The sequence below is a fragment of the Gymnoscopelus microlampas genome (assembly GCF_963454915.1).
Source record: "Gymnoscopelus microlampas genome assembly, chromosome: 6".
Taxonomy (NCBI): domain Eukaryota; kingdom Metazoa; phylum Chordata; class Actinopteri; order Myctophiformes; family Myctophidae; genus Gymnoscopelus; species Gymnoscopelus microlampas.
The window spans coordinates 31,830,947-31,975,125 of record NC_139943.1 but is presented as its reverse complement, the minus strand read 5'-3'; the positions used below and the strand labels follow the sequence as shown (position 1 = coordinate 31,975,125).

At 41.3% G+C, this 144,179-nt stretch overlaps 7 protein-coding genes and 1 pseudogene across 12 annotated transcripts in view; 2 read left to right on the top strand and 6 right to left on the bottom strand.

Annotated features, from left to right (window-relative positions):
• Positions 1-3,695, bottom strand: part of ribc2 (RIB43A domain with coiled-coils 2) — a gene marked incomplete at both ends in the record, with an annotated part of 8,366 nt that extends 4,671 nt beyond the window's left edge. The window contains 4 exons of the mRNA XM_084059529.1: positions 932-1,050; positions 1,999-2,310; positions 2,865-2,946; positions 3,579-3,695. Of these exons, the coding sequence (XP_083915655.1) occupies positions 932-1,050; positions 1,999-2,310; positions 2,865-2,946; positions 3,579-3,695 (630 nt within the window). The remainder of the gene's footprint in view (positions 1-931; positions 1,051-1,998; positions 2,311-2,864; positions 2,947-3,578) is intronic.
• Positions 3,696-46,498: 42,803 nt separating this feature from the next.
• On the top strand, positions 46,499-48,577 carry LOC311046792 (uncharacterized protein). The gene is made up of 5 exons (XM_084059354.1): positions 46,499-46,561; positions 46,770-46,838; positions 47,632-47,694; positions 48,015-48,134; positions 48,444-48,577. Exons 2-5 carry the CDS (start codon positions 46,773-46,775, stop codon positions 48,543-48,545), a joined length of 351 nt encoding a protein of 116 aa, XP_083915480.1. The 5' UTR covers positions 46,499-46,561; positions 46,770-46,772; the 3' UTR covers positions 48,546-48,577.
• Positions 48,578-52,538: 3,961 nt separating this feature from the next.
• On the bottom strand, positions 52,539-54,068 carry LOC311046949 (aarF domain-containing protein kinase 1-like; the record flags this gene model as incomplete). Its single annotated transcript, XM_084059528.1, has 1 exon — positions 52,539-54,068. The coding sequence occupies one exon, from the start codon at positions 54,066-54,068 to the stop codon at positions 52,539-52,541; it is 1,530 nt and encodes a 509-aa protein (XP_083915654.1).
• Positions 54,069-59,038: 4,970 nt separating this feature from the next.
• LOC311046948 (importin subunit beta-1-like) lies at positions 59,039-61,366 on the top strand (the record flags this gene model as incomplete). Its single annotated transcript, XM_084059527.1, has 1 exon — positions 59,039-61,366. One exon carries the CDS (start codon positions 59,039-59,041, stop codon positions 61,364-61,366), a length of 2,328 nt encoding a protein of 775 aa, XP_083915653.1.
• A 2,655-nt stretch (positions 61,367-64,021) lies between these two features.
• LOC311046947 (dnaJ homolog subfamily B member 8-like) lies at positions 64,022-64,892 on the bottom strand (annotated as a pseudogene). Its single transcript has one exon. The product of its transcript is annotated as a dnaJ homolog subfamily B member 8-like (transcript).
• A 5,797-nt stretch (positions 64,893-70,689) lies between these two features.
• Positions 70,690-88,127, bottom strand: LOC311047815 (putative polypeptide N-acetylgalactosaminyltransferase 8). Of its 5 annotated transcripts, none has more exons than XM_084060750.1 (11): positions 87,629-88,127; positions 85,899-86,163; positions 85,052-85,218; positions 81,331-81,514; positions 80,873-81,070; positions 77,737-77,851; positions 76,856-77,044; positions 76,103-76,240; positions 75,765-75,860; positions 71,532-71,702; positions 70,690-71,422 (listed from the first exon to the last, which is right to left on the bottom strand). In XM_084060750.1, exons 1-11 carry the CDS (start codon positions 87,807-87,809, stop codon positions 71,288-71,290), a joined length of 1,839 nt encoding a protein of 612 aa, XP_083916876.1. In that variant the 5' UTR covers positions 87,810-88,127; the 3' UTR covers positions 70,690-71,287. The 5 variants fall into 5 exon arrangements, with proteins under 5 accessions (XP_083916876.1, XP_083916877.1, XP_083916878.1 ...); XM_084060751.1 differs by having other exon boundaries at positions 76,859-77,044; XM_084060752.1 differs by having other exon boundaries at positions 76,889-77,044.
• Positions 88,128-88,558: 431 nt separating this feature from the next.
• On the bottom strand, positions 88,559-100,605 carry ndufa9a (NADH:ubiquinone oxidoreductase subunit A9a). The gene is made up of 11 exons (XM_084059251.1): positions 100,539-100,605; positions 97,602-97,775; positions 97,134-97,231; positions 96,499-96,590; positions 95,017-95,158; positions 94,155-94,257; positions 93,522-93,592; positions 92,733-92,809; positions 91,569-91,664; positions 90,871-90,937; positions 88,559-88,822 (listed from the first exon to the last, which is right to left on the bottom strand). The coding sequence occupies exons 1-11, from the start codon at positions 100,591-100,593 to the stop codon at positions 88,652-88,654; spliced, it is 1,146 nt and encodes a 381-aa protein (XP_083915377.1). The 5' UTR covers positions 100,594-100,605; the 3' UTR covers positions 88,559-88,651.
• A 1,828-nt stretch (positions 100,606-102,433) lies between these two features.
• Positions 102,434-129,180, bottom strand: dyrk4 (dual-specificity tyrosine-(Y)-phosphorylation regulated kinase 4). The gene is made up of 14 exons (XM_084059899.1): positions 128,817-129,180; positions 123,412-123,495; positions 117,389-117,550; positions 116,315-116,468; positions 115,025-115,188; positions 114,253-114,389; positions 111,184-111,324; positions 107,468-107,606; positions 106,465-106,549; positions 106,085-106,257; positions 105,910-105,970; positions 105,508-105,637; positions 104,975-105,156; positions 102,434-104,733 (listed from the first exon to the last, which is right to left on the bottom strand). The coding sequence occupies exons 1-14, from the start codon at positions 128,838-128,840 to the stop codon at positions 104,480-104,482; spliced, it is 1,890 nt and encodes a 629-aa protein (XP_083916025.1). The 5' UTR covers positions 128,841-129,180; the 3' UTR covers positions 102,434-104,479.
• Between the last annotated feature and the right edge of the window lie 14,999 nt (positions 129,181-144,179).

The following is a 144,179-nucleotide window of genomic DNA, read 5'->3' as shown; positions in this document are numbered from 1 at the left end:
CGTAGTTTTTATTTAGTTTTCGTCAGTGAAAAAAGGTAGTCGGCGAAAAATCTTCACCATAATTATGTTTAGTCAACAAAATCAACACAGGGAAGGACGCTGCGGTGTCATTTCAGAGAAAACCAGAGGGTGGCAAAAACACAAGTGAACACTTCTTTTTGGAAAGTAAATCAAAAATAAAAGAATGGAGCATTTTTGAAAGTGTTCACCTATGATGATATGCAGTGGTGTGAGTAACTAAGTGCATTTGCTCAAGTACTGTAAAGTTTTGAGGTATTTTTTACTTCAGAGGCTCTTACTCCACTACAATTATATGAAAACTTGAGTTACTAGTTACTTTGTAGATTTTGATTATTATTACAAAACATGTGTATGTTGGGACGTTCTGCATAATGACTACTTTTACTTTTGGTACTTTAAGTATTTTTACGCCAATACTTTTACTTGTAATGGAGTATTTCTACATTGCAGTATTGATACTTTTACTTAAGTATGAATTTCTTTGACTTTTTCCACCACTGATGATATGCCTAAAAAAGGGACAACAAGGTTGAAAGTAGTGCATGAATGTATGATTGCAGGCAAGAAAAGACATAAGACAAAAGAAAAGACAAGTCTATGTAGATGGTTGGGTGTGGAATGAGATGCATTCAGCACAGAAAATGTTCATAAAATAATTGAATTTGAGATTAAATGTCAACACAAGGGGGTGGCAATCACCAAAATAATAACTACCTGGGCCCAGTTGTAGTCTTCGGTATTGTGTAGTCTGATGTGTGCGTGTGGACATGGGTCCTAGCTACCTGGGCCAGGTTGTAGTCTTTGGTATCGTGTAGTTTGATGTGTGCGTGTGGACATGGGTCCTACCTGGGCCAGGTTGTAGTCTTTGGTATCGTGTAGTTTGATGTGTGCGTGTGGACATGGGTCCTACCTGGGCCAGGTTGTAGTCTTTGGTAGCGAGAACTGCTGCTTTCTTCTTCTCCTCCTCAAGCTTCTGAAGCTGCAGAGCTTTGTTGTTCAGGCTCACTCTGCTCCAGTCATACTGCTGATCTGACGGACAGGAAGCACATGTGTGTATGTATAGTGAGTGAGTGTGAGCAAGTGCAATATAATAGTTTGGGCTATTATATATTGTATATAGATGTTTAAACTGCCTCATACCATTGCCATTTCTTCCTACCAAGCACTCCATGTATGTATGCGCATCTCAAATAATGAATGTAATATGTAATAAAGTTCTATGTTAGTAAAACTTGGGCCGCCAATGGCTTAGTGGTTAAGACACACACTGTGCCACATACGGTATAGGCTCTAATTGCAGGTTGCAGGTTCGATTCCCGAGCCCAACAACTTTTGCTGTGTGTCACTCCCTGTCTCTCTCTCCCTGTTCCTGTCTATCTCAACTGTACTATCCAAATAAAGGCAGAAAGCCCCAAAAATATTGACAACAAAAAATAAATAGGCCTACTCAAATGTTACAGTTTACCTCAACATCCTGATTGATCCAGAATTAGGCTGTATGCACAGCAGCGATATTGGAAAGACATTGGGCCTCTTCTTACTTCCTTCACGGGTGTTACCATTAAGGCTCTGTTCCATTCTGGTCAAACAGTGTCAGGGTGCTGATGTTGTGCATGTTGGCTCACTGTCACTGGAAACACCAGTGGGGTCTCAAAGTGTGATCCAGGGACCCTCATGGTTCCTTGAGGGGGTTCCAAATGGCCCCTTATGGATGTGTAACTCTGAGAGTGTACAAATGGAACCAAAGGGTCCATTGGGTTCCGTTTGCACACTCTCAGGGGTCCTTGAAATTAAAACGTTTGAGAACCACTGTGCTACACGAAATGGAACAGAGCCTTCATTAGTATTATTGGTAACACTTGTGAAGGAAGTAAGAAGAGGCCCAATTGCTGTGCATAGAGCCTAATGTGGAGAGGGGATGTGCGTGCACATAAGGGCCTAGACATTTGAAGGAGACAGGATGAAAGTCAAACCTACCCTCCAACCTCTGCCGGTCCCGTGCTGCCAGCCGCTCACACTGCTGCTGGTGAAGCCACGCTCGGAGCTGCTCCTTCTGTCGCCTCAGCCTGGCCTCGCTGCTGGGGTCTTCGCCCACCAGACCGGGCAGCATCATCTGCGCATCTTCAGTTTTCCAGAGCTCTGGGTCGTTCATGTCATACTCCCGCCGACTCTGCGGATGCTGGAAGTGCTGGCGGTACCCGACCACAGCCGCCTCCATCGCGCGCTGCGCCTTGACCTGGCGGCCATCGAGGAGAAGCGCCACTCTGTCGCTGCGCACCATGTCTGCAGCTGTGATGGGAACACAACAACACACGCTAGGCTAGAGCCAGACCGATATATCGGCCATTATTTGACTTATTGGATGACATCGATATCTGCAAATTATGCAACTGATGTGTCCCGATTTCTAACCACTTTTAAGACACTAGACTAGAGGTTTGAGCCGCTACGCGGCCTTCACACCTACTGTATGTTGCACCACCAACCCGACCGATATGCCCATATATGGAGATCTCTGTATCTATCAGTCCTTTCCTTTAATGCCCATACATGGAGGTCCATTTAGCAGTTCTTATCAATGATGGACAAAACCTCCTAACTCCACTTTTTGTTTTGTTTTTTTCATTTCCTGAAAAATGAACATTTTGGAGTTAGCTGGTTTCTGCCCGACAGCAGAGATATGCTCATGCGTGCGTGCGTGAAAGGGAGAGAGTAGGCTACTCTATCACTGTTTTGAATAGATAGCCTACCTACATAAGCAAACTCGTCAGACTCGATCAAATACATCTATGATATATATGATATCTAATGATGATATCTAATATAATGTGAACTTTTCTCACCATGTGCATCCAGTGTCTGTTTTTCTGCCTCCTCTTTCGTCTTCTTTTCTCTCACTTGGATGTCAAGCGCTTCCGTGTCAATCTACAACACACATTAAATGTCATGTCACCATGATGTACAAGGATGGACAGTAAATCAGCAGGCTTAATAAAACTTACCAGTGGAGGAAAGTAATTAAGTACATTTACTCAAGTAGCCTACTGTACTTAAGTACAATTTTGAGTATTTCTAATTTCAAATACTTTTACTTCTACTCCACTACATGTCAGAGCGGCAAATATTATACTTTTACTCCACTACAATTATTTGATAACTTTAGTTAGTTACTCTGTAGATTATTATTATTACAAAACAAACATTATCCACTTCAGCCTTATATACATTTTGCCCATTTGAAAATAGCCGATCTACAAGCTCACAATGCGTTGCAATGCGATGTATAGAGAGCTTGTAGATCCGCTATTTTCAAAATATTTCAAACATTTTATACATTTGAAAACTTGTAAAAGGGGACATTTTGCATAATGAGTACTTTCTACTTTTAGTACTTTAAGTACATTTTGATATACCAATACTTTTGTACTTTTACTCAAGTAAATATTTTATTCCGGATTTTTACTTGTAACAGAGTATATTCCTACATCGCAGTATTGATATTTTTACTTAAGTACAAAATGTGAGTACTTTTTCCACCACTGCTTCATAAAACTTACCCCTATCGTTCTAACTGTGTCGTTAAAGATCCTCTGTCGCCTTTGTGTCTCTATGTTGTGACGCCTGTCCAGACATTTGGCAGCAACGCGGTCAGACAGCAGTTCAACATTGAACATTTTAACTAAGTGGATCTTTCTTTTAATCTATTAACAGAGTGTCTTTACTTCTTATGACTGAGGAAAATGTCCAAACACAGTGGTTGCTCAGATACCGTACAAACACAGTGGTTGCTAGGATACCGTCTAAACACAGTGGTTGCTAGGATACCAGATCTCTGTATGTGCTCGGAACATTTCGTCTTTCTCCGTAAAACAAGGCAGGTCGCTTTTTTCCCCTCCATGATGAATGTGGACAATTAGTTTGAAATTGTTTAAAGCACAATGTGGTGTCCCCAGTGGTGTAAAGTAAGTACATTTACTCATGTGCTTTGCTTAAGTACACTTTTGAGGTATTTTTACTTTATTGGAGTATTTCCAATTTTCAGTACTTTTACTTCTACTCCACTACATCTCAGAGGCAAATATTGTACTTTTACTGCACAATAATTATTTGAAAACTTTAGTTACTAGTTACTTTGTAGATTTTGATTATTATTAGAAAACATAGGCCTACATTACACACATTAGCCCTACTGTATATACATTTTGGCCATTTGAAAATAGCTGATTTACACACACATACGCTCACAATGCCTCACATCGCGATGCATTGTGAGCTTGTAGATCTGCTATTTTCAAATAATTTCTTTTTACGTTTTATACATTTGAGAAATGGGACTTTCTGCAGAATGAGTACTTTCTATTTTTGGTACTTTAAGTACACTTTGATTCCAATACATTTGTACTTTTACTCGAGTGCCCTTCATAGGGTGTGCAATTAAGTGTGGGCTAATGGTGCACAGCACAACATCTTTATGTGTCTGTTGAGGTACGGTGTGGGGAAAGGGACATTAGGTGCAGCTGCACTGTTGAACCAGCAGGTGGCTTAGAACTCTACAATAGACCAATTATTTGTTTACTAACATTTAGACTGGACGCACAGGTGATTGTTTCACGCAATCAATTTCCAACCTGTTGTTTCGGGGTGCGCTGGTTTCAGCACACCCCAACCCCCTCTTGTGTGTTGGCTAGTGAGGCGCGTCCTAGCGAGAGCTGATAGAATGGGTTTCATTGCGCGCATACTGGTTGCACGCATACTGGTTCTCATCAGTGTGACGTTGTCTGTTAAGGGGTCTATATACAGTACAGTAGCCTATATATAAAACACAAGCATATTGATGTTGTAGAAACTCCACGTTTACTCTGTTGCACCTCGTAGCCTGAGTTAACTTGTCTTACATGTAGTTACTAAGTATAAAGTAAGTTTGACTCCATTTTAACCATGTATTTTGTGGGACCAGGAGAATCCTCACTTCTCCAAATCTATTCTAATATACTTATACTTGTGCGGACATTACCTTACCTATATCTATGAATGATCTGGAGATGTTTCATTTTATCAACTGAAGAACTGAGCTCTAATACATTCAGGTTCCTGTGCTGCATCATATTTTACACAGGGTTTGAGGGTTATGTCACAGGGATGTCAGGCCCATTCCACCCAACATTTCAGGTCAACAGGACAATAGGTGAATAAAGCAGCAGGGCACCGCAGGGACTTGATAAAGTCAGTCATAATGATGATCCAGTCATTGGTGCAACAAGCTTCTCTGTGTTCCATCATCGACTGCTAGTGTTGAACTTGGAGAAGAAACTTTCTTCGTACCTGTTGATGTTCATCTCATTGAGGGCCTTATTCCTAGAGAGAGAGAGAGATCATGAGAAGGTGTTTCTCGAGGGCTTGGAGCACAAAGAGTGTATGTGATGTTTTTTTTTGACAAAACTGCCTTTTATATCATTTTAAATGTTAAATGCTCTATCAGATGGTAAAACATTATGGTCATTGTAATTGTAACTTTTAAAAATAAAGGCAAGGTCAGTATCATGTCAGTATCGTGGTCAGAACCATGGTCAGTATCATGTCAGTATGACCACATTTTGAAGTCTAATATATATAAAAGTATAGATTTCTTAAATAATTTATGATGTTTATGATTAAATAATTACAATCAATGAAAAAAAATGTTTTGCTCCCCCACTTCCTAGATTAGGATTTGGGTTTTGGTCAAACCCACTTGAACCCCAGCATCCATATTCTGGAGGGAACCCAAAATAGCCGATCTACAAGCTCACAACGAGCAGTGCTGCGATGCATTGTGAGCTTGTAGATTGGCTATTTTTGGCAAAGAGATTTGATATACAGGGAAACAAGTGGTATAGATGCGCTCCCCCACTTCTAAAAGTAGCACTACACACCTGCCTATACTGACCTATGTATGTTGATCTGTTGCCTCTGACTTACAGTTATAGGTCAATTAAGTGTATTGAAAAACTGACTGTAGTCTCTGGGTTTGGGCCAGTGTAGCGTTGATGTGGTCCAGCTCTTGTCTGCGCTGCTTGTCCAGTCTGGCCTGCTGTCTCTCCATCAGTAGAGCTGAACGGGCCGACGACACACGAAAACGGTCCTGCTGCTCCTCTAGCACCTGCTTCTCCATCTCCATCCTCTGTGCACGCACGCAAACACACACACACACACACACACACACACACACACACACACACACACACACACACACGCACGTGACGTTGGTATTACTGTACTGACAACATCTGGATGACGATTTTAGCCCTAATCCTGAAGCCGAAAATAGCAGACCTACAAGCTCACAACGCGTCACATTGCAGAGAGAGCTTGTAGATCTGCTATTTTCAAATAGCTTATGTATAGTATATAGGGTTAAAGAATCTAAACCATGAATTTAAAAAAAAATCTAATATTTAATATCATATTGTTTATGTCCCTCAAACGTTTTTCAAAAGGTTTGAGCCTAAATCAAGCCTCAGATATACTTATTCCAACTAACTTCTCTCTGGCTTATAAAGCACTTTTACCTGCAATACCACATTGTCCTGATTTGGCACGTGGCGCTATTGAGCCAGTTTGTATGCATGTTATCTCCTGGTTCTGTGTGGAAAAAGTAAAAAAAAGAAGAAATAAAAATAATTTATATATGTATTTATTTTTATGTTGGAACTGAAAAACGGGAGGGATTGTTCCACTAGTGACGTCCCTTTCGAGGGCAAATCAGTTTGGCCTGTTTTGAGACAAATTTACATAAAACCCCAGATATGCTGTGAAAGCCTGAGTGCTCAAACTGGGGTATTTTTTGGGATAGAAGAGAGGTAGGGGAGTCCAAAAACACAAAAAAAGAAGAAAAAGTTAAAATTCATGGTGTAGTCCCTTTAAAGTGGTAAAACCGATTTTGATACAATACAAACACAGCCAGGGTTGATTAAGCCCCGACTTACGTCCCAGTAGCACCCACGGTCAGTCCTATAGGGAAAGACAGGGCCACTCAGTCCGCTTCTCCGGAAGTACTCTGCCGGGACTCGGGGAGGCTCTGGCACGTGGAGGGACTAGGCACTGTGGGTTGTCTGCTGGCCGGGCTCCTCCTTCGTCTCACCAGGTCCAGGACCTGAGCGCTGCGCCAGATCAGATGCACCGCCCCGATCCAAACATTTCCTTCCTACCACTAGATTGGGCCGTCTAATGGTATTAGCTCCGCTTGCGGTACGCTGGAATGGAATGGCCCTCCTAAAGGCCTCACCGCGTTTTTTTGGGGCTTCTTCCTCACGGAAGACACAGCATGGGGCGCTCCCCCCGGCTGGGTTGCAGCCGGGGGGCTCCCAGTATGCCCAGGGTGGGCTGCGCGATGTCGTCTCCGATCAGCTCGCCCTGCAGCTGGTTCAGTTGGTCCGTGCGGCCAATGTCCTCGTTCCACTCCTGCTCCCTGCGACGCCTCTCCTGAGACTCTGCCGCCTGGAGAAGGATCAGTCGCAGCGCGACGGGTTGTGAGCTTGTAGATCTGCTATTTTCAGAGCACAACACCCGAGGGCAACCAAACACGAAATTACTTTTTGTCTTTTAGCTCTACTGGATCTCTTCTCCTCTAGTACCTCACTAACATTTTAGTCTAGTTTTTATTTGTTGATGAAATAGTATTTGGTCTCAGTTTTAGTCATCGTAGCTTAGTTTTTATTTATTTTTCGTCAGTGAATTATGTTTTATGTTTTGTTTTTTTATGTTTAGTCAACAAAATCAACACAAGGACGCTGCGGTGTCATTTCAGAGAAAACCAGAGGGTGGCAAAAACACAAGTGAACACTTCTTTTTGGAAAGTAAATCAAAAATAAAAGAATGGAGCATTTTTGAAAATGTTCACCTATGATGATATTCAGTGGTGTGAGTAACTAAGTGCATTTGCTCAAGTACTGTACTTAAGTACAGTTTTGAGGTATTTTTACTTCTACACCTCTACATCTCAGAGGCTTTTACTCCACTACAATTATATGAAAACTTGAGTTACTAGTTACTTTGTAGATTTTGATTATTATTACAAAACATGTGTATGTTGGGACGTTCTGCATAATGACTACTTTTACTTTTGGTACTTTAAGTACATTTTTACGCCAATACTTTTACTTGTAATGGAGTATTTCTACATTGCAGTATTGATACTTTTACTTAAGTATGAATTTCTTTGACTTTTTCCACCACTGATGATATGCCTAAAAAAGGGACAACAAGGTTGAAAGTAGTGCATGAATGTATGATTGCAGGCAAGAAAAGACATAAGACAAAAGAAAAGACAAGTCTATGTAGATGGTTGGGTGTGGAATGAGATGCATTCAACAAAGACAATTTTCATAAAATAATTGAATTTGAGATTAAATGTCAACACAAGGGGGTGGCAATCTCCAAAATAATAACTACCTGGGCCCAGTTGTAGTCTTCGGTATTATGTAGTTTGATGTGTGCGTGTGGACATGGGTCCTAGCTACCTGGGCCAGGTTGTAGTCTTTGGTATCGTGTAGTTTGATGTGTGCGTGTGGACATGGGTCCTACCTGGGCCAGGTTGTAGTCTTTGGTAACGAGAACTGCTGCTTTCTTCTTCTCCTCCTCAAGCTTCTGAAGCTGCAGAGCTTTGTTGTTCAGGCTCACTCTGCTCCAGTCATACTGCTGATCTGACGGACAGGAAGCACATGGTGTGTATGTATAGGCCTCTCAGTCACAGAGCATAGCTGTGAGTGAGTGTGAGCAAGTGCAATATAATAGCTTGGGCTATTATATATTGTATATAGTTGTTTAAACTGCCTCATACCATTGCCATTTCTTCCTACCAAGCACTCCATGTATAATGAATGTAATATGTAATAAAGCTCTATGTTAGAAAAACTTGTAGGCATGTTACTCGCCCGCCCCGGGTCCCGTCTCAAACACACACACACACACACACACAGATCCGTAACGGCCGATCGACAACAGGCTTTTCAAACCGAGCGTGTGCGTACAGCGCGTATTTATAGATCCAAGTGATTATCAATGATAGCGGCTACACCAGGCGCGCGGATACGCTTACGCGAGTCCCCCATACGCAGACTTTAAAAATAGGACTGGATCTAAAAGTGCGCGTCTGCGTATATGTGTTTTTTTAGTAGAGTACTATAGTCTGGTTGCCCTGTTGGGCAACCACACTAATAAAGAAAGTGTATAGAGTACTATAGTCTGGTTGCCCTGTTAGGGCAACCACACTAATGAAGGATCCCAACCCTACACAATGAACATAAAGAATAAAACAAACCATGTAAGGGGAAATACAACATTATGAACATAAAGATAAAATAAACCACATAAGGGGAAATACAACACTATGAACAAAGAATTAAACAAACCATGTAAGGGTAAATACAACACAATGAACATAAAGAATAAAACATAAAACCATAAAGGGTAAATACAACACTATGAACATAAATAAAACAGACAATATAAAATGGTAAATACAACACTATGAGTAGGGCACTGCAGGGAATTGAACCCCATCCCGGTAAACCAGGAGAACCACACCAGAGCCTTTTTTTTATGTTGTTATTTACAAATCATGGTAACATTCACTCATTTACATTTCAACAGTAATGTCACTTCACAATTTTCAATGTAGATATTCATCTATACTCTTTGTCCAGAGTGACTCACAATAAACAAGGTAAACACATACATAGAATACAATCACATTCAAATACAGTAAATGGAAGTTAAAACAAAACATACATTACAACTGAAATATTTTTTGTGCAAATATTACATAATTTCCAATGATATTATCCATATCCAAGACTAATGCTATTATGTAATTTTGACAAGCCTATGAAGTCATGACGACCAAGAAGAAAACAGGAAAACAATAACCCAAAATACATGTCAATAATTAACATTACAATAAAAAAAAGGAGAAAAACTGAAACAATATACAGATAAGATACAATAAACAAACAGATATTCAAATTAATATTTGCACAAAAAAAAACTCTTGCTGACCTCCCTCATCTATCCCGTCACAGTTCATCCATTTACCAATTTAGTTTATCCACTTAACAAGGTTGCCATGTTAAAGGACAAGTCCGGACTAGAATAACAGACTTTTGTCCTACTTTTATTGATCCCAAATGACTGGCCATGGAAAATTCATGAACAGGCCATAAATAGGTAGCCATGTTTTCACTCCACACAAACTTTAAGGAAAACTCCTTAGACAGAGATTGAGAAAATATATTTGCATTTTATTTGTTCATGCTCATAAAGCGCTCCAAGAGCTAAGTGAAAAGTGTAGCAGCAACTTTTGGGTCAAAGGACCATCGTCAGTGCCTCGCCTACTGACCGCCGTGAATAATGAAGCTTTACCCGCAAATGACAACACATAAATCCACATCACATACAGCGCCTATGGTCATATGTGATGTGGACTGACGTGATGAAGACTTACCTGCACATGACTGAAGTGACGTGAAATGATAAGACGAGACGCAAATCAAATTACGCAAAATGAAACGAGACAAATCCACATCACATACTACACTACACTACACTACACCAGACATACACTACGGTCATTATGTGATGTGGACTGACGTAATGAAGCTTTAACCGCAAATGATTAGATCTGATAATATAGCACTGACGATGGTCCTATGACCTAAATGTTTGCTGCTGCACTTTTCACTTTGATCCCTTGGAGCACTTTATGATCATGAAACGAATAAAATAAAAATAGCTTTTCTTTGTCTCCGTCTAAGGAGTTTGTGGAAGGAGTCTTTTTTTCTGCCAGTTTTGCTTTGTTTTTGAGACCAGCTACAGTTAGTAAATATTCCTCTTTTTCCTTTTAGTTTCCTACAATAAAAAAGAAAGAAAGAAATGTACAAAAATAAAACGTTATTTTTCAAAGGAACTTCATATATTTAAGGAAACATGGAACAAAATGGACCCTTGTCCACTGTTTCCCAAGTTATGGGTCGGGACTCAATAATGGGTCGTGGACACATTTTCTTGGGTCATGAGTAAATAACCCCCCCCCCCCCAACCTGTTAATTAAGTATTCAATCAAAGCTTCCAGCAGGTTATTGGCCTGTGGATTACGGTTCATTGAACATTGTAATGTATTAAATACATTTGAAATGACATTGGTTTGTTCTGAATGGATTAGATATGACATATTGGAATATTGTTGATGTCCAAAAAACATTATAAAAAGTGAAAATAGCCGATCTACAAGATCAATGTCACAAAATAAAGAAAAACATTCAAAATAATAATTAGTAATTTAAGAAAATGCTAAATAAGAAATTCCATGAAGGAAAAAAAATAATGAAAATCTACAAGAGTGAAGATCTACAAGCTCAAACTAATTTCATAAAGTAAATTCAAAAAAGAAAAGCAATTCCATAAAGTAGGGGAATCATTTGTTTAACATACAACTTACATTTAGTTGAAATTTAAACCAGTGGTTCACCTCCTAAATATTTGGCAAAAATATTAAGATTTAATATAAAAAAGTTATACTAAATAAATCATTTATACTAAGTTAGTACCAATGGATTGATTGGTCTTTAAAGCATGCTCTGGAAAGGCCCACCCATCTGTCCACTTAACACGGCTGCCATGTTAAGTGGTCAGATCCAGAATAAGGTTGAGAACCACTGATTTACACATTTCAAAGATCTACAACTACAGCAGAAATGAACATTTAATTAAAGATGTACAACTACGGCAGATGAAAACCTAACCCTATGGATTAAGTACATGAGCAACATGTAATTAAGTTTCACAATTAAGATTGACATTTTTAGAGGAACTTCATTTTATTTAACACTTTTTTAAAGCTCTGTGGACATTGTTTTACTTTGTTTTAATAAAAACCTGATAATGCTTTTAATCGGGTAAACGACATATAGATCATATTTGTTATCAAAAAACAAAAATGTCCACAAAACTTACAAGTGTGAAATAAAATCTTGACTCCTCCAACCAATTTTATATTTTTGAAAATTGTAATAATGTAATCATGTACAGACCATAAATGGGTAGCTATGTTAACATCTTTTAAAAAAATAAAAACCAATTGAAGAAAAGACTCACTCCACAAAAACCTTATGGAAAACTCCTTAGACAGAGACCAAGTAAATATATTAGTGTTTTAATGTTTTATGCTCATAAAGAGCTCCTAGTGCTAAAAGTGAAAAGTGCAGCAGCAAACGTTTGGGTCAAAGGACCATTATCAGTGCATCGCCTACTGACCGCTGTGAATAATGAAGCTTTACCCGCAAATGACAACACATAAATCCACATCACATACAGCGCCTATGGTCATATGTGATGTGGACTGACGTGATGAAGACTTACCTGCAAATGACTTATAAGTGACGTGAAATGATAAGACGAGACGCAAATCAAATTACGCAAAATGATACGACACATAAATCCACATCACATACTAAACTACACTACACCAGACATACAATATGGTCATTATGTGATGTGGATTGACGTAATGAAGCTTTAACCGCAAATGATTAGATCTGATGATATAGCACTGACGATGGTCTTATGACCTAAATGTGTGTTGCTGCACTTTTCACTTTGAGCACTTGGATCACTTTATGATCATGAAACAAATAAAACAAAAATAGATTTTCTTAATCTCTGTCTATCAATCTTTCTCTTTTTCCTTTTAGTTTCCTACATTTAAAAAAAATAAAACACTACAGAAATAAAAAGTTCTCATATTTCAAAAGAACCTCATACATTTAAGGCAACAAATGGACCCTGGTCCGCTGTTTCCCAAGTTATGGGTCGGGACTCAATGGTGGGTCATGGACACATTTTCTTGGGTCATGAGTAAATACCCCCCCCCCCAACCTGCAAATCAAAGATCTACAACATCAAAACATAACCCTATCGATTAACGCTCTGTACATGAGCAAAATGTAGTTCACAATTAAGATTGTTTTTAAAAGAAAAACTATTTTATTCAACACTTTTTGAAGCTCTGTGGATTTTTTTTTTAAACTTTAAAAAAATAAAAATAACCTGATAATGCATTTAATCATCGGGTAAACAATACATCATATGTTTATCAAAAAAACAAAGCAACAATATCCACAGAACTTACAAGTGTGAAATACAATCTTGACTCTTCCACACAAAAACATTTAGAAATTTGTAATAATTTAATCATTACAGACCATAAATGTGAAGCCATGTTAACATCTTTATACAAAAGGAAAACCGGTTGAAGAAAAGACTCACTCCACAAAAACCTTAAGAAAAACACCTTAGACAGAGACTAAAAAAATATATTAGTGTTTTATTTGTTCATGCTCATAAAGAGCTCCAAGTGCTAAAAGTGAAAAGTGCAGCAGCAAACGTTTGGGTCAAAGGACCATTGTCAGTGCCTCGCCTATTGACCGGCATGAATAATGAAGCTTTACCCACAAATGACAACACAGAAATCCACATCACATACTACACTACACTACACTACATTACAGTCATTATGTGATGTGGACTGACGTGATGAAGCTTTAATTGCAAATGATTACATCTGATGATATAGCACTGACGATGGTCCTACGACCTAAATGTGTGTTGCTGCACTTTTCACTTTGAGCACTTGGAGCACTTGATGAACATAGAAAAAATAAAATAAAAATATATGTTCTTAGTCTCTGTCTGAGGAGTTTTCCTTAAGGTTTTTATGGAGTGAGTCTTTATTTCTGCCAGTTTTAATTTGTTTTTGAGATCAGTCAGTAAATATTCCTCTTTCCTTTTAGTATCCTACATTTGTTTTACATAAATAAAATAACATATTTAGAGTAGTAAAACGTTCTTATGTTTCAAAAGAACCCGATACATTTAAAAACAAAAATCAAAGAAATTCCATTTAAAATATTAAAATAAGAGTAATGAAAATAGCAGATCTACAAGCTGAGCTTGTAGATCTGCTATTCTCACTAGGTCCCAGGGAGACATCACATTTCTCTTTTGGGTCTCAAGCTAAAACGTTATGAAAATCTTTACACTGAAATGTTAACATTCCAGTGTGTTTTTGCCATTGCTTGTTTATTGATAATTTCAGATCCAGATTCAAACAGTGACTATTTTTTCTGGGGGCAAATAGTAAAATTAAAAATGAATTAAAAGCACATATAAGAAGCAAGCAAAATAGAACATGTGCTATTTCGTGAAAACAACAAATCTAAGCTATAAATTAGAAACAAAACAAAAAAAAGAGGTTGTGAAAATAGATTTACATGCTTGTTGTGAGCTTGCAAATCTATTATCTTCACTAGTTTGGGTCCTGAGCTAAAAGGTTTGGGAACCTCTGCAGTGGCACAATGCCTGGTAGCTGTTAAATATAGAGCTTACACATTTTGAATGACATCAGTTATGACTGTAATGTTTAGAATGCAATCACAGTTATGACTAATGTTTATTTTATTTTCCAGAAGTAATACAGTCTACAGTGACTGAACTGCCTCTTACACAGTGTCACAGTGGCTGCTAGCTGATGCCTATGAGTTCAATTCAAAGTTTACAATTTAAATGGTGCATTTATCTATAGCACCTTTAACCAAAGCACTTTGTAATGTGCATTACATTCACCAACATACTTAGCAGGGGGAGAGATAGAGATGAGGGATAAAGAGACAGAGAGAGGGATAGATAGAGAGACTTGTATAATTTACATCATTTGTGAACGATTGACATAAATCATACGAGGCGCATATGACGCAATGGCAGCAGCATTCTTTGTTTCATGTTCTCTGCATCAGTCTCAGTCCAGCATCAGTCCATTTTCTTCATTATTCTCCGGCCAAATGACGAGCATTGTACGCAAACAACGTGAAACGAAGTCCACATCACATACTGGTCATATGGTTGTATGTATCGTTTATATTATATTATATTATTATATTATTATTATTATTATGTTGTGATGTGGATTGACGTGATGAAGCTTTACTCGCAAATGACGGCACAAATAACGAGTAACTATACGTGATGCACATACCGACATCCGTCAAACACCTTCACATCACATACTGGTCATATGCGATGTGGATTGGCGTGATTATGCTTTACCGCAAATGACGCAACGCAAAATCAATTGTGCCAATATTTGTCAGCAATACAGCAACAGCATGAATGACATTAGTACACAACACTATGAATGACATTAGTACACAATATACAGCACTATGAATGACATTAGTACGCAACATACAACACTATGAATGACATTAATACACAACATACAACACAAGCAACAGGAATAACCAAAGTCATTAACCCTTTAAGACCTGAAGCCGATTCTACATGTCTCCTAAATCCCAACAGTTTTCTGAAAAACATAAGTTTCTATATCTGTGGTTCTCAAACTTTTTCATGTCAAGGACCCCCAAAATGATATGTATTTGGCCGCGGACATCAAAATATTTTGTTCCAGGGACCCCCCCCCCGCAGAAGCAAAGATTTGAGTTAAAAAATATTTGCTTTAAATATATATATTCAAAGATTTGCACACATTTTCACGAATTTTCAAACACAACAGATCTACAAGCTCATAGCGCGGCACTCGGTGCTGCGCTATGAGCTTGCATATCTGCTATTTTTGAATAGCCAAAGTGTAAAATAAAGCTTTTCAGCTCAAATCTAAAAATGACACAGTTCCAGGTCTTAATGGGTTAAATGCATATGATATGAATGATGGCCCTACATCTCTCCCTGTTCTGACCTACTGTAAACAACGGCGTGTACCTCGCCTAAAAGAAAAAATTGCCGACCGATGTGAATGACGAGCTATCCGCAAATGTCGTGAAATAATCACAAAATCACATAAATCCACATCACATATAACCCTAACCCTACGACCAGTAATGTGATATTATTATTATTATTATTATTATTATTATGTGATGTGGATTGACGTGATGAAGCTTTACTCGCAAATAGCCTGAAACGGTACAACGGCAATAAAATTACGCGAAACGACACGACGTAAAGGACGACATGCATCACATCCGTCCACATATGTTCATATGTGACGTGGACGTAACGTGATGATGTTTTACCCGCATATGTTGTGAAATGACACAACACAACACATACATCACATCAATGCACATCACATACGGCCCCCCTGTACGGTCATATGTGATGTGGGCTGACGTGATGAAGACTTACCTGCATATGACGTTAGCGACGTGAAATCAAATGTAATTTTTACCCGCATGTGTTGTGAAATGACAACACATACATCACATCAATCCACATCACATACTACACTACACTACACCATGGACTTATGTGATGTGGGCTGACGTGATGACTTACCTGCACGGATGTGACGTGAAATCCTGAGACGCGACGCAAATCAAATCAAAACGCTGGCCGTGACCCAATAATAAAAAAACACTGGTCCAGTCCCTTCTTACTTATTCTTCACGAATGACGGGCATTGAACGCAAACGACGCAAACCGCTGGCCCGCCACCCGTTAAATGACGCAACGCAAGCGGCGCTAAGCGAATGACGCTGATAGTGCAAATTTTACAGTTAAAACTAAAAAAGGTTTACTTGATACTATGACAGGGCAAAAAAAAGCTATATTTTTAACTTTATCAAAAATAGATAAAGCGCAAATAGGTTTAACTATGTGAGTTTGCTATGTGACCAAGAGCCACATATACTATACCCTGTCACTATATTATACAACCTAGTATACATATACTGTACCCTGTCACTATATTATACAGCTTAGCGTGAGCCTACATATACTGCACCCTGTCATTACATAAACAGCCTAGTATACGTATGCTGTCAGTACTACAAATGGAACCAAATGGACCAGTTACGGGTCCATTTGGTTCCATTTGTAAAAAAAACACACAAAGACACACTAGGGGGAAAAAAAGTAATAACTTTATTAAAGCAAATAATAGAGAAGAGAAAAGAGGGAAAGTTAAAGTATGGAGGTCAGGTAGAAACCTTTTATGTCCAAAACTGTTACTTTTTAAAATGGACACAAAATAAACTGTGTTCCAATGGATCCAATGTAATTATCATGATCTTTGCTTTGTGAGCTTGTAGATCGGCTGTTTGTACTGCTTTAGTGTGTGACACTGTAGTATGACCAAGTAAAGAAATGTATTTACAAAAAATGATGTTTAAATATGGAGATACAAGGTTTCTGCCCGACAACCAATGATAGACCGTGTCACTACTAGCACTTACCTTCAACAGCAGCCACGACTCAAACAGCAGCAAATGGAAAAAAAAACACTAAGAAAGGAAGCAAATGACACTACGGACATCATTTGCTTTCTCTATTAGTTTGCACAGACCTACAGCACAGATGGATGTAAACACAGTGTTAATGGGGCTACATGCTACCATAATGATACCAGACATAAATCACATACCTCCACATCACATACATTTGTACACACAAACCACTAGTGAATAACTAGTGCGATAGACAGGCAAGAAGAAAGAAATGTGTTTGTGAAAAGAAAGATAGACAAAAAAAAAAAATCGATCAAATAACTCAGACACAAAAGTGAATAAAAACAAATCATTTTGCTATTGCTTTATTAAAGCAAAGAATAGAGGAAAAGAGGAGAAGTTACGACCACATATGGTCGTATGTGATGTGGACCGATGTGACCAAAGCTTTAGCCGAACAATTACGTGAAACGATAAATAAATCACATAAATGTGATTTGGACAGACATTTAGTCATTTGTGAAACTATACGATAGACGACGCGAATGACGACATACATGGTATGGTAGCATGTAGCATGTAGCCCCCTTAACAAGCAGCAGCTGCAATCAAAAGGTTCCTACCTTCCTGCCATCTTCACTTACGGACGTCTTCTTCTTGTCATCTTCGTGTTCTGTAAAGACACAAAAAAGAAAACAAAAACGTTGAGTTGAGCAGGCCTTACAGGTTGACATTTTGGAAGCCAAGATGGTCTGTAGAGCCATAAGCTGGTCACTGACAGGGCTGTGTCACCATTATGGCATTTTACTTGAGTAATTGTCACAAATAATTGTGATTAAGGATTTAATTGTATTGTACATGAACATTGAACATGTTTGAAAATAAATCAACATTTTGTAACTAGAAGAGTGGGCACCCGGGAAAAGTGGGCACTTCAATGTGTAATTGGCCATTGCTATTCCTCAAAGTAAGTAATTAAGTAACTAAAGGAGTAGTTCACCCACAAAATGACTTATTTTCTATCAATTGCACACGCCATGAAGCCTTGAATTCATGGATTTGTTTTTGTCGCATTCCTATGCCAATAATTAGATTCCCGTCTCCTACCGGCTAATGTATCCGGTAGGAGACACAAAGTAAATTATTTGTGTCTCCTACCGGAAATACACCCGGTCAACAAATTATTGGCTTAGTAATGAGACAAAAACTAAATCATGAATTCAAGGCTTCATGGGGTGTGCAATTTATAGAAAATAAGTATTTTTTTGGGTGAACTACTCCTTTAAGTACATGCTTTGAAGATGCTTGACTGGCCTACAGCCACTGTGGGCATAAAACAATATGTTTTAGGACTGATAATGATGTACCCACCCGTACATGTTCACATTATGTATACTTTACATTACTTAAAAGGGGATAGTTCACCCAAAAACACACTTTTTTTCAATCGATTAGTCACCCCATGAAGCCTTGAATTATGGACCGGTAGGCACAAAGGAGACTCTTTGTGTCTCCTACCGGAACCGCTGCCGGTCATCAAATTATTGGTTTAGGAATGAGACAAAAACAAAAACATATCCTTGAATTCAAGTCTCCATGGGGTGACTAATCCATAGGAAAAAGTGTTTTAAAGGGCAAGACCACTTTGGTAGAGGTTTGGGTTGTGTAGTTACCTTGCCATGATGTAACTCCAAAGGTGGGCAAGAAATAAAAAATAATTGCTCCATTGATTAGAAATTGATAATTCAAAATATGCTCCTCATTGACTTACATTGTACAGTAAAACAGCTCTCAAAGTCACTCTTTTAGCACAAAAACGAACACAAACGAAGTTGATTCAGACAATATAGAACATCACCAAACCCAGTACTGTTTTTTTTTTTAAATAAAAACGTCAATTTCCTGTTGATTTTGCCATTTTTAATAAGTAGAAAACCCGGACTGGATCGGCGGATCCGGATCCAGATCTTCAAATAGTAAAATCAACAGTAAGTTGACATTTTTATTAAAAAAACAAACAGTACTGGGTTTGGTGATGTTCTATATTGTCTGCATCAACATTGTTTGGGTTCATTTATGTGCTAAAAGAGTGACTTTGAGAGCTGTTTTACCGTACAAATGTAAGTCAATGAGGAGCATATTTTGAATTATCAATTTCTAATCAATGGAGCAATTATTTTTTATTTCTTGCCCACCTTTGGAGTTACATCATGGCAAGGTAAATACACAACCCAAACCTCTACCAAAGTGGTCTTACCCTTAAACTATCCCTTTAAGACAGGGGTCTTCAACGTGTTCAGGCCAAGGACCCCCTAGCTGAGAGAGAGCTGAAGCAGGGACCCCCTCTATATTGTATAAAATTATGTTTGAGATAAACTTTTGCTGCTCTTTTTTCCCTCTACACCTATAACTCTTTGCTAAAAAATAGCCGATCTACAAGCTTGTAGATCTGCTATTTTTGGCTTAAGTTCTCCTCAGCAAAGGGATGCTAGGGTTCAAGTGGTTAATGTAAAAAAAGATTTGGCGGACCCCCTGTAGTAACTCTGGGTCCCGGACCCCCTGTTGAAGACCCCTGCTTTTTTGCAATTTTTTTATTTGCTTTACATTTTGGGAGAAACATTGCCAATTTAGCAAAGAGGTGCCGTCTATTCCTGTATCAAACACCATGTTCAAGTAAAGTCTACAATGCTTATCATTTCATCAAGTTTCAGAAACAACTAAAGACATTGGCTCTCAAATGTTTTCATATCAAGGACCCCCACATGAATATCATTTGGCCAAGGGTTACAGTGAAATTGGTGACCTTCAGAAAACATGCGACCATCTCGTGGACTCCACAAAAACCTCACCATGTCCAAATGTAAATAACAACCGTTTGTTTATGAACAGAGCAACTCTGTTCATGAACTAACAGCAGTGATTTAACTTTGGATGTTTGACATGTGATGGACACGATGGACACATCTTTTGTCAGGTCACCAATTTCTCCATAACACTGGAGGAGGCAGAATGTTGAGGGTTGGGATTCGGCTTGAAAATAAAACCACAGACGTCTTGGTTCAGCTCTGAGCCGCTAGACCAGTGGCTCTCAAAGTGATGTCTGATATCAGCCATCAGTTACCATGAGTATAAACCCTAGGGTTTATACTAGACCGGTCACAATTATTACGCAATAGCCTAATTGCAATTATTTGAATTTGCAATTATGTTTTACATAATCGTCATAATCATTACCATGTTAAAAACGTTCATATATTTTCAAACATTTTGTGGAAATAGCAGATCTACCAGATCAAACGTGTCGCATCGCAACACGTTTTGAGCTTGTAGATTGGCTATTTCCACTCTGCTAATCCCACTATAAATGTATTTGTTGTAATTAAATGATGTATATTATGTGTCATATCTACCTTGTGCAACTTTTGTTTACGAAGCCCTAAAAGCCAAAAATAAATTACATTTGTATTCATAATGTTCCAATGCTCAACGTCAAACACAATTCAATCTTTGATCACAATCAATCATGTGACAATGAATCGTCAACTTCCATTTTGTAATGGTGACACAGCCCTAGTTTATAATGGCCAGCAGTGGTGGAAGAAAATACTGATTTGCTTTTACTTAAGTAAAAGTATCACTACTGCAATGTAGAAATACTCTGTTACAAGTTAAAGTCCAGAATTCAAAATTCACTTGAGTAAAAGTACAAAGGTACTGGTATCAAAATGTACTTGAAGTACCAAAAAAAAAAAAGTACACATTATGTAGAATATCCTGTTTCACAAGTTTTCAAAATATATTAAAATCTTTTGAAAATAGCCGATCTACAAGCTCACAATGAGTCGCATCGCATTGTGAGCTTGTAGATCGGCTAATTTCAAATGGCCAAAATGTATGGCTGAAGTGGTTAATACATTTTTTGTAATTATAGTCAAAATCTACAAAGTAACTAAAATAAAGTTTTCAAATAAATGTAGTGAAGTAAAAAGTACAATATTTGGATCCGAGATGTAGTGGAGTAAAAGTAAAAGTATTGAAATTTGGAAATACTCAATTAAAGTACAAATCCCTTGAAATTGCACCTAATACAGTACTCAAGTAAATGCACCTAGTTACTTTCCACCACTGCTGGCCAGGTGTGATCCAGGTACGTACCGTGCGGGGCCTCCCGCCGCGTGGTTGAAGATAGCTGGTATTAATAGAGCCGCGTAGGTTGTATGGCACCACGTCCCGAGCACCGTACGCCTTGCATCTCAAACGGAGAACGTTCGTTGGCACCGTTATACGTTTCAGCTCTCAGGGCCTCTCGTTGCTGCGTCGACTCCATCGAGGTTCCATCTTCAAGCCCCTTGTCCTGAGTTACAGACACTCTTATTACCAGCTATCTCCTGATGACTCCATCCTTTGAACCTTCCCTGAAGCGTTCATACAGCGAGTCAAACGCTGAGTCATAGCTAGGAGCCATGACTCAGCGTTTTTAACTCACTGTATGAAGTAGATTTAGTCCACTCTGCAGAAGGTCACATGATTAACCTGCAAGACACAGATATATACCAACATTACATTTAATACATTGTATAATAATAACAATAATAATAGAAAATACAGTTTTTAAGTAGGCTATAGCAGTGGTTCTCAAACTTTTCCGTGCCAAGGACCCCCAAATAGACACTTATTAGCCCGCGGACCCCCATTTGAAAAGATAAGCCAGGGACCCCCATAATAGAAGATTTTTACGGCTCTCAAAGCAGTGATTTTCAACCATTTTAATTTCAAGGACCCCCAGTGTGACATGCATTAGGGCTACGGACCCCCATTAATGGCATTTATATCTCTGGGACCCCAATTCATATTGTAAAATCAATGTTAATTTAACTCTGAGAGTGTACAAATGGAACCAAATGGACCCGTTAGGTTCCAGTTCCATTTGTACACTCAAGAGTTACAGACCCATAAGGGTCCATTTGGTGCCTAATCTATCATTTAGCTGGGGACCCCCTGGAACTCCCTCAAGGACCCCTGGGGGTCCCCGGACCCCACTTTGAGAACCAATGGGCTATAGTGCAGGGGTGATGCAACTTTGATGGTGTAGAGGGCCACTATATTTCCACACTCACTCCAGAGGGACACATTGCATATTATTGTTGTTGTCGGGCAGACACCTCTTATCTCCATATTTTTACTTTTTTTTGTAAATTAAATTTGTCATTCTAGTATGTCACACAAAAGTAGCAAAAATAGCTGATCTACAAGCTCAAAGCGCGTTGCATCGCGACGCGTTTTGAGCTTGTAGATCAGCTATTTTGGAATTGTAATCCTGACAGTTTTTTTTTAATTTAATTTCAAATGGATTTGCTTATAATTAAGTTAACTTTATGAACTTAAATACAAATACATTGGATATAAAGTCATTGAACTAATAATATAGACTGAAGTAATTAAAGCGGGTCATGATTGCATGTTTGGAATTGGAACAGCTGAAATCAATAATATATCACCATTAACCTGCGGGCCGCATTAAGTTAATAAGGTGAGGGCCGCGTGTGGCCCCCGGGCCGCCAGTTGCCCATGTATGCTATAGTGTTAACCCTTTAAGACCGGGAACGCGTCAGTGTAAACACTTTAACCATTATCTTATACTTTGGCTATTCAAAAATAGCAGATCTACAAGCTCATAGCGCGGCACCGAGTGCCTCGCTATGAGCCTGCATATCTGCTATTTTTTGAAAAATTGTGAAAATTTCTGAATTTCTTTTACTCAAATTTTTGCTTCTGGGGGTCCCTGGAACAAATATACATATCATTTTGGGTGGTCCTTGTCCTTGACATGAAAAAGTTTGATTATAGCAACAAAAGTTTTTTTCAAAAAACGTATGATTTAGAACATTGGTTCTCCGGGGGGTTCCAGGGGGTCCCCAGCTAAATGATGGACAGGGACCAAATGGACCCTTATGGGTCTGTGACTCTGAGAGTGTACAAATGGAACCAAATGGACCCGTTAGGGTCCATTTGGTTCCATTTGTACACTCTCAGAGTTAAATCAATTCACATTGATTTTACAATATGAATTGGGGTCTGTAGCCCTAATGCATGTCAAACTGGGGGTCTTTGAAATTAAAATAGTTGAAAATCACTGCTAGAGCCGTAAAAATCTTCTATTATGGGGGTCCCTGGCTTATCTTTTCAAATGGGGGTTCGCGGGCTAATAAATGTCTATTTGGGGGTCCTTGGCACGAAAAAGTTTGAGAACCACTGATTTAGAAGACATTTGTAGAATCCCCCCAGAAGCAAATATTAGTGTTAAAAATGTTCACTTTAAAAAAACATATTGAAAAATGTGGACACATTTTCAAGTAGTACCATCAACAGTAGCAGATCTACAAGCTTGAAACGTGGCACAAAGCAACACGTTTTGAGCTTGTAGATCTGCTACTTTTGCCATTTTTTAAATCCTGAAAAGTAACAGTTTGGGACATTCTATGGTTTCCTCCCGATAGACACGATATTATAGTTTCATGCCTTAGATCAAGACTCAGATTTCTTGAGTGTTTGCCTGAGTGTTATTTATCTTATGTTACAATTTAGCTCAGTTTAATCTCTATCCTTAGGCTTTTACATTTGTTTTGTTCTAGATATTTCATGAAAAGTATGTACAAATAAAATGACATCATTATTATTATCCTATCTTTGACATTCTTAACACTCTCCAAAAATAGTGTTTGTAGTTAGTTCCATGTTAGCCCTGAAACATGACTGTCATTCCATGACAGTCATGGTGCCAGTTCCCCCTGGGTTTTCGCGGTTTTCTATTTGTTGACATTGCCAACTCTCACATGTACATAAACGTTCAGATTTCAAATATAAAGTGCTTAACACAGAGCCACGGATGTTACCTCGTGATGCGGACCACATTAAGTACCCGTATCTCCCGTATTGTTCAATAAAAAGCATTTTAATCCCATCGCCGGCCATTTTGTTTTTTTGTTTTTTCTTTTTTTGTAATGTATCAGAGTGCAATACACCTCCCAACCATTAGGTGTCGCATGGTTGAAAGTATCGGAAAAAAATTGGAGAAAATGGCCGGCGATCGGATTAAAATGCTTTTTATTGAACAATACGGGAGATACGGGTACTTAATGTGGTCCGCATCGCGAGGTAACATCCGTGGCTCAGTGGTAAGCACTTTATGTTTGAAATCTGAAAGTTTATGTACATGTGAGAGTTGGCAATGTCAACAAATAGAAAACCGCGAAAACCCAGGGGGAACTGGCACCGTGAACCATGGCTAGTTCCATGTTAAAGTCTCAAACATCTTGATAAATGTATGTTACTCTAAATATAACGTGTTTATCCCAAAGCCACAGATGTTATCCCACCATACGGACCCTTTATGTTCAGTAATATTCCGTATTATTCAATAAATAAATGTTTCAATCTGGTCTGTCTGAACATCACTGTATATATCATTCAATGGGTGTAAGTGGCGCTGTTGCAGGTGAACACCGGTATTACACCCCATGTAATCCAGGAAATACAATGACGTTCATCCACAGAGGGGATTAAAACACTTCTTTATTAATCTATACTGAACATTAACTGAACACTAACACCCCGTATGTACGGATAACATCTGTGGCTTTAAGATAATCACTTTATATTTACAATGCATACATAAGTATAGACGCACGAGCCTTAAACACAGAACCACAAACTATTTGGAAAAGTGGCGCTGTTGCAGCAGGTAAATGTCCATGTAAATGTGTAACTAGAACGGCGTTCAGACACACACGGGACTAAAACGCGTCTTTATTAAACTCTACGTAATATTACGGAACACAACAGACCCGTATGGACGGGTAACATCCGTGTATTTGTGTTTAAACACTGTATATGTTGGATTGGGTTCATTTATGGGGATTTATGATCCGTTTAAAACTACCAACAAACATCAGACTCGACCACCATAAATAATACAATCCCTGACGGGCCGTCTTGATCCAAGGCTAAAGTAGATTATAAACACACATGAACATATGGCAGGGTTAGATCTACAAACCCCCACACAGTGAGTGTTTTAACTCAATCAAACATTAGTTTACCTTCAGCAGAGGAGCGTGACGTGATGCAAGACAAAATGTTTGAAAGCACTGCCAAGCAGACGTTGTGCGCCTTTAAATCCGTATTCACATCCGGTCTAAAGCCCCGCCTACTGGATCCGGTGCGTTGAACACGTTCACCCGCACGTCACATGGACAAACCATTTCCGTTTTCTGACCGGATGTTCATCCTGCAGAGTGAATAGATCCACAGACTGCTTTTCACTCATCAACACTAAATCATCTTCACCTGTGCAGAGCAGCGGTGTAAAGTAACTAAGTACATGTACTCCTGTACTTACGTACAATTTTGAGGTATTTGTACTTTATTTGAGTATTTTCAATACTTTTACTTCTACTCCACTACATCTCAGAGGCAAATATTGTACTTTTACTTCACCACAATTACTTGAAAGCTTTAGTTACTAGTTACTTTATAGATGTTTAATATGATTACAAAACATGCATTAACCACCCTTGCATACTTAGGCTATTTGAAATCTACAAGCTCACAATGCGTTTTTCAAAGCATTTTTACACATTTGGAAACTTGTGAAATGGGATATTCTGCTAAATGAGTACTTTTACTTTCAGCACTTAAGTATATTTTAATGTGAATACTTTTGTACTTTGCATATGTGAATCGTGTATATTTACATATTTGAATAAATTGTCTATTTAAAACCAGTATGTTTTAAAAAAAAAAAAAAATCGATTCAATTTAAAATACAGCATCACAATCATTTTAACCACTTTATCCATATTTTATACTTTGGCCATTCAAAAATATCAGATCTACAAGCTCACAGCGCGTCACTTCGAGGCGGCGCAGCGAGCTTGTACATTTGATATTTTTAAAAATGTTTGAAACATCTTGAAAATGTTTGGAACATTTTGAATGATGTTGAATTTCTTAACATAACTTTTCTCTTCTGGGGGTCCCTGGCACTAAATATTTTTCAGATGGGGGCCCCTGGGCCAGGGGGTCCCTAGGGGTCCGTGGCCATAAAGCATACGTTAATGTGGGGGTCTCTACTGATTTATAGCATCCATAACTAGACGCGTCGCAATTCTGGGAAATTGCAAAGTGTGGTTGCGCCGACCGTATCACGACTCGAGGGATACGACGGGAGGAATACCGTCGGAGGCCGTGCGACGTGCCATTCGAATCGGGTGCCGATCGGATCCTGCCTTCGTGATACGTGCCGTTTTGATTTTAGGAAATAGGCCCCTCCCACTAAATAAATAGGCCCCTCCCACAAATGTAACAGACCAATCGTATTGTCACGTCACTCCTGATATCGCTTTTATTTCATTTTGAGAGGACTGATCCCCCCAAAAATCATGTTTTTGCCTCGGTTACATTTTGTGCATTTGTGGCGCCCCCTATGGGTCAAAATGGAAATGCTTTTGGGGATTTGTTGAGTAAACCATCCTCAACATGTGATTCAAATTTGGGATTCACCGGACGTTTCGTTCGTGATTTCTGGCATTTTTGGTAAAACAGGCCCCTCCCACTAACTTTGGAAGCCATTTACGGACGAACGGTAAGGACTATCAAAATGCCGTTTGGATATGTTTATCGCATGGGCCCAGAGATCATGTGTACCGATTTTTGACGTAGAAAATTTGGACAAAATATGTGGGAGGAGGAGCTAAAAGTGTGTTTTGATGAAAATTAAAAATGGCGGAAAATCTATCCTGACACAAATGCCAATAATTTTGGACTAAATCATGAACCACCCCTCCAAGTCTTGAAACTCTAGCCCTTACGGTTTCTGAGAAATAAATACTTGAATGGGAGTTTTTTCATTTTCCCATTAAAGTGGATGGGGACATTTAATGCACTAATAAATCAATATCAATTAAACTATGAAACCAATCTCTTAGCAAAATACAAGCACACGATTCCCGGTAAAGCCGGTCATTTTGACATATGGCACTAAATTGGGAAAAATAAATTGTGGGAGGAGATGCGGTTCAAAGTAAACTGTTATGGCCTCGGAGGATAACAATAGTCTGGTTGCCCTGTTAGGGCAACCACACTAACAAGTCAAAATCCTCTCTCTCGCTCTCTCTCTCTCTCTCTCTCTCTCTCTCTCGCTGTCCGATGAAAAACACTTATCTCCAAAAACATATTATTTTTTTGTAAAAACTGTTTTTTTCCCCAGAAACTAATAGGCCAAATGAACATAAAATACTGTTGTTAGACACATTTAGTACCACGAATTGATTGATTGATGTACTTTATTTAGTAAGACATGAGAACAACAGTACATGGAAGTACAAATTCACAATACAAGGTCTACTAAACTGGAAGACTCATAAAAGCACTGAGCTTGTTTCAAATGAGTTCCCCATGCACACAAATCATGATGACATATAAGAGACAGACAGATATACACAACTACTATAGAATGTCATACAATCAGTTTACAGGTTACTGGTATGAAGAGTGAGAAATATGTACAAAAGGAGAAGGAGAGATGGGGGGGTAGGGGGGTAGGTTAGGTTAGGACTTAGACAGGGGCCATTTTCCAATTGCAGCCTCCTGAAGGTGTATCTTTAGGGCTGTTTTGAAAGAGAGTAGGGTTTTACACTCCTTTACTCCTTTTGGTAGGGCGTTCCACATTTTTGATGAATAGCATGAGAACGAGTTACTTCCCTTTGTTGAGCCAAAAAAGGGTTGGACAAGGTTTGTGGAGCTGCCTCTGGTATTGTGATCGTGGACATCATTAACATTTTGGAAGTATTTTGACAAATACAGGGGGATCCCAATGTTGTGATATCTCTTGAAGACCAGGCCCATAGCAAGTTGCTGTACTCTGTCCGCAACCCTAAGCCATCCAATCCTATCAAAATGATCAGGGGTTAGATGGGTTTTGTAGTTGAGGCCAAGAAGTAGCCTTACAAGTTTGTTTTGGGATGTTTGGAGCCTTGTTTTTAAGGCCTTGGAGGTGTTGTGATACCATGAAGTACATGCATAATCGTAATGACCTTGTATGAGGGCCACTGCAAGAGTCTTCAGAGTCTTCTTACTGACTTTACGATCAATACTCCGCAAATAGCGTGTTTTTTTGTGGACCGTTTTGATCGTTTTTTCAGCATTTTTGTCACCAGAGAGGTCAGCCTCCAAGATAGAGCCCAGGTAGGTAATTTCGTTTTTTCTTTTGATGATATCATCACCCGCTTTGACCGTGAAGCTCTCTGCCTTTCTGAGGTTAGGAGTGGACCCAAAGAGGATGCATTCCGTTTTGCCCAGGTGTAATGAGAGCTTGTTGTCGGAGAGCCAGATGCAGATCTTGTTGAGTTCAGAGCTGAGAGTTTTCTCAACCTGCAGCCTGTCCCTGTCCGAGACTAGCAGGGCCGAGTCATCTGCGAACAGGAACAGGTTGCAGTCGCAGGCTGACGACATGTCATTCACATATATCAGGAACAGTAAGGGTCCTAGTATACTTCCTTGGGGAACACCACAAGTCACTGGGAGGGGGGGGGACTGGGTGACGTTTACTTCCACCACTTGCTCCCTCCCTTCCAGGTAGGATCTCATCCAGTTCACTGACGTGTCATCAAAACCTATTGCTTTGAGCTTATTGATCATAATCGGGTGATTAACGGTGTCAAAAGCCTTCTGGAGGTCCAGCATGACCATGCCGCAATATTTGCCCTTTTCAATCTCTTGTTTGATAGAGTCGTTCAAATAGAGAAGGCATGTGTCAGTGGAGTGGTTTGTTCTGAAGCCAGATTGGAATTTGTAGATTAGATTTTTCACGGCAAGATACTTGTCGACCTGTTCATAGACTATTTTTTCCATGACTTTCGAGATGGAGCTTAGAATAGAAATAGGCCGGTAGTTGCCAGGGTCTAATTGGTTTCCTTTTTTGAACAGAGGGGTCACCCTTGCTTTTTTGAAGTCGTTGGGGACCTGTCCCTGTGTGGTGGAGAGGTTTAATATGTGGGTAATGATTGGAGCAATGGAGGCGGCTGAGTCTTTTAGAAATTTGGGGGGGATATTGTCGAGGCCTGTGGCTCTGTGTTGATGAAGAGCACTCAATTTTTTTTCTTCTGTTTTCACAGGGGAGAGTTTAAAGTCATCTTTGCAAACACCCTGTTTTTCGTAAAATGAGACAACATACTCCTCACCATATCTCCCAGAGTGTGGAGGAAGTTTTTCAACCAAATCTGAGGCTACGGTCGTGAAGAATATGTTGAGGATTTTACTCACTTCGTGTTTGGATGAAATGAGAGTGTCATTCACCTTGAGGCTTAAGTTTGAAAGCCTGGTTTTCAATTTTTTGCTGCAGCCTAAGAGGTTCTTGAGTAGCCTCCAAAGCTCTCGTGTTTTTTTTAGATTTTCCTCAATCTTGTCATCGAGGTAGCTTTTTTCTGCTAACAGGAGCATGCTATTTACCTTGTTTCTTAGCTTGTTTTTTTCCTTTTCAAGTTTAGCTACGTGGGATTCGAGACCTTTGTTAAAACATTTGGCTAGTTTGATCCTACTTTTATGAAGCTCAGAACACTTTTTGTCTCTGACTTTCATGGCAGTAAGGATGTCCGAATTCATCCATGGTACCGAGCGGGTTTTGACCCTGATGGTTTTCATGGGAGCCACACTGTCCAAAATTTGAATGAATTTGGTTTTGAAACTAAGCCAGGATTCGTCTACCTGTGTGCTGTTTAGAACGTCGGACCAATCCTGTTCCTCCAGTCTGTGATCTAAGTCCTCACTCTTATAATTTTTGAGGTCTCTGATTGTGACTGTTTTGTGGTAACCGGTCTTAGGTTTCCGTTTCTTTCTGGTGCAGAAGATCATGTTGTGATCAGATATGCCACAGGTGGAAACACCACTATTTAGGATTTTTTCCTTCTCCGTTGTTAGAATGAGATCTATGGTAGTTTGAGAGGAAACACACAGCCTTGTGGGCTGAGTGATCAGCTGGTGGAGTGAATGCCGATCACAACACGCCTTGAATGACTTATACACTGACGCTTCCTTGCGGAGTATGTCAGTGTTAAAATCACCAAGAAGAATCGTCTCCGCATGGTCCACTTTAGCTAAGCATTCATCAAGTCTATCATAGAAATCAGTCTGGTTAGGAGGTCTGTATATGGTACCGACTAGCACAGGTTTGGCATGTTTAAAAATGATCTCGACCCACACAGCTTCAATGTTTTCATCCATCAGGTCTTCCCGAAGGATGCAGACATTGTCAGTATGAACATACATGCAAACACCACCCCCGTTTCTGTTCCTATCTTTCCTGAAGAGTTTGTAGTTTTCAATCTCAATCACAGAATCAGTTATCGCTTGATCAAGTTTTGTTTCAGAGAAAGTTAAAATGTCAACCTTACCATCATAAAACATCTGCTTAATTTGTGTTAGCTTGTCTCCTGCTAGAGAATTCACATTAAGATGTATCATGTGCAAGCCAACGCCAAACGATTTGATCATTTTTTCAATGGATAGGTGTTTATCCACTGAGAGATGTTTAGGAGCAGTCTCGGGGGGGGAGGGGGGTGTAGTGTCCATCAAAGCCATTGTTCCGTCGTGGGCAGCCAGCAGTGGGGGTTGGGGGGGGGTTGGGGGATTGGGGAGGGTTGGGGGGTTGGGGGGGGATGGGGCGCGGAGGTCCCAGCACGGCCTCTGCTAATGGTCCCATCACGGTCTCTGCTGGGACCCTGGCCGTGGAACGAACCGTAGGTTTGTAGCGGTGCATCAAGGTCTCTGCTCCGGTGAAAACAGCTAGGTGATTCCTTGGTTCCACGTTCTCGGCTACGCTGCATCTCCCGGTTGATCGCCGTTGTGCGTCGGTGCAAGCATCCTCGTCGACGGCTGCGGTGGATACGACGTCGGTGTTTAGGTTGATCATTTGGGTTGATTCGCCTAGTCGAGTTGGTGGGAAGCCATTGGTGTTGTCGTCGAGGCTAGCTTCGGTAGCAACGTTGGCTAGGCTAGCTCCGGTGCTCCGGAAGTTCTTTGTTCCAGCATGGCTTTGTTGTTGTTTTGCCCCGTTGCTTGTGGCAACGTTTGCCGCTAGCCTGTTGGATTCAGCTGTGAGCCGAGCAGATTGCCTTGTGGTTACAGGGCCAGGGTTAACTTCAACGTCTCCGGAAAGTAGTAGAATTAAACAGAAGTACGTCTTCCGATTACATCTACCATTCAGGGGTTTGTTTCTTCGCTTCGGGTTGGCTGTGAGAGTCGAGTGGATCGTCGTGGTTCCATAACCTGGGTGTTTTTTCTCGGTTCCAGTAGTTAGGTAGAAGTCATTGTGTGATTCTACCTTTTCTGTCTCGTATAATTCCATATCCTTCTGGTGTATGATCCATGCGGAGTTGAGGTGTAAATCCATAATCCACAGGATGAGGATAAGGAAAGGTATGCGAGGACGCAGGACGCGAGAGCGATCATCGATGCGACCACCCATGTCGACTGCCGGAAGCAACTGTGAATAAAAATCTAGCTGTACAAAATCATCAGTCAACAGTTTAAGGTTTTCAATGGACTTACAGGGTTTTCTTATGAGATATGTGGAGATACGTGAACGGTCCGTGTACGACCTCTTCTGCTTTTATGACCGACTCGGATGACACACGCACGTCAATAGACGGGTTTCCGCACGTCATCACAGAGTAGAATGCGCAATCTGCATTGTAAATGCAAATGTATATAATCTGACCGTAGTTTCGCTACGTCGTACATCGGAGTTTCCTCTGATGAATCTAACATGAAAGCCTTACATCTCTATATATATATATATATATATATATATATATATATATATATATATGTATATATGTATATATATATATATATATGTATATATATATATATATATATATATATATATATGTATATATGTATATATATATATATATATGTATATATATATATATATATATGTATATATATATATATATATATATGTATATATATGTATATATATATATATATAGTTTCGCTACGTCGTACATCAGAGTTTCCTCTGATGAATCTAACATGAAAGCCTTACATCTCTATATATATATATATATATATATATATATATATATATGTATATATGTATATATATATGTATATATGTATATATATATGTATATATGTATATATGTATATATATATGTATATATATATGTATATATATATGTATATATATATGTATATATATATATATATATATATATATATATATATATATATATATATATATATTGTCACGGCCCCTTGGCCTGTGAACAATTTGTTTTGAAGAGCAATTTGTTTTGTTAATTTGATTAACAATTTGTTTGAATAGCAGTTTGTTTTGGTAATTTGATTAACAATCTGTTTGAATAGCAATTTGTTTTGGTAATTTGAGTAACAATTTGTTTGAATAGCAATTTGTTTTGGTAATTTGAGTAACAATTTGTTTGAATAGCAATTTGTTTTGGTAATTTGATTAACAATTTGTTTGAGTAACAATTTGTTTTGGTTAACAATTTAAGTAATTGATTTAGTTGCCACTACTAAATTGTACACCATACAACCCACCATACAACCCACACAACCCGGCCCGTGGGCCATGACAAATTGAGGAGGACACATGCCAGTGCTTAAAAGTAACAGTGATTTATTAACAAATGAACATAAATAACGCTGTACAAAAGGTATGAGGTGTGTAATTCAGTAGTCAGTAGTGTCAGCAATGTATGGATGTGTGTTCAATGTAGTGTGGGGTGTTGTGAAGTGTGTGAACTAAGTCATAAGGCAAAGGAACAAAAGGGTGCTGTCGTCTGGTGAGGGATTCCTAGAATGGCTGCCACCCACTCTTATATAGGGCTCCAGGGAGCATTGATCAGGTGCTCCCAATGCACCTAATGAGGAACCCCAAGTTGGCCGACGCCTATAGGATATCTGTGAGAGATAGAGACACATAGGGGAGTACACCATACAACCACACAGGCCACACAGGCCAAGGGGCCGTGACAATATATATATATATATATATATATATACATATATATATAACTACATCTTAGAGGCAAACATTGTGCTTTTTACTTGATTATTTGACACTCGGCTTGACAATCCGATCGGCGGACGTTTTCTCATAGTTATGTATCGAGTGCAAAACACCTCCCAACCGATTTTGAGAAAATGGCCACCGATCAGATTAAAATGCTTTTTATTGAACAATACAGAAGATACGGGTACTTAAACCCAGGCGTTTTAACTTGTTACATCCATGGCCGTGGGGTCAACACTTTATATTTGAAATGTAAACGTTTATGTAGATGTACTGGTTTGTAAATGGAGACATTTTCAAAACCAGGAACAAGTAGCGCCATATGACGCTTGTGACAGACGAGGTTACAGATTAAATTATTTAAATGGTTCCAAATATCCATAGATTCAATGCTATACATTAGGATACTCTATGAATTACATTACTCTGTTGTTGTTGTTGTTGTTGATCATATTTGTTTTACATTCAATGAACAAGTGAACTGGGCACAATTAAGGCAATAATGCCCAAACGTTCGCACAGGTGGGCAGTGCCCACCAGGATTTATCAGTGATTTTCCTACCCTCTATCTGTTATGAACACTTTTTATTCAAGATGAAAGGTTGCCAAAACTGTGGCACGAGCCATAAACCCTGTCAATGTCCTGCATACAATGATGAATGCTCTGGCTGTGGTACCACCAGGGGCCACTGGGCGAAGTGCTGCAAGAAAAGCAGGCGGCAGGGACAGCAACGTTTTGGGCGAGGCGAGGCCAAAGAAGCAAGTCTCCCCCACCACAACACAGACATGACAGATAACAGGCCTCCAGAAGTTACCACAGACAGTGGGGTGAGTCCCACATCAATGCCATAGAAAGCACAGGTAAAACTAGAAGCTCGCCCCCGCTACGCGGGGGCGAGCGTCTAGCCCGCGGCCACGCCCACGTAGCGCCCGCGGCCACTTGGCAGCTCATATAAGTGGCGTAGCGTCATGAGGGCCAGTGGGGCCGTGGCTCGGTCAGTGAAGACCCTGTAGTGCGGATGATATGTGGCATAGAGGGGCAGATTGTAAATCCCCAGAGGAAACATCCGTGGGCTACCATTGGTTCAGCGATGTGTGCGGTCGCCCTGCGGCCCCTCCTCCTCCACCAATGTGCAGTATTGAGAGCCCTGACGTCACAACAATTGGAGCGATGGGCACTGCACTCTGGTTGGTTAGGGTAGACCTAGGGCCCAGGTAGAACCCAGTTAAAGCCTGCATGGGCAAACCCAGTTAGGACCCGCCTTGGTCCCACATAAACATGGCTAGTTGGGGCCCACCTAAGGGCCAGGTAGAAGCTACTTATAGCCTGCATGGGCATCGCAGTTGGGACTGAAGTGGATGCCGCTGACATTGCTGACATGGGGTCCATATGGTTTAGCCCACCTTGAAACCATATGGGAACTACGCTGGCATGCAGGCTGGAATGCAAACGCTGCATCATACCTGTAGTGTGTAGTTTGATGTTGTGTGTGTAGCAGATATACCTGCAGTGTGTAGATCAATGTCCATATGAAAGTCAATGCCCAGCACTTTTTTTCTCCAGCAGAGTTTCTAGTGTCTCTGTCTCTCTCTGGAAGAGGTTGCATGTGACAGGGTCAAAGCAGGGGGGTGAAACCAAATTGTAACATTTTTTATTGATGATGAAAAACCTGTATTACGCACTTAAAAACATCATTCTCTTAACTATATTTCTGCACTGCATGTTTTATGGTTGACAATGTATTTCCCCCCGGTCCCCGAGCCACTTGACATTGGACTCCCCTATAGGCTGTGTGACATTGGCCTTGTGACAGCGGACGGCCAATGTCCCCAGGTCACGCTGGTGGCAGAGCGAATGAGGGCGGAGTAGGGTGTGGCCCACCTTATTCAAAAGTGAGCGCGAGCCACTTGGACAGCAGAGAGACAGGCATACAGGGCAGTGTGGAAGTGACAGCCAGAAGGGACGGTTGTGCACAGGAGGAGCAGACATACCACGGAGCAGAGGTGGGGAATACAGTGATCGCGGCACGTACCAAGCCACCAGCAGCGGACGGTGAGCAGACGGCGCAGTAGCAGCAGAGACGGGGAGGACAGACAGACGAACCAAGGAACGGAGGAGAGGTCCAGTGGCGATAACGTTGCGCGCTTCACACCCTCAAAGCCAGACGTACAGTCTGGCGGGCGAGTAAGTGTCCTTCTATGCAACGTTACCTTTATAAACCCACGGTCCTAAACCTCATATGTGAAATATACCTGAACAGATGAACTGGTTCTAGTTTCTATGATTGCAGGCAATACGCACGAAGACAAGAAGAGACAGTGATTCCTGGCCTAAACCCCCGCTCCAGTTAAACCCCATATAAGGACATTCCCACCTTTTGCATTGAACCGTGATGAGTATATGACATATAGCAATTGAATTGGCACTTGGCACTTTACTGCTCCAGTAATAGTTGGCACTTTAACGCTAAATTCATTATTTATTTGCTATAGTTTGCACAAGCCCTGTCTGTTTTTAGTGTTTGGTGATTGTCTGTATTCCTGTATTTTAGTTAGTTAGTGGGCGCATTAGGAGGTTGAGGTTTTAGAATTAGTGTTATATTTTGTTTATGCTTTTCAATATTTTATGGCTTATAGACGCCACTGTATTAGCTTAATAAAATAGATTACCTTTTTATACAAACCTGTTTCCGTCCAGCTTTCTCCAAGGGATATGTGTTGAAGTGTTGTTCTCATTTAAAAGTATTGTACTTACCTGGGTAAACTCGAACCTGTGAATAGCCTAAGAAAGAGTGTTACAGAGGACCCTACCTCTTAAATAAAAAGGTGGCGTAGTCTTGCAGTACCTAACAAACAGTATTATTCTCACAGTAATTACGCACCCCGCACTTTACCGTGCAACTGATATTTTATTGTTGTGAGTTTAATGTGTATTGTTATTTATTTATTATTGAGACAAAGTAAAGAGTGTCAGCATTCTAAAAAGAAGTGGCAAGTTACATGTGACAACCTGGCCACCGTCACATGCACATGAACTCTGCAGCCGCACTGAGGCGCTCCAACACAAACACTCTGACATTAAGCTGCTTCACACAACAAACATCAGCACCACGCTGCTGTTTGTCCAAAAGACACAATATCTCCTCTCCCACCGACGTCATGTGTTCATTTATCGACAGCCGTACAGACTCCTTTTGACACATTTTACCTCGTTTATCCAGCTCTCACTGACTCTCCACATCGGGCTGTTATAGCGCCACCATGAGGCTGATTAGAGAAATCTCAAGTGGAATTTCTTCCTCGGCATAGTGGGAATGTGGGTGCAAAGTTGCACGGAAAGTGCATGCTGTGTTCATAATGTGAGGCATTTTGGTCCAAACGGAGCAGTCCTGCAGACTTTGGAAGCCATTTTAGCCAATCAGGATGGAATATGCAAAATCTGAAAGGGTTTATTTTTTGAATGACTGTGGAGATACTGTGTACCGATTTGCGTGATGTTTGGGCAAAATATGTAGGAGTACTGTGAGAAAATGTGTTTAGCAAAAAGCGGCCTCCTGGTGGCACTGTAACAGGGCCATGTGAAAGAAATAGGGCAGAGGTTCTGAATTGGCATCCAGGGAGTGTGTGTGCACAGTTTCGCTGCGATCAAGTCAACGATGTGAGAGATTAGCTATCACAGACGGACGGACAGGTCTTGCGCCATGCCTTTCGGCCTGGCGGAGACAATAAAAAAACGAAAGTAAAGGAAATGACCATTTCCGCAACAAAAGTAGTCAACAAACTATACTATGAAAACATTGGCCACATTGTCAAATAATCTAAGAAAGAGGCAATCATGTAGAAAATAGCCGATCTACAAGCTTACAAAGGCTCTCAACGTGAGGCGTTTCGAGCTTGTAGATCTGCTATTTCCACAATATTTACTTGTGGAATGGAGTCAAACAAAATGGGGGGGTGCCCAGATCAATTACGTTTATTTGGGGGGGGGGGGGGGGGGGCCTGAAAGGGTTGATAAGCACTGCTGTAATTGGAGCGAAATTATCTGAAATTACTACATGACCATAATGCAGCCTAAACGTGCGTTGCACGGGGCGGTCCTGCCATTACGTTAGTTACTGTAGTTGCTGTGGAGCTACATAGTTCTCCAGAAGACACACACAAACATACACCATCTGCAATGGACTAACTGAGCAGCAATATTTACATTCACCACACGAACGTGCATTGTTGACAAAGTGATTGCACAGCCGCTGCAGGCATGACAACCACGTTAGCGTTAGCGACATGGCAGCTATCACAGCTCCCTGTCCGTCGTCGCTGCGACTGACTGTGATGGCTACAGCAAGCTCTCTGCTATGCCATTGTCTGGGAACTGCTCTTAGCGTGACACGACCAATGAGAGTGAGCGCTGTAGTTGTTGCTAAGATACGGTGGCGTCTCTGCCCCATAGCTTGTAGATCTCTCACGCATGATTGGCGTAGGCTGCGTTGCCAGGTCTGACTGTTTGTATAAGCGATTTTGGGCTTATTTGGGTGCACTTTTGGGCTCGTTTCCATAGACCACGGCAGTGCTTATTTCTTTCCCGTGACCGATGTGGCATAAAAAGGTGCAAAACGAACCATCCGGAAGTACATTGCGAGATGAAATATATAGCACGTTTTGATTATTGGAGAAGGAGACACATGTGAAGGTGGAAAATTAAATGTAGGAGGTTATATAGTTTTTCATGAGCGATTTTTGTAGCAAGTTGTGAGAGAATTGGGCTACTCCTGTGGGCGGGGGGCTCAATAGAACCATTGGGGTTTGAAAGGAGACGCTCTCTGTTTGAGTGGTGAGATGAGATGCATGCACAGCATAGAGAGCAGAGGTAAAATGCATGCACAGCATAGAGAGCAAGCCACCCAGAGAAGAGGCATACACAACACTGAAGGTGAGACGGAGACTCTGTCTAAAATAGACACAGGGGCATCTGCAATATTCTCCCACTACTCAACTTCAAAGAGATGTATGGCAAGGATGCGTGTGCTCAGAAAAAGCTGAGAAAAAACTACAGGAGGCTATCAGCATACAGTGGTCATCAGATTCCCTGCCTGGGTACCATTGACATTCCATGCCAGTATAAGAGTCCAGATGGATCAATGCCAAGTTCTACGTTGTGGATGTACCAGGACTGCCAACAAGTGAACTGTTAAACCTGGTAATTGCAGTGTTGATACAATAAACGAAAAGGCCAACAACAGCTAGGGAAATGTTCGAGCAAAATGGACAAAACCACTGAAGAGGATATCAACCAGTGCAGAGCTAAAGAAAGCTTATCCAGACCAGTTTGACAAAATAGGCAATTTCAGTGGCACCGCTAAGCTCTTTCTGAAAGAGGATGCTGAACCATTCATTGACCCACCACGGAAATGAGTATCCACATAAGAGACAGGCTAAGCAGAGCTTAATGATGTGATACGAAAGGTGGAAGAGCACACAGACTGGTTCTCCAGCCTCATCATCACACATCACTACCACACGCTATTACAGAACAACAAGGCTCAAGATAGGCATGCAAATTATTTTCTAGCCATTTCTATTCCTGCCAATAATCCAATATTTGATGATGCAGGGGGGCACCAGAGGGAGCGCCATTAATCTCATTCCCCCAGATTCGGCACAAACATGGGCATGAATTCATTCTACTATTATGCCACCGGAATGTGGTATGCCCTACCACCGGCCATCAAAAAGTGTGACTCCCTACCTTCCTTCAGAACTGCCATAAAAGAGCACCTGTCTGCACTGTGCAACTGGTCCTAGACCAAGTCTTTTAGCTTGCCAAAAGAAATTACCCCCGACTGTTCTTCTGTAAATATAGTCTACTTATACTGCTCCTAGTAGGATGATCTCTTGTATATTGTATGTATTTATATGTCTTGATGAACTGAATACATAGGACCACAATAGAAACAATCCTTTTATACTCAATTTTGAGTTTTGTAAAATAAGCCATCTGACTAAAAGAATGGCATAGGCCACCATGTCTGATTGAGTGCTGGAAAGAGGCGAGCTAAAAAAGACATGAAATATAAGATCACTTTTCAATTCATTGAATAAATGTCTCTTGAGCTTAGTGTGTTTATATGATTGTACATCAGGTAATACATGTTCTGTGTTCAAGACCCACAGGAGACTGTAGTATGCATACACTGAAACAACTTGTGGTCACAGTTGTTTCGTTTCCGTTAGTGGAAACTACAGTGCAGCGAGGACAGGAAGACTGGTCTGCAGCTTATGGTCTGCAGCCTCAAGGGCACAGAATCTTGCGTAGCTGCAAGATTAGCTCAAATGATGAAATTGGATTTTCATAGTAAGGCTGAATTGTCATGGTAATAAAACATGCAAAACATGGCTACCTTAATTATAACTCAATTTTCCTACACCAGTGGTTCTCAAAGAGGGGTCCACGGACCCCCAGGGGTCCTTGAGTGAGTTCCAGGGTGTCCAAGCAAAATCAGGTAGGCTAATATAGCATCGAAATCCGTATATATCAGCTATTTTTTAAATAGCCGATCTACAAGCTCACAACGCGTGGCGATGCAATGTGTTGTGAGCTTGTAGATCTGCAATTTTTAAACATTTTGAAAAATCTGGAAGAATTGTGACAATGTTTGAATAATTTTGATTTTACACAAAACTTCTCTTATGGGGGCCCCTGGTACAAAACCTTTTCAGATGGGGGTCCGCAGCCAAATACATTAATTTGGGGGTCTTGACATGAAAAGGTTTGAAAACCACTACCCGACATTGCTGTAATAATACAGTAGAAACTACAGATTTTCAGCCATCTACATACCGCATGCTTGAATCTATAATGTTCCAACACAATAAACTAATATAATTGCAATCCATCTGTCATGACAACCATCGCACAGCAAAGATCTGGGACATGCAGAGAATGTTAGAGGGGCAGGGGCAGAAATTTCTAAAAGGGCACTTTTGGACAGAAGTATTACATTATTTTGGCAATTCTAGTGTCTAGTGTGGTGAGGACCCAAATGCAGGACAGCAAGGCAGGCATAGTTCAACACCCAAGATTGGGTGATTTAATACAAAATAACAGGGGAACAACACATGAGGGCTGATTACACAACACCTGGGGAAGACAACATACCATGACAACTAGAACAAGAACATAACAGAAATACAAGACCTATACAAGACAGGCAAAGTCTGTGACTGTGACATCTAGCCTGACAATAACCGATCTACAAGCTCCCAACATGTCGTGCTGCGAAACGTTGTGAGCTTGTAGATCTTCTATTTTCAGTGTGCAACACTGCACTCAACTAAGCATAATCAAGCTTTTACTGGAGATGTGGTGTACGGCATGGATTTCTACACAAGTTCAGGAGAGTTTGTATTTTTAATGAAGAATCGTTCACTTTGTGATACAAGCGCCACATTTTGCACAAAGTTTCTTCTGGACCTACTTTTTCCGTTAGCCACGCAAAAAAAGCCAATATGGCTGCCATTTTCCAAAATGCCTTCTGGCGAAAGACATTTGATGTGTATTTTGACCTGGATTGAGATTGGATTTTGATTATGTTGGTATCAACATATAGTCGTCGTCGTCCCCCCCATGTCTGGATCACAGATTATTCTAATCGTCACATTTGCAGGCACACAGCTGTGTGCACTGAAGGCCAAAGCGGTAGCACTTGCATCTACCACAACATTCAGTCTTGCACCAGCATTTTGTCAGTTGTTCACAATGGGCAATTGGTAGAGTGTCATCCACGCTACTTGCCAAATGTCATCTTCTGCTCGCCATCCCCAGTTGACAGGGCACTCTGTATGCATTTGACATACAAGTTGCCTGGCTAGAGACACGGGCAACTTGATAAGTGACACGCTTCACACGCTAGCGTATGGTGGGTTCTAACGTGGACCGGGCCAGATTCTTAACCCCCCCCCCCCCCCGCCCCCTCGCGGGGGGGCTCGCGCAACGACGGCTGATAAGTGACAGTCTATTGAGAATTACCATCAGCGTTAATGCAAGAGAGAGAAACGTGAATAAAACACAATGCAAGTATAATCAATGTATGTTTATACTGTTTACCTGGCAAGAGAACCGGTTTGACGGGGAAGCCGGTTTTTAATGGCCACCCATTAACTATCCGGCCGAATGCAAATAAGCCCGATTTGAAAACAAAGGCGAATTCCTGTGGTTGGCTACAACAGAATGGGTGAGGGGGTGCTAATGTTGTTATGTAGATTTTTTGTTTTTTTTCCCCCTGGGGGCAGTGGGGGAGCAGAGTTTTCCAGACCGGGCCATGGCCCCATTGGCCTCTATGACGATACGCCCTTGGCTTCACATGATGTCCAAGAGATGCCCTTGCCCCATCAGCAGTGATGTTCTTGTCATGCATTGTAATGACAAACTTCTCAAGCATGCTGAGATCTGCGTCATCTGTTACTGATGGGTATTGACTGAGCTTCTGGACCCCACAGTCATCAGTATCATAGTCAGTATCATATCAGTATCATGGTCAGTATCAGTATCATGTGTTTAATATATTTTAAAAGTACAAGATAAATAGAATTAGCTTTTCCTTGCCTGTTCTGTTCTTTGTGTATTTGACAAACTTTGATCAGTGATGGAAGAATCCTTCCACAAGTAGGCTCCTTTTTTTGTGTGGAAAATAGCTGTTGTAGATCGGCTAGTTGCGAATAGCTGAACTATAGAATAGGGGATTGTATTCATAATAGAAATCTGCAAAGAAACTGGTAACTAAAGGTTTCAAATAATCTAATTGTAGTGGAGTAAAAAGTACAACATTTGCCTCTTAAATGTAATGGAGCAGAAGTATAAAGTATAAAGTATAAACAAAAGGTACCTTAAAGTTGTCTACTTAAAGTACATTACTTGAGTAAATGTACTTAGTTTGTAAATTTACTTTCCACCACTTGATTTGACTTGACATGAGCTGCAACTGTGGCTGTCTTGTGCAGAAAACTCATACTGTATCAAACAGCAGTTATTTCTTATCTGTTAAGTCAAACAGGGACAGTTTGTAACAGAGAGTGACAGCCAGCCTTCATTTCCATTTCACAAGTCCATTGTGTCACAATGATCTGAATGAATGAAGCTAGATAATTCCATGTTTTATAACTGTAGATCTATAGCCTACGTGACCAGCAGCACAATGTTGGCTGTGAAGAGAACAGCATTTAAGATTGTATGCTTTTAAAAGCCCCTTTTTAGTTTGACATTCATCACGATAAATTATCAATCCCATTCTTTAGCCCTTTCACTTAAGTCTGTTAAACCAACTATTATATTTATTTATATAAGTATATTCTTAATATTGTTACTTTAACCGTATATAGGCTACTTACAGTTGATTATGGTCCCCCATGGCTCTATACTGCTGTAGGTCTGCTTCTTCTTTTCCTCTACACCAAATCTCTTTGCCAAAAATAGCCAAACTACAAGCTCCCAACATATGGCTTTGCAACGCATTGTGAGCTTCTAGATAGGCTATTTTTCAAGTAGCCTACCTTGGGGTGCACACCCCCTCACCAAGGACGGAGTATGTACACAGAGGCTGTGGCAAAGAAAGCAAGGCAAGGCCTGTACCACCTGGCACAGGCAGTTGGAAAAAAGAAGAAGAAAAAGAAGGTCTATATTATGGTATGGATGGATACAAGAAGAGTGGGCACTAAGGAGGAGTGGGCACCTCGATGTAAAATTGGCAATTTTTTCGAAAAGTTAAAAAATAACACTTGAACCCCAGCATCCCAATTCTTGGGGGAACATTTGCCAGAAATATCAAAGCTACAAGCTCACAACGTGTCAAGGTGGGTCACAAGTTCACAACGCGTCTCAGCGAGTCAACACGGCACGTTGCGACGCAATGTGAGCTTGTAGATCGGAATTATTTTGCTGATTTGGTTTAGATGGAAAAAAGCAGTCTGGGTTACTTGGGGTTTAAGTGGTTAGGTTAAACAAAGCTAACCCAGTCCTGTTCAAGTGGACCAAGAAGTGGGCCAACAGAAAGTTATTTTTGCAATCACATTGTCAGTTCATTTGAAAAAAGGACAGAGTAGGCCTACAGAGGAAAGAGAACTCGGAAGAACCATGTCCTCTTTCCTCTGTCCTTTTTTTGTTCTCACAACTGTGTAGTTAATTTGGTTGGCACAGCAGGCGAGCCGCCGGCAAGCCGAGAGGGCTACGCCAGCACTATGTGTTCGCAGTGCACAGGTTAAGTGAACCATGGTCTGATGGTTCACTTTCAAAGGTTCTGAATTATTTTGGAGAGTTCACATTATGCACGAAAAATAGCTGAGTCATGGTCTGAGTCCACTTCAGGTGCTGAAAGGGTCCATTTGTAGGATACAGGTCGAGTGGGAACCTAAACATTGTTGACTTAGCAGGCACCTCAATGTTAAATTGGCTATTTTTCCCAAAATATGAAAGAATAAAGAATAAATGTATGCTGTGGAAAATGGTCGGAAGTAATGTAAAGTATACATGATTTGAACATGCACGGTACATCATTATCAGACATAAATGTATCCTTCAACTTCTTGTTTATGCCCATAATGATTGGATATAGCAATTTAGAATTTTGAAGCAATTTGTAGCAATTGTAGAAATATTAGACCTTGTTGGTCGAATGTCCAAGCATGTTCTAATTATTATTAAAACATCTAACCTAATGCGTTTTAAAAACATGAGCGGGATATGCAGTAGAAAGCAGACACCTGTAAGTCATTGAACAGCCACGGTACTGCAATGCTACAATTTACATTGAGTGAATGTACAACACGGTCTCACTCCCAAGATGGCTGTAAATGATAACTGCTCTGTGAAAATAAAAACATAGCATTTATGTACACAAGCAGCTTACCTAGAATAGCCTTATAAAACAGTTTGTGATAATATGATATGGGAAGCGCCATAGGTATCTCACAGCCCATACAGGGCTCAAGGCTTAGAAAGTTTTTTTCCCCTCGACCATCAGATCCCCAAATGAGACAAAAAAAATAAATAAATAACGAAATACGATAGAACAACTGAAGAATCATGAGCACCTGCTCAATGTTATTGATCCTGCTGCAAAAACAAAGCGTACTTCTTTAGGACAAGACGCTAAGCTTAATTTCTAACGCATCCAGAATAACTACCTTTATTTTTATTTCCCTTATTCTTACTTTTTACCACTATTTTCCTAGTCTTTGTGTTATATTATTATGTTAGCACAGTTCTGTGGAACAATTAAGTCCCACCAACATTTTGCTGCTTGTAGGCTACTTGTCTATAAGTAAGTGAAAAATAAACCCCTAGTTGGTTCTTTTCATTGCCTGTTCTGTTCTCGTGTATTTGACTAATACACCTTGATTTGACTTGACCTGAGCAGCAACTGTACTCTTTCTTGTGCAGAAACCTCATATCAAACAGCAGTTATTCCTTATCTGTTAAGTCAAACAGGAACGGTTTGTGAAAGAGAGTGACAGTCGGCCTTCATTTCCATTTCAAATGAAGTCCATTGTGTCACAATGATCTGAATGAATGAAGCTAGATAATTGCAGGTCTACTACTGTTGATCTAATTTCACCTCTGGGTACAGTGGGCCACTGAGACCTCTGGGCACCACTATTTATATATTCTATATTTTATTTGATGTTTACATTTATTTTATAAACTTTATAAAATGTCAGGCATAAACCTTTTATATTCTCCATATTTTAACTTTCCAGTTTCTTTGTAATTTAATGCCCTACTTCATCATACTATAGCATCACACAAAACCATCAATAGTAGCAGATCTGCAGTTTTGAGCTTGTCGATCTGCTTTTTAACTATTTTTGAATTTGGATCCTGAAAAGTAAGAGTTTTGGAGATATGAGGTTTCCACCGACAGAAACACTATAATAATTTTAACAACATTTAATTCTTATTCCTACAATTGCTACAAATTGCTACAAAGCCTATAGCCAGTCAGTTTGGGCATAAATAAGCAGTTGAATGATAACTTTAGACCTGATAATGATGTGCCATGCATGATCAAATCATGTATACTTTACATTACTTCAGACCATTTTCCATATTTTGGGAAAAATAGCCAATTTAACATTGAGGTGCCTGCTAACAATGTTTCGGTTCCCACTAAACCTGTATCCTACAAATTGACCCTTTCAGCCCCTGAAGTGGACTCAGACCATGAATCTGCTATTTTTCATGCATATGTGAACTCTCCAAAATAATTCAGAACCTTTGAAAGTGAACCATACTCAGACCACCTCAGGAGGTGGTCTAAGTATGGTTCACTTAACCTGTGCACTGCGAACACAAAGTGCTGCGTAGCCCTCTCGGCTTGCCGTCGGCTCGCCTGCTGTGCCAACCCTAAAATGAACTACAATATAGTGAGAACAAAAAAAGGACAGAGGAAAGAGGACTTGGTTCTTCCGAGTCCTCTTTCCTCTGTACTCTGTCTTTTTTTCTTCAAATGAACTGACAATTTGATTGCAAAAATAACTCAGTCCCTCTCTGTTGGCCCACTTCTTGGTCCACTTGAACAGGACTGAGTTAGCTTTGTTTAACCTAACCACTTAAACCCTAAGTAAAACAGACTGATGTAGCTTTTTTTCCAGCTACATCAGTAAGCCAAAAGTTTCCAATCTACAAGCTCACATTGCATTGCAACATGCCGTGTTGAGACCCGCAGTGACTCGCTGTGACGCGTTGCGACCCACCTTGACACGTTGTGAGCTTGTAGATCTGATATTTTTGGCAAATGTTCCCATAAAGAATTGGGACGCTGGGGTTCAAGTGTTTAAAAAGGACTATATTGGGGAACACATGAATGTGTGGGGCTTCTTGTCCAGTTTCCATGAAATACAGGGGAGGGAAGTGAACAATGGAATTGTCTATGTGCAGACAATAAAAGAATTCAGACAGTCAGAGTCGGTGCAGTTTGTTTTAGATAAACGTTTCTAACAGCAGCGAGATATTCAAAGGTACTGTGAATACATTTATGTTAAACGATGCTTGTCTGATGAAAGACAGTATAAGAGAGAAGACATCGAGGTGGTTTTCCAGAAGCATTGAGGAGCTACTCATCATCCCTGACTAACTGAGCACATTGGAAGACTCGCCCAGCAGCTTTCTAACAAGGTAAGGGTTTGTAATTAGATTCTTTTTACAATATCTCAAGGATTTCAGGTTTAATTTAATTTGTTTTTTAACCACACAACACAGTTTGAGTTAGTTATATATATTTTTGGTAAAGCCTCGTTTTTATTTCAGTTAACTAAAATGTAGTTGTTTTCCCCCCAATTTTAGTTTGAGTTATTTGATTATAACCTTGCTTTCCACTGTACAGTAAATGGAGAAGACAAGAGCTGTCACCCTTCTGCTCCTATGTGTGGCTCTAGTCACTGTGGTCTGCAAGGTAAGAGCTGCTTCTTCACCTCACTACACGTTGTGAGCTTGTAGATCAGCTATTTTTGGTGAATATCCCCCTCCCAGAATAGGGATGCTGGGGTTCAAGTGTGCTGTAATTGATAATTTTGGTTAAAACAAAACATTTTCAAAAGTGTTCGTAAAAAAGTTAAAGCTCTATATTCTGATATTAATCATAACTAGAAGTGTCTCTCTTTAGTAAACAGAAAATCAATTTTCAGGTGGGACGCCTATTTTCATCCAATCAGGGGAGAGAACCCAGCTTCAATTTTATAGTCTTCCAGTTCCAATTTTTGTTTTGTTTCATCACTTCTAATTTCCATTGTTTATATTTTATCCTGTTGGAGTTCTCTCTCCTGATTGGATAAAATTGGTATCCCGACCTGAAAATGTATTTTACTAAGTAGCTTGAGAGACGGGGAAACCCCTGGTACTGCACACTGCATAGCAATGATTAATATCGGAATATAGAGCAATTTTATTTATACATTTTTTATTTTAGCCAAAAATAAATCACTTACTGTACCTGTAACCATTTGAACCGTATATACTTAAATGACCGGTGTTCCCCAGAGGTCTATTGGTCCCCATCTTTTTCCCCTCTACACCAAATGTCTTTCACTGAAAATAGCTGATGTACAAGCTCACGTGTTGCAACGCGACACGTTGTGAGCTTGTAGATCTGCCATTTTCGCAGAGTGTTTGCCTATATATGACATGCCCAAAATAGGGATAGGGTACATGTGGTTAACTGGCTGATAACGTGCTATTCCTTTTGTTAGGCTGAAGAAGAGGTGGAAGGACAAGGTGTCATGGCATCTATTGAGAAGAGAGCGCTTCCAACAGTAAGTCCTCAGAAAATATAACAGGACAAAGGTGTGTGTGTGTGTGTGTGTGTGTGTGTGTGTGTGTGTGTGTGTGTGTGTGTGTGTGTGTGTGTGTGTGTGTGTGTGTGTACATACGTATGTGCATGCGGGTTTTATAAATATCGAACCAATGAATAGAGCTTGTGCCTAAATAATAACTACATTGAATTGGAACACAGGTTCTTTTTTCATTTCCTGAAAAGTAACAAGGTTTCCACCTGACAGCAATGATATTTATGTTGGATATCCTAATCATTATATATCAGAGCAACATGTGTGTGTCTTTGTTTCATCCTCAGTGTGAAGCCGCCCAGGACTGCAAGAAGCGTAAATGTAAATGCGGAGAAGAACTTCCTGATTGTGGCCAAGACCCCAACGACAAGATGGCCAAGACATACATCTGCCAAGTGCTTCCAATAGTAAGTCCTTTCAATCCATAGTGGACAAAAGTGTGTCCACACACACACACACACACACACACACACACACACACACACACACACACACACACACACACACACACACACACACACACACACACACACACACACACACACACACACACACACACACACACACACACACACACACACACACACACACACACACACACCATATTTCAGGTTTTTGTGTGCCTGCAGGTTTTATAAATATCGATGATATTTATGTTGGATATCCTAATCATTATATATCAGAGCAACATGTGTGTGTCTTTGTTTCATCCTCAGTGTGGCATCACCCAGAACTGCACGAATCGTAAATGTAAATGCGGAGAAGACCGCCCTGACTGTGGCAGAGCTCCCAAGCTCAAGCTATACATCTGCCAGTAATTCTACACTCTAAGGACCACCATGGAAAGAAGATCTCCAGCTTTAATGTGTCTTATCCTTTTGACAGAGATGTACAAATAATATATGTTTATGCATAGTCATTTCTTGTCAATAAAGATGTCAATCAATCAATAAATCAATCAATCAATCAAAATTAGAATAGTTTCCACTCAATCAATAAAACACTATAATCGATATTTTTTGTGGTTCTGCATTTCTGTTTTTGGCCTCAATTTGAGGACACATTTCAACATTTTTACCACTATCAGGCAGCAGGCCTGTTAGTTTTGACCAGTGGTGGACTAAGTACATTTACCCAAGTTCTGTAATTAAGCACAATTTTGAAGTACATTCATTTTGTTATTTGCTATTTCCTTTTACTCCACTGTTACTATTTGAAAACTCGAAAATCTGGAACTTTTGACAGAGGATTCATAATGATCTGTAAATGTGGCAACAATATTGGGTAATATTCTTCACCACAAATAATGTGGCAACATATTGTGACGCAAAATGTATGATGAGATGTTGTACTCACATAAAGGAGCATTTCACCCATTTTAAATCTTCAAATAATTGGTCCACACTAATGCACATAAGATGGAACAAATTACGTCTACTCACTCACTGTCTCATTGGTGGACTATGGACAGTTCAGAAACCTACCAGAATGACATCATCGATGGGGATTCCAAGCTAATAGAAACAACAGCCTTTCTCTTCCTGGAAAGTTAGCACGCTGAAATAGAAGCCATTAATAGAAAGAAGGGAAAAAAAGAAAAGTCTTGTTTGAAATGACCAAATCTGCATACCAATAATGTCACTGATTAGTTACTTTTCTGAACTTTCCACAACCCTCTTCTAGTAGACAGAAACTGTTCCATCTTATAGAGAGATATTAGATATAAGAGATTTTAATAAATTGTCTGCTATTTTAACTATTTTTGCATGACTCCCGTTGTGCAGCAAAGTATAAAGTAATGCTTAAGTGGATAATCAAATTGTTGATATATATATTTTTTTTAAATCAAAAATAAATAGTTGCAGCCCTACTGCAATCCATGACTTACAGAGCCCTGGCTAATGGCTTCGCAACCCAGCCTGACACGCTCCACAGAGTTCCCCTTCCTACTTTGGTTTTTCAGTTTGGTGTTTGATTAGTTGCGAGTGTGTTTGGTCTAGTTTTAGTTTTAGGAATTGACTAGTTTTACTTTAGTTTGGATCTAGTTTTAGTCTTGCACATGTGCACGCTAATGCCAGTGGTGTAGGCCTATAATTTTGATGTAGACAGGAGAATTGGCTAGATCTGCTGGTTCTATTGGAGGATGATCTTCTATCACTGACTGTAATGGCACTACTATTACTATGCAACTTGTTTGAGAACGCAACTGGTCATGGCCAGGAATACATTGCTAACTAGAAAAAGTGCTCCTCAGAGCACAGGTCTCCGCCAGGTCAGGTACGTTATTCTGGCCTTCTGGTGGCGCTATAATAGGCTTATGTGAAAAGGGTGCCATTCATTCTTAGGTCTTTCACGGCAATCAGACACTGCATTCATGATTTGAGGCATTTTGTTCCAAAAATGTGTTTTGCTAAATTAGACCTGCTGGTGGCGCTATAACAGGCCAATGTGAAAAGGGTGGCATTTCTTCCTCGGCCTAGTGGGAATGTGCGTGTGAAATTCCACGGAAATCGCAAGTTGCGTGCATAGTTTGAGGCTTTTTGTTCAAAACGGACCAATCCTGCAAACTTTGGAAGCCAACCATAGGCAATGAGGATGGAATATGGGAAATTGGACAGATCCGTGTTGATCACATGACTATAGAGATACTGTGTACCGATTTGCATGACGTTTGGATGAAATCTGTAGGAGTAATGTAAAAAAATGTTCTGAATTGGCATCCAGGGAGTGTGTGTGCACAGTTTGGGAGCGAACGGGCCAACGGTGCCAGAGATTAGCTGGTAACACACAGACAGGACGGACGGACGGACGGACGGACACACACACACACACACGGACGGACGGACGGACGGGGTGGAAAACATACTCTCTCGCCATGCCTTTCGGCCTGGCGGAGACAATGATAATAGTTATTTATTTTTCTATGAAGTTGCTGTTTGGGGGGCTACATTTTGGGGGCACAGTGGTGCAGTCGGTAGCGCTGTCGCCTCACAGCTAGAAGGTCCTAGGTTCGATTCCTGCCGGGGACGCTGTGGGCGTGTCCTCTCCTCATCAGCGCCCATACCCTAGGTGGGGTTGGCGAAAGGGCCTTTCTGTGCGGAGTTTGCATGTTCTCCCCGTGACTCCTAGGGTAGTTAATACCCTCACAAAAACATGTAGTAATCCTGGTCGCTATACCACCTCCCCCATGACAGCCGGGGCGCCTGATGGAGGGGAAGGGAACTGGTTGGAATAATGTGTCCCTTCCACGCATTACGTCCAACCGGGGAAACTCCCCCCTGTCAGGTGACAAGAAGGTCAGTTGGCTCATTGCCTGATGCATTGAAGGAGGAGCTCGGCCCTTGGCTCCCTAGGCTGGTGGGGGGACTGTAGCGCCCAGGATCACTTAGAACATTGGCACAGAGTGAAAAAAAAGGGTTACAAGATCGCGGGATAAAAAAATAGAAAAAAAAAAAACAGAATGTACATTTGTAGTCATGTTGGTTTCATGCCATTTGAAAAGATATTCACACCAATATTACAATGAAAGTGACAGAATACGCATCAAAATGTCAAATGGTGTACATAAAAATGAGAAATATTGAATATGCTATCCACTTGAAGTGAATGAAAGTGTTCTCATAAAATATATATTAAACATAAAGCTGAGAAAACCTCTGTTTTCTAATAGAAGATTATGCAATAGAAGATGATGTTTTATTCCGCATTATTCCGCAATTGTCCTGTATACTATCATATTCTTATGAAAAATACTGGTTACACCAATTAACACAACCCAGTTATATCACATGACAATGTTGCTTCTATAATCAAATTCTACTCTACTACAGAGTAAATTCTATTCTACTACAGAAAATCAAGTATGAGTGTCAATAGGCTCAAATTTGTCAAAGCTAAATATGTTTTATTTAATTTCACCTGACATTAATCAATATAGAAACGTAGGATATTTATGTGTGTGTGTGTGTGTGTGTGTGTGTGTGTGTGTGTGTGTGTGTGTGTGTGTGTGTGTGTGCGCGCGCGCGCGCGTGTGTGCATGCGTGCAATGACGTAATGGGCTGATTTCCAAGACCTCAGACAACTGTTACTAGCTCACAGTACTGACGTCATATATATACGTCATATAGACTAGCCTAGTACTTATATTGTAGCATTGCCCTTTACCCGGGCAATGCGGGGTACCAATATGTCTTATCCACAGATATAATCAGTACTAACATTATGGATGACTGCCAATATGAGTAGCCTCCAAGTAGGCTACTTTGAACCTATTTCACCTGCTCAATGACCTTATAGACTAGCCTGTACCCGCTGTCACGGTACTGCGGTGACTGCTGTCATAGCCTTATCTGGCCCCCATGTACCCAGCTAGTTTAGAATGAACAGTGTTCTCGCCACGATGATGCCATGCTGTTGCCAGCTACTTTGGACTAAAATATTGTTTACCATGTGCTGTTATTAGGCTATTACTATGATCTGGTTCATTTGCTTGCTATTTTGTAATACAGGCATGAAAACAAAGTAATTTGCCTGGGTGTGGGTGTGCGTGTGTTTGCATTGTGATTATTACTGTTATTGTGAGAGCCAGGCCAAATGTCCCCTCATTGTGAGGACAATAATTGTCCTGGTGTCCTCACAAGAGAATTTGTTTCATTGTATTTTTAGAGCTAAGCTTACAATTTCAAAAGGGTTTGGGTTATAGTTAGGTATTTAGAGGTTAGGTTTAAGGTTGAACGATGCTGAGGTCGTTGGGGTCCTGTGTTGTAAATGTAAAAGCCAGAGTCAAATACTGTTGACCAAAGAGGTCACTTTCAACAGCCGGGAAGCCATGAGAGGATAGTTACCCACCAAAGGTAGAGTTCGTAGGCACTGATCCGCCACAGGTTCAGCGTCTCCTCTGCCGCAATCTGAAACCACTGCATCCTGGACCGCGCCATACTCTTCTTGTGACTGGCGAGGGCACGGACACAGCAGCGTGACATGTTGATGAAGCTGGATGAGCTGGCTCTTGTTTCCAGCGTGGTCTCAATGCTGCGCAACAGGTCGTTGGTCTTCAACAACAGCAGCATCGGACGGGGCATGCGGTTGAGAAGCTCGCTAATCTGGGGCAGGTAGAGCGCGGCATGGGTCCGGATTTTCACATCCTCAGAGTGTGTTAAGGGTGTGGAGCTGATGCCCGTGTTAACGGAGGACCAGGCTCTAGCAGTGAGGATGCAGGCGAACAGTGGGTACAGATCTCCGGCACCAAGCCTGCGACTATAACACTCCACCTCTGACATGTTCGCTCTGATCAGAGCCTGCCATAGATGACAGTAGTCCAACCTGAAGCCTGGCTGCAACACCTGATAGAGTCCGTGATCGAGTAGGACAATCACCGTCTTCTTGCTGATGGGACACTTGTGTACTAGCACATTGCCGGGGTGGGGGTCACAGTGTACAAAACCGTGCACGAATATCATCTCGCTGTACATCTTCCCCAAGTTCTCGGATATATCATTGACGTTGATACCATGTCTCTTCATGTAGTCACGGTCGCTGACCTCTCCACCGTCTGCGAAGTCCATGGTCAGAATTCTTTTGGTGGACAAGTCCCAGTGGACCTGAGGGATCTTGAGGAAGGTCAAATGCGATAACATGAGCGCCACCTTCTCTGAATTGCGCCCCTCGTTGAGGAAGTCCAGTTCGAGGGGGATGTTCTTCTTGACCTCGTCCACTAGCCACATGAAGGCAAAATCTGGGAAGAGCCAGTGGACCGCCTTGAACAGCAACTCCATGACCTCTATGTCCTTGGAGCTCTGTTTGTGGACTTTGGGGTGCTGGACCTTGACGGCCACTGTCCTGCCATCATGGAGCACAGCTTTATGGACTTGGGCTAAAGAAGCTGCTCCATGAGGCTTCTCTTCAAAGGAACCAAATAGCTCAGACAGGTCTTTGCCCAGGTCCTCTCTGATGACCTGCTGGATCTCTTCCATGGTGCTCTGAGGAGCACGGCTGTGCAGAACCTTCAGGGTGGAGGTGTACTCCTCAGGCAGCAGGTAGTTCAGGGCCCCCAGGTGTTGGCCAACCTTGATGAAGATTCCACGGTTGGCACAGCACAAGTCCCTCAGACGCTCTGCTGAACGCCTGTGTACCTTGGATCTAAGGCTCCAGTACGCTTCTGTTCCATATTGCTCGTGTCTGAATGCAGTGAGGTAGTCGTAGCTGATGACAGCTGTCGCGGCAGCGGCATGTCCAAAGCGAACAATGCTGAGGTCGTTGGGGTCCTTGTTGTAAAGGTAAAGGCCAGAGGAGGCAAATACTGCTGTGGCCAAAGAGGACACTTTCAGCAGCCGGACAGTCATGTGAAGGCAGTTTCCCACCACCTGTTATACACCTTCTGTGTGCAGTTTGTACTCTTGTGCCCCCTCCATACCGTTTAAGTACCCTGTCTGTCCAAGGCAGTCACATGTGACGTCAGAAGGTAATAACCATATATGGCTTAAGAGTTTGAGATAGACATATGGCCAGGAACTCTCCGACTATGTCAGACTCCACCATTTACAAATGACTTGCTTACATTTATGGGTGTCTTTATTATCTCCGCCAGACCAAAAGCAGGGTGTCCCGCCTGTCTGTCTGTCTGTCAGCGACAACTGTTATTTCTGTGAAATGCAGGCCGTCTGTCATGTACAGTAGACTGCCTGCTCAATGGCACACCTCTAATTCACTGTTTCTCAACCCTTAGGTCTATACCCTTACAGGTCTGTAACTCTGAGATTGTCCAAATGGACACATTTCCTTTGGGACCTTAATCTACATTGTAAACATATCCGTTTTAATTGAACAGAGAATATTGGAACCGGGTCCATTTGGTTCCAATTGTACTCTTTTAAAGGATCCCTGGCTAATAAGCCTCATATGCCTTTATACAGGCCTGAACTACCCTCTATAAGTAAAAATATAATTCAATATTGTATCTATTTTAGAAATTGTTCATCTTTTACTCAAGTGGGACAACGCCCATCGCAAGGTGATGATGTCATTTGTCCATGTGGTCCAGCAATAAACAATCGTACTTAACCTAAACATAACAAAAAAACAACTTAAAACTTCCCAAGGTTAATATGAGCATCAAAACTATATTTTAAATAGATTTTTATTAGCACATGCATTCCATACATTCCATAGGGCAGGACCACACAAATTACATCATCAGCTTGCGACGGGCGTTGCCCCACTTAAAAGATTAACTATTTCTAAAATAAATAAGATATTTAAGGTGTTTTTTTAACTGTAATTTTTGTTATAGAGGGCAATTATAATGTAATTAAGGCAAATATGGCTTATTAGCCAGGGATCCGAGATACAGATTTTGCAGCTTTAGCACGACACCACACCAAAATATCTACCGTTTCCATTACACAAAAGTATCCCCTCTCAAATCCACAGGTATGAGTAGCAGATTCCGGTCATTGACACTCCTTTGTAATGTAAACATAGGTGGAGGTCATTGCTTCTTGCCTAACAATTTAATGTAGATGAGTGCATGGCCAACTGTTCTGTAAATTATAATGTATATTACAACTATGCTAATTATAATACACTATAATAGATTATAACTGTGATTATAATACAATATAAATTATTATAATGTATTAGAACTATGATAATGATAATACACTATAATAGATTATAACTGTGATTATAACACACTATAAAGTATTATAATGTATTACAACTATGATCATTATAATAAACTATAATACATTATAACAGTGATTATAATACAATATAATCTATTATCATGTATTACAACTATATCCTGGTCTGAATAAAAAGTCAGTGAGTGATCAGTCATTATGAAGTGTTTGGCCGCGTTTGGCCTAGCTTAGACCTGCTCTGGAGTGGTGCCAAAATAGGCATCCAATTGAGACCCCTTTGAGACCACTAAGCCCAGGTCATTGCACCCCACACCAGATAAAAACATTCCCCATAAGCAGCATCACCTTCTCCGGACAAGACCTTCCCCTCTCACTTCAAAACTCGTCCACGCCTTCGTCTCCTCCAGGTTGGACTATTGCAATGCACTTCTCATCGGGATCCCTAGCAAGAGCCTTCAAAGACTCCAGTATATTCAGGACAGCGCTGCCAGGGTCCTGATGAGAGTGCGCAAACATGAGCACATCACACCCATCCTCCGTTCACTCCACTGGCTTCCCGTTACTTTCGGGACCCAATACAAGATATCCCTGTTGACACATCAGTGCATCCACGGCAACGCTCCCTCCTACCTCAAGGAACTAGTCTCCCTACAACCCTCGACCAGCAACCTCCGCTCTTCAAACACCAACCTCCTCAACACCCACAAGGCCAAGCTACGTACCATGGGCTTTTTGCTCGGTCGCCCCCGAACTGTGGAAAGCCCTCCCTGTCCACCTGAGAGCACCACAGTCGGTTGACTGCCTTAAGAGAGGACTAAAGACCTACCTTTTTAACAAAGATTTTTTTTAGCCACACTGGTTTTACCTCTAGGCTTTATGCCCCATGTTTTAATTGTTTTGTTTCAGTTTCTCAGATGTTTTAATGGTGTTGATAAAGTTGATAAAGGAACTGATAAGGGTCGTAAATCCTGCTCTATGTTAATTAAAACTATTTGTAGTTAAACAGCTGAAAAACCCAGTGTAAAAAGGATGAGACGAAATCAAAGACAGACACAGGCCGGTTCTCAAATTAAAAGGTTGACATTGTATTAAGAGAAAGAATCAATCCACGAGGCACCGTACAGCAGAAATCTCTCTCTCTCTGACTAAACAGTCAATGATCACAATAGTTATACACAAATGAAGTTGTTATCAGCTCTGACGATGACAGCTGGCCATGAGGAGCCTTGCTCGTAGGTTGAGACTTTGGCGAGACCTTGGCTCTGACCGGTCTCGCTGGAGGTGTTGTGGCTTTGTCAAAGATGGTCAAGTTAACTCCAATGTGCTGTTATTGTATTCCTCCAGAGATGATCAGTAAAATATTGATGTCAATAATTTTGTAAATTTCAAGCTCCAATTTAACACTAATGGTGTGTATATTGGTCAACATAACCCCAAACAACTCCCTCCACCCCCACACCCCCTCTCTCTCTCTCTCTCACACACACACACACACACACACACACACACACACACACACACACACACACACACACACACACACACACACACACACACACACACACACATTAAACCATAGTAAATAGCTAATCTACAAGCTCACTGGAGCCAGGGGGAAGCACCCCGCACCCATCACTCCTGCCCCCTATACCCCTCCATCCCATTACTACCATCAGCTATTCGAGCAGGTGTTTAACTGATGACAATTAGGAGAATGAGTGAGTTTTTACACTACAGATATTTATTTTACATCACCAAGTGCGCACATGTCTGCTCTCCAATTTAATCCAAAGATCTAAGCTGCGTGATGTATACATTTTTAGTTAAGACCATTAATATAAACCCATGCACCTGCACACTCTAGCAATCATTGCAGCTGCTGCTACCTAAACTGTCAGGCATTGGCTGTCAGGCAGTGGTGCTGCAAAGTACAGTAACTAAGTATATTTACTCAAGTACTATGCATGTGCTTACCATGCACAGTTTAATTTTGAGGTCCTTTTGCTTTCCTTTCCATTTGTGTTACTTTTGACAGCTTTAGTTACTTGTTATTTTGCAGATTTTATTATTAATACAAAACCTACAGTAACCACATACAGCCGATCTACAATGTGACGCGTTATGAGCTTGTAGATCGGCTACTTTCTGAACATTTTAGTACTTTCACTTTGGTAGTCAAAGTATATTTTGATGCTAAAACGTTTGTACACTGTAAGCTCCAAACTCCCCCCCCCCCCCCCCCCCCAACACACACACACACACACACACACACACACACACACACACACACACACACACACAGACACACATACACCCCATACTCCACACATACTACCAAGTCAAACTGAATTTGTACTTTTTATAACTACAGTTTTTTGGCTTTAAAGCGAGCCCACATTGTTTTGTCAGGAACAATATTCCTAGTTATTATTGTAATGGAAATGGCGGCACAAATAGGCGGTATATATATATATATATATATATATATATATATATATATATATATATATAATTATATAAACGACAAGTTACTTCCGCGCGCCACTGACGCTATAGCCACAGCTCTGTAATCGAGTAAACACAATGGCGACACAGATCATGTCCCAAACACAGTTGCCACGGCCCACGGCCGACTTTCACAATTTACGGGTGGCGTAGGTCGTAGGGCACCTATCATTGCTCACTCCACAGTTTCCACGTCGCAACATAATTTATTACACTCACCACATTTCGGACAAAATGGAAGGTGAATCACTTTCTAACCGTTTAGCGTGCGCACCACCGACACCGAACGGCGACGGGTTTCGCCGAAACAACACCAACGGCCGCCATTGAAACTCCGCAGCTCTCTCCGTCGCCAAAACAACAACAACACAAGCGCCTCCTTCACCTCCCCTTCACCGTGTCTTCTGCTTCCACGCTCAATTCAGGTGACTACAATGCTATTACATTCACGCTCAACCTCACAATCATAAGCTTCTCCGTTTAGTGTTTCAATAGCGCGAGCGTGGAAAACAACTACAGCGCGCTCCGTCACTCCATCTGCTAAGGGTAAACATAAGGGTTGCCAAGTTGGCAAGTTGGCATGCCAGGTTTTCTAAAAACAAGCGCCAGAAACAAGCAACCACCTTCATGAAAAAAAATAAAACACCGAAGGGGTCCGCAATGTTCCAGGGGGGTCCCCGCGCGTCCCAACACTCCACAGGGGGTCCGTCGACCAGCAGGGGGTCCGCGGGGGTCCCCCTGAAACATAAAAAATATAATTTTTTCTACTTTTTTTTTTTTACTTTTCCACATTTTTACTCCAGCGATTTGGGTACCCCAATATACATGCGCCCACGCTGGGCCCCGTGCGCGGCTGGGGTTGAGGGGGGCGTAGCCCCCCGAAACTCTAGTATATATATATATATACAGTATATACCTTGCCTCCACAGCTGTGAATCTAAGCTCTGTGCATAACAGTAGTCCTTGTGTGCATAAGTTAATCCAAATTCAGGATGGTGCGAACTGTGCGAATCGGCGTAGTTACGCATGCATGGCAATGGTTTGCTCTGGTCACCCTATATTAGGCCATTTTCCATTATTTCCAGCAGCAGCACCATCATCTGAACCACTGAACATTTTGAATCCACTTTTAGTTGCTGTTAAGCGAAGAGAGCTGGGGGAACGTGATGAAGCTTGTAACAATTCTTGAAAATACCGTCTCTCCAGATCAAAATGAACTGGAGGTGGCCCAGAAGTTTCTGGAGCAGGCGGCGATTGAGAGCCTGCCGTCCTTTTTGGTTGAGTTGTCTAAAGTCCTAGCCAATCGAAGGAACACCCAGGTGGCTCGCATGGCCGCCGGCCTGCAGGTGAAGAACTATCTGACCTCCAAAGACCCAGACATCAAGAAGCAGTACCAGCAGAGATGGCTGACCATTGATGCCAATGTGCGATGCAAGGTTAAGGCCTTTGTTCTTCAGACACTGGGTACAGAGACACACCGTCCCAGCTCTGCATCCCAGTGTGTGGCAGGGATTGCCTGTGCTGAGATCACAGTCAGCCAGGGGCCCGAACTCATTCCTCAGCTGGTGACCAATGTAATTGACCCCTCCAACACTGAACGCATGAAGGTGTCGACATTGGAGGCCATTGGATACATTTGCCAAGACATAGACCCAGAACATCTACAGGACAATTCCAACCAGATTCTGAAAGCCATCATCCAGGGAATGAGGAAGGAGGAACCCAGCAACAGTATCAAACTGGCAGCAACCAATGCCCTGATCAACTCATTGGAGTTCACCAAAGCCAACCTAGATAAAAAGACAGAGAGACACCTCATTATGCAGGTGGTATGTGAAGCAACACAGTGTCCTGACATCAGAGTGCAAGTGACGGCCTTACAGACCTTGGCGAAGATCATGTCTGTGTATTACGAGTACATGGAGACCTACATGGGCGAGGATCTCTTCCCGATCACCACAGAAGCCATGAAGAGTGACATAGACGAGGTGGCCTTACAGGGCATTGAGTTCTGGTCTACCGTCTGTGACAAGGAGATAGAGCTAGCTGTTCAAGTTTATGAGGCTACGGAGCAGGGCCGTTTTCCGAAGCATACCAGTCAATTCTATGCCCAAGGGGCCTTGGAAGACCTGGTCCCCATCCTCATACAGACCCTCACCAAACAGGATGAGAATGATGATGATGATTATTGGAACCCGCGCCACGCAGCCGGTGTATGTCTGATGTTGCTGGCCACCTGCTGTGAGGATGATGTCATTTCTCATGTCCAGCTCTTTCTCAAAAAGTATATTAAACACCCTGACTGGCGTTACCGTGATGCCTGCGTCATGGCCTTTGGTATCATCCTGGAAGGACCTGAACCCAACCTGCTGAAACCCCAAGTCATACAAGCTATGTCCACCCTGATAGAGCTAATGAAAGACCCCAGTGTGGTGGTGAGGGACACCACAGCCTGGATAGTAGGCAGGATCTGTGCGCTGCTGCCCGAAGCAGCCATTAACGAGATCCACCTGCTTCCCTTGCTGCAGTGTCTGATAGAAGGACTCGTGGATGAGCCCTGCGTGGCCTCAAAAGTCTGCTGGGCATTCTTCAGTCTGGCGGTAGCCAATAAGGCTATGGATTCAGCGGACCAGGAGAAACCCAACACATACTGTCTGTCTTCCTCCTTTGAAATCATCATACAGAAACTGCTGGAGACCACAGACAGGCCCGACGGCCACCAGAAAAACCTGAGCACAGAAGCCTATGATGCTCTGATGATGATTGTCATGAACAGCCCAGAGGACTGTTACCCTGCCATCCAGAAGATCTCAGATAAGGTGATGGACGCCCTGCCGAGAATGTTCTTCCAAAACAGCACAGGTTCTGGAGGGGAAGATACTTTCATGGTCGTATCCACCCTATCCAACCTTTGCTGGACTCTGAAGACGAACATCCTGCCTTACTGTGACGAAATCGTGCAGCTACTGCTGGACACCTTGGAGAATGAGAACGTCCCTTGGTCAGTAAAGCCCCAGATTCTGTCAGCGTTTGGTGACATTGCTCTGAACATCAGAGGAGATTTCAAGAAATACCTGAAGATTGTCCTTGACACTGTGCAGCAGGTCTCCCAAGCCCAGGTGGACAAGACGTACTATGACACAGTTGATAACCGAAATGAATGGAGGGGGGGTTGTCTGATGGCCTTCACAGGAATCATTCATGGCCTGCACCCTGATGAGATGCTGGTGCAGCCGTGGGTGGAGTTCATCATGGCCTTCACCAACCAGATTGCGGAGGATGAGAACCACTCAGATGACATTTTGGCCAGTGCTGTTGGCCTCATTGGTGACATGAGCAGGGCGTTTGGTAAGGAATTGCGGAAGTTTGTAGGGAAATGTCCTCTCATCAACAACTTGCTGATGGAGGGACGACGCTCCAAGACCTCTAGCACTAAGAAACTGGCAATGTGGGCGACTGAGGAGTTCCGCAAGCACAAGAACAATAAGGCCTGATGTGGCTCCATTTACTCTCTATAACAAACAGGAGGGCCGCTGTAATTCCCAGACATTTATTTCCAGTCACTCTTCATCAGGTCTGAGATCCGATGATGCCTAACCCAGTTGCGGCCGAAACGTTGTCATTAATAAACTATTCTCCTGGGAGCTGACACAAAATGCTGACTTTTTCTTCTCTCCAGCTCTACTGAGTGCACCTTTCTAGTGGTATTATGTTAAACAAAATGTAGTAGTATAGTATATAGTATGAATACATAATTATAATATAGAGTTGATTGTTTGGTAATACTTTCTATGAATCCCATGTCTATAAATAATGCATTATTTTATATATTCATTCTATACATAATGTATTATACTCTGCTTATGGGTGTATAATTATAGTTGTAAGCATTGATAAACATGCATAATGCTTTAAAACAGTAATCAGAATTATGATTATAAAGGACACACATTTATCTTTTTTTGTAAGGATAATATATTTGTCATAGTTGTAAGCCCAATAACAAGTTATTAAGACCATCACGATACTCGATACTACCATTTGGTAGAGTGTACCGAAATCAATCAAGCTAATTCATTATGTCACTCCCGCACGTGTGCCTGCCAAATCGCGTACCAAGGGAAGCCACGTGCTGTTGTTGTTTTTCTGCACATTCCACACATTCCTGCTTCCAATTGATTGATTGAATACTTTATTAGCAGTTTGCGAAAAAAAAGGCAACAACGGTGTGCTCTTCCTCAGAGCGCAGATCATCGCCAATCTAGCGCCAGGCCGGGTTGTCAATGTCTACCGAGGGCATAGCTACTTGGAATGGGATAAAATCTCAAAATCCAACTTTTCAAAGAATGTTATCTAATCTGAAAATGTCAATGAGTTGATAAAACCCAAAGTTTATATTATTAATATGTTGAACATATAAATAACTTTCATTTGAATAAGAATTTTAAATAACAAATGAGAATATAGAGAAACAAGTGTTTTTCTTTACACACCTAATAATTTAAATTAAATAAAAATCGAATATCGAATCGTGAGCTGTGGATTAGGCAATTATGAAGTATTATGATAACTTGACCTTGGTCATTATAAATTGTTTTGTCTTATTGTTTCTACATTGACATCTTATAAGCATATTATAATACATGTATTATTAAAAGTGTACTGATTATCTATGCATGCTTATTATAACTAATTATACAGTGTTATGAGGCGTTATAATGCATTAAAGTGTATCATTGAAAGTCTCACCTCAAATAAATAGTTCCAGGTTGTGGATATCGCATCTTTCAATCCTCAACCAATTATAAGACACCTGGTTTATAACTACTAACAAATGTTTGGTGTGAAGTTCTCAAAATGGGGTACAGGGCAAAAGCACAGAATATTTTCAAATGGGGGTCAACTGACCAATTTGGGGGTCTTTGACAAGAAAATGTTTGAGAACCACCGAGTTGTAGATGCCAAAATGCAACAAATGTCATGGGTGGGATTTGAAAACTAAAAATTGCCATATTATATGCTGGTTATTGCTCAGCTAAAAGTGAATATTTGATATATTCACATTAGGATATATTATATATCCCAATGTTTTATCCTCAAAAAGAGTCTGTGTGGTTTAATAAATTCACAGACGTCTAGAGTCCGCTGTACTGAACATGATTTTGAGAAATGTTGCCATCTAGTGGTTGTTTGAAGATCAAGTACATATAGTTATCACTAGTTTGGAGTTAAAAAGGTTGAGAATCACTTACTTTACTAGACTGTAAAAGACTGTAAAAGAAAATGTCACCATGCCAGTCGTGTTCTGAAGCCTTGAGTTCAGCCATAGACCCCAAAAAAGACACGGTCTATAAAGTGCATAAACTCCAGCAGGTTCTATATTTGGGCAACGTTTCAGGCCAATCCGACCCTATTTGAGTTCTAGTGGAAAATCAAAGTTCTAAAAAGTAAAAAAAAAAATATATTCACAATATGTGAAAAAAATATTCATGGATTTAATTCATTGGCCTACTGGCAGCCTACACAAAAAGTTGGCGCTGATCAGTCCAGCGGTTTGAGAGATTAGCATGGACACACAGACGAGAGAAAGCCTTCATTCTAAGTTCAATAAATTGGCAATAAAATGGAAGAAAAAAAAGGAAAGAAAGAAAAAGAAAACAGCTAGCCAAGTGGGAAGGAGGTTTTAGCACCGTGTGAATCGAAGGATGCACAGCCCTCTCCAGCCCAACAAGTGGGGGATTGGCAAAAATAAAAACTAAATAAATTAAATGCAGAGGAATTTGAACTATTACTTTTTTAGGAGATTCAAAATGCAAAGTGTCCTGTCTTTCTTTCCAGTATTCATCTCACATCAAGTTGACATTCATTTTTAGTTTCAAATAAAGCTCAATAGTAAGTGTCTTTCAGCTGGTAGAGAAGCCCAATGGACAGAGATTAGTGCATCATGGGAGTGTGACCTTTACGCTCAGGGCCTGTGGGGTGTGGTTACTTGGGGGTGGGTTCTAAATGGACCCCTTACAGATCGTCTGTAACTCTGAGTATACAAATGGAAACAAATGGACGGGTCATGTTGGTTCCATTTGTATTATGGGGGTCCTTTTTGAGAACCACTTTGATTAGCCTTAAAGGCCTGGAGTGTGAGAGTGAGATTAGATCAGTAGTTTTTTCTGGTGGGCCTTCATTTCCAACAGGCTGCATGCCAGCTCCACTTGTAGGAGGTCTTCATCGTCTTCAATCCTTTGTGTGCTGTTAGAATGCGGATTTATGCAGGACCTGTCAGACTCAGTGGGGGGATCTGGGGGGTTTGTGGGACTTTTGGGGCAACTGGTGGAGGGAGAGCCGTTGTTGCTCCCGTCGGCTCAGCTCCAGTGCCAGGGCCATCTCATCCTCCACTCCGTTAATAAGGACCTTTTTCAGCTCCCCATCCTCCTCAATCTCTGTTCTCTGTTGCCCATTCTCATTGATGTTTGTGGTGGTGGTGCGCTTGCCGTTGATGATGCGATGTGACACGGTCATGGATTTAAAGGTGCCCGCCACCCCTAGTCTTCTTACTGAGGGGAATATAGAGGAGACTCGACTGTAGCCAAAATGAGAAGAGAAGCCTGTCTGGTCTGGGAAATCTGCAAAGCTAGGGAAATTGCTCTGGTTTGAACGTGGAAAATTGTCAATGTTCGAACGGAGGATTTCGAATGGATCCTGCCCACTGAAAAACTCTCTGAACACCTCGAATGGATTGCGGAACGTGGAGGGGAAATCTGGGAACTGTGACGAGACATCTGTACAAGGGAAGCCTCTGGGTCTCGTTCGGTCACTGCCATGGTGGTCGTATGCCTCCCGTTTACTCCTATCGGACAGAACTTCATAGGCCTCGGCCACTTCTTTAAACCTCTTCTCTGCTTCATCCTTGCTGTCGGGGTTCTTGTCTGGATGCCATTTCAGTGCCAACTTCCTGTAGGCTTTCTTGATGTCTTCCTGAGAGGCTATGTTGGAAACACCCAGGATGTCATAGTAATTCACCATGTCGCCCCTCCTCACCCTCAGTTTGTACCTTTGAAATGGATCAGTAAGTAGGTCGGATTTTAACCTATGGTCTAGATTTTTATCGTAGCAGTGCCCCGCGTTTTTCCTGTCTTCGTGACAGTCTCTCACACTGCACACAATTCACAACTTCTTTCAATTCTGTAGTTTGAACAGAAATGAGACCAGTATACAGTTTAAGTACCGTCTAGCCAGTGAGGCATGACAGAGGTCATGCCTCTCAACCAATCACGTGAGGTCGGAACGTAATCCTATATTAAAATTGTCTTAAGGGAGGACCGGCCGGCCAGTCGGTGGACCTCTGGCTCATGTGCCCCAATGCAGCTACGCCCAAATATGGAGTGTGATGTCTAACCTCAATGTGTCGTCATGGCATCAGGACAAACAAATCAGTCAGCTCCATAAAAAGGTAGTAAATGTATCCAGTTGCTCCAGTTCAATTTAGGCAATTAGCAGATGCTATTAATCCAGAGTGGTTTACAGTAAGCAAGGAAAACACTAGGTAATACATCAAATGCATAGAAATAGTCAGCTAAGGTAAACCAAGAACCTACAGTATCATCAGTCTAAACTGTATAATATAACAAAGAATCTATAATATGTGCATTGAAACTATACACTCCTTACCTCTCCAAAGTCCAAGTAATTAGTAAAAACCACAAGTTGCAACATTCCTTTCTACCTCCTTCATTGTTTCCCTGTCAGAGTCATAGACAGACAGACAGACAGACAGACAGACACCTTTATTGATCCCGTGGGGGGATTTCAGTCGCCTAGAGGCAGCACAGCAGTTAAGAGTTGGACATGGTCAAAAAACTAAAGAACAAAAAAGAACCCTAATCCTGAGCAGCTTTTAAAAATAGGTGATTTTGTTGATTCACCCAACAGCCAAGCAGCTGAATTTGTATCTTAACACATATTGAGCGTAAGGATACGGTCACACATGCAAACTAATATAATGACATGTCCAACAGCATATGCTTCCCTCCCATTGTCCATCACAATATGCATAATTATGACAATTGTGAATGCTATAGAATCTATAGCATTCACATATAGATAGACAGGGGGGAGGGGGGTGATTTACAGTAAGTCCATGAAAAGAGAGTATGATGTGGCATTGCCTACATGGCTGTCAGCATTTACCTTATGTGATATGCAAGGCAAGGCAATTTTATTTGTATAGCACATTTCAACAACAAGGCAATTCAATGTGCTTTACACAAAACATCAAGAAAAGGAAACCAAATAATACAATTATAAAATGTCATTAGGATACATAAAACAAAACAAGTAAAAATGAATAGATACAGTTACAGTGCAGAGGAGAAAAGAAAAGAGAAAAAAAGAGAAAATGTGCTCCTCGGAGCACAGGTCTCCGCCAGTACTGTTCCTGATTAATCCTGTCTTACCTCACTTCAAAAGATATAAATGATCTTTTGAAGTGACACACCTATTTATAGGTCTCTATTTCATCATGCGTCTCGCTAGCCAATCAAAGCACACCCTTTCAACATATTGTCACGTGTCACGTGAAGCTTGACCAATGTTAGCTTGGTGGACACACGGAAGGACGAGAACGAAAACATAGTCTCCTGGCGGAGACAAAAAGAAAAAATAACTCAATCAAAGGCAGTGGCAAACAGAAAGGTTTTTAGTTGTGTTTTAAAAGAAGTATGAGTGGCAGCAGACCTGCAGTTTTCTGGGAGTTTGTTCCAGATATGTGGTGCATAAAAAACCCCGAAATGCTGCTTCCCCACGTTTATTTGTGGTTGTTGGAACAAAAAGTAGACCTTTCCCAGATGACCGGAGAGGTCTGGATGGTTCATGCTATCGTACAAGATCAGACATAAACCAATTGAGACCGGATGAACACAGTTGACAGACAGTTGGCAGCTTTTGAGAACAGAATGTGCACATTCTGCTGTGACTGAAATCCTACTATGCTTTTGTTTATCTGCACAGATGCTGTTATGAGGAAGCTGCCTTGAAGCCTTATAGACCGGGAGCCAGGCCCAGCCCTCATAATGTTTTTTGCTAAATTTTTTTCACTATGATTTCCTGTTAGCATATACCTTGGGCCATCACAAGTTCATACTGACCACCCCCAACTCGGGGCCGTTTGGTCTCAGGGGCCCCAAAACCCCCTTTTTTGTGGCGAAATTATGTTAATGGCAATATTCATTTACTAAAATTACATAAATTGTCTTACACATATGAAATTCGGCATGGAGTATCCTGACACATAGGGGTAAGTAGCAAAATAGGATTATGGTGCTTGCTACCATTGTACTTTTAAATATGACCACAACATCCCCAGAAAAACAGAAGAAAATACTGTCCGCTTGACAAATTATAACAAAGATGATTATTTCCCAGCACTTCATGGTGAATATCACTGCCACACTTGTATATAGAAAACTTCCCATGTCCCTAAGCTTCAATTTGAGCCCAAGATTACCTTTGTATCTTGAACATTACTCTTTCTGTAGCCAACATTCTGCATTATACCTCAAATCGGAGAAAATTGAGTATTCAGTCATAGTAGAGGCCCTTGGAGTGGTCCACGTGCGACTGCTTATTTTCTTTTCTAGTTTGGATTTTTTGGCATCCTTAGGACCTCCTAATATAGGGATCTCGATGATCCCAAGGAAAAAAGTGGTCCAAAGTGTGTTTTTTTCAATGTTATATTACCCCTATGAGACCTGCGGGATTGCTTGTCTTTCGGAGACTATGGCGCGCTAGACGTAGCCCAAAGATAGAGATACCATTTGATTCTAGACAACCTTGTCATGCTACCTTGTCGGGAAGGGGGCTAAATACCTAATGATTCAAAGTTACACAACATTTTGGCGAGGGAAAAACGGCCATCAACATTTTCCAAATGGTCCCTTGAGCTGTCACCTCAATATATGTGAATGGAAATGGGTTACATGGATACCTACAGCCTCCCCTGTACAGACATGCCAAATGTATGCCAATCTCATGCAGTTTTGGGCAGGAACCATGCAGTTTTTTGAATGCAGTACAAATATGTAATTTCCGCCTATTGTAAAAAGGAGACCACTTTACTGTGTCTACTGTATAGCTGTATGAGACCACTGTACTTTATCTATTGCTGTATGAGACCACTGTACTGTATCTATAGCTGTATGATACCACTGTACTGTATCTATAGACCACTGTACTGCATATATAGGCCATTGTACTGCATCTATAGTTGTATGAGACCACTGTACTTTATCTATTGCTGTATGAGACCACTGTACTGCATCTATAGTTGTATGAGACCACTGTACTGTATCTAGACCACTGTACTGCATATATAGACCATTGTACTGCATCTATAGACCACTGTAGTGCATCTAGAGACCACTGTACTGTATCTAGACCACTGTACTGCATCTATAGACCATTGGTCCAGTGGTCTACAGAGCCTGGGGGGGACCCAGGCTCTGGAACAGCTTGCCCCCAGTGGGGGGCGGTCACCGTCAAGACTTGGTAGATGCAGTACAGTGGTCTACAGATGCACTAGAGTGGTCTACAGATATACTAGAGTGGTCTACAGATGCACTAGAGTGGTCTAGAGATCACGACAGTGGTCTACAGATGCACTAGAGTGGTCTACAGATGCACTAGAGTGGTCTACAGATGCACTAGAGTGGTCTACAGGTGCACTAGAGTGGTCTACAGGTGCACTAGAGTGGTCTACAGATGCACTAGAGTGGTCTACAGGTGCACTAGAGTGGTCTACAGATGCACTAGAGTGGTCTACAGGTGCACTAGAGTGGTCTACAGATGCACTAGAGTGGTCTACAGGTGCACTAGAGTGGTCTACAGATGCACTAGCGTGTTCTACAGATGCACTAGAGTGGTCTACAGATATACTAGAGTGGTCTACAGATGCACTAGAGTGATCTAGAGATCACGACAGTGGTCTACAGATGCACTAGAGTGGTCTACAGATGCACTAGAGTGGTCTACAGATGCAGTCCAGTGGTCTACAGATGCAGTCCAGTGGTCTACAGATGCACTAGAGTGGTCTACAGGTGCACTAGAGCGTTCTACAGATGCACTAGAATGGTCTACAGATGCACTAGACTGGTCTACAGATGCACTAGAGTGGTCTACAGATGCACTAGAGTGGTCTACAGATGCACTAGAGTGGTCTACAGATACACTAGAGTGGTCTACAGATGCACTAGAGTGGTCTACAGATGCACTAGAGTGCTCTAAAGATCATGACAGTGGTCTACAGATGCACTAGAGTGGTCTACAGATGCACTAGAGTGGTCTACAGATGCACTAGAGTGGTCTACAGATGCACTAGAGTGGTCTACAGATACACTAGAGTGGTCTACAGATGCACTAGAGTGGTCTACAGATGCACTAGAGTGGTCTACAGATGCACTAGAGTGCTCTAAAGATCATGACAGTGGTCTACAGATGCACTACAGTGGTCTATAGATACAGTAGTTAGTCTATAGATGCAGTGCAGTGGTCTCATACAGCTATAGATCCAGTGCAGTGGTCTCTAGATGTAGTACAGTGGTCTTAAGATGTAGTACAATGGTCTCTAGATGCAGTACAGTGGTCTTAAGATGCAATACAATGGTTTATAGATTCAGTAGAGTGGGATATAGATGCAGTACAGTCATGGTCTCATACAGCTGTAGATGAAGTACAGTGGTCTCATATAGCAATATATGCAGTACAGTGGTCTAGATACAGTACAGTGGTCTCTAGATTCAGTACAGTGGTCTCATACAGCTATAGATACAGTAAAGTGGTCTCCTTTTTACAATAGGCGGAAATTACATATTTGTATACTGCATGGAAAAAAACTGCATGTTTCTTACCCAAAACTGCATGAGATTGGCATACATTTGGCATGTCTGTACAGGGGAGGCTGTAGATATCCATGTAACCCATTTCCATTCACATATATTGAGGTGATGTTTTTCCCTCGCCAAAATGTTGTCTAACTTTGAATCATTAGGTATTTAGCCCCCTTCCCGACAAGGTAGCATGACAAAGTTGGTCCCATTGAAAATGTAATGGTATCTCTATCTTTGGGCTACGTCTAAATTTGAGCGCGCCATAGTCTCCGCAAGACAGTCTCGCCGGCGTTCCAGCCAGCAATCCCGCAGGTCTCATAGGGGTAATAAAACATTGAAAAAAACACACTTTGGACCACTTTTTTTCTTGGGATCATCGAAATCCCTATATTAGAGGTCCTAAGGATGCCAAAAAATTCAAACTAGAAAAGAAAATAAACAGTCGCGCGTGGACCACTCCTAGGGTCTCTACTATGACTGAATATTCAATTTTCTCCGATTTGAGGTATAATGCAGAATGTTGGCTACAGAAAGAGTAATGTTCAAGATACAAAGGTCATCTTGGGCTCAAATTGAAGCTTAGGGACATGGGAAGTTTTCTATATACAAGTGAGGCAGTGATATTCACCATAAAGTGCTGGGAAATAATCATCTTTGTTGTTATTTGTCAAGCGGACAGTATTTTCTTTTGTTTTTCTGGGGATGTTGTGGTCATATTTAAAAGTACAATGGTAGAAAGCACTAGAATCCTATTTTGCTACTTACCCCTATGTGTCAGGATACTCCATGCCGAATTTCATATGTATAAGACAATTTATGTAATTTTAGTAAATGAATATTGCCATTAACATAATTTCGCCCCAAAAAAGGGGGTTTTGGGGCCCCTGAGACCAAACGGCCCCGAGTTGGGGGTGGTCAGTATGAACTTGTGATGGCCCAAGGTATATGCTAACAGGAAATCATAGTGAAAAAAAATTAGCAGAAAACATTATGAGGGCTGGGCCTGGCTCCCGGTCTATAACTGTGTAGTGGGGTGCCTGAAGAGCTGATTAAAATGGGGAGCATCTTGGGTGGATTGCTACTGCACTGGGGTTGGTTGATTCGATAGCCTGGGGTGGAGTCTGTAGACTAAATAAAGGGAATATAACAGGATAATGTGAAAAGGGTGGCATTTCTTCCTCGGCCTAGTGGGAATGTGCGTTCAAAGTTTCACAGCAATCAGACGCTGCGTTTATGATTTGAGCCATTTTGTTCAAAACAAGCCACTCCTGCAAAATTTAGATGCCAATCTTAGCCAATTTATGAGAAATCAGACAGATCCGTGTTGATCACATGACTGCAGAGGTAATGTGTACCTATTTGTGTGATGTTTGGACAAAATCTGTAGGAGTAATATCAAGAAATGTGTTTTGCAAAAATCGGCCTCCTGGTGGCGCAATAAAAAGGCCCATGGTTTTTTTTAGGGTGGCATTTCTTCCTTGGCCTTGTGAGTCACTGAGAGTGACAGAACACAGACCACCATACTGTCCATGCTGCACGCTAAAAGTCTGTGATGACATGCTGAATCTGCCAGTGTTGTCTGCTGCACGGTTGAATGATAAGCTCATAGTAGGAGCTTTGTCCCTGGGCAATCTCCAGACATCGTTTAGTGGCCCTGTTCCTTATTTGGTGACTCTGCAACATCATGAATCAGAATCAGTTTTATTGTCATGGTTATTGAATCAGAATTTTGGGGAAATTAGCTAAGTTACTGCAACTCTAAAAAGCCCTCTGAGGGTCTTACTTGTTTAAAGTCCCAGTGCATGTGCAGTTCATTCTGCCTGGCTAGATCACAGCTCTGCAGGGTGGGATTGGTCCCACTGCCTGGATCCACAAGACAGCGGTTGTTGTTGTTGTACTTGTGAGATCGAAGTCCTCCCACGATGATTTCACCCTCTGTCTTGTAGAAACAATGCTGAGTGACAAGGATGAGAAATTAGGCTATACATGAGGCGTAATACTGCTTAAAGCTGTAATCTGTAAGGGCTAGTACACACTGTAGGATATTTGGTCCGATTATGCTGCCGTGGACCTTTTTTGGCACGTGCCGACGAAACCCCGACCTGACGCAGATCGGGCGTTGCTCGCCGAGGTTTGCTCGCTGTGTGTTAAAGGCTCTGCAAGACGAACCGGCTGCGATAATGGTGCTCGGCGATGCCTTCCCGAGCGTTTCTAGATATCTAGCAGGTTTGATATTTGGCTCTGTCGCCGACTGGACATCTTATAGTATAAACGGGGTTGTGATCAGTCCCCGAGGAGATCCGTGCTACAGCCAATGAGAGCAGTTATTACAGTATACTTGAATCAGCAGCATGGACCAGGAAAGACGCTACGCAACTGGTGTTATTATTTTATTTTTTATTTTATTTAATAGGTTGCAGGTATGAGGGGGTATAAATCCTTTGTCACTTGCTGCATGCCTATAGCGTAGGCCTACATGTAGTACATAAAGGTTTGTCGTCATCAAGACTGGAATACGTTTTATCACCGTGGCGTGAACCTCCAAGGAGAGAGAGAGAGAATTATTACATGTTAATCAAAAGCGTCCTGTCTCGGTCTCACGCATATACCACGGGAGCCTTGCACGTTTTCGTGAGACGTCGGTTAAAATTGGAATAAAAAAATCGTATGCATCGGTCGCATCCTAGTGAAGTCTTGCAGTGTGTGATCCCTTGTCTGCGATCAATTGTATAGTGTGAAAACCACGATATATGACAACCGATTTCAAGAAAGAGTCTTGTGTAGTGTGAAGTGCTTAATGATCAGATGACTCCCCGACCACTTCAAAAGTCCTACAGTGTTTACCTGCCCTTACTCTTATGTCCTAACCGCAGGATTCGAACCCGGGTCTCCCCAATGAGAAACCAACTGTATAATATACTTTATACTTCAATCCCACTGCCACTTGGCATGGGGAAATATTGCACTTCTTGTCAACGATTCGCTGTCCTACTAGACACCAGTGTGGGTTGGTGGGTCGGTCTGTCTCTGTGATTGTCTGTCTAAATGTCTAAATGGAAGAGTAGAGAGACCGCCTCCAACCACTGTAGATGATTTATATTGTATTAACATACTCTATCGGTTAAAATAACCTTTTATTGCTCACAACGGGTCGCATTGTGACAAAGTGTCACTCAGCGAATGAGACTTTGTAGAAACACACTCTTTGACGCTTTATAAATCAGTTATTTGCAGTGAGCGACACTTTTCTCCCAGCACCACACACACATAGTCAGGTTGCTTAGGACAAGATTTTAGGAAAATGTGGACACGGCTGACAAAAGACCCACATTTTTTCTATATGCTCTCCATCACCATAAGTTTCATTTTGGACGGGGAGCCACGTCATCAAGATGGCAGAAGGCGGCCATCTTGGATTTCAAAGATGGCCACCATGGGAATATCAACAAGTAACTATTTCTGCCATGATTTGGACATTTGGTTAATTCTGGCAATATATCTGATACGAGCAGTGCATCATAATCACCTGTTGCTGAGCTTCGTGAGACGTTTTAAACCACATCGTGTTGTACCGCAAACTTAGCTTAAACTGTCATTTACTTGACTAATTAGTAAATGATAAACACACAAAATGAGAAACACATGGCGTGGCTTTGATGCGGATCTCTGCCGTCATGGTGATGATGTCATATTAATGACATCACTCTTGCCCAATTATGGAGGGGGCGGCATCCTGCACACATCGGTGTTGCTAGGCATGCATGGCAACCGATTATGTTGTGAGTGAGGTCAGACCAAAGCTCTGCTCAGATATATGAGGTGTGAAGTTACTTTAGACTTCCACTTCTAGACCAGAAGATGGTGTGTCCACACGTGTTGTGAGAGAAAGGTATACAGAACTTTGGTAGACAAAGAATACAGGGAGATAGAGAGGGCACATTTTCCAGCCTCAACAGAACCTACAACTCTGTTCCCATCACAGTCCATGTACAGCAGCAGCGCTGACCATGAACCGCCACTCTTGGGAGGAGTGTGGTCCCAATCCTCCCAGACTAAGCTCTCCTGTTCTGAGTGTACCTTCACGTCTCATCCGAGACGTGAGGGTCTGTACGAGACGAGACGAGACTCTGTAACCAGACGGAAACAAGGAGACACAGACCCACCAAAATCTCAAAGTCATCAACGGTTTGTCGAGGTTTTAACTCAACCAGGAGATGTAAAGAAAAATCAGACGATTTACAAAGGAAAGAAAACTCACATCTGTAAACAGTGTCACAAATGTTTCAGTGAGTCAGGTAGTCTGAACAGACACCAGCATGTCCACACCGGAGAGAAACCTTTCCACTGTAAACGGTGTAACAAGAGTTTCAATCAGATAAGTCACCTGAAGACACACCAGCGTGTCCACACCGGAGAAAAACCTTTCCACTGTAAACAGTGTGACAAGAGTTTCAGTGTCTTAGATAATCTTAGGACACACCAGCGTGTCCACACGGGAGAAAAGCCTTTCCTCTGTAAACAGTGTAACAAGAGTTTCAATCACATAAGTCACCTGAAGACACACCAGCGTGTCCACACCGGAGAAAAACCTTTCCACTGCAAACTATGTAACAAGAGTTTCAGTGTCTTAGATAGTCTTAAGAAACACCAGCGTATTCACACTGGAGAAAAACCTTTCCACTGTAAACTATGTGACAAGAGTTTCAGTGTCTTAGGTAATCTGACGACACACCAGCGTATCCACACTGGAGAAAAACCTTTCTACTGTAAACAGTGTGACAAGAGTTTCAGTGAGTTAGGTAGTCTTAAGAAACACCAGCGTATTCACACTGGAGAAAAACCTTTCTACTGTAAACAGTGTGACAAGAGTTTCAGTGAGTTAGGTAGTCTTAAGAAACACCAGCGTATTCACACTGGAGAGAAACCTTTCCACTGTAAACAGTGTGACAAGAGTTTCAATCAGATAAGTCACCTGAACAGACACCAGCATGTCCACACCGGAGAGAAACCTTTCCACTGTAAACAGTGTGACAAGAGTTTCAATGACTTAGGTAATCTGACGACACACCAGCGTATCCACACTGGAGAAAACCTTTCTACTGTAAACTATGTGACAAGAGTTTCAGTGTCTTAGGTAATCTGACAACACACCAGCGTATCCACAGTGGAGAAAACCTTTCTACTGTAAACTATGTGACAAGAGTTAGTTTCAGTGTCTTAGATAGTCTGAAGAGACACCTGTTCCTTTCCCCTCCATCAGGCGCCCTGGCTGTCATGGGGAGGCGTTATAGTGACCAGGATTACTGCATGTTTTTGTGAGGGTACCTACCCTAGGAGACACGGGGAGAACATGCAAACTCCACAAAGTGGTATTCTCAATAGCTTAAATGCATTCCTTGACACCAAGATTAACCTTCTAAATGGCTTGGAAGCCGAGATATTGGCATTTATAGCTATTACATGGTGGCCATCTTTGAAATCCAAGATGGCCGCATTCCGCCATCTTGATGATGTGGCTCCTACCAAATATTTAAAGTTATGGTTTATGGGGAGCATGTGGAAAGAATCTGGTGCTCTTGTTCGCTGTGTCCACATCTGGACCTAAGCGACCTGACTAATTGCCAGAATGAACCAAATGTTCAAATATTGGCAGAAATAGTCACTTGCTGATATTCTCAATAGCTTTATCAAATTCCTTGACCCCAAAAATAAATATTTTGACACCAAGATTGAACTTCTAAGTGGCTTGGAAGCCGAGATATTGGCACTCATAGATATTACATGGTGGCCATCTTTGAAATCCAAGATGGCCGCCTTCTGCCATCTTGATGACGTGGCTCCCCCTCCAAAATGAAACTTATGGTGATGGAGAGCATGTAGGAAAAAAATGGCGCTTTTGTGAGCCCTGTCCACATTTTTTGCTAACAGCCCTGACTAACACACACACACACACACACACACACACACACACACACATACACACACACACACACACACACACACACAGTTTGATTACCTGTGTTGTTTCTGTATGGCAACTATAGAGGATGGGAATGTTTCCAGGTGTGACTCCCTGGTCCACACAGAATGTCCTGAGGAGGCTGTTGTGCAGCTGTGGAGGTCAGTTCAACGTCAGGGTAAGAACAGTTAGCATTAATCCATTACATACTTAAAAAATGCTGATGTACAAGCTCGCGCTGTGAGCTTGTATATCTGCGACTCAACCCGTTGTGAGCTTGTAGATTGGCTATTTTGTCCAAGATATCTAAACAGCAGGGGGCCTAGTACAGAGACCTGTCAGACTCCCCCCAGTCACATTAATGTTTACTGTGGTTAATGAAGAATGAACCTTACCGTTCCATAAGCCAGGAGATTGTCCCATGGGTCTAGACTAGTGTACACGTTCTCCAGGTACCACTTGAATGGTTTACATTTCAGCTTCTCTCTGAGCTTCTTCCTCTCTGACACGTCTCCAATATCTATCTTATTATCCTGTATGATAATGACAGGTCAGGTTTAGAATACATTTTAGAATACAACCCAGGACTTATTGTAATGAATAAAACATGATTCAACCAAGTACTGGTGTGTTAATATATATATATATATATATATATATAAGATGGTCTCCCTATAGTCTTCCCTTGAGAAATGTAGACCTTGGAGTTGGGTACGGCACAGACTGGTTCACAAAGTCAATGAAGTTATTTGAAGCACAGCACAGCGCACCGGATTGGACACAAAACCACTATCTTTATTGTAGCACGGACATCGTTTAAATTACCTCTGTCTGCCAAAAAAGGGCAAAAAACATGGATTGCTCCAATACAAGTTGTCAAAGACCCAACCAAATCTTAATCTTAATAACATTTTGGAAATGTAGGTGAATTTTTCCTTTCTAAGCGTAGAAGATTTGGCTTGAATGGAAGCCTTGTGTGTAAGTTGTCAGTAGTATTTACCCTACCGTGCCAACAGCTATTGTACAGTACTGTAGCTACCAGCCAGACGTGAAGATTTGGTGTTACAATAAAGAAATAACAATACCAGTATGGGATATTGGATGCATCAGTTGTCTAAGTTGAATCAGGCAGAAATGGATTCACTAACCACCTTCAAAGGAAGGTTCCAGGCAATCTTCACATTGTTTTTATACTCATCCATCCAGATCTCTGCAACTCTCAGGGCATTCCTCTTCATTGCGGGGCTCAGGTCTGGCAAATAGGGCTTGTGGGCCCTCTCAATGTGGGCCACCTTAGAGCAAGGAACAACCTCTATACTCCCTCCACACGTCCACACCTGACCGGGAACACACATCACTTAGGCCACAATATAGTACATTCATTTGTCAGAAGGCAGTATAATTTCATTAGTACTAGTAGTTATGTACAAAATCCCTAACCTTAACCACATGAACCCCAGTATCCCTATTCTGGGGCAAATATTGAATCATAAAAATGTTATCCATATACCCTTTAAACTATACTAATTTGGCATACCATTTTGCAAGCATTCAGAACTTTAAAGGACATCTTCACCCATTTTCAACCAGATCTCTTCATATATATATATTGGTCCTCACTAATGATCATTACAATATGGTACCATTTTTATCTACCCCATCTGTGCCTCAGAGGAGGGCTGTGGACAGTTCAGAAACCCGCCTACCAGTGACATCATCGATGGGGAATCCAAGCTTATAGAAAACTGCAGGCTTTCTATTCCTGGAAAGTTAGCATAATGGAAGTCATTGTTCTCGCATGAATACAAATCCAAACAAAAACAATTATTGGAAAAAAAAAAAACCTGGTAGGCAGGTTTCTGAAGTGCCCACAGCCCACTGTGACAGTGGTACGAGACAAAACAAAGTCCCATTTTATCATGAGCTTTAGTGAGGACCAACTATACGAAGATGGATGATCTCAGTCCTTTAAATGATCTAAGAATACACCATTGTATCACTGTATTACTGAACGGCTGAGCTTACTCACACGGATCCCTAGTTCTACATTCTCTCCTCCATACACCATCATTCCACCGTCCAGACCACCAATCTCTCCCAGGAAGACCCGATCCGCTGCAAAGATGCCCATGACAGAGGGGCTCCTGAACACAATCAATATGTAGAGACCCAAGAATCATACTGTGCATTTGCAGAGGACACAGGCATGGATGTCAATACGTCAAATAACACTGGAAAACCCTGCTGGAAGACTCTACCTTTGAAGCAATATTTTACTTGATTTTCTTTTTTGTTAAGGTATAGTATGGGGACCATCTGAATCAACAGAATGTATCATTAATTACAAGCAAAATTAATTATTGAAATGTAAAATAACTATTTAAAACAAGTTACAAAGTGCTTTACAAAACAGATAATAAGTCAAATCCAAGATTATGATAAACAAGATAAAATCAAAGCCAAAGTCATCAATTAATATAAAACTAATAATATAATATTCGTGTTTTAAGAAGAGATCTAAACAAAGTTATTTAGTTAGCTTGCCTGAGAATGCATGCTTTTATAATCCAGAAAGAATTGGATGGATCAAGCGTCCACATGCATTGTTCAATTCTTCTTGATCTATTCTAGCACCTTCTCACTTAAACCACATGAGCCCCAGCACCCCTATTGTGTGGCAAACACTCTGAGAAATTAGCTATAATTAGTGCCACTGTATGTTTGTCATAGGTTGTAAGACATACAATATAGCTTGTTCGACTTGTTTTAATAGAGTTTTAACTGGTAACCTATTCACTATTCAATATCGTTGCATTTTGTATCTATTTTTGCACTAGATTCTGTGCTCTTTACAATTACAATTTAGGCATTTAGCAGACGCTCTTATCCAGAGTGACTTGAACCTAGTCAACAAACAGAAGAAATGGTCACATGAGTAGAGTGCCAAGGAAAAAAAAACTATTAGTGCTTCAAAGAAACTACCATATCGTTGCTGTCGGGCAGAAACCAGCTAACTCCATTTTCCCCTTTTGCTTTTTTCCCCCATAAATCAGTGCTATTGAACACCCATTACGTCTGTGTGTTGATTAAACAAATATTTAACCAATGAAAAGTATTAAAAAGCACTTCTGACAAAACCAGCTAACTCCATTGGATCCTCAAATGTTCTGCTAAACCAGCTACTGGTTTTGCTGACTCCAGGCTCCACCCCCTTTTGACCTCCGAGCTCATTGGCTGCGGTTACATGGACAGGAGTATTCCACTTAAATTCGGAATGACTGCTCATTCAGAATAAAAATGAAATGTAAACACCTCAATTGGAATAGAATATTCCATTCCGGTCTGATCGGAATGAATTTTCATTCGGGTTTGGAGGGGTGGTATATACCGTTTGAATCGGTATATACCAATCGGAATTTACCATATAAACACGCTCCTCTCTGTTTGGAATACATGCATTCTTTTGCATATGTCCGCGCTTAGTCAGAATTGGCCAAAAAGTACCCATCAAATCTAAAATTTGTATTATTTTAAATATAAAATATTGTATGCAGTAAAACTTGAATTCAAAGACTGCATAAGTCTATTAATGTCTCTGTATGCGTCGGCCACGGTTGGTGCTGAGAAGCGCTCGCTCCTGCGGGATAAAAGTAATGATTCATATTCTATAGCACCATTTAATAAGGCTTGTCCCGGAGAACGGACGTTCCGAGGATCTGAGCCTGTGATGGAGGAACAATCTTTACCTGTCCTTGACATGAAAAGGGCACTTATATGATAAGAATCTATTCAGTCTAGGGGTGTGCCGATACACTAATTTCACCAAAAGATACGATACGATATTTGGCTCACAACTTCGATACGATTTCGATACGCACTTTTTTATTATGAAAATATATGGGGGAGAAAAAAAGCAAATACAAACAAATAATTCTGTTTTTGCATTATTCAGACACGCAAACTTTGCCATTTTGAATCCAAATAGGGCAATAGTGTGACACCTGACCCGAAAAAAAAACAAACATGTTGTCACCCTTTTCACCTTGGGGCTGTTTGCGTGCCTGATTATCATTATTGTATTTTTCCCAAAACGATATTTTTTTTCCCCAAAACGATACATATCGTCACGAAAAGATATCGGCACACCCCTAATTCAGTCAGATGAAAAGTTTTTTGTTTAAATAAAATTAAGGTAGCCTACATGAGAAATGTGACAAGTAGTAGGCTAGCCTAAGTTTTACCGTGTCTGGTACCAATACGAAAAAAAAGAAACTGGTCTGAACTTGTAGATCTGCTACTTTCGCATTAAAACGGAAATAACAAAGGTACGCGGGCTCGCACTGCATACAATGCTGCCTGGCAGGAGTTGTGCGTCGCTTCCTGGCTCGCCTACGGCCGACAAACCTCCGCCGCAGAGGCACAAGGGGGCTATTGCCTCCTCCTCATGCCCACCAGGGGAAGCTCCGCCCCGGGTAGTGGAGCTGGGCGGCCCCTGGTCCATGCCCGGGCGTAGGCACTTTGCGCATGTCAAAAGTTAAACTCCGAATGAATGCTTTGGGTCATGTAAACGAGGAATACTTTTGTTCAGGTTCCATGTAAACAGTTGGGTATGAATCTCCGTTCGGAATGAGTTCATTCTGAATGAATAAATATTGTCCATGTAACTGCAGCCACAGTGAGCTTGGAGGTCCATTCAGCTGTTCTTATCAATGATGAACAAAACCTCCTAACTCCACTTTTTGTTTTGTTTTAGTCATTTCCGGAAAAATTAGCATTTTGGAGTTAGCTGGTTTCTACCCGACAGCAGAGATATCAAACATCAAAACTAGCATCTGTCTAAACAACATGCTATCTAATAAAATACCTAGCATTAGTGGTCAAGCAAACAGTATTAAAGCACAACTGCAAAGTATAACTAGCATCTATCCAAAAAGATAAACTTACAATAAATACTGTCCAAGTAAGTGCTAGGGGGTGAGATGGGGTCTTTTCAGGTTGCGGCGAAAAATGGGGACAAAGCACAACTGAAATTGTGCATCGTCCCTGTAAAATAAATAAATACAAAACAGTGAAACTAAAGTAAAAGTGAGCTGACATTGGGTCATCAGAGCGGTCTGTAAAAAGAAAAAAGGGGGAGCGATTTTCATCCTATTTATGCCACATACTTCCCTGGCTGTGATTGGTCGTTGAGCTTGGACCATTCTGATGGGAAGGGCTCGTACATGCACCACAAGAGCCAGTCGAACCCGTGAGCAAACGGCGGATAAGCTTCCACATGGAGGTCAGTGAAGTGGACCTTATCGAACACAGGAGAGACCACCACAGTCCTGTCAGCTTTGATCCTGGCCAGCAGAGGTTCTGCCCTGAACACCACCACCACAAAATACAACAATGGGTCAACTGTTTGGAACTTTCACAACGGTTTCAGAAACTGTGCAAAATGTTCACATCTATTTCTCCAGCCCAGAGGCTCGGAGGCAAGCTTTCAGTTTCTATTAGGGGTGCGATATCTTCTTGATAATTTGACTAATCGAAAAAGTAATCAATCAAAAGAATAATCATTACGCAAAGAATCGATAGTTGCAGCCCTACATTGGAAAACGTCAAACGTATTCCTACTCACCATCCCTCCATAACTTCAATGTGGGCATCCAAGATGACCACAACATCAGCCACGGCACGTTCCCAGCCCGACAAGCGGGCCTGAGCCAGGCCCCGTTGTCGCTCGTGTCTCACCCTCTGTACAAGTCCAGGCCTCTCTTTGTTAACGAGTTTGATGTAGTTTTCTAACTGTTCTCCAAGGTCATCTGAAAATGTAATATACAGTGAAATCTATAGGCCTACACTGGACACTGGACGAGGGAAAATGAACAAACAATGAATCTCTGGAGCTATGGTTTCTACAGGGGAGCAGATCAAATGTGAGCAGTTCCAAGCCCAGTTTCTTCCCAGCTGTCTTATAGGATCCCACGGTAGAGCGCACCACCTAAAGTAGCAGATCTACAAGCTACTCTGCAGGATGTGATGAACTTGTAGATTGGCAATTTAAACCCATTTAAACTGGGAACGCATCTGTGTAACCACTTAAACCATTATTTTATACTTTGGCTATTAACAAATAGCAGATATACAAGCTTATAGCCGCGCAACAAGCTTGTAGACCTGCTATTTTTGAAAAATCGTGAAAAGGTGTGCACATTTTTTTATATATATATATTTTAAAGCAAACTTTTTTAACTCAAATCTTTGCTTCTGGGGGTCCATGGAACTAAATATTTTGAGATGGGGGTCAGCGGCCAAATACATATAATTTTGGGTGGTCCTTGACATGAAAAAGTTTGACAGCTACAAATGTTCGCTTTAAAATATATATATTCAAACATTTCCACACATTTTCACGATTTTTCAAAAATAGCAGATCTACAAGCTGCCGCGCTATGAGCTTGTATATCTGGCATTTTTGAATAGCCAAAGAAATCTAAAATGATGCGTTCCCGGATTGAATGGGTTATTCAACAACGGTGCGCAACTAACAGGAAGCATAATAGGCACAGTAATGGTAAATGGACTGCATTTATATCATAGCGCATTTAGTCTTTCCTACCCTTCAAAGCGCTCTACATTGTAGCCTACTTCACTTTCACACATTCATACACCGATGGCGGAGGAAACCATGCAAGGCACCAACCTGCTCATCGGGAGCAGTTAGGGCTGCTCAGTGTCTTGCTCAAGGACACTTCGACACGCAGCCAGGGGCTGCTGGGCATCGAACCTGGAAACTTTAGATTCCGGGACGGCCGCTCTACCTCTTGAGCCACTGTCTGCCGCAGTAGGCTAAATGAGAACATCAGACATTTAGATATCTGTGAATCTGCTCATCGGAAGTTTTTTTTTAAAGTCTGGAGTGGTTAAGTCTGGCTGTGGGCTTTATAAATATTTAACCAATGACAAGTACTAACAAGAGCTTGTGACTAAATAATAACTACATTGGATTATCTGCATCACAGCTTCCTTTTTCCTCAGCAGTAACGGTTTTGGAGATACATCGGATACAGATTACTACAATATTGATACTAAAAATCCTAAAATATAGCCTATATATGTAGCCGAGTGGCTCACAACCTCAGCCTGATGGCTTGAAAGTCTAATATCTCCCCCGAGCTATAGGGAATTCCCTGTATATATCTTCAAATATACTATTTTACACGAAAGACACAACTCATGGAACCTACAATAAATAATACAGTAGGCCTATCTACTCAGTTCCCTATTTAAAAGCAGCTTCTATTACTGCTGAGACAACTAGGACTTAAAGGTGACATAATATGAGCGAACAGACTTTAGGTATGCACCAAAAAGGCCTTAAAAACAAGGCTCCAGACATCCCAAAACAAACTGGTTAGGCTACTTCTTGGCCTTACATCTATAACTCATCTAAGGCTCCAGCCACAAAAATGTGGAACACGTTCCACATTTTTGTGGCATAGCAGGAGAATGAATCACTCCTTTATGAACAGTCATAAAGGAGTGTAAATCCATACTCTCCTTCAAAGCCGTGCTAAAAGAACACTTACAGATGGCTGCAAAGCTTAGACCCCCCCCCCCACCCAACTGTTTACTGTACATATTGTTATGTTATAACTGTTTCATATGATGTTTTGCATAGTAGTGTATATATGTCTGTCACTAAATGTTTTTAGTTTCTTATTACAGTTAAATACAGTTAAATACCTTGAATTTAACTGTACTTTCCTGTGTTTTTTTTTGTTGCAAACTGCTAATAAAGTATTCAATCAATCAATGTATTTTTTCCCATGCATGTTTTGAACTAGCAAGGTATCAAGTCGGTGGAGCTCCCTCTGGTGGCGTGATTGTGAATATCACTGACCTTGGTGAAATAATTACAGAGATGGGAACTGAGTTGCTAACTATCTTCTGCAAAGTGACACCCTCTCTTCTAGGTGAGTCCTGGGATGGAGATGTAAACTCAACGTATTTTGTGCGGTTTGGAGCAGTGGTGTAAAGTAACTAAGTACATGTACTCATAATGTACTTAAGTACAATGTTTTAACGTATTTTTACTTAACTGGAGTATTTCCAATTTTCTGTACCTTTAGTTCTACTTTTACTCATACTTTTACTTCTACACTACATCACAGAGGCAACTATTATACTTTTACTCCACTATAATTATTTGAAAACTTTAGTTACTAGTTATTTATTACAACATATACATTACTCACTTTAGTCCTATATACATTTCGGACATTTGAAAATAGCCAATCTACAAACTCACAATGCCTCGCGATGAGATGCATTGTGAGCTTGTAGATCTGCTATTTTCAAAAGATCTTTATACATTTGAAAACTTGTGAAACGGGACCTTCTGCATAATGAGTACTTGTAGAAAGTACTTTTGGTACTTCAAGTACATTTTGATACCAATACATTTGGTATTTTACTCAAGTACATTTTTAATTCATGACTTTTACTTGTAACAGAGTATTTCTACATTGCAGTATAAATACTTTTTACTTGAGGGTAAAAATTTACTTTTTCCACTACTGGTTTGGAGTCGAGGATGTGCAGGCTTAGTCAAAAAGAGAATGAACCACGCCTATGACTCCAAACCACACAAAAATAAATTAGTCAGTTTGATTTTTTATTCTCCATCCCAAGGTATGGTGGTAATACAAGGTATCACCTGACATCAACAATATGATGATACCACAGACTATTACAGCTATAGCCCTGAAACATGACTGTCATATATCATGACAGTCGTGGCGCAACTTGTTCCTGGTTTTTGAAATCTCTCCATTTGCAACCTGTACGTCTACATTAACGTTCAGATTTCAAATATAAAGTGCTGACCACACGGCCATGGATGTAACAAGTAGAAAGTAGTGGTCTAAGTAACCGTATCTTCCGTATTGTTCAATAAAACGGATTTTAATCCGATCGCCGGCCATTTTATCATAGAATTATAACGTATCACAGTGCAACATACCTTCCAACCAATAGGGTCCCGTAGTTGAAAGCATATGAAGGACATTTTTAGAATATGGCCACCAATCGGATTAAAATGCTTTTTATTGAACAATACGGATGATACGGGTACGTAGACCATGGGGTTTAAACTTGATTTATCCGTGGCTGTGGGGTAAGCACTTTAGATTTGAAATCTGAACGTTTATGTAGATGTACGGGTTGTAAATGGAGAAATTTCAAAAAACAGGAACCAGTTGCGCCATGACGCTTGTGACAAACGAGCGGAATGTGAACCATGGCTAATTGGCTCTACAGCCACCTAAGTAGTAAGTACAGATACGGTCAGTTCTTACTATTAGTGCTGTGGTCATCCACAAGTATAATTTCCTTCAGCAGGTGTTTGGGGGTGCGGTTGATGACACTGCGGACAGCTCTTTTGATGATCGATAGGGCCTCGTTCAAGTAAATCAACACCACTCCGATGCTTGGCAGCTCTGTGGGGTAAACCTTCTGCAGACATCTGAACCATGAGAGAGATGGACATAGTGAGACATACCCACCTGTCAGCTAAACACGGTACGCTAAAAGTAGTGGTGGACATGGACAACAAAGTGCTCAACCCCATGTAGGCCTGCTTAAAGATACTTCTGGTCAAACATTAGCCTACTCAACTCAAAGTGAAAGTTGCTCAGTCACATTTGTACTTGAGTTATAAGTACTGGAGTATTTGCTTTTAAAGTACTTGAACATTCAACAGTACAAATGACAAACTACATTTTATTTTTTAATGTCAATGCATTTGCAGTATTGAAATTTAGCCATTTTCCAAAATAAAATCAAACATTTTACAGAAAAAAATATTGAATTGTGAAAATAGCAGATCTGCAAGCTCACAACAACTCGCTGTGGTGTGAACTTAAGTGTTTAATTCATAATGTAGCCTACTTTCTTCCCTTCCTAGAAATGTAGTGTCGTCAAAAGTCAAAAACATACTTAAGTACTGTGTACTCAAATAATGTAATTTGTTGCTGTCCAGCAGGACATAAGGACCCCATTTGAAACAAGCCAATGCATTAGGCTTTCAGGCCTTTTTAATCCTATTTAGTTGACCTTGTATTTAAACTGTACCTTCATGTGCTTTTTCTCTGCAAACTTCTAAATAAAGTATTCAATCAATCAATCAAACTCAGGTTTGTTTACCTCTTGGGTCTTGTATCTGGCAGATGGCGGTCCAGAGGAAGCTGGTTACTGAGGAACACATTGTATCCATATTTATTAAACAGATCCTCAGCCTCTCTCTGGTCTGCTTCTGATAACTCATCTCCCCACGAGGCAAACAGATTGGAGTTGGGAAATAATTTTGTTACGGCTGGTTCCTCCTTTTTTTGCTCCTGCTTTTCCATAACAATTGGAGTCTTGTGGACATTTGAGGATGCCTTTTGACTGGACGATTCCATGAACCTTACTTTGAAGAAAAAAAGAAAATATTAAAATATTGATGACTGATTGAATACTTTATTAGACAGAAACTACAAACTACCTACCTACCTACCTACATACGCTACGCCACACCACACACACAGTCAGAATAATCTACAAGTTGATCAAATGTATTTAGGCCTTTAGGCCTTTATAGTATTTACTTATTTGCATAGCTTAATACTTGTACACACATACTCAAATCCATCATTAATACCTCTTGGCTGTAAAGAATCAAAAGTGTGGATTCAGAAGTTCAAATAAAGGGTAAATAATACATAAAACGGACTATTTTCATCAAGCCAAGGACAGGGGTTAGGCCCAGGTAGCAGTTTTTGTAATTTTTATAAGTAGGTAGTTGCAAGTCTAGTACTGAATTTGAAGTCATATCCAAAGGTGAATTTAAGATGAGCATTAATGCTTATTTATTTTAGAAGGTTACAAATTGATCAATACAATTATGCAAAACAAAACCCACATTGGTAGTGGTAGTTAACACTTGAGTTACAGTAATCCTAGCATCTCTATTCTGGGGCTATATAACCAATCTAAATCTGTTATTTTGACCAAATGTATTTAGAGTAGAGCGAAAACAGTGGGTGGCCTAGAATATATTGGGAATCCGGTCAACTGTATACCAAACTCTACTACCATAAAAGTAGAGTTTGATCATATGCAATGCCAATGCAATGCCACCATTTTATAGTAGAAGCTATCAATCCCAATCCCAGCCACAGTGGTGAAATAGTTTAAGTGTTTATTAATTTGGCTAATGAATATTAAGGAAACATTAAAACCACACCAATGCATTGCACGGGCTTGTACAGGCATTCCTCTTGATGGATTATAGGCCTACATGCCATTGTAGGTCTTCTTGTGGGTTTTATCATGCTTTTATGTACTTAGAGATCAGGGCTAAAAGGATGTTTACAGTCTGGGCGGTACTCAAACTCTTGTGTTTGTTAATTGGCTTTTGTAGTGTAACCTAAAATTGTTCTTGAAATTCAGCCTTGGATTGTATGTTTCAAATCAGACATTTGCAGTACAATGGCGCCCCGTGTGTCCATTGTGTTGGGAAATTATCCGCAAGCAGCAGATATGGCCGGTTTGAACACAGATGCACAATGAGACAAGAAATAAATATTTGGATGTTCAACAACTATACAATGTTTCTTCTGGTGAAATTGTCTTACTATTTAATGACCCAGAATTACCATTGGTGGATAAAGTACTCAACCCTAGTACTTGAGTCAAAGCTTAGATACTCCTAACCTAATTGTATCCATTATATGGACTATCAGTTGAACTCAGATCATATTTGAAGGCTGTCTTATTTTCTTTATTTTAATTTAACTCTTTGAATGATTTTTTTGTTATTGAAAATCTTTTGGCGGGCAAAACAACAACACTGTAAGTTCCATGACATCAATGCTGCAGAGATATTCACTCACCCACTTTATTTAGGTTCTGTTCAATCTGCTCCAGTTTTCGCCTCAGAACCTCTTGATCTATGAGCCCACCTCGAAGAGACTGGTCCATTCTCATGCTGCTTTGTATATAAATGATGATATACATTAACAGCAAAAAGGATCCAATGATAATTCCAATTGTTCGCAGGCAGTACGTCTTCATAGTTGCTTCTCAGGAAATATTAATTCTGTCCTGTGCACTGGGACCATGAGGGGGCTTTCAACAGACCTGTATAACTCTTTCAAAAGGAACAATAAAATAAGCCTTATCTAATCAAAGATATCATTGTCCATAGTAAATCAAAGATATCGTTGTCCATTGTCCATAGTAAAGTAGGTACTAAAAGTGGAAAAAAACTGAAAACCACATATTAGTTCCAAAAGGAACTACATGGGCTACAGACCTTAAATAGCGTTATTGCCATACAAGAAAGTAGGACAGAGTCAGTGACTTATTGTTGCCACCAACCGAGCAGCGAGGGCGTCTCTCTCTTTAAGTGCACTAGGCACCTGGGAGATGGATTGCGGAGAAATGCCACACCCACCATCAGCTCCCAGTAGCCAACTTACCGCATGTCTAGTAATCCAAATCCATGCCCGGGATCAAACCAATAACCTGGGTTTGATCCCGAGCGATTCAAAGGCAAGTGATCTACTGGCTGAGCTACTTCTTGCCATGAGGGTGATTCATCAAGTCTCAAAGGTAGAGTTCTAGACAATATCTCTGAACGCTTCTGGACTCAGATAGCTGATAATGTCAAAGGTTTCAAAGTACACATCTCAGATGTAATCACCAAACCCAAGATAGTAGCTGCTTATAACAACCCCTCTGATCCACGTTTCTGTAATGTGTTTGTTCATGTTCTATTAAGTTTATACTGTATGCGTAACACCAACAAGAAAACTGAAGTATTTTCGGAGGCTCATAATATATTTATTTATGTACAACATAAAGAAAAACAGTATAAGGGGATCAACCTATGGCTACCAAGTTGACACCGGAGCTTAATAGGAGACAGTCTTAGCCGGCTTCGTCTCGTCCAGCTCGGCTTCCAGGTAACGGAAACGACGGTGGCGACGCAGGATCTCGATGGCCTTCTGCTCTACGGTGGAAGGAACGATACCGAGGTCCTCCAGACCAGGCAGTCCCGGGTACTTCATGTCCGTTAGGTGGAACTGGAAACAAAACAAACAGGGTGGATGATGGGCTGGCCACACCTTGTTCATTTCTTGGAGCATTGTTTCTCAAAGTGGGGTTTGACTTTGACCACTTGTTAACATGTACAATTACAAATGTTTTCCTTTGACATGTATGTGTAGGTTATGTAGTGATGCATGTGTATGTGTGCGTCTGTGTGTGTCCAAGCACCCATTGGCGCAAGATAGTGTCCTTGTGAGAGGGGGTGGGGGGAGTACCTGAGACCCCCAGGAGTATTGGTCTTAAGATTTATGATAGAATCAAATGAAAGCTTATGGGTCTGAAACTCAGAAAGTGTACAAATGGAACCATATGGACCCGTAGAGTAATTTTAACACTTTTTCTTTTACCAGAGATAAAAATGTAATCACACTAGTGGTCTTTAACATTAAAAAGGTTGAGAATCACTGAATATACAGGTCTTTTCTACAAAGCCACCAACCAAACCAGCTCATTGCAATGACTAATGAAACTGAGAGGTTATTGAGGCTATGATTTCATTTGGTCCGGCAAAAGCATTTTGGCACACGTTATTTGTTTGCATATGTAGAACATAGTTTAATCACGCCCCAAAGTCTCAAGCTATGCCAAGAGTCCTTGGCCCTCATTCATCAATGTTGTGGACAAACATGTCCGTAAGCCCCAGCACATGTTGTGGACAGCACAGAACGTGGTCACGCACAGCAGCTTGGGGTTGAACAGGGCCTCAAACTTCACTTGCAAGTCTGACTTGGTAAAAACAGAAGCGATATATCCACATTTCTCTGTTCCACAAAAACGGTTTACAATTTGGGTGATCATGATCAATCAAGCGGGGATAGGTCAAACACAAACCATGCATGTTCACAGTGAACTCTTACAGACATTTTCACTTGGAAAAGAAAAAGGATCATTCATAATGGCTTCTAAGTCAGTCAGAAATGTTTCAAACCTATTGAACAAGAAACAAACTGCATACAAACTAGAAAAAGGTGCTCTGCTGAGTGCATATTTCCACCAGACTGGGTTGCCTAGACAGACAGTCTTTCTGTGACATTTTAACTTAACAAATCCAATTAACTTGCTAATCCTGCTTTGTGGAACAGAGCCAGGTGAAAGGAAATGCCATTCATCAAAGGGAGAAGGGACTGCTCCATCAAAAGGACAACATGTTAATAAAAAGGATGACCACCGGTGAGATAGAATTAGTCAAATAATTGTTTATTCTTGCCCTTTCAAGCCACTACTATTAGCCCCAGTCATACTTGGGTCTACATGCGCACAACATAGCTCAGCTACAGTATGTTCCATAAAATATATTTTGATTTACTTCCACCTAGTTAACTAAAACCATGATTTGCTTTTGTCATTGCGCAGCTTGCTCACTTAGACAATTGATGAATGTCAGACATTACACAGTGGACCCTCATTTAGCCAAAGAACGTGGACACGTCATTGAGGAACATGAAATATTTCTATGAATGAAATATATAAAACTATGTAACTTGTTAGTACTATTTTAGATTTTCAAATGAACTATAAGCAAGTGAGTAAAACTGTCAGTTGAAAATGCAGTCCTTTCAGCGCATCCCACTTCTAAAGTATTCCGCCTGCATTTCTTTCACTTTAACCTATTTTTAGCTGGGAGCGGTGGGAAGCTCCCAGCAATAAAGCAGCATCAGTGCCATTATTGAGGCGTTTCAAGTTAAATACAAAGAAAATGTTTGGAAGAGTAAGGTTCAGACAAATTCTAACTTATCATGTCATGCAGAACTTAAAAGGGAAGGTTTTCCACCAGAAATGGTTATTTCAAGGTGTTTCTTCATGTAAATGAGACTGAAAGTGCACAAGCACAGTGGTTAGAGTGTGTGAGCTTTATCAGTGCAGATTACTTACGAGCGACATGCGCATTTGATAAATACAAATGATCTTGTACTTTAGGAACATTTTTAATGTTGCACGCAGGACTGAATTCATAACATTTCCTATGCACTGTTGATGAATGAGGAGCCTGGAGCTTTGTTTAGTATTTGTATTGTTTACTTACCCGGTCTACTTTGTCTGGGGTGGTCCACGGCTCAAATGGATTCATCGCAAATACACTTGCAAGTAGGCTGTAATAAGATGAATGGTAGCTGTCAGACATGACACTTATGCAATGTGATCATGTCATATAATTAGGCTGGGCGATATGGACAAAAACACACTTTTTACCAAATAACCTTGATATTGTAGGGGTTGACTATTGGTGCTTTCATAACATATTTAGCCACATATGTATACAACTCACAGACATGCCCAAAATAGGCATGCCAGGTTGAAAGTGGTTAAGTCTGTCAAGTTTTCAAAATGTCTCAAAAATAGCAAAGTTAGCAGATATAGAAGCTCATAATACGTTGGTTCACAACATGCTGTGAGCTTGTAGATAAGCTATTTTCAATACTTTTGGATTCGAGTATAAATATGATATAAAATTAGGATGTTAATTTATGAAAAAAAAAAAGATGACTTATGGAAAAGATACATGGTTTCTGCCTGCCAGTGATGATATTCTCTATTATGATTGTACCATTTTGCATATAATAATGCTACAGCTATCTCAAGTGTTTAAGTGGCCGTCTCCATACGGTGTGCGTCCTTACATGACCAGTTCTTTGGAAAGGTTAACAAACCAGAAATGAACGCTGAGGATTTCATGCTGTGTGGATATGGATAAATAAACTATTAACTATGGATTGCACTTACTGATATAATGGGCGCGGCAGTGGGTAGGCCACAAAAGGTCTGTGTGCAATGGCATACACATACTCCACCAGGTCATGCAGCAGATACCTGTTCGGACTAAACCACAAAAAGATAAACATGTCAAACCACAGTACCACACCCCTGTAGATGTATCACAGTCCACTGTGGATTAACTGCTTTTGTTTACACAGAGTACTGTGGACACATTGTCTATGTACCCTTTTGACTACATTTATAATTAATTCATAATAATGAATACATTAATGCCACTTAAACCCTGTGCTTATTTGAGTGAATACCCCAGGGCTCTATACTAGGCCCACTACTATTTCCCTCTACACCAAATCTTTTTGAAAAATGTGATATTTAGATACTAGTCCATATCTAAACAACAATATCAGTTTATTTTTGTTCATATAATTACAAATGACTTAAACGGAGTCATCTGGTAGCAGAATGGAACTGCATAGTGCTGACATCACCAGTCGAGGAAGCTGCTGCTGCTGTATACTGCATTGCCAGGACTTGTTACAATGTTGGCCTATAAATGAACATTGTAAATATCTAGTGTTTAAAATAAGATATATTTGCAATGCTCTGGAAGACTCTCTGCAGTAAAAGGTTAAATTAAATGTATATTGATGACATAAGTATCCTTGTATTTGTTTATAGGGAGTTTACTGGGTTGGACTTCTTCCACCCCTGACATCACAAAAAAGCTCAACTGACTGCTGAGAGTGGGGTAGATTTAGCTGTTCAAACACCTTTTTCCATTTATAAAACATTTTTACAGTTTATGAGAATGCCAAATTATAACATAAGTACAGTTTTTGTTCCACACTTTTGGAATAGTCAGCATTTAAAATAAAGGACTTTCACAGACTCATTAGGGTTTTGGTCAGTAATTTTGGACCTGTGAAGAGCTCTACTCTATGGTACTGTTTGCATAGGTAAAAGTGATGTGCTGCTGTACACATTAACACACAAGTCTTGTACCTTCACATTCTAGCATTTACAAGTTCCAAAACCTGTCAGAGATAATTGCGTTGATATTTAAATTAGGAAAGGGACTGTTCCCTTTCCTCTTTATTTCGTCATGGCAATTAAAATGAATTAATTAACAACTGAGACTGTAAATGATATGAGGTTTCAAACAAACTTTACCCAGCGAGGGCATAAGTCTTCCCGTTGGCATCTGGGTCTTTGATGGCATTGATGATGGCCTTGGCTACATCCACCACCTGAGGGGTTGAGGAGACACATTAGTGGCCAGATTAGTGAGCCATCTGATCCTAAAGCAGGACGGAACTGCAAAAAGACACCAAATGTGCTCAGCAAAACCATTCCATGGATAGATGTTAGGAGTATACTGTAGATTTAACCGTTTAAAGGGGATGTAAGTGAGTGCAAGTGATTTTACTATATTTTGTTGTCGTTATTTAAAATGTTAAATACTAATCATTGCTATAAAGTGTTCAGTAACAGGGGTCTACCCGTCTATCTAGCTCTTCAGTTAACAGAAAATACATTTTAAGGTTGGGATATCAATTTGGTCCAATCAGGAGAGAGAATTCACACAGGAGTCAGGACACCGGAAAGAAAAGTGAAATTGGAAGTGATGGGGAAAAAAAGAAAAGAGCAGACAAAATTGAAACTCAAACAGTAAACAAGTTAAGCTGTTAAATGATCTTTGTGGGGTTCTCTCAACTCACTGGATAAAATTGAATATGTATTTTCTGTTTACGAAAGGGAGAGCGAAATCTGAACTGTTGTTATCCTGTGTTTTTCTTCTACCTCTCCTGCTCTACCCTACATCTATCCTCTCTTCTCACAAAAGAATACAAAATGGAGCGCTTTATCTTTTCAACACAATACTTCAAGTCATTCTTGAAGGAGTATCGCTATCAGTAATCCAACTCCAGGGTGATGGCTGGGTTTAGAAATGGAACTCACATGAACAGGCTGCTTCACAGTCTTCTTCCCCATAGAGATGAGAGGCACAGCTCTGCCAAACCAGCGCATGTCTGCAACGGAGAAGACAACTTACACTCAGGACCAACCAGACCAAACGCCCTTCTTACAGCATGCAGCTGAGACCCCCACCCAATAATAACTACATTGAATAGCAGGTTCTTTTTCCCCATTTCCTGAAAAGTAACAGTTTTAAATTTAGACATACAAGGTTTCTACCTGACAGTACTGGGGAGTGTTGACTCAGGAAGTTTTGTTGCCAGTGCCTCAAGCACAAGCGGGGAAAGATGCAACCACAGCTCCCCCTGCAGTCCTGGCCGAGAACTGTCAGCTGGGCATGAATACTCAGCGTATTCATGCCCAGCTGACAGTTCTCGGTTATATGAAATGTATTGAATGAACGTCCCAAAATACCTGCACTTGATATTCCATAGTTATTATAGTGTAAACCCCAATCAAAATGTAAACATTCTAGTCACATTGCTTTAGGAAATGCATATAACATTTATAGCCACTCTTGTCACTCACACACACACACACACACACACACACACACACACACACACACACACACACACACACACACACACACACACACACACACAGCTGACTTACTAGCAAAATGATTGAAAAATCTGTCCTCCCTCCCAAACATCTCAGACGGCTTCATTATGATGGCATCAGGAAACTCATCTCGAACAGCGGTCTCCCCCACAGCCTACAGTTAACGAACACACACACAGAATTTATGGGGGTGCTCCAAACAGTTCTTGATCAGGATCACCTATTCCTTTCCTCAGGATGGGCCAATACCGATAAGATAAAAAGATAAGAGAATGTTTACTCTTTGCTACTGCAGTATTTGTACTGGACTGTCTCTCCTTAGAAAGAGCTTACCCATATTGTTGTGCCCATATCAGGACACCATCTTGCATATAAGGTACTTGTGGTTTGAGTAAGATTATTAAACAATCATTATATTCTTGAATAGGCCCACAATATATTATTCAGTATACATCAGCTACAAGCTTCAATATATTTAGTATATCAGTCACATGCTAGTGATACATTTTGAATTTGGTAACCTCCATTAACTAAACCCGGCCTTTATGCTTAGTTGACCAGGGTTCTATACTACGGCTCTATACTAGGCCCCCTACTGTTTTCACTCTAAATATCTTACTTATCTCACTTAAAATAGCTGATTTGCTATTTTCTGCAAATGTTTGCCACAGAATAAGGACACTACGGTTCAAGTGGTTAAACAACAAATCCCACTGTACATGGGCTGATTTTATTTTATTTATCTAACCCAGTTACCGTATTTAGAGTGAAAAATCATGCGATTTATATCGGTGGAAGATAAAATGAAGCACCCCACCAAGTAAACTGTACAGACGCAACCTTTAATTCAACTCTCCGATGCTGGCCAGAATGAATGCACAATAGAAGAAAAAAAAACTCCAGCATGTGTTACCTTGTTCCTGAGGTATTTAGAAGGGCTGCGTATGTCCGCGTTCAGGTGGGACATGTGGACGAGCTTGGTGATGCCAGCCTCCCTAGTGGCCTTGGCTATCTGCTGAGGAATGTTCACAAACACGTCCTCAAACCGGTAGTTACTGTAAGCAACGTAGAAGGGAAAAAAGAATGCACTGAATTGATAAACGGGATGTAATCATTTCCTTCTGGTCCATTATAACATCATGATACCTGATAAAGGTCCTTGACCAAAACATTGCAAACTAAAAGAAGTGTTCCTCGGAGCACAGGTCTCCACCAGGTCAGGTAGGTTATTGTGGGGCAGCAATGTTCGGAATTAGCCAATCAGGATGGAATATGAAAAATCGGACGGAACCATCTTGATCACTTGACTATAGTGACAATGGGTACCGATTTGCATGAAGTTTGAATTTGTAGGAGTAATATAAAAGAAAGAAAAGTGTTGCAAAATCGGCCTCCTAGTGGCGCTATAATAGGGCAATGTTAAAAGGGTGGCATTTGTTCTTCAATGTAGTTGTGTGCAAAGTGTCACCGCAATCGGACGCTGCATTCATGATTTGTGGCATTTTGTTCAAAACGGGCCACTCCTGCAAACTTTAAATGTCAACCTTAGCCAATCAGGATGAAATATGGAAAATTGGACAGATCCGTGTTGATCACATGACTATAGAGATACTGTGTACTGATTTGCGTGATGTTTGGAAAACATATGTAGGAGTACTGTAAAAGAAATGTGTTTTGCAAAAAGCGGCCTCCTGTTGGCGATATAAAAGGCTCATTTGAAAAATTTTGCCCAGAGGTTCTGCTCTGGCATCCAGGGAGTGTGTGTGCACAGTTTCGCTGCGATCAAGCCAACGGTGCCAGAGATTAGCTGTGCACAAAATTACAGAATGACGGACGGACACACGGACACACACACGGACGGACGGACAGGGGTAAAACATACTCTCTCGCCATGCCTTTCGGCCTGGCGGAGACAATGACCAAACGTTTTTTCTTGGTTAAGTAAGTGAAGACAGTAGTGTTTTTATTATTCGATCTGTATGCATTATAGAGATCATGGATTATACATCAAGATGTGTGAGATGGAGCACAGCTGTAAAACTGTACACCTGGATATGGTAAATGGCTTGTTCTGCACAGAGTAGTTTGTATGTCTGTCTGTTAGTCTGTTAAATAGTGGATCAACAAGATCTTGTAGAAGAGCTTGTAGAATCGCTATTTTTGAATATTACGTGGATTGGACCCAAAATGTTGACATCAGTCTGGCTCTAGTTACAATTTATCAGCATTGGAATTATAGTGGAAAAGAACGTGTGTGTGTGTGTGTGTGTGTGTACCCTTCCAGTGTACCCTGATGAAGACAGCTTGACAAAATCGTGATCATTTAAAGAATCTAAATGGAGCTACATTGAGTGTGTGTGTGGTATTCTTCTCTATTGAATGTTCCAGACAGTACCTTGTCTCCCACTCTCTGCCCACCAGGTTGATGACAACATTTGAATGCTCCAAAGCCCGCTTCATGGAGTCTTTGTCCCTGGCGTCCCACTCCTGGAGAGGGGGAGAGACAAACAGACAGACAGAGAGAGTGTTACAGATGTGTAAATGCATGAAGTAGGGCTGGGCAATATGCTGTATATATTATATCTGTATCGTGATATGAGACGAGATATTGTCTGGTTTTAATTTGGATATCTTTTCCAAATCACTTAACTATTTTCTACTTCAATTTCTTTTTTCTAAAATAGTGAAAATAGCCTGTCTACAAGCTCACAACGTTGTGAAATTGTAGATCTGCCATTTATAAACACACACATACACATGTATATATCGTCTCTGTCGGGTGGAAACCTCATATGTCCAAATGTTTTACTTTTCAGGGCTAAAATTTAAAAAAAAATGCAAATATAGCAGATTTACAAGCTCAAAACACATTGCTTCGCGCTACGTTCCGAGCTAGTGGATCTGCTACTTTTGATGTTTTCGTGTGACGCTGTAGTATGATCAAGTATTTGATTTTGTACATGGCGCCCAGGCCTAGCATTCAGGTCAAAGACTCCACACAGGTAGCTGTCTGTTGACAACAGATCTTACCATGAAGATGATCTGTCCCAGGTCCCCCATGGGCCTCATGTACATGAGGTCGTACTGGTCGCACCGATGAGGGACTATAATCTGAGAGCCCATGCGGCCTGCAAAACACAAAGCACATCTGTTTCGAAAACACTTCTTTTTCAAATTAGAATACAAATAGTAGCGTCTCTCTATCAAGTTTATGAGAGGGTGTGTGTGTGTGTGTGTGTGTGTGTGTGTGTGTGTGTGTGTGTGTGTGTGTGTGTGTGTGTGTGTGTGTGTGTGTGTGTGTGTGTGTGTGTGTGTGTGAGACTGTGCAACAGCCCTTATTTGCACTTGAAATGCAATATGGAATAAAAAGCCTAAATACAGTTACCACCGGATTATTGTGAAGTGCATGTTCATGGTCTTGTACAGTTTGTCTGCATAACTGCTTTCGTGATCGTTTTAAATTAAAGCATTCGTTATAGACAGCGTTTCAGAACTCACCCAGTCTGTTGAGCACATATCGACCCAGGAAACCAGTGGCTCCAAACACCGTGGCAGCCACTCCACTGGAGGAGGAGCGGCCTCCTTTCCCTCTGGGGACGACCCCATGGTGGAGCTTCCTCTGCTGCTGGACTGTTGCTGGGATGGCTGACAGAACCACAGGGGAGCAGGAGCCTGCAGGGAACAGAACCAATGCTGTGTGAGCAGTAAGGCCTGTCACAATTATTACATAAGCGCCTAATCGCAATTATTAGAGAGATAAATAATCGCAATTATAATCGTCATAATTGTTTCCATGTTGAAATGTTCATACATTTTCAAACATTTTCAACAGTTGTGGAAATAGCAGAGCTACAAGCTTGCGACACGTTGGGAGTTTGAAGATCGACTCTTTCCACAATTTTTTATACAAACTTTGTATTTGACTGTACACAAATTAAATATGGCCTATTTTGGCCATAGCACTTTATTTGTTTTGATTATTGGTACCAGTCATTGTCGGCCATTTATTGTATATGCTATTTAATTCATTTGGCATATGTACCCTTTGAAATTTGTGTTTAAAATCCTAAAAAGGCAAACAGAAATGTATTGTTATGCTCCCATGTTCAATGTCAATAACACAATTAAATTCTTAATCACTATTATTTGAATAAAATGAATCGTCAAGTAAAAATATTATGTTGTGTTAGTGAGCAGACTGCAGCAGGGACGCATTTCAGCGAGGCTGAACCAAGTTAAACCATGTGTTTATTTAACTCTGAGTGTGTCGTCTCAGAGTTAGGGATTGCACTGAGGTTGTGAAAAATTAATTATTAGAAAATCGGCAAGTATTTCACATAAAAAATGTTCATGTACTGTAGTTGATGCCTCATTCGTAAAGGCGAGATGAGTTCTGAATAAAAATATGCTGCGTGAATGTAAAAAAAAAGGCCCCAAGATTCTAATCTACCCATAGCCGCAAGCAACTTAGAATAGATGCAATCTGCATCTAAGTTGTATTAAATGATAAACTCAACCAATATTGCACCTGTACGGACAGCTTAGGTTATCTGATTTGCTTCTGTCAAGAAGACTTTGTATTTATTTTTTTGATCCTTCGTTGTCATGTTATGAGCAATTTTCTGTCAATAATCTCCGTTCAGCTATGATTTTACTATGTGTTTAAGTTTGGAAGCGCTCCTTTTCAATCACTCAATCCCTCAACTCAAGGATGAAGCAGGTGGTACACATGACATTGTGTGATTTACAATGAGCGCTTCGCAACTCAAAACAAACTCAAAATCACAGAGTTCTTTGACAGAATGTTTCTCATAACATGACAATGGTGGATTTTGGTGAAACAAAGTTTTAACAGAGACAAAGAGGATGACCCAAGCTATCCGTACAGGTACAATATTGGAGTTTATCATCGATTAATACCATCAGACAATGGTGGAAAGTAACTGTACTCAAGTACAGTACTCGAGTACAATTTTGAGGTACTTTTACTTTACTGGAGTATTTCCAATTTTCAATACTTTTACTTCTGCTCCATTACATCTCATGCAAATATTGTACTTTTACTCCACTACAATTATTTGAAAATGTTAGTTACTTTGTAGATTTTGATTATTATAACAAAACATAAATTAACCACTTCAGCCCTATACATTTCGGCCATTTGAAAATAGCGATTTACAAGCTCACACTGCATCGCATCTGCTATTTTCAAAAGATTTGTATACATTTTAATCATTTGAAAAGTTGTGAAATGGTACATTCTGCGTAATGAGTACTTTCTACTTTTGGTACTTTAAGTACAGTTTTATACCAATACTTGTGTACTTTTACTAAAGTGAATTTTGAATTTCGGACTTTTACCTGTAACAAGAGTATTTCTAAATATTGCAGTATTGATACATTTACTGAAGCAAAACATTTTAGTACTTTTTCCACCACTGCAATCATGAAGGACTTTCCTGTTTCATGAATGAGCTGTCAATGTGGCAACTAATAAGTTGCCATAGCTGTAGAACATTGGTTCTCGAAGTTGGGTCCGAGGACCCCCAGGGGTACTTGAGAGGGTTCCAGGGGGTCCCCAGCTAAATGATGGACAGGGACCAAATTGACCCTTATGGGTCTGTAACTCAGAGTGTACAAATGGAACCAAATGGACCCGTTTGATTTTACAATATGAATTGGGGTCCCAGAGACATACATGCCATTAAATGGGGGTCCGTAGCCTAATGCATGTCAAACTGGGGGTCCATGATGAAATTAAAATGGTTGAAATCACTACTAGAGCCGTAAAAATCTTCTATTATGGGGGTCCCTGGCTTATCTTTTCAAATGGGGGTCCGCGGGCTAATAAGTGTCTATTTGGGGGTCCTTGGCACGAAAAAGTTTGAGAACCACTGCTGTAGAATACAACTCTCGTAGACGTACTTATGATTCTGACGTTTTAGATTGAGAACGTCAGAATCATAAATACGTCTACGAGAGCTGTATTCTACAGCTAAAGTTGCCACACTGACATACAGATTGATTGCGGCTATATCAACACACGAATGTGTTGATTCATAACAACACTGAAATGGCTAGCATGCTGCTAACGTAATTTACTTCACAACACACACACTATAGGTACTGTTCAACACCCGAAACGCTCAATAACGTCACGTGGCGTCCGCAGACCATTAGTCAAAACTAAATATTAAAAATAATATTCAACAGGTAGGTTTGTTTACCAAAGGTTGACTAAACAGATGCTAGTGGAGCTAACGTTGCTAGCAGCTGCCTGCAGTTAGCTAAGCCTGTTAGCAAGGTCACCCAAGGCATCAATGTCGCCGACAGCTCCACACGTTGTGTGACTGCGTGCACAAGTAACCCATTAAAAACACTTTGCTTAAACGTGTGGATGAACTGAATACTTGTATTGATTTAGTTGAGACTTACTTGTGATCCTAGGAAGGACACTGGCAGGACGGCCAACTAGCACAGCGGCCGCCATCTTTACGACTACACTACGGTAAGTGGGGTGGTCCAAATTGTACGCCCGCCTGCGTGTCTGTCGCTGAACTAGCCTTGATTCACAATGATCTTCAAAATAGTGTTTGTACTTTCTCTCTTTTTGACCCGTACATCTAAATGTTCAGATTTAAAATGTGCTTTCCTCGTGGCCACGGATGTTATAATTATGTACGGGCCCTCAGAAGTACCTGTAGTTTCCGTATTGTTCAATAAAAACATATTTTAATTCGATATTTGGTGGCCATTTCCATGTATCAGAGTGCAATACACCTCCCAACCGACAGGGTCACGTAGTTGAAAGGGTTCATAATCATAATGGAGAGAAATGGCCACCAATCGGATTAAAATACTTTCTATTGCACTACACGATACGGAAGATACGGGTACGTCTGAGGGCCCGTATATAATTGTAACATCCGTGACCAAGGGGTAAGCACTTTATATTAGAAATCTGAACGTTTATGTAGATGTACAGACTAAAAATGGAGAAAGTGCAAACACTATTTTGAAGATCATCCATGACTGTCATATAATATATGACAGTTATGTATCAGGGCTATCGCTGGACGTGCTCTGTCTGTCTCTGTCTGGTGGCACTGTTGTGTTAACCAACCAGCTGAACTGTTCTCTTATGATGCTCATCAGATACTCATCTTTCATTTTGAGCTTGTTGTTCTGCTATTTTCCCATTAGTCGTACAACAAAATATAGGGCTTAAGTGTTTGCCATTTACAAAGTATTTTACACTGCACCATCTTCCACTTTCATCTCTTGTTTGGTGTGTGTGTGAGGCCTTTGCATGATTCAGGTCTGTGTTCATGCAGAGAGGAGGTGAAGTCCAATCAGTTGTGGTCCTGATGCTGACTATGACTGGATGCAGAGGTAGTAGGCACTGGGAGTTTGGCTGTGGTTCTCCTTTAGCCCTGCAGGGGGCGATCTATGGTGATGCAGAGACTCCATTCTGCACCTGCGCCAAAGTGTTTCAGTGTTTCAGTCGAGGCAAGTTGGCAACAAGTTCCTTAGTTGCCATGGATGGACTGTGACAGTTTATGACCCACAGAAATATTGATCCAATAGCTCTGCCACACCCACTTAAAATATTTTGGAACCAGAGAGCTTTGACAATTGGTTGAAAAAGAAGAACGTGATGGGCTTCTGTCTCACGGTGACTGGACACTAGCACAGGAAGCTGATCAACATCCTGTCACATTTCACTCATTTTATTTCAGAAAGGACTGAAAGATCAGAGCGTATATGAGTTAGAGAGAGATCATATTGACAGATAAACTGAAACTTAAAGACTACTATCATTAAAAAGCCAAGAAGTCAAGAGTCGTGAGACATATTCCATTCGAAACATTTTTTTTATTTGATTTCATCATAAAATACATAAAAATTACTTTCTTGACTTTTCGTGTTTACAAACTATACCCCACATATCGCAAATCGCATGCTCCATTGAAGTTGTGCTGCATGGATCTTAATGTCCAGGTGTGTTGTATCTCTGTGGTTTAGTGAGTTATCATTTCAATTCAGACAAGAGGATGAAGTGAAAAGATAAAATATATAAATAAACATTGCTATGAGACAGTTGTTAGTATGACTTGGAACCTTGAATGAAATGCCTTTTTATCATGACAGTTGATATTGTAGCAGTGTTTTGAAACCTTGGATGAAATGCCTTTTTTTCATACTTTGTAAATAAATGGTATCCAGGCAGAGTCGTCCTAAACATATTGCACAGCTCTGGTTTTGACAGTTCCTAATTCCAGGTACACACACACAAACATAAAGTGCAAGAATTCTAATACTGCAAGGCACAAACTATCAATAAAAGGATTGTCTCTGTGTCTAACGGTAAAAAATATCAGGAATAGCACAGACATATAAAATATATCCCATACAGTTACAACACAACAAGTAGAACCTTGTCTAATATTTAACAATAACCTGCAATTAACTTATGCTCTGCATGAAAGTAAATATATAGAAAATTATACCAGACAATATGTACAGTAAATACATGCTAATACAAATACACCATCATTTGATTGTTACAATGGTTGAAATATACTCAAACTGTCAAATAACATGAAACAAATGACCAAATATGCCATAATAAATGTGATAAATGCGATCAACCTCATTCTAGACTCAGCAGTTAGAACAAGTAGATGTTTTTGACAGGGCACATTTTTGATATAGTTTTAAAAAACAGCTATTTTTGGCTCAGCCTTTATTGCACACAAATCTTCAAAAATGTAATAAGTCATTTCATTGACAGTAAAATAATGTTTAAAGGAAAAGAGAAAGAAAACCTTATGCATGATCATTTTTTTCTTCTTTTTTTAAAGTCATGCAATTAACAAAGCTGCTAGTAGGGGGCAGTATATACAAAGTGATGTCTACTGTACAGTCTGAAATCCAAGCTTCATGTAAAAACTAAACAAAACAAAAAACTACTCAATGTACTGCAAAAGGTAGGGTTCAAGACATGAGGCATGGAACCCATAAAGCAAAAGACTAATGCTGTGTTATGGTTCCTGTTTTGAACTATTTAGAGCATTTCAGCATGTTCATATGTTTCAACCATGACAGCTGTAGGCCTACAGAGACACATAAGTGGCCGGTCAGACACCAATATCCTGATACCTTTACGACAAGTTTGAAAGGTTTGATTGATTACACTGTCATACTCATAAACGCCGGACATGTTAAAAATGGAATCCACCCCCGCCTATAACATTAATAAAACAATAATAACCCTCTTTACTTTCTTCACGACTCTGTGGCGGCAAACGCAGAAGTGGAGTCGGTACAGCTGAGGTTAAAGAAAAACCCACCACATGTGTCTTAATTGTAATTCAGGCAGCTAGACAGGAGGCAGATATAGAGTGCCAAAGTTTGTAGTCCTATAACCTGTAAATGAGTTGTAAATTATTGTTTTAATGGGTTTTTGCCAGATGCCTGAAATAGGGTTTGTGGTTAACACAAGTGAGAGTTTCATGCTTTGTTTGCCCTCATAAAATGAATCAGTCAATACCCCACTTGTGAATATTGAAGGTTTTATATCTCTTAAAAAAGGCTTTCAAGTGGCTAAAAGAGACTACGGAGGTCGTTGGGGACATGAAATATCATCACACAGAACACAGAGCTTTATACATGATCTGGGCCGGTGATCATGGTCATTCAAATGTGGTGCAGTTTGTCTATAGCGTAACTTTAGCTTTGTACTTCTGCCAATTGCATGAACTCTTCGAAAATCATTCAAGTGGTGTTCACTTGTGAAGATTATCTTGCTGTACAAAACGTGTAACTATCATAAATCTTTTATTTGCCACAGAGCTTATTTCAGCAACAATAAAAAAAATCAAATGCAAAAATCCCATAGGCCTTTTGTCGAAGGAACCAGGAAGATGCTAACTTCCTCCTCCCGCCTGCAAATGGCTCTTTTCCACTATGAAGGGAACCCAGAACCTTCCATAACCTGAAACTTTCCAGAACCTGTGAAGTTCTGTGATGCTTTTTCTATATGTTTCCAACAACCAGACCCACCCCTGAAGGCGGAGGTACGTCATAAAAAGCCAGTCTACAATCTCACGACGCAACACATTGTGAGCTTGTAGATTGCCTATTTTCACATATGTTTAAACATTTTGAAAGCACAGAATAAGTTCTGGGTTCTCAGAACTCAGGGTTCACCTCCTGAGCAGGGCCAAATTTTGTCTCTGAGAACCATATCTGAAACCGAGCCGTAGCGTTATGGAAACAAGTCCAGAATCTCTGGAACACTTACACTGCATGACACGGTTCACCTCAGTGTAGAAGTGGAAAATAGCCACGGGTTACGATCTTCCTGTACCACTCTATGGAGACAGCTGCTCACTCTGTTCTCGGTCCGAGCCCACTTCCTGTTGAGACTTGATGATGATGTGAACGGACCTCTCTCCGCCCGCCTCCTGTTGTTTGGTGTCCATGGAGACCCTAGTCCGGCCCTCACACACCTCCTCCTCCGCCGAGGCACCAATGGGCCGCAGGCGCTCAGCGGGGGCCATCTTGGTTCGTGTGGTAGAGTTGTCTCTCTTCAGCTTGTCACTGCTGTTGCTTTCTGAGTTGACCCCTGTATGGTTGAAACATGCTGATAAGTTACAGTATTCAGAGAGAGAGAATATATATTTATATATATATATATATATATATATATATATATATATATATATATAGAGAGAGAGAGAGAGAGAGAGAGAGAGAGAGAGAGGTGTACTTAGCATTGCTAGGTTAAAAATCTGAGTAGCCTACTTTTTCTACCATTGTTTTTGTTAATGACTGCAAACAAGAAATCATTAATCGTGTGGTCTTACCAGGTCTGTTGTTAGGTGGCTTGCGACAGCTGTGCTCAGAAGTGTTTTCTGTGTTGGTCGAGCTCTCTGAGGCTTTCCTCACTGGTGGTTTGGCTCTGGGCCGGACTCGGTTGAAATTTCCCTCCATGATCCACTGGTGCTGTAGGGCTTCATCTGGGGTCATACGTTTGGTCGGATCCCAACTAGAAAAGAACAGAAAAAAGTTAATAGAACGTTTGAGAACCAATGGTTCTCAAACCTTTTAATTTGATGGACCCTAAGTTTGGTATGTAATAGGCCATGGATCCCCATAACCCTCGGAGTTACAGACGTGTAAGGGTCCATTTTGTTCCTAACTATCACAAATAATTGAGGTGGTGGAACTCCCTCAAAGACCCCTGGGGGTCCCCATAACCCACTTTGAGAACCTCTGGTCTATACAGCTTGTAAGATTATCTATTTTCCCGTTTGGATGCCAATGATCTGCTGATTAATGTGAGTCTAATTTCAAACAAAAGATTCTTGTCAACAAATATACCATGAAGGTAACATACGTGAGGCAGTGTTGAACGAAGTCCAGAAAGGCAGCATCACTAGTCTTCAGTACTGTGGACAGCTCTCTGGAGTTGGGCTTGCGTTTCTTCCCTTTGCTGTTAGTGATGTTTCTGGGGTTTCCCTTGGAGTCTGCAGGCAGGTTATCAAACACAGGGTTCACTTATCACTATTGATGATCTTCTTAGCGATTATTCTATTGATTACTTTTTTTGATTAATCGAATAATCAAGAAGCATATTTTTTACAAAATACATACAAAATTTGAATTAAAAAAAAACATTTTATTGATTAAATTGAGTAGTCTGATTAACCTTCTAAGCCCTATATTATACTTTGTCCTACAACAGTGTTGTTGAAAATAGCCGATGTACAAGCTCATAAAACGACACCAAAGTTCTCACCAAAGAACAACTTTCTTCTTGATGCTGTCTCAACAAAATCGTCTGGAGGCAATCCAAGAACCTGTGAATTGAAGTAACACAGACCCTTACTGTGAAGTACTGTGAAGGTTTCAATTTGACTGCACGAGTGTGTTCATAGCTTTGAGAAAAGAATCAGGAAACTCTCATGCAGTACCTCCATGATGCAGGCGATCTGTTCCACCTCGCTCTCCCCAGGGAACAGGGGGTATCCTGTGAACAGCTCAGCCAGGATGCAGCCCAGGCTCCACATGTCGATGGCCATGCTGTAGGGCTGACCCAGGATCACCTCCGGGGAGCGGTAGAAACGACTCTGGATGTACGTGTAAACTGAGGGAATCAGAAAACAAGAAGGAGAGAGGGGAGAAAGGAAGGTAGGAAGGAAGACATTTTTATTCGCATATGACTTTTCCCATTTGCTTTTTACACTATTGTCACGATAAAATACTTATGTATACAATCAAAATAACATTATTATTATAATTATTATTATTATTACAATATCTTTTGTGTTTGGGATTCCTTTTAAGCACTCACCCCTTTGCTGTTCATAACAGCTAGAACCAAAGTCCACCACTTTAATGTTGCCCCCCGGCCCTCTCTGCGACAACAGGATGTTCTCCTGTTCAGAAACAGAGGCAAACATCATTCCACACGGGATTTCTTTATAGGATCCAGGCGGTACTGTTGTACCGTACATTCACAGTATAGGGGTAAAGTTGGTATAATATGTAATACTGCTAGACTCCCCTAAAGGGCGCCCTAGCTCTAGCAGTAGCATCATCAGATTTGTTCTATTGTACATTCCATACTGTATGTCAACCACTTTCTACCTGCCGTCCCTATTTTGAGCATGTTATTATAGGCACAAATTAGAGTTCTCAAATTCTGCCCAAACCTGACCCTACCCGACCCAACGTTTTCTGGCTGGGCCGGGCCCAAAATCTATGCTAATTAGCTAATTAAAAAAGAAGAAAAAAAATCTATTACCCCCAAAAAAAGACCAGCCTGTGTTATTAAAGAAAAACGGGCAACAATGGAAATCGGCGATCTCTGGAACGGAAGGTCCAATCTGCTCAGTTCAAAGCTTGTTGGATGCGTGTTTGAGGACATTAAGCACATAATGACACCTTTTCAGGTTTTTCAGGTTTTCGGGCGTAAAAGTATGTTAATTGTTCGGGCCGGGCGGAGCCTCGGGCCGGCCCATTAGGGCCCAGTTAGGGCCGGTCCTTAACTTTCAGGTGTGTTGAGAACTCTAGCGCACATTGTCAAAAGTCTACAAAATATTAATAAAATAGTGGAAATAACAGATCTACAAACTTACAATGCGTCACATCGCATTGTTTGTGAGCTTGTAGATAGCCTATTTCCCCCGTGTGATACCGTCATACGACAAAGCAGGTGGTTAAACATATATATTTAATTGGTAATTGGAGTCATGGGCCTTATTGATTCAACATACATGCCGGTTCTGAGACCTGACCAGGTTGCGTTGGCACATCTAAACCTGGGAGAAGGAGGTTTCAGTAGAAGAGCATACCGGTTTGAGGTCACAATGAATGATCTTCTCCCTGTGCAGCATCTGAAGACACTTCAGAAGAGCGTGGGCGAAGCGTCGGATCAGAGGCAGACTGAAGCCCTGGAAGTTGTTCTTCTTGATCAACTCGTACAGGTTCACCCTGTCAACAACACATATGCGTTCAATCACATGGAGCACTTTTTGTCACACGAAAAAACAATAATCATGTTCACCCAGAGCTCAATTTTTTTGTCAAAGCTGATCAAGGTATCACCCCTCTCTCATCTCATGGGTGAGCCTGCTCTGGGCAATATCATTCAACCATGAGAACTACCCTCCACTAGCCTGGACTTGGAGGAAAGCATTTTGTGTGGATATTCTATGATACTTGCACAAATGAGGAAATATTTCGGGAACACATAGGGTGCGTTCGGAAATACAGCACTGAGCACTGGCCAATACAAACTAATAGGCGAGTGCACTCCGGTGCGCAATTTCCGAACGCACCCATACACTGTATATATCAGTAGTACTAACATAAAGTTGACCATGTGACCATAGGCATTTTAGATACATCTGGCACAGTTCACCTGTTTCACCAAACTCACTTCTCACGTGTCATGTATTCCATTGCACCATACACACCGATTTGGCGTCGCGGCTGGTGTGATCTCATTGCAAGATGGTCTCTAGTTTATTGAATAATTAATCTATTCATTCATTCACTTGTTCAATCATTTGGGTTATTTATTATTAATTTCTTTAGTTTTTCTTTTCTTTTTTAACCCTGTGACTTCTTAGTCAACCTTTTGAAACTGTGTGTTGTAATTAAAATGTCTTTGAAAAAGTACTTTGGCCTGTCCTAAAGGTCTTTCAGTTATTCTTTTACATGTCTTTTAAATAATAATAATTATAAGCACAGATTTATTTTCTTGTACTGTAGCTGTAGATCTTATGGGGGTTCAAATGGGGGTATTATAATAACCAGTTTGATTGTGGTTCAATAACTTGCAAAATAGGCATGCCTATACATACGGTATACATACGATATACAGGTTGTATATAGTCAGTGGTATAGTCACTGGTGACAGTAACTAAGTTAAAAATAAAATGTAGTTTGTGCAATCTGTACGTTTGAGTACGTAAGAATGTACTTTTGAATACTGTAAGTACTCCAGAACTTTAACTGAAGTCCACATTTGACAGAGCAACTTTCACTTGTACTGTAGTTGAGTACTATTTGAGTTAGAGTATTTATACTTTGACTCAAGCACTGGGGTTGAGTAGTTTGTCCAACACAGTATATGGATTCGATCATACTACAGCGTCACAAAAAAACATCAAAAGTAGCAGATCTAGAAGCTCAAAACACGGCTGGAAGCGACGCGTCTTGAGCTTGTATCTGCTACTTTTGCTGTTTTAGAATTTGAATCCGAAAAAGTATGTTTTGTACATATGAGGTTTCCACCCGACAGAGACGATATAGTACAGTGGAATCTAAAGCCTAATTAATGCGTCATCATAAGACGGTGTCCTGCGCTGAAAATAGCAGACCTGCAAGCTCACAACGTACTGTATGTGACACGTTTTGAGCTTGAAGGTCTGCTATTTTCAGGCTTAACAGGACTCCCTATAAAAAGATGTAATTATGTATTAATTCCTCCTCCCTGAATCAACGGACTGAAAAAAGACATGCTAAATGTGATGCTAGTCTACAGTTGCGACCGACACATACCTAAATTAAAATAGTTGGTCGCCGGAACCATAAACTCGGAACTGTTTAGCTCATACCCTGGAAACAATCCGAGTGGCTACGTGATTTCTCCGGGGACAGATAGAATGTGAGGGACGTACCCTCCTGCTATTTCTTGCTACTTGGTAATAAGCATAATCTTCTTTGGGCGGTGTAATGGGAGCCTTCACACTATGAAGCAAGCAGGGTAAAGAGATAGGGCCATAATCAAGGCATTAACTAAGGGATTCAGTGACGGTAACACAAGACAAGGTGCTGGTCCCAAGTCGTCCTCTAAAAGGTCATTGAAGCTGTCTGCCACACAAAACTATCTTCTGTCCCCGCTAGATATGGAGGCATGAAAGCAATCCACGCTTATGCTGCTTTTCCACTATGTGGTACCAGCCTCAACTCCACTCTGTAATGGCTTCTGGTATACCAGCTATTGATAGTTGATAGTCTTCATCAGAGGTGGAGAAAGCACTCAAACTCCGGTACTTGAGTCAGAGTATAGATAGATACTCCTGGTCAAATATTACTCAACTACAAGTGAAAGTTGCTCTGTCAAATTTGTACTTGAGTTAAAGTACAGGACTACTTGTTTTGAAAAAAATATTTTTCTAGAAAGTTTTCAAAAAATATCAGCAGTTAAAATAGCCGATCCACAAGCTCACAACGTCGCATCGCTCATAACATCCTCTCTTAGAAATGTCAAAATGTGTCTTTACAAATACTCAAGTAAAGTACTATACAAAAAAATCTACTAAAGCACAGTCCTTAAGTAAATGTACTTGTGTCCACCACTGTTGGTACCAGGTACATACTTAGTTTTTGCAGTGCAGATAACTGGTCATAATCATAGTGAGGAGATCGCTAAAAGCAATTCTCAAACATTGTACCGCAAAGGACCCCCAAAAGAATATGTATCAGACCATGGACCCCCATTTGAAAAGATGTTGTGCCATGGAGCCCCATGACTCATTGGGCTAACTTCATCTGCTGAAATAACAGTGAAATCAACCACTTTAAACCTGGCGTCCATATTTTGTGCATGTCATTAAAGGCAGACATTTTCTAAAATTGGGGAAATTTGTGAGCTTGTAGATCTGCTAATTTGAAACTTTTTTAATGGAATTTGCCTTTAGTACGTTGAAAGAATTTAACTTTTTTTTAACGGATTTCGGAGAGACTGCATTGCTTTGTGTACCAGGAAAGGAAACAATCAGAAGACGCTATTTCATTGAATTCAGTTGCTTGACTGTGTTAATAACAACACAAGCTTGTCAGGTACTCAATTGCACTTTACATTAAATAAAAATTATCACTTCGATTCATCTGTAAAATGAATGCGTTTTCCTTCCGCTTTTCCCGGTGAAAAATCAAAAAGAGCCCGGTCAAGTGCAGTGGAGTTGAAGCCAGTGCCGTGAAGTGGAACAGCGTTGTAAACACAATGAATTACTTGTGGTTTGCAGCAATCACTTAAATTGAGTGTACGGAGTCCTTTAGCACCAGGTTAGGTCACTGACCATCGGTGATGGAAAGGAACTAAGTACATTTACTCACATACAATACTTCATCATTTTTCAATACTTTATACGTCTACTCCACTACACCTGAGAGGCAAATGTTGTAAATGGTAAATGGTGCATTTATATAGCGCTTTTATCCAAAGCGCTTTACATTGATTGTGCCATTGACCCATTCACACACACATTCATACACCGATGGCGGAGGAAACCATGCAAGGCATCAACCTGCTCATCGGGAGCAATTAGGGGTTCAGCGTCTTGCTCAAGGACACTTCGACACTAACTCTGGGGGAGCGCCCCAGCCCGGGATCAAACTGGGAACCTTGCGGTTTTCAGTTCACTCTACCCGGCCACTCTACCCCTGAGCCACTGCCGCCCTGTTGTACTTTTTACTCCACTACAATTATATGAAAACTTTAATTTGAAATTACTTTGTGTCAGACTTTTTTTTCATGACAGCGTGTGTGTGCTCTCACCCGAGGAGCTCGAAGGAGATGCAGAGGTGGTTGCGGAAGTAGAAGTACTCTTTCATGTGGATGACATTGTGCAGGTTGTCCTTGTCTTTCCTCTTCACTGCGTCCAGAATCTTCAGCTCCACAAGAGCTTGGTGATGAAACCTGCAGGCGCAATAATTGACCCATTAAGACCTGAGGCCGATTCTACAAATGCCATCTGAACCAGTAGTTCTCAAACTTTTTCGTAAATCAAAATGATTAAACATTTTCCAAACTCTTTCAACATTTTTCAAAAATGTTCAAAAATAGCATTCACAAGCTTGCAGTGCGGCACAAAGTGACGCGCTGTGAGCTTGTATATCTGCTATTTGTGAATAGCCAATGCTAAAATCTAAAATGACACAGATGACAACATAGATACTGTATATGAAATACATAGAATGCAATACATAATAAAATCTTGGGGAATGGTCTAGGGATGTACATTATATTCATTATCTTCTTAGCGATTATTCTAGTGGTTACTTTTTATATTAATCAAATAACAGAGAAGCTTTTTTGTGGGATTTCTTAAATATATATCAATGAATAAAAGACTAAAGACAAAGACTAAATTGATTAATCTGAGTAACAACTGAAGCCCTATTTGATATTTTTAACGGTGTCGTGTGAAAAAAAAAGTATACATCTACAAGCTCTGTATTTTTGAAAAGTGATTGTTTATTAAAAATCATATATGTTTTAATCATCAATTCAATTGATTAGTACAAAGTGTTTAGAGGTATTTCCGGTTAGAATGTCAATGAGTATTTACAAAATATAAAATAAGTGTCACAGAACATTACTTTTGTCTCTAGTTTGTCAACCAGTGGATATTTAGAACAAAATAATATATTGCTAATACACAATAACGATATCATAAGTGTCCTATTCTTCCAGAAATAAGGTTAATGAATAAAAATGCCCCCATGCGATGCTTTGGTGATGTCATGATGATTTGGTCTATAGAATGGTCCCTTATTTCTGTTTATTTAAAACATTTGTATTGATAAAATTTGCAACTTTGTCATGAATCTATTGGATTGACACGTTCAACAACATGTGGTGTTTGCATCGGGACCACCGTGTTACGCTACAGTCTTGTGAAAATGTCCAAATAAAAATTCTTGATGATGATGCGCTCTGACAGGAAAGATTACACTGACACGTTCATGCTAAAAATACGCTGTATGCCTGCTGCGAGTGATGAGACATATTTTCCTGTGAGAAACAGCATCTCAAGACAGTGGGCTCGACTAAAATGAGATTAAGGGTGAAATAGTTCATCGAACTAATTGATTTCATTGATTATTTAAAAATATATATCCATAATCGATACTGCCATAAAATGTCAGAGGGAAGAGGACAGGTAAGCCAACACCTCGAGGTGCCGACTGTCTGTCTATCCATCTAAATCAGGATCTCACCGATCTGGCATAAACAATGAAAAACGATCACATGCGAGGCATGTGTGAAAACCCCGGGACGGGGTCACAGTTGCTCCACAAATGACTAGTGGCGGTCTTAAGTGACCATCGTCACGTAGCAGTCACACTCGCGGTGGCTTTTTTCATTTCTAAGACCCCCAGTTCGATATGCATTAGGCCACTGACCCCCCATTTAATAAATTATTTTACCCCAGTCTACGCTGTAAAATCCTCATAATCTAACTCTGAGAGTGTATACATGGAACCAAATGGACCCGTAAGGATTCCACTTGCACTCTAATCGGAGTTACAGACCATTTGGTTGGTAAATATCAATTATTTAGCTGAGGATCCTATGGAACACCGTGAAGCGTCATCACCCTGGTGGGTCCTTGGACCCGTATTGTGAGCCTGAAGATCTGTTTTTTTTTGTGAAAGTGAATGTGGGTTTTACAAATATTTAACCAATGAAAAGTATTAACAAGAGATTGTGACTTGACTAAATAATAACTATATTGGATCCATTGAAATACTGTACTGCTTTTTTCCATTTTGGATATGGTTTCCACCCCACAGTGACGTAAAGCAAATTCCCCTTGCAGGCTTCCAACCACTAACCCTGCCAGGCCGCCAATAAACCCTTTTCATAGCAGCCATTTTGACGGATAAACACAGCTGCTAAAGGTAATAACATTGATTTCGGGTGCCACCGTGACAGCTCCTGTAAGCTACAGCTGACTTCACCCGGGCACACATAAAACATTCACAAACATACCCGTCACTAAACATTATTACCGTCAGCTGTGTCAGTCAAAATGCCTGCTGGGAAAAATGTCCGTTCGTGTTGGTTGGCGCGCCCCCCCCGGTGAAGCCGGAGGCACCCTCTGCCGGAAATCAAACCCGAGTCTCCACGGTGTTGGGTGCCAGTTTTTCCTTTATTACACCGCCCCTTTTCAGCACAGACTTAATCATATATATGACAGAAGACAGACTAGTGCAGTACATGCATCATTAGCGGGTGAAGCCCACCATTGCATTAAGCACATATAGCATTCATATTCATATTCTGGGGGGAACATTAGCCAAAAATAGCCGATCTACAACGCTTATAGATCAGCTATTTTCTGGCGAAGAGATTTGGTGTAGAGGGAAAAAAGCGGTCCAAGTGAGCCAACTCAGGTCTGTTTTACTCAATCTAGAGGGTTTAAGTGGGTAACTTTGCGTGTAATTGTGGCACACACCCTTTACGGAGACAACGCCTCCCAAGGCGGAAAACGGGTGACGGCTGTGGACGGATTTGACCAAAGGTCAAACGTTTGACGGGTTTACCCGCGGGGTCACATGTTGACTAGGGGGGACGTGAGTTACGATTCTGTCCCCATCTAGATATAATCTCGAACGGCGCTGAGTCGGCTGAAGCGGACTTCGCAACGCTGAGCATGGCGACTCACTCGCTGTGTTGATGGAGAACCGTCAACACACCGACCGACCGACAGATTTCACACTGTGTTCCCTTGGGGCGTCAGAAATACACATGCCAAGTTTGAAGGCAATTGGTTGGATGGTTCCCAAGATACGCGAAGGACACCCTCACTCTCTCTTTAGGGAATTTATAGAGACATACCTCTTTTTATTACGTATCATCTTGATGGCAACCATCTCATTGGTCTTATGATCCCGACACTTCAGCACCTGACCAAAGGAACCTTTCCCAATGACCTCCAGAACCTCATACCTGAAGGCCACGTGATCATGCAGCACCTGCACACAACAACACACACAGCACACTGTTTATGGTTCATTCATCACAATGCATGTGGCTTATATACGGGTTAGGTTTGATACCATTTTAACTGTAGTTTCAGACCTACAACTAGATAGACTGTAGCGTTATTGAAGAAGACATTGAGGAAGTGAAGAATGTGACAGACAGTCCAGAGTTAAATTATCACTCAGGATTTAACTGTGGACAGATATCCTAGGCGTGTGTGTGTGTGTGTGTGTGTGTGTGTGTGTGTGTGTGTGTGTGTGTGTGTGTGTGTGTGTGTGTGTGTGTGTGTGTGTGTGTGTGTGTGTGTGTGTGTGTGTGTGCGTGTGCGTGCACGTGCGCATGCGCTTGTATGAAAGAGAGAGAGAAGTCCCTTCATCTACATATAACTGTATAACATTCATAACTTTTTGTATAACTAGACGTTCCGGCCACTATTTACACCTAGATTTTCAAGTGGTTTCCATAAACCAGCTTGTTGTTTGTGACATTTTTGCACCCACTACTATTACCTTTGTGATTTCATACCACCCACCCACCCCGCCCATGCCAATTTTAATATAAGATACAATCATTAAACTGAAGTGTCTTGAGCATGAATGGAATCTTTCCTCCAGCACATCATTACCCGGACGTAGCTGCCGTGCTCATCATCGTATCCAGAGTTCTGAGGCGCGCTGAGGGAGGCCTCGATCTTCTGGGCCCCCAGGCCCATGAACCACACCTCTGAATAGTCCATGATCTCTTCATGCTCAAACTCTGACAGCTGATCCTGGAAGTTATTCAGGGCTTCTGCAAGAGTCGTCGGAAAGAAACAGGGGGGAGGAGAGGATCAATCACCAGCATATCGTTGGTGTCGGGCAGAAACCTTGTATCTCCATATTTCAACTTTTTATGTTGGTTCTATTTCCGTAAATAAATGCTTCATCATACTAAAATTTCACACAAAAGTAGCAAAAATAGCCGATCAACAAGGTCACAGCGTGCCTCACGATGTGACGCGTTGTGAGCTTGTAGATCGGTTATTATTGCTATTTTTGTGGGTTTTATAAATATTTAAGAAATGAAAATAATTAACAAGAGCTTGTGACTAAATAATAACTACATTGGATTAATTTGAACACAGGTTATTTTTTCCATTTCCTGAAAAGTACCCGCTTTCCACCCGACAGAAACGTGAAATGTGAATAAATCCCTTTTGTGCACAGTTTTTTTTGTCAGTAATACAGAAAGATGTATTTTCATTTTAAAACAATTATTTACAGGTAAACATTATTGAAAATCTTTGAAAATGCTAGCACCCTATAATGACATTCCCAAAATAGGGACACCAGGTTTAAAGAGGTCAATGAGCATATGGCTGTAGAGAACACGTGTCTATAACATGTGTCACGTATCACATGTACTGTAAACAGATGGGCGTGGGTTGAGATGCACGCATCATCAACGCCCATTGTAGCACCGATCTAAAATTAGATTACTGCAAATAAACTAAGGCGGAAAGAACTGAATTTGAGGTTACATGTGCATGCTAAGGCATTGGTTCTCAAAGTGGGGTCTGGGGACCCCAAGGGGTCCTTGGCTTGGAGGGGGGGGGGGGGTGGGGGGGGGGTTGCAAGGGGGTCCCCACTCCAGCAACATTTGTTAATATACTGTAGCGTCACAATCATTTTAACCACTTTAACCATATTTTATACTTTGGCAATTAAAAAATAGCAGATATACATGCTCATAGCACGTCACTGTAGATCGGCTATTTTTGAAAAATCTTGAAAATGTTGCTTCTGGAGGTCCCTCGCACAAACCAAATACATATAATTTTGGTGGGTCCTTGACATGAAAACCACTGTGCTAAGGGTTGGCCATTGGCATCCCCAAATGAGACCACTGTGGGGTCTTTCTTTGTTCTGTTCTGTACCTGTCGGGGACATGGGCCCCCTTTGTCCTTCTATTGTCTTGTCTTTGTCCAGCTTGTTGCTCAGAGACTTGGTTTTGCTGAGGGAGTTGGAGACGTTCTCCATCGCCGTACCGAACCGCATGCTGAATGGCTGGGCGGGCTTCTGCTTCTCATCCTGTCCAGGTAACACACAGGAGGATCATTTACAATTTTCCAATTACTCCCAATTTCCCATTTACTTAATAACTGTTGATTGTTGATGTACCTTGAGTGTTCTTGTTAACTTATGTTGTATCGTTGTTATATTGCAATGTCTGTATTGTTTCTTGTTTTTTGGGGGACTACGGATGGAAAGTAGCTTTCACAAAATCGGGCATATTTAAACCTACTGTACAAGCTCACGGTGCCCTGCATTCCGCGCCGTGTTGTGAGCTTGTAGGTTGGCCATTTTTGCCAAGTGGCGTTGTGTGACAGAATATAAATTAGGCATTACACTTAAAGAGCGTTCCCACCAAAAGATACAATATTTGTTCGAGCGGCGCGATAACATACAAAGTCTATGCAAAGTCTAAGCGGCGCGAACGAGGCAAACAGGGCGGTTCCCTTCCCCCCCAACGCTGACCAGCGCCACCAAAGTCGAGCAATTCAAGCGACTAGAAAGATATTTTATCTTTCAGTGGGAACGCACCTTTAGTTGTGTTTGGGTGTTTGGGTAATCTAAGCTCATAGCATCACAGAGCTGGTACAGTAGATCAGCTATTTTCAAAGAGCGACCAAGTTGTACATTTTCTGAAATTCTTTTGAATTTTTTATTTTGGAAATTGTTCTGAAAAAATATTTGAAATTGTATTAAAAAAGGGGTATTTTCCTCATGACTCGTAAAAATGGGTCCACGACCCCCATTATTTGGGAACCACTGCTCTAAGCCAGTGGTTCTCAAAGTGAGATTTTATTTACTTTTATATAAATCTTCTCTTCTGGGGGTCCCTGGCACAAAACCTTTTCAGATGGAGAACTGCGGCCAAATACATATCAATGTAATGTTGCTCTCCTTGACTTTAAAAAAGTTTGGAAACCATGCTCTCTAAGCCTTACCCCGTATGACTGGTAGTTGTTGTGAACCACTCCCTTGTTGGCGATGTGGGGCAGGATGGTGTCGGACGGCTGGTGTGGAGCTTTGGCATTGCTGACCACCAGCTGGACCCCCGGGGGCTCAATCTGAGGCAGGGTCCCGCTCCCCAAACTAGAAGCAAACTTCTGCAACCCACACAGAGATGAAGACATGATTTTGTTGCTGTCTGGATTTGTGTTTTTTTCCGTACATTGACGCCCCACTTGATCATACTACAGCGTCACTCAAAAGCATCAAAAGTAGCAGATCCGCAAGCTCGAAAGGTGACGCTAAGCGACGCGTTTCGAGCTTGTGGATCTGCGACTTTTGCTGTTTTTGAATTTGAATCCTGAAAAGTAACAGTTTTGGACAGCCTTGCTCATGTTTATTCCACCCGAGAGAGATGATTTGTTAGTTGTTGTTGTTTTTTTGCAGCAAATAACACAAAATAACGCTCATGAGATACAACCCTGATACATTAACCAGTTGAACCCTAGTGTCCTATTATTCTTCTCAGAAAACAGACAGATCAGACAGACAGACAGGCATGCCTATAGACGGAGACAGAGACAGAGACAGAGACAGAGACAGAGACAGAGACAGAGAGAGCAGCTGTATACACACCAAGCAGAAGCGCAACACTGCTGCCGGTGAATAAAGCAGGTGAGTGGATTTCACGGGCAGATCCTGTGTGATAATGGACAGAACCAGAGTGCGTGAGAACACTGGCAAGTTGTAGCAACTCCCGCTAGCTGGCAACGTTCCAAATCCAGAGGTTGTCTGTCTCCCCTGTTTCTAAGCAAGATCAAGTGGCAGTAAATTGCTTTGAATACGATACAACAGCACACACCCAATAACACACTGGTAGCTTAACCAGTTAGTGTGTCTACTTCAGTGGTGGAAAGTCACATTTACTCGAGTACTGTACTTAAGTCAATATTTTGGTACTTTAAACTTCTACTTCACTACATCTCAAAGGCAAATATAGTACTTTCTACTTCACTACAATTATTTGAAAACTTTAGAAGTTACTTTGTAGATTTAGATTATTATTATTATTACAAAACGTATATTAACCAATTAACCCCTATTTTACACCGATCTGTAAGCTCACAACGTGTCACGATGTGACGCGTTGTGAGCTTGTTGATCAGCGATTTTCGAAAGATTTTGGAAAAATTCCGAAAACCTTTACTTGTGGGAGTATTTTTTACATTGTGGTATTGCTACTTTTACTTTGGTAATAAAACAAATCTGAGTACTTCTTCCACCACTGTGCATATCTAATGCATGACCTGCACACGCACGCACGCACGCACGCACGCACGCACGCACGCACGCACGCACGCACGCACGCACGCACGCACGCACGCACGCACGCACGCACGCACGCACGCACGCACACACACACACACACACACACACACACACACACACACACACACACACACACACACACACACACACACACACACACACACACACACACACACACACACACACACACACACACACACACACACACAGTATTATATAATGGAGCAGAAATGCTCCGTTATTAGCTACGCCAAAATGTGAGCACAATCGTGGCTTTATTTAAACCCCGCCTGCAGTTGCATTTGCCAGTATATCCTTCCATTGGCCTGCCTCTCATCATTACCAACTGTCCGCTAGCGCACTCACTGTTTCTCAACGTCGGGTCTGGGGACCCACGAGCGGTCCAAATGGACCCTTACGGGTCTGTAAGGCTACCACTGAGCATTTTACAGTGTAGACTTTATTTTTTTTGATCAAATGTGGGGTCCGGGCCAAGGTGGGAGATCCTTCAAATTCAAAAGGTTGAGGGAATCACTGGACTAAACTACACTGGAACCCCAATCTGCACTGTAACATCCTCAGTACTCATGTAACTCCTACAGACCCGTCAGTGTCCATTTGGACCGGCTGGTGGTCCCCGGACCACCCATTGAGCACCAGCGCGGGCCGGTCCACTACATCAGTGGTTCGCAAACCTTTTCATGTCAAGGACCCCCAAATTGATATATATATTTGGCCGAGGACCTCCATCTGAAACGTTTTGTGCCAGGGACCCCCAGAAGAGAAGATTTGCGTTAAAAAGAATCAAAATTGTATTTAAGAAAAAAAGACAAATCTAAAATTGCAGATGTACAACCTAGCAGCTATTTCTTAATAGCCAACGTATATGATTAAAATGATTGTGATGCTGTAATAACCCACTTTGAGAACCACAGCACTACATAGCTAGTTTAGACTGGCAGACAGGAGGCTCAGGTGACCATAGGACCCCCCACCACGGCCAGAGACTGGAATTACTGATCAGGGTGACAGTGAAATGAGAACAAAAGCCCTAAACTGAAGACCTGACAGAGGCTGTCACTGAAGCTTCTGTGTGGGGGGGAGATGAATGAACAGCGATGAACAGCCTGCCTTTCTCCGCCTGCCATTCTGCTTGTTTCTGGGAGCACGATTACATATGTACCACCGGCTTGCAAGCTAGCGTTGGTAACGACGGGCGAAATTAGACCTCTGTCCCGAGCCAAGTTCACTGGTCAACTGGAAATCCTGAAGGCGTATATACGGTACTGTATCATATGTGTGTCAAGATGCTTACTGTACTGAATACAGAATATGCCACTGTTGTCGTTGTCCTTATTTTGCATCTGTATTTTCTTTTCTAAAATAGGAAAAGTAGCAGATCTACAAGCTCCCAATGTTTCACAAAACATTGCGAGATTGTAGATCTGAAATGTTTGCAGTTTTTGCCATAGGGATTAAGTGGTTGAATAATTAATTTATATTGCATTCCAATACCTGAACCAAATTAATTCAGAGCGACATAAACAATTCATAGGATCTTTCCCTCAAAGACAATCTATGCTATATCAGGCATACTGAACATTGTACTGTATGCCTGATATGGAATGACAGAATAAGCCTTTCAGGCTTTTCTTTTTGTCTTTCTTTTTTTTTGCATTCAGAAAAAAAAAAAAACACATGCACCCGAGTGCGTGTACAGTTCGCTCTGATATTTCATCTCACGTGTAAAGGCCACATGCATGATCTGCCAGCATGCTCCATGATGCATAGAGATAGGGCTAAATATAGTCTGTAGCACCTGCCACAACAGGCACAAATGTTGTGGTGTGTACAGTAGACACCTGGGGGGGTACAGTGCTTAGGTAAGATGTTCCAGTGAGATTCATCTTTTGATCTGGATGTAAGATAACACAACACTACACTTCTGACCTACATGTGTGTTCATTAAAATGGTTCAGGTAAGATCCAGGTTGTTGTTATTTAACGCAAGGTATTATTGCTCCAAAGGAGATGCCCGTAATGACTAGACAATCTATTTAAAAATATATTAAAACAATATCAAGTTTATTTATTTCCTTTATCTCCCCATCTTACTCACATTTCTATTAGGGCTGTCAAATGAGTAATCACATTCATTGCTGTGATTAATCTCAATTAATAAAGAGTAGCAAATAATTTGGCTATTGCGTTATGCCAATTCTTGAATTCTCCACACATTTCTGTGTAGTCTTCTTGTAACTGCTGTGCTGCCGCCACTGGCTCACTTGCTGCCAGTGACGAGCCCCCACCAGGAAGACATAGCGCCTCCATCCTACTCCTCCCATTATTTTTTTCAATCACATTTAAAATCAAGGATATTCAACTTTGGAGACAAACAACCATCCTTAATGAATGAGGAAATCACACCCAAAGAGGCAAATCCAGTGGTGGCTTGAGAAGTAGGTATACTCAAATTATACGCAAGGTGGCCTGTGCTGTAAATTAACAGCACCCTGGCCTGTGATAAAAAAAAGAATCTCAGAAACAGTGACATGAACCACAAAAAATAAGCTCAACTCACTCAACTTAAAGGTAGGGTAAGTGGTATTTTTTGGTTAAAACAAAAAATATTTTGTTCAAAGGTTAAAATACTATATTCTGACAGTAATCATTGCTATAGAGTGTTTTTTCAGTAACAGGAGTCTCCCCGTCTCTTCAGCTAAACAGAAAATATTTTTTTTGGTAGGTGTCAAAATCTCAGCCAATCAGGAGAAAATACCCATTTTTAAGCTTAATTTGTATGGTGTTCCAGTTCCAATTTTGTCTGCTCATTTCTTAGTGTCATCACTTCCAATTTCACTTGTTTAATCTATATCGTGATTGAGTTCTCTGTCCTGGTTGGATAAAATTGGAAATGAAACTGAAACTGAAACGAAAATGCATTTTCCCAAGATGGAAAGACAAGGAGACTCCTAATACTGAACAAACACTCTATAGCAATGAGTACTATCAGAATATAGAGCTATTTAACACTTATTTTAACCAAAGCAAATCACTTACCCTACCTTTAAAGTGATAGTAAAAAAAAAAGAGAAAAAAAAGTCACTGTAAATTCTTAAGGAGAAGTACAGTATGGGCCAGTACTGTTTGCAAAGTCACTTGACTCCTGCTGCAGCTAATGTTGGCTTCATTATGGTTCCACAGTACTGAAGGGACAGTGGGAATGTTTTTGACAGAAGGAATGTATTGTTCTGAATGACCAACCAAGCAGAAGCTGTTCTCTGGCCAAATCACGCTAGGGGAGAGAGACTGAAAGAGGAAGCGCAATATTAGGCTAATTGACTTTTGTCCAGAACAGCATCTCATATATCTCAATCAAAACCTGTTGTCGAGGCTCTTTGCACTTATGTGCAGCAAGTTGACACCGTGACAAGAGCCGCAGACTATTTTCAAGTGGGGCAAATAACGAGACGAGTCAAGTGACGCGAGCCGAGAGCCGCAGCGTGGTGGGAGGCGGGGCTGCTCCTGTGTGTGTGTGTGTGTGTGTGTGTGTGTGTGTGTGTGTGTGCACGGTGGTGTCAAACCACAAAAACAAACAGTAACACAACCAATCGTACAGCGTGAGAGAAATGCAACGAGACAAATTCCTGAATATACTTGGCCAATAAAAAGATTCTGACTGACTTTTAACAAGACATCTGTTGAGCCGCTGAAACATCATAACAGTACATCAGGGATTTTCAGAATGTGATTACGAGAGGACTTGTCGCACACATATGGAGAAAAAGTGCACATCTATACTGATTCATCGTCAATCATGGTAAATGGTCTGCATTTCGACAGTGCCTTCCAAAGCACTTACATTTAGAATGTGTGCTACATTCACCCATTCACACACACATTCACACACCAACAGTGAAGGCAACCATGCATGGTTAAGCAGCATCGGGAGCAGTTGGGGGTTCAGTGCCTTGCTCAACGACAGCCACTCTACCTCCTGAGCCAACCGTATTCTCTGTGTTTGTCTCGGGCTTGTGTATAGGGAAAGGCTGCAGCCAGAGTCCACTCCCACTTATTGCTTGAGTTGGGTGTAGCAGGGCCACTTGCTATACAGTAAAATGCTCAGTGTTTATGTATCCATTTGTAACTCTGTTAAGGTAGGGTGAAGGATTTTCTTTGGTTAAAACAAGTGTTGAATAGCTCTACATTCTGACAGTCTACAGTATATAGTGTTTGTTCAGTAACAGGAGTGACTCTCCTGCTCTTCATTAAACAGAAAATGAATTTTCAGGTTGGGATACCAATTTTATCCAATCATCAGCATAGAGAACTCAAGACAGGATACAGATTAAACAAGTGGAATTGGAAGTGATGACACAAAGAAATTAACAGGAAAACAATGGAACAGGAACACAAATGAAGCTGATAAATGGGTACTCTCTCCTGATTGGCCAACATTTTACAACTAACCAAAATGTATTTTTCCTGTTTATTAAAGAGCTGGAGAGATGGGGAGACCCCTGTTACTGAGCAAACACTCTATAAGCAATGATCACTATCACAATATAGTGCTTTAACCTTTTAACAAAAAACGTTTTGTTTTAACCAAACAATATCACTTACCCTATACCTTTAAATTAACACTCAGGATTTTACTGTGTAGGGTATCTTGTAAAGGGTTCCAACTGACCTGTGAGTAGGGTCGGTTGGACCCTATACGGCTGCCGTCTGTTGGCAGTCTGTGGGGGTGAGGGAAGGCTTCTGGTCGCGTTGCCTGCAGAACCAATGACAGAAATGTATGAATAAAATGGTGCAAGAGGTTTTTTTTCTATAAACATAGGGACGCATGATATATCAATATCAGGGTCGATATCAAAATGATAAAGATGATGATGATGATGATGATGATGATGATGATGATGATGACACATATCGTAATGGAAAATATTGGTTTTGAATATCATGAATGAAATAGGTGACAATTAATGTTCAAATTGACTATTTTCATGTAAACATATATCATTACCAAGCATTGGTATTTTAATCGGTTTCTTTCCGTTTGTTGCACAACCACGGTGCCATTAAAGCCTCAGGACGCATCTCTTAATGCGATAACATGCAACACTGCAAGTTCAAAATGCCATTGCTCAGATTTTTTTTTTTTTTCCGCTGGCAGGATGGTGGAACCCCGCACAGCGGTGGGTGTTCTCAGATATGTACTAGCTGTGTGGGCAGTCAAGCATGGCTACAGCCAGACATAGGAGAAGTGATGAACCGTGATCTTTAAATAGAGCCGCTCGGAAAAGTCCCTGAGGGTCCATCATCACCGCAACGGCAGCTTCTGTGTGTGTGGGCAGGTGTTCACACATGTGCAGCCAGGCACATGTGTGAACATTTGTGTTGATGTGCGGACATGAGGCGACAGTAGGTGGACAAAGTCCCAGTGCTTGAGTCAAAGGTCAAATATGATTCAATTGCAAGTGAAAAGTTTCTCTGTCAAATTTGTACTTAAAGTAGTAGTAATTTCAATAGTACAATTCAAATTTAGATTAAAGAATATATAAATAATAGTGAAACTAGCAGATCTACAAGCGTACAATACATAGCATCTTCTGAGCTTGTAGATCAGCAATTTTCGCCACAGGACATCGCTGTACGATGGAGTATAAATGAGCTGACAATGTCAGAGCTGGTGATATCTAAACAGAGGCTGAGTATTCTGACAAAGGCTCTTTTTGAGCTGATTTGTGTGGGTCAGCAAGCGCTTTTAAACTTTGCAGAGCCATGCATTAGTAAAGGCATATTATTTTTTCAACAGATCACTGTGTAAGTTCTCCTAAAGAACTCTACATATTCTTATATTCAATAATGGAAAGGAACTAAACCACGTTTAACCTGGTGTCACTATTTTGGGCATGCCTTTATAGGCAAAAAGTCAAAAGAAAATTCGAAAAGAAAAAAGAAAATCACCATTTCACATGCAACGAAATATATAGGACTTAAGTCAGAACACTTTATTCTTGTGTTGCATGACTGTGAACCCACACAGTGCTCCGAGTCTATAATGTATACCCTATAGATTAATGTTCCCTCAGAGAAAAATAATTTATTTTACATATGTTATAAAAAGCAACAGATCTGATTCATTTCTACTATCTGCTAGAGAATATCACATGTTGAATATCACACAGCCAGCTGACATGTGACTGATTAATCAATGAATGGGCGTGGACACTGGAATGAGTGGAATAGAGCTTACGCCTGATTAATAATGGAAGATAGCCAATCTACAAGCTCACAATGTGATACGTTGCGACGCGTTGTGAGCTTGTAGATCGGCTATGTGCAACCAAGCTTTATAGGACCACCCTCTCAGTCTAGCTGGGGTGAGGCTAGTGTGTGTGTGTGTGTGTGTGTGTGTGTGTGTGTGTGTGTGTGTGTGTGTGTGTGTGTGTGTGTGTGTGTGTGTGTGTGTGTGTGTGTGTGTGTGTGTGTGTGTGTGAGAGAGAGAGAGAGAGAGAGGAGATAACTTCAATGCACCAATGATAATCTACACAGCATGCTCCAATGGCTTCTGAATTCACTGAAGACAATGGCCAGACCATCAGGTCAAAATGCATAATTCAACTAACCACTCGATTATGGAGAGAGACTTCATTCCTATTCTTGGTTGACCGGAGCCCCCTAGGGCTCTATGATAGGCTCGCTCCTGTTTTAGCTGCACACTTCAATATCGTCACCGAAAATAGCAGGTCTTCAAGCTCACAAGATTCATTATTTTCGCTGAATGCTCAACCCCAGAATAGGGACGCTACGCTATAGGGTTCAACTGGTTATTCAAAATAGAAATAAACCCATATACAGTATTTCTTTCTATTATTGTTTTTATCCCACGATTTTGTAACCCTTTGATTTTGTAACCCTTTTTCACCCGGTGCCACATTATTATCATCATTATCTCACACTGAGGTTAAGCTGTTTCCCAATTATTTTAAAGGTAGAATTAAATCATGGCTACTTGAGAGGGGAACAGTGTGAGCACACTTGTGTTGGAGCTCCTAAATGATTTATTTTAGGTTATTGTTATGATAAAGATTGTGTTTTGTATTCAATTTGTTGTGTCTGATGTACTGTAAATGATGTGTATTCTGTGTTATTTATGTTTGTCTGTTATTTGTGGATTTGTGTAGGGGACCACAGTGGAAATAAGTCGATGGCTTTCCAGTGTATATGACCCTCGACTGTCTTTTTATTTTAACCTTCTGTATGTTGGCTGAAAGCAACTAAATAAATAAAATAAAATAAAAAATCATGTGTTTCTAACGGTGGTTCTCAAAGTGGGGTCCAGGGTTCGTTGAGGGGGTCCAAACGGACTCCTTACAGACCTGTAGCTCTGAAAGTGTATACAAATGGAACTGAATGGACCCTTACAGGTCCATTCGTTTTCATTTGTACACTCTCAGAGTTATAACCTGACTCCGCCAAATGGAAGAAACTTGCGACACACATTTTGTTTCACAGCCTACTTCCATCTGAGACTCCGGTAGCAGAATCGATGCAAAACGGCGTTTCATTTTTTCAAGCTACTTGGCAGGTGATTGGATGATCCCCCCACTAGCAGCCGCTGATTGGTTCGTACACGCAGCGACCGGGCAGCTCTACTCCCTGAGCGATCCCAGATGCAGGGTGTATTGTGAAACTCAATACCGCCCCCATCTGGCTGGTCAGGTTATCAGAGTTATGGGGGTCCTTGAAATAAAATAAAAAGTTTGAGAAGTAATGCATTATTATAATAACATCCCATGTGATTCTCTGGAGACGGGTGAGCGGGAATGCTGTCCAGTTAATGTGGGTCACCTGTGAAGGTGATGTCATTGTCACTGCATGTGCCGGTGGACACGCACTGACTGCAGCATGTGTGTGTGTGTGTGAGAGAGAGAGAGAGAGAGAGAGAGCGAGAGAGAGAGAGAGAGAGAGAGACAGACAGACAGACAGACAGACAGACAGACAGACAGACAGACAGACAGACAGACAGACAGACAGACAGACAGACAGACAGACAGACAGACAGACAGACAGAGAGTGCCATTCAAATGGCCAAAGATAGACACACGTGTTGCTGGACTGAATGGAGACGAGGATGCATGAGCCTCGGATGCCTTGTCATTGTCATATCACTTTGAAAGCTCACAATAAGCCATCTCGTTGTGTGTCTTGTGTCATGAATGTCTATGAGTATCAGTTTATCAACCTCTTTACACTTAGGTTTGCAGCACCAGACACCAAAGGACATAGCCATGCTTTAACAACTTGAACCCTATACCATCCATATTCCTCGGAAATAGCAGATCTACAACCTCGCACAACATGTTAAGGTGGCCTAGTATAGAGCCCTTGGGAATCCGGTCAACTAAGTATTATAGGGTTTAAGTGGTTTCACTTTCAACCAGACTATTTAGGCCTGTCATTATAGTCGAAAATGTTCAATTCTTCAAAATATCGCAAATTAGCATAATACAAGTTCACAAAGCTTGTGAGCTTGTAGATCAGCATTTAAAAAAAAAAATAGGACTCAAGTGGTTAAACTCAGGTATAGAGGCAGGAGGTCTACTAAAAGCAATGTGATGTGACTGTTTTTGCCAATGTATAACTACCCCCCACTGAGGTTGTGCAGTGCACACATGTGTGCACGTGTGATGACGTGTGTTTAGACTGGGAATAGGGACTTTTCCTGAGAGGCCAGGAGGGGAGAGGGATCATCCCAACACGTGTGTGAGATCAGCTTTGGCTTTCATCAGGTTCTTTAAGCCTCAAAGTTTAAGTTTAAGGGCACAAGGTCACTAGGCAATACCAAGATGATGTCCTAGTAAACAACAACAAACTGCTAATCTGTGTAACCTCAACTCACACCATTGTCAGATATAACAAACATATTGTTGCTGTCGGGCAGAAACTCTCTTATCTCCATATTCTAACTTACTGTGTTTTTTCGTATACATTAATGCCCCATTGATCAAAAGCTTGGGAGAGAAGAAGAAATTCTGAGCTGTAAATGCATGTATTATGTGATATATTGTTAACATGTAAGCGTAAAATGATGTCTTATAAACCCATGAGGGTTGGGCACTTTGTGTGCAGGACACGAAAATAAAAGAACCAATCAATCAATCAATCAATCAATCAATCAGAATCAAAAGTAGCAAATCTACAATCTTGTTGATCTGCTACTTTTTCTACCTTTGAATTGGAATCCTGAAAAGTAACAGTTTTGGACATAGGTATGAGGTTTCCACCTCAATGATTAAATGATCATTGATAAGACCTTTGCTCAGATGAAAATGTCACCCTTAACTCTTTGCTTACAACCCTACAAGATGAAATGACAATCATATGAAAATTGATAAATTAAAGTAAACCATTATTAGTATAGTCTGCACTCCACACAGCATTATGTTTTCATTCCAATAAAGGCAGTACAGCAAGATCCATATAGGTCCAAAAAAAGAGATGGGAGTTAAATTTGTTGGTTGCCATTTAAGGTGGGATAATTACACCGGAACACATACAGTATAGACTTACACAGACTGTCAGCACAACAAATAAACAGGCTAAAGAAGACAGAAATAGAATTGGGTCATATATTATGATCACAATGAGATCAAGGGGTGGATTTTGTAGGCTATACAGACAGTCACAGTACACTGTGTAACTTGTAGAGTTCCCCGTCTTTTCATCTATAAACCAGTGGTTCTCAACCTTTTCAGGCCGTGGCCTGTGACCCCCCAAAATATTCATATTTGAACTGGGGACCCCCCACCCTGACAAGCACTTGAAATTGTACTACATATTCACATAAATAAATACTCTAATTCCCAATTGATCTGTAGGCCTACTGCATGTCAAATGCTGATTGATTGGTTGATTAAAAATGTGTAAAAGTAATATAGCTATAAATAATACAGCTGGATTACAAATAAAGTATAATAAAATACCTATTTCCAACGTCGCATTAAATATTAAAGGCTTTTTTTGTATGATTTGGGGATGAAACCATGCATAAATTATTCATACATTCCAGCAAGCAAAATTCCTCACCTTGTTATTTATTTCCGGCAGCATACTGTTTTGACAATGTCAGCGTTTAGAAGTAAAGGTTATTTCCAAATATAATAGTCCAGTATAGTCTCAAAAACGGGAAATGATAAAATCCAAGAAAAGACCCGGCGCAAAAAACATTGATATATCCACCAGTGTCAATCCAACGTGAAAGCCACGGACCTCACGAATCCAAGACAAACTTCCTACTGTAGCCCTACTTTACACCAGCACACAATACCTGTCCGCAAGCAGCTCAACGCAAACCTGTCACAAATACTCCAAATTTCACGAACCGATCTAGGGTCAATTAATGGGTGTCGCCACATGCAGGAGATTAAGAGGGAGACAACAGACAAGCTGTTTAGTGCGATCGGTCTGAAGAAGGAGCCACCTGTTCGGGTTTCTGCCGCTGACAGCTTGCACTCCCCCGTTATATATTTGTTTTGGTCGGTTTCGTGTCGTCACCCACACACACGCAGAGTGACTGATGCGTGGATGAACACCGACGCTCTGCTAGCGTGCATGGCTGTGTGGAGGAGAGGAGAAGAGAGGAGAGGCACAGTGCCAACACGAAGCGCACAGGCGTGTTCCCACACATACAGTCCCACCAGGAGAAAACACAATGAAGAGCATTCCCAGGTTTTTTGTTGCGTGTATTTTTATTTGCTTTGATAAACTATGCAGCTCTAAAATCAATAATTAATGTATCTTTCAGAAAGCACGATTCAAAGTGTGCCCTTGATAAAAAATGGATTAATAAACGAATGAATGAATAAATAATGCATTGAAAATAGCACAAAACTGCTGATAAACAGCAGATCTCCAAGCTATTAACCATTTTCTCTAGTTGTACTTGTGGGGACATTTGGCCCAGGCCTCAGTAGACGCACGCGCACGCACGCACACAAGTTTATTTATTGCAACGTGATTAATATATGATGTGATCCCATTTGGTGAAATCACACCTTACTGTATGTCCATGTCTGTAACAAGAGACCTGACTCATATACAACCCTGAAGAAGAAGAAGAACACTCTTAGAGATACAGACACCCCTAAGGGTTCATTTAGACCCCTAGTGGGCCCCGGACCAGACATTGAGAAAGAGTGAACTAATCAGCACTGCAACCTCCTTGATTGAAGGAGTGCAGAGGGAAGGGACACAGGAGATGAATCTGATTGGAGGACATGTGGTGTGTTATTATCCATCAGTGCTGTGTGGTGCTTCAGCAATCAGCTGAGCCTCTCATCTATTCCCATTACTCCCAGTTCTCACGTAGGCATTTATTTATTTCCAGGTCTAATCTCCTCTTTTAACATTAATAACCCGAACACAGACAGAACTCAATCTAATATATCAGTGTAACTAATAAGCGAGACGATGCAAGATGCAGGATCTGGACTCTGGTGGAGAGCTTGGAGAGCTTGGTGAGAGAGAGAGAGAGAGAGAGAGAGAGAGAGAGAGAGAGAGAGAGAGAGAGAGAGAGAGACAGAGACAGAGACAGAGACAGAGACAGAGAGAGAGAGAGAGAGAGAGAGGGACGCAGAAACAGAGACAGAGACAGAGAGAGAGACAGACAGACACACATGCACAGAGAGACAAAGACAGAGACAAAGAGAGAGAGAGAGAGAGAGAGAGGGGGGAGAGAGAGGGGGGAGGGAGAGACAGACAGAGACAGAGAGAGAGACAGTATACTGTACAGAGACAGAGACGGCAAAACAGAGACAGACAAAGAGAGAGACACAGAGAGAGACAGAGAGAGAGAGAGAGAGAGAGAGAGAGACACACACACGCAGAGAGAGAGAGAGAGAGAGAGAGAGAGAGAGAGAGAGAGAGAGAGAGAGAGAGAGAGAGAGAGAGACAGAGACAGAGACAGAGACAGAGAGAGAGAGAGAGACAGAGAGACAGAGAGACAAAGAGAGAGAAACAGACAGGGAGATCAGGAGTGTTCATCCCCCTCAGGGCCACATAAGTAACATAACATCGTACGTACACCATTGATTCTCTCTACCGTTGTCATTTCAAGGACCCCCAATAGCCTGATATGCATTATGCCACAGACCCCCTTATCAGATGTGTATCCTTGGGACCACACTCTAAGAATTTACTGGTCAGGTACAGCTATAAGGTCTGTCATTTGGTCGAGAATTTCTTTGTCTGTACTGTCGGTATGAGCCCCTGGAACCCCCTCAGGGTCCCCTTAGGTGTGAGAACAGTGCCTTACATAATCCAGAATTTCCCCTCAGGGCCACATAACATACAGAACTGGGAGGTAACAAGGCTTACGAGACATGCTGAGACATGTTTAACTTAGTCCATGCCAGAACTAGGTTATTATGACCCTATAGGTATATTAGCTCATTTAGCTGAGGACCCCCTAGACCCCTCAATGACCCCCGTGGGTCCCCCGACCGCACTTTGAGAACCACTGTATTAAGAAGAAAACAACCCATGCGGGTACCGTAATTGTTTCAAGTGAAACATTAGATTTAATTAGAAGAGTGCTAAAGAGAAGAAACCACATTGTCAGGTGCAATGAATTAAACCACAAATGAACACCCCCCCCCCCCCCCCCCCCCGCCCCCACCACCACCTGCTGGAGCGCACATGGAAGACTCATTACGCCCGCATGGCTTCCATCACCCAGGTGACGGACAAACAGTAGTACACAGTTAAATCCCTAGTGTTAATTTGTGACAGTTAACAGGTCCATTTTTACACTTTCGTTCCCTTAAATGAGCAGCCTGTGATAGCTGAAGCATAACCTCACTGATACTCTATATGGAGCCAGGACTGCCAAAACCAAGGTAGCCAAAACGACTCTGAACGATTCTCCAGTTGGAGCCTTATCCACTTATGCCCTACTTTATACTTCGTCGTACGATGGTGTCGTGTGGCAAATATAGACGATCTACAACACAGTGGTGGTTCCCAAACGTTTTAGCTCAAGACCCAAAAGAGAAATATGTTTCCTTTGGACCCAAATTACTGAATTACTACTTCTTAATTTTTAAGAAGTTTTTTTTTTATTTTATTATTATGTTTTATTTATGGAATCTAGATTTATTTTTCTTGAAAGTCTCTTGAACATTTTTCAGAAATGTATTTTTCTTTTCTTCTTTTTGTTTTATTTTTTATTTATTATTTTTTTATAATACCCCAAAGATGGGTCCCAACCCAGTGTTTCGGAAACACTGATCTACAAGCTCACAATGTAAGAAAAAGAGAAGAAAGATGATGGGGGTGATGCCAATAATAATGATGGGGGGGTTGGATTGCAGGGGTCTCAGTACGTACCTCGGGCTGGACCCTCCTGTTGCGGCTCCAGCAGCAGCCCTGGAGGAGGTTAAAGCCACAGAAGGCAGATGAGGTACCGTCTCCTCCCATTGTCCGTCTCGTCCATGCTGTCACAACCACCACTCTAGAATTCCCAGCTCAGCCTCTAGTTGTCTCCACACCTCCTCAGCGATCAGAGATAACCAAACCACGCGGCGGCCACTTTTGTAACTCGGAGGCTAGAATGACGCTGAGGCTATAGCCTCCGCGGTTTGTTTAGCGTAGTGCAAGACGTTTGCTTACGTCGTTTGACGTCTTCTTTATGTTAATTCATCCCCGTTTTGAAAAAAAAAAAATCTAATAATTGACGCAACTAACAGCCATTCATTTCCACAACTTTTCCCAGTCAGAATTCCAGAGTCTTCCTCCGGAGCCGCACAGATGCTGCACAGTTTGCCCGGGCGCTCTTTGTAAGTGGCTCTGGATGAGAGCATCTGCTAAATGCCTAAACTGTAAATTGTAAGGTGATGCAGCACTTCACTGTGGCGCTCCACATCTAAAGTCTCAGAGAACTTTGGACTTGTGCAGGGAGATTTATTGCGTAATTTATCCATCTAAGGCCTCCTCCTCCAGCCTGTGACAGAACTCAGAGCCTTCTTTTTCCTCTTCTTCTTCTTCTTCTTCTTCTTCTCCTTCTTCTTCGTCTTCTTGTGGTTGATTCTGGCTACTTCTCTCTGCTCCAGGATACAGACGTAGGAGCATTGCGTGGCGGGGCAGCCTGCCGGCAGACAGCAGGAGGATGCTGTGCGTTTGTGCTGCTGTTACAGGGGCTGGAGAGCTCCGTCTCTCCGGCTGCCTCTGACGTGCGGGCGCTACGCGACGAGGGACCCATCTCGAGCCAGAGACACAGCGGCGGCGGCGGTGGTGGAGCCCCCCCCCCCCCCCCCCCGGCGACTGACTTCCTGCGAGAAAGGCCTCTGGGGCGCTGCGGGACGGGAGAGGAGGAGGGGTGCAGGGGAGATAGAGGAGGATGCGGACAACAGCGCCTCTCTTCCCCCCAGGTGGGCTCTTCACACAGAGCTGAGGAAGTGAGTCGGGGCGGAGAGAGACACGCCTCGTAACGGGGGTCTCAGGTGGCACAACTGACGCCCATGCAGTTCCCCTTCTCTGGCTTCCCGCTATGACACTGTTTCCTAGAGACAAAGCCACTGGATCAGTCGTATTCTCTATCATCCTCCTCCTCCTCCTCCTCCTCCTCCCTCCATCCTCCACCTGCTGTACCGTTGCCGCAAACCCCCCATGGGACACCACCGCCTTGCTGACAAACAGTGCAGAGATGAAATCTTATCCAACCGCGCCCTGACTGAACCCCGGCCCACTGCAGCAGGCTGCCCGAGCCTGCACACAGCAGTGCAGGGCACACAAGCTGAATAATGATGGGCTTTAAGGGTAGCTATGAGGAGGAGGGGGGTGTAATGTAATTAGCCATTAAGACCCCCCTAATTGCTCCACTGGAAGTGACTAAACATCATTGTATTAAATAAGAATGTATTTTCTTTTCTTTTTTTGTATGAGCCAAATTTAGGTACATTAATAGAGTCTCGACATTTTACTTAATTTTAACCCCATATAGCATCCCTATTCTGGGGGGATTTATTTTTCAAGAATAGCTGATCTACGATCTTGCAACGTATCGTGCAAACAGGAGGCGGCCTAGTACAGAGCCATTGGGACTTTGGATGTAGGAGGATAGGATATAGGGTTTAAGTGGTTAAAGAAGCGCTTTGGTCTCCTTAGATAATACATGCGTCTTTACTGGTAATGTTCTGCCCAGCAACTGGAAACGAATACTATAATTTACCTTGTTTTGGTGACAGGAAGAAATGTTACTATTTCTGTACTGTGAAGCACCGGCATGGTGTACTGTATTTAATTACCGCTCTGTCAGCTGGTCTTAGGGCTCGGGTCTAAAAGCTGAGTGCTGCTCTACATTCATCTGGCTTTGACTCTGACAATGTTTAATCTGTGACACTGACCTCAGTTAGAGGAAAACTTCAAATAAGACAACTGGCTTCTCAGGGAGCATTGCGTGCCCACCTCTGGCTGGTAACAAGACTGAAGAGTCAGAACAACAGTGATATCCTTAGAGCCGTTTGCCCTTACTAGTGGGGCTAAAAATGAAAAAGAGAATGTCAAATGTCAAATTATTATTAGTTCCAGATTTTTGTGGGGGGATGTACAGTACATCGCATATTAATAAATTGCCATTATTGAAAAGCTATAGGGCCTTTAAAACAGAAACAAGTGGAAGGTTTTGCCTAAGGGTGGCGCAAGAGGAAGGGCCATAAAGGGTCACCAAAATCAGTAGGGTTCATCCTGCAGGGAGCATAAAGTTGTACAGCAAATTCCATGGCAATCCAATTAATTATTTTAATGTCTTGCAAACAAAGCCTTGGATGGACAGATAGACCAATATTGGCATCCTTAGAGACAAAAACACTTGCTTAATCTCCCATTAAGCAGGTGTGCTTGATCTCCCATTGCACCCTGGCATCATTAATCAGTCTAAGCCAGGTGTGAGGCGAGGCGAACTGCTGCCAGCCAAAACAGACGGTATCGGTGTCCCCTGACATTTGGCAGAGGAACCTGTGGGTAGTTTGACCTGACTGGCAGGCAAACAGCAGCATATGCACTTTGAGACTGGCAGCATGGCCTCTCAGTGACAGCGGGGCCGTGCGAGATATGGCTCAGGTTCACGAGTTGATGCACACATCTTGACATGTACTGAGACACAAGAGCTCACACGTTCTCACAGGCAACACCCAGAAACATACTGTACATGCACACAAACACCATACACGGATGTGTACAGTGTCATCGCACACTAAATCTTTCATGAGATGTATTTTTGTGTGTTTCTTTCTCTCCCGATGGAGAGAGGTCAGTGCAACGATGTCAAAGCTAAAGACGGCATATCATAAAGATGGCAGCGCATCTTGTGTTCAATCCAGGAATAACTTTACTGACATTGTCCACTAGTACTGTATGTGTCCTACCCACTGACACCAGGGTCTACATTTCTCAATGGAAGAGTAGGGAGTCCACCGCCAACCACTGCGTGTAGTTATCGTATTAATATACTTTATTACACGACTTGAACTGAACTCAATAACAGACCGCTGTCTGATCAAAGACAGGCACCTGACTCATATCAATCTGCTTTTCTTGATTGCATTGCTGTCAACATGGCAGCAATGTAAACAAACACATGTCACAGCTATTGTACACTAAATCGTGTTGCACTGGATGCACCTGTCATAAATGAATCTGCTTTCATTACCATAAGCAATGAAATCCTTTTGAAATCAATCAAATCATTTTGTTGTAGCTTTTGGGTCAATTTAATAATTTCTTTATTAAGTAGCCGTGTAATAAGCGAGATAATCAATGGGGAGCCATTCATTATTGAGAAATAAACCGCTTCAGGGTGATAAAAATCAAATGATTTTGATTAAACTCCAACCTTGCCTTGGACACTACTTTAAAAAAGAAAACGATTACAGTAAGACTATGACCTTGTTTATTTCTTACATCAAACATGTCCTACACCATGCTTTATTTTGTTGCTGTCAAACCGTTTGTGCACACAACAAACGTCCTCTTCTGAAGGACGGAAGTGAACGTCAACTAGTCCTAGTGTGTTATTACAGTAACAATAGTTGCTGATGAGTGATGAGCCATCACAACATGAGAAGCAGCCCCATTAAGCCATCATCACTAAAGCCATTACAATCAAATCAAATTCACATAAACTAGCCCGAGTGATTGGCCTTATAACCTCTGGCAAATGGACTGAGCAGTTTGCTGACGTGCACACACGCACACGCGCACATTTGTATGTGCATGCACCTTTGTGTGTGTGTGTGTGTGTGTGTGTGTGTGTGTGTGTGTGTGTGTGTGTGTGTGTGTGTGTGTGTGTGTGTGTGTGTGTGTGTGTGTGTGTGTGTGTGCGCGCGCATGAAAGCGTGAGTGCTTACATTCAGGAGTAAGCAGGCTCAAGACAAGCCAAATCCCATTAGCCATATGTAGAGCGCTAGCACAGTAGAGCGGTACTACCGTAGTGGTGTCTCACTACAGCACATGCTACCAGACGGAAGGACCTTCTGTCATGCTATAAGCACCATGAATGAGGGACCCTCTGTCATGCTATAAGCACCATGAATGAGGGACCCTCTGTCATGCTATAAGCACCATGAATGAAGGAACCTCTGTAATGCTACAAGCATCCTGACAGAAGAACCTTCTGTTATGTTACACAAGCACCATGGCAGAAGAGGATTTCATGTTCAGAACTGCTACGGATGTGAGATGTGATTGTCAAAATCTACTTGGGCTGCAACAGTTAATTGAACTATTCAATTTAATAAATTGATTATTTAAAAACCCCAAATAGGAGATCTGCAAACTCACAGCACGTTGCAATGCAGCGTGAGCTTATCCGATTCATCAAAAAAGTAATCGTAGTTGCAACCCCATACTCCACTATCTGTATGTGGGACACAAATCTGTATGTGGGACACAATGAACAAGTACTGTAAATCATTGTCAAACTACACATTCTTCTAAACATTCACAAGAATCACAAGAATCATTATTATTATTACTAGACCATACCCGTGGGGGGATTTGCGCACAGGATCTGGCAACCCGGAGCCAGCGAACACAAAAACGCTAATAATGATATTGAAAAACGGGCTTCACAGTTGCGTTCAAATGGTAATGGTCAATGGCTGTGTGCAAATTCAGATCAATTGGTCCGGCCACTGAGGAGAACCGGGCAGCTTCACCACCACCGACGACGACGACAGAGGTTTGTCAAATTATAGGAGGATATATTTTTTACGAATCAAGTGATGATGTACAGACTGTATATCATTGCATCAACAGATCAAACAATACGCTAACTAAAAGTATTTCACGTGCAGAAAGAAAACATGACACTTTTTTGTGTCAGCTACTGTGATTTCAAAGTTCAAGTTCAGTGTTTTTCAAGTTAGTAATAATAATAATAATATATTTTATTTGTAACACACTTTATATTTGAACCAAATCTCAAAGTGCTACAAACAAACAAAAAAAACTAAAAAAACAAACAAACACTGAACTGAATAAAATTCAGATCAAAGGTCAGCTATACACAGTTAAGAAGAAGTTAGAGAAACAAACATGGCATCACTGAGTCCATCTAGGCAAATGCCTTGTTTGTTAAGTTATTGAATAATCGTGGCTATGTTCTGGTCCATCATTTATTTACACATGTGTGTGCGTGCGTGCATGCATTCATGTGTACTTATGTGTGCATGTGCATCCCGTCTGGTCTGCGTACCTCCAGTCATACTACACATGATCGCGCGCGCACGCACGCACGCACGCACGCACGCACGCACGCACGCACGCACGCACGCACGCACGCACGCACGCACGCACGCACGCACGCACGCACGCACGCACGCACGCACGCACGCACGCACGCACGCACGCACGCACGCACACACACACACACACACACACACACACACACACACACACACACACACACACACACACACACACACACACACGTCCCTGTTATTGTATGGGGGTGTGGGGCATCAGGCTCCGTGATACCAGGACCCCTGGAAAATATAGCCTAATCTTCTAAGATTAGCCTCAGACAAAAATAAAAAAAAACACTCCTTTCAAACTATTCACGTGCCTAACGCCACATAATCTAAAGGTCAGACTAAAGCCTCAGTAGAGGTTATTCTTTGTTCAAGATAACTGGGTCATTGCCTTGCAGTGCAGCATTATCAACATCATATTTGTCACTACGTAGTCCTACAGTACATGCTGGGGCGGCACCTGTCAGCGGGGAGTGTTGGGCGGTATAAGTAGGACGGAGGTACGACATGTGTGCGGAGAGGAATCAATTGGCAAAATGACTAAAATTGGAGAGAAAGGGTGGTAAAAAGCAATATCTTTCATAATGAAGTCTTTCTGTGGTTTCAAATCTAGCTCTATGTGTGTTTGTTACTTCCACATTTTCATGAGAGTGCACATTGTGTAGTTCACCATGCAGGGACACGCGTTTGTACCGGCAGGGCCAGGCGTTGTCATTTGCGTTCACGTACATGCGTGGATAATCAGCCTGAAAAGGAGCACTTCCCCATTTTCAACCATACTTTCATAACCCCTCCCGTTCACTCAGATCAGCTAACACAGGGAAGTTGTCAGAACCTTCCTTAAAACATCCGTGGCAATGCTCCACACGTCCCAGACTCCTCTCCCTTCTGGCTCCCAAACTACAGTATGTAACAAACTCCCCATTGCAGTCAGAACTGCAGACTCACTACCAATTTTCCGCCGCAATCTGAAGACTCACCTCTTCAGACGTGCACCATAGCCCGTAGCACTTGACCTATAGCCTCGACGACCATGCAGTCTTATGCAAAGGTTAAAATGTAATTTAGATAGCATGTTATTTAGACAGATACCAGGTTCATTTGTTGACCAAGCATCCTATAGTTTGTATAGTTTTGTTATACTACAGTAGTAGGCTATACTGTTAAGACTGATACTAGGTTCTTGGTTTACCTATATTACTGAGGTATATGTCTCTATGCATTTGATGTACAGTATGTGTCCTTGCTTACTGTATCGCTCTGGATTAAGAGCATCTGCTAAATGCCTACATTATAAATTGTAATTGTATAATTGGTTCTCTCCAATGCTCATTATAATCTCATATAGTCTCATTGGCTGTGGACAGTTCAGAATGACATCAATAGAAACTACAGCCTTTCTCTTCCTGGAAAGTTTCATGCTCAAATAGAAGCATGTTGTTCTTGCATGAAACAAAGAAGAAAAAAATAAAAAGTGAAGAAAAGGTTTGAAATCTTGTTTTGAAATGACCGAACCTTAGCCTGACACTCAGCCTGAATTTTCATTTTGTCTCACTCCATTATTCAGTCTGAAAGCCCTCTCAGTGCAGTTTTTGAACTGTCCACAGCCCTCCTCTGAGACAAGTAGACAGAAATGGTGCCATCTTATAATGAACATTAGATAGTTGAAAATGGATGAATTGCATAGGCACAGACTGAATTAATTAAACTTGGAATGTTTGAATCGATTACAATTGATAAGATTCTCAAGCTATTTCCAAATCGTTGCTGTCGGGTGGAAACCTTGTATGTCCAAAACCATTCCTTTTTTATATTAAAAGCATGAAACAACTTAAAATAGCCGATCCATAAGCTCACATGAAGCTTATAGATCTACTTTTTCAACCACTTTTTGTGACACTCTTGTACGAGGAAGTATGGAGATACAAGGTTTCTACCCGATAGCAACGAAATGTAACCTTGATACCCAATCTAAGCACTTCCTGCTAATGTGACGTTGGAAGACTGGTGATGAGGTCAGTCAGAGTCAGTGGTCAGATCACAGAGCTTTACTGTCTTTGTTTTATGGAAATATGTCTAAATGCGCTGAGAACTCTAAGCAAGAGTAAATGAGTTAATACTTTTCTAGGCCCATTTGTTTTTTATTCTCTATTGAAATGTATGAATCATATAAACACAACCAAATTGAATTGAGTCATTGAGATTTCATAATGCATTAAATCGATAACAAAAAACAAATCGTCAAAGATTTACACCTCTATCTACAGCTACAGTACATCATGAACCATCCAGACTTCTCAGGTCATCTGCGACAGGTAAGCTTGCTTTCTGAACCCAGAGTCAGAATAAAACCTAGGGAAGCAGCGTTACATTTTTCTGCACCACATATTTGGAACAAACTCCCAGAAAACTGCACGTCTCACAACTCTCAGTAGTTTTACATTTGCTGCTGCCTTTGACTGAGTTTTTTTGCTTCATGTAAAGCACTTCGCAAGACGTTGCAAAACAAGGCAATTGCCTTGTTGTTTAAATGTACTATACAAATATTCTTGTCTTGCCTTCCCTTGCCTTAAACAGTCAAATCCACAGTGTTGACCAAATCGATCCTGTACAAATGTAACCAATAGTTTGTTGCATTTGCACAGGGATCGATTTGGTTAACCAATGTAACATTTGTACACTCTCAGAGTTAAATGAACACTCAGGATTTTACTGTGTATGATGCATGCCTCCCCTTTTGTATTTATGACATCACCTCTTCTCAAACAGACTGAGAGACAGTGGTCAGAAACCGTATCCTCCGCCCGTCTGCCCTGCATCTCTCATTCCTCCATCAGAGGTGATACATCCTCATCATCACACACCTGATCAATACAACGGCTGCTCCGTTGTGGATGATACAGCAGAAAAACTCACGCAAAAAAAAGTTATTGTTAAGCTTGCATCATTACAATACCTCTGCAAAAACGCTCTCTAAAAATACCTTGCGCTCCTGCAGAACAATGAGAGTTTATTCCACGCAAGGAGCTCAGTACAGTACGTCCTCTACTCTGTTGTAGTAGATTAGTGGTGCTCAAAAATGTTCATGTCATGGAGCATTTCCAAGATTTTCAAAGAAATTCCAACATTTCTGAATAGGGCTTAAGGGTACGGTCCCACATAACTTTGATTCTGCCTATGTGGGCTGTCTTTTTGCAATGGTTTTCAATGAGAACGGAGCGTTTTGTTGCCATTACGTGGCTTTCCGTGTGAAAACGCTCCGTTCCCATTGAAAACCATTGCAAAAAGACACCAACATAGGCAGACACAAAGTTAGGTGTGACCGTAGCCTTAGTGTTGAAACCTATACGGTATCTTAATCCGAATAGTCATTCTTATACCTTCTCTAAATTCTTATAGTGAAATTACACTGTTCCTCATTTTTGCTGGGGACCCCCTAGAACTCCCTAAAGGACCTCTGGGGTCCCCGGATCCCACTTTGAGAACCACTGCATTAGAGAAAGTGAAGAAGTTCACCCACTTCTTTACACCTGTAAACCTGTGATGTGACAATGAAGCAAACATGAAGAAACAGGCAGCAGCCCATAATCAGTTTCTGCAATCACTATATTAAAATCTCAGACCTTGAAGAATAACATGACCACAACCTTGGAGGTCTTACCTCATCAGCCATCCCTTCATTCACAGCCGGTCGCGTCCCATCTTGGGGATGTGACCCAGCCCCGCAGGCCCTGTGTGTCCGTCCCCTCGTCCCAGAGAAGGAAGGTCACTGTCTATCACAGGAAACAGCCCAGATGGAGCCCTGGTGCCTGGCACTACCACGGTGTACAGGTGGCGATTGGACAGGGACAAAGGTGCGCTGTGCATGTTTTCTTTTCTTTTTTTATCTGTGTGTGTGCGCTTGTGTGTGAGACCGCACAAGGCAGTGAGCGTGTCTCCATAATTCAAACGTGCGTGTAGATGTACGCGTGACAGAAGAGATTTGTCTAGAACATGCTGACGTACACCGCTTGCTCCCGGCCGCTGTCACGTGTGGCTCTCGTGCTACGGTGTTGACCTGACGGTGCCCCAGACCCTGGCCTGCCAGGTCTGAGAACCCGAGGATTGAGGACAGACCCCGGTGAGGCCGCCAGCAGCAGTGTGAGTGCTGACGGCCCGGCATCTCTGGCAGCTCTGACTCAGCTGCAGCCTGCACAGAACCGAAGCCTCTGGTCAACTCAGCATTAAAGGATCATCATGCCCGACACATTCTCACTCCCACCTCACTCATCACATAGGGACCACACCAGGACCCCGAAGGTGTCACTGGGTCAACGCGCTGGGAGCCCTACTTAGTGGCATTATTTTAAAATGCATGGTAGTCCGATAGACTGTGTTATCATGGGACTTGATGACGGAATGCAGACGCGATTGAGAACATGGCCTATTTCCAAAATAGCGAAAATAGCTGATCCACAACCTCAGTTTTTTCTCATACAATGAAGTGACTTAATGACTTAAGTGTTATGCACTTGAACACTGGTGTCCCTATTCTGGGGGCAAACATTCAGAAGAATCAAAAAATCTATGGCATCATTGGCATGCTTAATGGTTGGCAGGGATGTCAAGTATTCCTGCCTCCCTTCACACCGTCGTTTCTCCGGTGGTGACAGCACACACTGCCCCATCGTGCACCTGGGCTCTGCCCTCTGAAACCTTGGTCCTGGAGGGGTGACAGGTGAAGGAGGGCTCTGTCAGGCTGGTAAGACGAGACCCGAGAAGGGCCAACACCCCTGTCACCTTACACAACAACATCGCAAGGTGATCCCCTTTTGTCATCGACCACACACAAAGGGACACATGTCCAAGCCGGGGCCGACGCGGTACAATACCACCGCCGTTAAACTGCCGCGATTAGTGCAAATTACTGTACAGGGTTTGATGTGACAACATGTGTCGCTGACGGGGACAATGGAGGCTGGAACCCTTGTTGTTTTCGGGTGCCAAAGTACAAGGTGCTGTAGCGTTCCACACAGTGCGTAATCCAAACATTGTGGAAAGATAGATGAGGCTTTGAAGGAGGTCCTAGCACAGAAACAGCATAAACAAGGTTTAAGTGTAATCTGGTTTGGTGGTATTCAAAGCCTCTGCCATTCAAAGGGGTGAATGTATCACAGGTGTATACTGACACACTCTGGTATGTGTCTGACCCACATCTATTCAATCTGTTGTATACTTTGTCGCACAGCAATGTCACACGAAAATAGCGATGCTTTGTGAGATTGTAGATCCGTTTTTTTAAATATATTTTTTAAATGTTTTGAAAATTGTTGACAATGTCTGAACATTGAACATCAATGTTTTTGGAAAAATTCAGATTTTTTAAAATTGCATTTTCAGGCAGAGATGCCAGAGGAAGGTCTCTTGACCGAAACATGCAGGTGTCTCCTTCTCTCTATATTGCTGCTCCACCTACGCACCTGTCGCTAAGCCTTTTAATTAGGTGTGCAAAAGACTTTGTGGTAAGACTGTATATTAAGGGCGGGTCTATAATGCATTATAAACGCATTCATAATGCATTGTAATGTGCTTATATTGCATTATTACGGGGCCAGAGCTCAGCTCTGGAACCGTATTGTTATTGGCAGTATTCTGTCACTTCTTCTTCTTCTTCTTCTGCCACTTTTCGCAGTTCTGGCTGAACCGTGCAGTCGCTTTTTACGAAACTCGGCCATATGGTAGATGGTCATGAAAAACAATCAAGAAATAATTCTCACAATCTTTCGTCCAAAGGTGGCGCTATAGCACTCAATTGAAAATGGCAACTTTGAACAGGTACAACTCATGCCCTGTTTGACCTACAGCCATGAAACTTGGATACACATATGCGTCTCCTCATGCTGAACAACTTTCACACTCTGACTTTTGACCTCTGACCTTTAGATCTCCCACCATTTTGAATTATATGAAAAACAGTCATTGGCTCCTAACTTCTGCATTTTTTCACTTATGGGAAATCCGTTGGAAATTTTTGTAGGCAGTGGTCCAAAGTTCAAGTGTTAAACGTTTCGTGCAGATTGCTCAAAAATCCCAGGAGGAGATAGATTTTAACTATTACAGTTTTATGAAAATTATTCATCTGTGCCTAAAACATACATGCAGACTCACATTTCTTTGAAACTTTGCAGAAATGTACAGGGTCATTCCAAATATCACTGAAACCAATCTTACTCCAATTGGCCAAAAGGGGGCGCTATAGCAATTTTTTGAAAAGGCAGACTTTAAACAGGCATAAGTCATGCCTCGTTTGGCCGAAAGTCATGAAACTTGCTTACACATGTGCCTTGACTCATGAGGAACACACGTATCGATTTGACCATTAAGCTCCGCCCTTAGATTTTCCGCAATTTTGAGCAGTTTGAAAAATACTTGTTTTTGCCAGTTCTGGCTTAACCGTGCATACGCTTTTTACGAAACTCGGCCATATGGTAGATGCTCATGAAAAACTACCAAGAAATAATTCTCACACTCATTCGTCAAAGGGTGGCGCTATAGCACTCAATTGAAAGTGCCAACTTTGAACAGGTACAACTCATGCCCTGTTTGACCTACAACCATGAAACTTCGATACACACATGCGTCTCTTCATGCCCGACAACTTTCG

Coding starts and splice junctions, on each gene's coding strand:
- LOC311046792 (XM_084059354.1), top strand. CDS start 46,773: ATGGAGAAGACAAGAGCTGTCACCCTTCTGCTCCTATGTGTGGCTCTA. Junction 46,839..47,631: donor TAGTCACTGTGGTCTGCAAG/GTAAGAGCTGCT, acceptor TCCTTTTGTTAG/GCTGAAGAAGAGGTGGAAGG. Junction 48,135..48,443: donor TCTGCCAAGTGCTTCCAATA/GTAAGTCCTTTC, acceptor TTTCATCCTCAG/TGTGGCATCACCCAGAACTG.
- LOC311047815 (XM_084060750.1), bottom strand. CDS start 87,809: ATGAAGACGTACTGCCTGCGAACAATTGGAATTATCATTGGATCCTTT. Junction 81,515..85,051: donor GGATGACCACAGCACTAATA/GTAAGAACTGAC, acceptor TTACATTTTCAG/ATGACCTTGGAGAACAGTTA. Junction 76,241..76,855: donor GGAACCTTCCTTTGAAGGTG/GTTAGTGAATCC, acceptor ATTATCATACAG/GATAATAAGATAGATATTGG.
- ndufa9a (XM_084059251.1), bottom strand. CDS start 100,593: ATGGCGGCCGCTGTGCTAGTTGGCCGTCCTGCCAGTGTCCTTCCTAGG. Junction 90,938..91,568: donor CTGCCGCGCCCATTATATCA/GTAAGTGCAATC, acceptor ATCTTATTACAG/CCTACTTGCAAGTGTATTTG. Junction 88,823..90,870: donor CCCCAGACAAAGTAGACCGG/GTAAGTAAACAA, acceptor TTTTGTTTCCAG/TTCCACCTAACGGACATGAA.
- dyrk4 (XM_084059899.1), bottom strand. CDS start 128,840: ATGCTGCCGGAAATAAATAACAAG. Junction 116,469..117,388: donor ACAACTACCAGTCATACGGG/GTAAGGCTTAGA, acceptor TTACCTGGACAG/GATGAGAAGCAGAAGCCCGC. Junction 107,607..111,183: donor ATCTCCTTCGAGCTCCTCGG/GTGAGAGCACAC, acceptor TGTTGTTGACAG/GGTGAACCTGTACGAGTTGA.